The sequence below is a fragment of the Brachyistius frenatus genome, unplaced genomic scaffold (assembly GCF_029030835.1).
Source record: "Brachyistius frenatus isolate BFR_SWC_R1_liver_20210118 unplaced genomic scaffold, ASM2903083v1 Contig_153, whole genome shotgun sequence".
NCBI lineage: Eukaryota > Metazoa > Chordata > Actinopteri > Embiotocidae > Brachyistius > Brachyistius frenatus.
This window is the reverse complement of record NW_027210752.1, coordinates 619765-740251: the sequence shown is the minus strand read 5'-3', so window position 1 is coordinate 740251 and position 120487 is coordinate 619765. Positions and strand designations below refer to the sequence as shown.

At 43.9% G+C, this 120487-nt stretch overlaps 11 protein-coding genes across 18 annotated transcripts in view; 4 read left to right on the top strand and 7 right to left on the bottom strand.

Annotated features, from left to right (window-relative positions):
- Positions 1–10189: 10189 nt before the first annotated feature.
- Positions 10190–23540, bottom strand: lrfn5b (leucine rich repeat and fibronectin type III domain containing 5b). Its single transcript, XM_069716165.1, has 6 exons — positions 22844–23540; positions 16704–17620; positions 15793–15967; positions 13299–13632; positions 12017–12317; positions 10190–11909 (listed from the first exon to the last, which is right to left on the bottom strand). Exons 2-6 carry the CDS (start codon positions 17592–17594, stop codon positions 11214–11216), a joined length of 2397 nt encoding a protein of 798 aa, XP_069572266.1. The 5' UTR covers positions 17595–17620; positions 22844–23540; the 3' UTR covers positions 10190–11213.
- A 785-nt stretch (positions 23541–24325) lies between these two features.
- LOC138631340 (sterile alpha motif domain-containing protein 15-like) lies at positions 24326–26907 on the bottom strand. The gene is made up of 3 exons (XM_069716197.1): positions 26685–26907; positions 26469–26567; positions 24326–24812 (listed from the first exon to the last, which is right to left on the bottom strand). The coding sequence occupies exons 1-3, from the start codon at positions 26754–26756 to the stop codon at positions 24639–24641; spliced, it is 345 nt and encodes a 114-aa protein (XP_069572298.1). The 5' UTR covers positions 26757–26907; the 3' UTR covers positions 24326–24638.
- Positions 26908–27216: 309 nt separating this feature from the next.
- On the top strand, positions 27217–36975 carry LOC138631316 (methylmalonate-semialdehyde/malonate-semialdehyde dehydrogenase [acylating], mitochondrial-like). Its single transcript, XM_069716164.1, has 12 exons — positions 27217–27358; positions 27700–27741; positions 29713–29787; positions 30231–30392; positions 30479–30557; positions 31591–31893; positions 33379–33500; positions 33770–33959; positions 34099–34280; positions 35005–35184; positions 35733–35831; positions 35966–36975. The coding sequence occupies exons 1-12, from the start codon at positions 27320–27322 to the stop codon at positions 36068–36070; spliced, it is 1578 nt and encodes a 525-aa protein (XP_069572265.1). The 5' UTR covers positions 27217–27319; the 3' UTR covers positions 36071–36975.
- Positions 36976–37726: 751 nt separating this feature from the next.
- entpd5b (ectonucleoside triphosphate diphosphohydrolase 5b) lies at positions 37727–45992 on the top strand. 3 transcript variants are annotated; one of them, XM_069716156.1, is made up of 15 exons: positions 37727–37971; positions 38700–38776; positions 39772–39992; positions 40496–40575; positions 40865–41008; positions 41455–41530; positions 41993–42028; positions 42375–42463; positions 42551–42633; positions 42995–43056; positions 43393–43494; positions 43826–43969; positions 44301–44357; positions 44544–44659; positions 45163–45992. In XM_069716156.1, the coding sequence occupies exons 3-15, from the start codon at positions 39779–39781 to the stop codon at positions 45244–45246; spliced, it is 1287 nt and encodes a 428-aa protein (XP_069572257.1). In that variant the 5' UTR covers positions 37727–37971; positions 38700–38776; positions 39772–39778; the 3' UTR covers positions 45247–45992. The 3 variants fall into 3 exon arrangements, with proteins under 3 accessions (XP_069572257.1, XP_069572256.1, XP_069572255.1); XM_069716155.1 differs by having other exon boundaries at positions 37727–38583; XM_069716154.1 differs by having other exon boundaries at positions 37727–38776.
- znf410 (zinc finger protein 410) lies at positions 45099–57988 on the bottom strand. The gene is made up of 12 exons (XM_069716153.1): positions 57888–57988; positions 57436–57517; positions 57275–57339; positions 56839–56971; positions 54972–55157; positions 53772–53993; positions 51783–51942; positions 49852–50033; positions 49285–49374; positions 49002–49112; positions 47684–47803; positions 45099–46215 (listed from the first exon to the last, which is right to left on the bottom strand). Exons 3-12 carry the CDS (start codon positions 57305–57307, stop codon positions 46115–46117), a joined length of 1338 nt encoding a protein of 445 aa, XP_069572254.1. The 5' UTR covers positions 57308–57339; positions 57436–57517; positions 57888–57988; the 3' UTR covers positions 45099–46114.
- A 5269-nt stretch (positions 57989–63257) lies between these two features.
- cipcb (CLOCK-interacting pacemaker b) lies at positions 63258–67123 on the bottom strand. The gene is made up of 4 exons (XM_069716169.1): positions 66759–67123; positions 65950–66134; positions 65674–65855; positions 63258–64198 (listed from the first exon to the last, which is right to left on the bottom strand). Exons 2-4 carry the CDS (start codon positions 66086–66088, stop codon positions 63320–63322), a joined length of 1200 nt encoding a protein of 399 aa, XP_069572270.1. The 5' UTR covers positions 66089–66134; positions 66759–67123; the 3' UTR covers positions 63258–63319.
- A 956-nt stretch (positions 67124–68079) lies between these two features.
- Positions 68080–76013, bottom strand: LOC138631320 (snake venom vascular endothelial growth factor toxin HF-like). Of its 2 annotated transcripts, none has more exons than XM_069716167.1 (7): positions 75926–76013; positions 73523–73556; positions 73239–73435; positions 73056–73132; positions 72915–72944; positions 72769–72837; positions 68080–69617 (listed from the first exon to the last, which is right to left on the bottom strand). In XM_069716167.1, exons 1-7 carry the CDS (start codon positions 75986–75988, stop codon positions 69581–69583), a joined length of 507 nt encoding a protein of 168 aa, XP_069572268.1. In that variant the 5' UTR covers positions 75989–76013; the 3' UTR covers positions 68080–69580. The 2 variants fall into 2 exon arrangements, with proteins under 2 accessions (XP_069572268.1, XP_069572269.1); XM_069716168.1 differs by having other exon boundaries at positions 72769–72834.
- A 3738-nt stretch (positions 76014–79751) lies between these two features.
- actr10 (actin related protein 10) lies at positions 79752–86342 on the bottom strand. The gene is made up of 13 exons (XM_069716170.1): positions 86135–86342; positions 85330–85402; positions 85150–85232; positions 84784–84892; positions 84277–84384; positions 84074–84141; positions 83844–83923; positions 83111–83146; positions 82764–82843; positions 82604–82677; positions 82328–82409; positions 81219–81420; positions 79752–81045 (listed from the first exon to the last, which is right to left on the bottom strand). The coding sequence occupies exons 1-13, from the start codon at positions 86209–86211 to the stop codon at positions 80864–80866; spliced, it is 1254 nt and encodes a 417-aa protein (XP_069572271.1). The 5' UTR covers positions 86212–86342; the 3' UTR covers positions 79752–80863.
- Positions 86343–88875: 2533 nt separating this feature from the next.
- On the top strand, positions 88876–96338 carry LOC138631348 (armadillo-like helical domain-containing protein 4). Of its 2 annotated transcripts, none has more exons than XM_069716209.1 (7): positions 88876–89776; positions 91034–91426; positions 92376–92525; positions 92663–92821; positions 92966–92997; positions 93589–93738; positions 93868–96338. In XM_069716209.1, the coding sequence occupies exons 1-7, from the start codon at positions 88876–88878 to the stop codon at positions 93940–93942; spliced, it is 1860 nt and encodes a 619-aa protein (XP_069572310.1). In that variant the 3' UTR covers positions 93943–96338. The 2 variants fall into 2 exon arrangements, with proteins under 2 accessions (XP_069572310.1, XP_069572309.1); XM_069716208.1 differs by having other exon boundaries at positions 91031–91426.
- Positions 96339–99737: 3399 nt separating this feature from the next.
- On the bottom strand, positions 99738–104605 carry naa30 (N-alpha-acetyltransferase 30, NatC catalytic subunit). 2 transcript variants are annotated; one of them, XM_069716205.1, is made up of 4 exons: positions 103538–104600; positions 102522–102645; positions 102163–102218; positions 99738–100488 (listed from the first exon to the last, which is right to left on the bottom strand). In XM_069716205.1, the coding sequence occupies exons 1-4, from the start codon at positions 104375–104377 to the stop codon at positions 100351–100353; spliced, it is 1158 nt and encodes a 385-aa protein (XP_069572306.1). In that variant the 5' UTR covers positions 104378–104600; the 3' UTR covers positions 99738–100350. The 2 variants fall into 2 exon arrangements, with proteins under 2 accessions (XP_069572306.1, XP_069572307.1); XM_069716206.1 differs by lacking the exons at positions 102163–102218; positions 102522–102645 and having other exon boundaries at positions 103538–104605.
- Positions 104606–118685: 14080 nt separating this feature from the next.
- LOC138631334 (homeobox protein OTX2-like) overlaps positions 118686–120487 on the top strand; it is a 5479-nt gene continuing 3677 nt past the window's right edge. The window contains exon 1 of one of the 3 annotated variants that reach the window (XM_069716186.1): positions 118686–118767. The gene's annotated coding sequence lies outside the window, so the exon portion shown is untranslated. Of the gene's footprint in view, positions 118768–119650; positions 119949–119976; positions 119994–120487 lie in introns of those variants that run through there. The other 2 variants (XM_069716188.1, XM_069716189.1) reach the window with 2 other exon arrangements.

Genomic DNA, 120487 nt, shown 5'->3' with positions numbered 1-120487 from the left:
TTTCTCTCATTCTCCAACACTTTAAATGCACTGGATTTTAAGACTTTAAGTGGACTTTGTCAGCGTGCTCTCAAGTGTTGTGACTCTCACACACACATCATGAGGACAGATCCCTTTAAGAAGCCTGTTTCTGAAGTGAGCAAATTAAAAAGAGCCTTGCTCTAAATGTTACCTTTTATTACATGACAAGTGATAAACGGTAATTGTGTTACGTGCAGAAGTTCGGGCACCGTGCTACTTGTAAAGTCTCAGACCTTCATCTACTCGTTCCGACTTGTGAAGCAGGTCAAGCATCATAAGCTGGTGACATTTGCCACGCTGATAAATTCTCTAATTTGAACACTGAACAGCCACGGGCTCCTCTGAACAACTGAGGATGTGAAAATTGATATCTACAAAGCAGGGGAAGCCTATAAAAGCAAAATCAAAAAGCTTGCAATTTCCACTGTTTGAAATGTCACTAAGAAATGGATGTTAAGGAGAACTGGGGAGGCTGAGACGAGATCTGGAAAACCAAGAAAACTTTCAGATAAAACAGCACACCTGTTGTACAAAACCCCAGCAGTGGTGGTGCATTGTTTGCTCGTACATTTGTCAAATATGGCAAAGTAACATTTGGGTTTTGAAACAACGTTTCGACGGTTCAGCATCAAGGTGGAAATATTCTACATTTGAGTTGTACCACAGCCTGTAACACAGGAAGCACTGCATAGAAAAGCAATTACACTCTGACAAAGGCTGTAAATTCTGACTTTTGCACATGCCACTATCACTGTTTTTTAATGATCATATTTAATACCTTTTTTTCTCCTTTATATGATTTAAATCTTGAAGTTGTTGCGAGTTTCAAACATAAGCCCGAGACTGGTTTCTTACATCACCTGCACATCCCCTTTATTAAAATACTGTATACACTGTATTTGTAATGTTTTGTGTATGCAAATAAATAAATAAAAGTTGATGACATAATTTAAAGTCCATCAACTTTTTCATCAACAATTAATTTCTTTTCACTTCAGAACTCAACAAAATATGGAATTTGAGAAAAGGGTGCCCAAACATTAGCATATAAATCTACATAGTGTCCATGATGCTTGAATCCATCAGTAGTAATGATCCAGTAAAATAACACTGATTGGGGCCTTTCTTCATAAGGAGTACTTTAACTTTTCATAATTTAACTACATTTTAATGCTCATGTATTTGAACCACTGAACCGTCACACACGGAGTATTTTTACATCCCTGTATTGCTATTCACACTGAAGTAATAATCTGATGTTTCTTTGTTAGGGCCTTTTGATTGCACCCTTTGACTTTCTATTAATAACAAATGTTAATAGTCGTATCTCAGCGGCTCCGCAGCCATCTGAAACCTCAGGTTAGTGCCTGTAGGCCTGTTCAGCGTTACAAAATTCACTCTGAGTTTAAATTCATGAGGTTAGGAAACACACCACCAGCATCCCAAAGCATATGTGTATTTTTTTTATATGGAGAAATAAAGAAAACACAGACGGCATGTGTCAGTCTTCATCCATATTTAACTCAGGGTAATAGACGCTCTAAAAGCTGTGTTAGCTCGCTGGGATTTCCTTCCTGCTCCTGTCTCCACTTGCAATTTTTTTGCGTTTACACATAAATCCATTCCTTTTTCTGCTCAGCCAGCAGGATTAGCACAAATGCCTACCTCAGCGTCCTGCTAAGATCCTGCTCTTTGGCCTGATCCTCCTCATCCTGCCGCACTCTCCTGACCAGCTCCCACTGTGCCCCCTTCAGGCAACACACTGTATTGACCGTACCCAGGTGGCAGCGCTGTCCATGGTGCTGATCCCCAGGCAGTGGCTGCAATCTCATCAAGCCTGCGTGTGCGTGTGCGTGTGCGTGTGTGTGTGTATGTGGTGAAATGTGCTGTCTGAAGACTTTTCTGTAGAGAAGCCTTGTCCTCGCTGCCTGTCACACAGAGACAACCAAAGAGGAGTAGAAAAACAAAGTGGAGCTGAGTTACTTTCTGTTGAGGAAATTAATTGATTTAGCTTTAGCTATTCTTGATGTCTTATTGGCTTTTTTTTTTTTTTTTTTTTTTTTTCCAGACCCCAAACAGCTCAGTGCTGCTGCTTTAAATTCAGAGCCAGGCTTACTTTTCCTCTACCTGAGACCAACTTTGACTGGAGAGATGTGTGCGCCCACCCTCCTTGTGTGCGTGTGTGTGCGTGTGTGTGCGTGTGTGTGTGTGCGTGTGTGTGTGTGTGTGTGTGTGTGTGCGTGTGTGTGTGTGTGTGTGTGTGTGTGTGTGTGAGAGAGAGAGTCCATATCTAAAGGCTAATTCAGGCATGATTCCACTTGGGGGTCTCCACTGTTTTTTTTTCTTTTTTTGTAAGGGAGCATTTATTTACGAGATTGGCTGTTTTGATTGACAAAGACAGGGGAGAGTAAATGCACTACTTGTTATGCAGCTGAAGTCTGTCAAGCCTCCAACACCTGCTCTCTTTCAGATGCTTGTTTCATTAAGGCTTCTCTCTCCCAGGAGTCAAGGCACTTTTTTTTCCTTTTTTTTTTTTTAATCCTGTGCTGCATGTTTACCTGGATGTTATTCCCTGTTTCACATTCTCTCTCTCTCTCTCTCTCTCTGCTTTAGCCGAATCTTATTTCAAATTGAGTGTGATCTCACCTACAATCTCAACGCCTGAATTTTCTTTCATTAGTTCGCCCCGTCTCTCTCTCTGGGTCGCTCTGACAGCGAGCAAACAAAGGTTTATCACAGTGTGGCATACCGGGCAGCCTCGGCAGGAAGATACCCATGGTTGCTGTACTAAAGTCCTTCAACTGTGAGGGGACAATAAACCAGGAAATCCATACAGATCAACTCTCAGCCCTCTGTGGTTTATTATTAGGGCCCGAGCACCGATGGTGCGAAAGCCCTATTGTTCTTCAAGGAATTATTATTCCGCGTTATTATTATTCTCTGTAAACAACTGCATTTTTGGAGGCTTTAGCATATTCAAAAACTCATGAAAGTTGGTACACTCGTCTCTCCCGGTGAAAAATGTCATATTTTAGTGGAGTCGTGAGTGGGCGTGGCCAAATGACTCGCCAGCGCCCCCTAGAGAGATGCAAATTTAGTCGCCATTTTGGGTGAATCACACGTGTTGTACTTTAACGAACTCCTACAGATTTTGTCGGACTGACTTGAAATTTAGTCTGTGCACTCTGAACATGTTTGGAATTAAAAGTTATCAAATGAATTTGTTTTCGGTGTGCCCGTGGCGTGGCGACCAAAAAGTGGCCCAAAAGTCATGCTATAGCATGTCGCCAAAATGTGATAAAAAAAAAAAATCTAACTACAGCATGTCGTCCAAAAAGTGACCCAAAAGTCATTTTTGTATATAGTATAGCCAGGGTGATGCGGCTAAGTTTGATGTTTCGTAGTAACACAGGAAGTCGATGTTTAAGGTCAAACGATGCTCCAAACCTCACGAAACTTTGTACATGCATCAGGCGCCAACTTTCATGAGTTTTTGAAGATGTTAAAGCCGCCAAAGAAAGGCAATTTATTTTTTAAGAAGAATAAGGAACGAGATTGAGAACATTTTTTAAATTGCAAGTGGGAATATGCGGAACTTTGCATGCTGCACGTCGGGGAGCCGGCGACCTCGACCCGCTGTATCCCCGACGTGCAGCGTGCGAGGGCCCGCATATCACTGCTTGCAATTTTTATTTATTTTATATTTCATAATAACACTCCCGCAAGAATATTACTCTTGCTTGTGCTCTGCTTGTCAAGAGCTGAATTTCATAGTTACGTAGCAGTAGACTTAAATATATCCAGAGGAAACACATATTGTATAAACTATGCCTGACATTAATGACATTAATTTAGTGTATTTTGTTTTAAATCTTAATACATGTTTTAACCTATTAAAGGTGAATAAACTTTATTCTGAAAATACAGAGCAGCACTTTTTTATGTCCTGAGGGTTTTACCTTCCACTACATCCCTGGTTACATATCATTAAAGCCTGTCAGTGACTATCACACTTAACTCTTCCATTTCTCCTTCACACAGTCAATTTAATGGCAGGACATGCAGAACAGCATTAACTCAATTGCATCCGATTTGTAGGTCAAATCTCCAAACTTAAATCTGCTCTAGACACAATTAAATCTCTTGAAGTGCCTTTTTTTTTGCAATAGGCACAGCCGTAGATGCTATTTCCATGCAGAAAATATGTTGCCAAGGTAACAGAGGAGAGAGTGAGAGCATGTGTGTGAGAGAGAGAGAGAGAGAGAGAGAGAGAGAGGGGTTAAGATACCCTTTGAATACCAGGACTGCTGTTGCAGACGTGGAGCACACCGCTCCACCCTGCCAGCATCGCTACAGCGAGATTTCCAACCCGCATACCGCACACAGCTGAAGGCCGTCTTCGAATGTTTTAAATGTCAAGACGGTTGGGTTTTATTTCGGCCTTTATTTTGTGTCACAAAGCGAAAATTCACCTTTCAGTTTCCTGTTCTTTCTGCATCTCACCCTCTTTCTCACCTCTGGCCCGCTTATCAGTTCTTCCCTCTCTCTAAGTCTGTCTCTACCTATATATAGAAAGCCTTTCTGTCTTCCCTCCGCCACACTTTCAGTCGCTCTCAATTTCTGCGCTGCTCTCTCCTCCCTCATCGTGTCTCTGAGTCTGTTGAGCTCTAATTTACTTCACTGACACGACCATAATTAACTGCACTACACTGGTACCGAAGCAGGCTGTACAAGGTGTATAATGTAAGTAAAATCACTCTGAAATTATGGAAAAAAACTTTAAATTAGCACAACATAATAAACGCATGCAATATACACACATACAAATAACCATCTATTTTGATTATCAGTAAGTTGTTTAAGTCATTTAACATGTAAAAAGGCCCAAGAAATCACCCGTTCCTCCAAGTGGAAGACTAAACATAAGTGCATTTATGTTGCACTTAAATACATTTTGAGGTATTTGTACTTTTCTTCAAAGCATTTGATGCCACTTTATACTGCTGCTTCACAGCTTTTCAGAGGTAAATGGTGTACTTTTCACTCCGCTACATTAATCTATCACTTGTATTTAGTTTTCACATTAAAAGACGTGATAAGATTATAAAATACAAAGCATTGTTGAAGATTAAAGCAGTGGCTGTGAGCAGTGTGTGGTTGAGGTCAAGCTTCAGATGCCTGTGGATTAATTGCAACTTCACCAAAGAGACATTTCCTCTGAAAACTTCTCTAATGCTTGATTTGAAAAACTGTTTAAAAGAAGTAAATGTAGAATTTCACAGTAAAGCAACAAGAGTAGAAAATCCATGAATGCTAAACCTTTAGTTGTAATTCAGTATTTGTTATTTGTTTTATTGCTTCTTTAATTTAAATAAAGAATTGAAGAACTTCCCCCAGAAAAGACAGACAGCTTAATTAATTGTCAGAACCTGCACCCGGTTTGTCATGTTTTCTATTTAATTACTGTACTTCCTGTTTTATTTTGTTTTCTCACACTCTCGCCCCAAATCTGGTGTCTTGACTTCCTGCCTCAACCCTGATCTTTCCATGTCCAATTGTCTTCCTGCCCTTCTGTGTATACTGTATAGTCTGCAGTCAGTCTTAGCCAGTTTGTTGTTGTGTTGTGCTCATCGGTCCACGTGTCATTCTTAGTGTTTTCTCAGCGGCCTCTCGTGAGTTTTCCCAGTCTTTTAATACTGTTTTGGTGTCATTTTGACTCAGTCTTGTTGTACCTCAGTGTGATTTATTTGATTTCCTGATTTTGAGTACGTCCTGTTTTGGACTTTGCGTTTTTGCCTCAACCCTCTTTTGTACTGCCTTGTTGTGTTGCACTTTGTGCCGTCCTCTTAAAAGAGCCTAAACTGATCCCAGTGGGATGTGTCGTGCATTTGGGTCCAGTCCCTGTCTGTACTGCCCCCGTAATGAAGCATGGTTACTGGCAGCCCCTCTTCATAGTACACTATAATGCGACTGTTTTGATTCGAGTTTTATTTTGGTAAAGATTTTTACTCTTCTGTCTTTCTACTTGCTGCAGTGTAAAATGAAGTGCTGCTCTTTTTCCACCTCTCGTTTCTGGCAGACTGACACTGATATGAGTCTGATGTTTTCTCTGTGTGGCCACATTTGTGTCCACAGCATCAACAGTCAGATTGTCTGACTGTAATCTAAAGCAGTGACTGCCTCTGTTTTATTTCTCCACTCTGCCCCAGTCTTCACCCCATCAGGCACCACATGTCAATCACAAATCGACCTTTATGTGATTAATGCTTCATCTCAATATCCTCCGCACGTTCTCGCTTCACTGCGCCCCGTCGCTAAAGGTGAAATCTCTTCAAAAGAGCGTCGCCGCTGCAGCTAGATTTAAAATCCGACTGTACGACAGTGATCAGCCTGCATGTTTCTGCATTGCAAATGTGCTCACAGTTCGATTAAAAGACCTTTAAAGACGTGTTTATGAAGAGTTACCTGACAACTGATCAAACAATAATGAGGCAATTGCACCATTTTGTTTCCCTGTCCCTGTGTTCCAGCACGTACTATTTATATACTCAATTAGCGTGAAATTCAAATTAAATGTGACACCATGGTTTGATATCTCAACTTAACAAGCACACTTAAATGAGATCACTCTGAGTAATAAATAAGACTTTCTCACACAAACACAGTCAATTCATAATCCCAGTCTGAGCTGGTTATGAAAGGCCTAGAGCCATGCAGATTTCTGTGCGAGGATGGAGAAAAAATATTCAACACCATTCAAGTGGAACGCAGACATGAGTGTAAATGTTTGGGACTGCTCGGTGTCTGTGCGATGGGCGAGCAAAAATAATGTGGCCCACGACCTCCCAGCAGCTTCATATCCTCTATTACCAAAAGCCTGAAGCGATAACAAGATTAGCATAAGCACTTTTAGTAAGTCACTGTGAATGGGATCCTTAAAGAGGCTTAAGCTGTCCCCCCTCACCAGCAGTTGATATATAGTTGAGAGCTGACTGGCACATCTGCTTGGTTGCTGCACTGTTCTCTTAGTGATCTCCAACATTGGCAAATCGATGAGAGATCCATCATTGAGGACGCACAGTGCAGGGAAGGAGAGCAAATCACTTCCACAAGCGATAGCAGCTATCAGGCAAATGGGCAGAAAATGGTTCCTAATGGTGCCTGGTATGTCTTGCAGCAAGTACGTAAACTGCAGCCAGCCTCTTTGTCGTCCATCACCCTGGAGCATATGTAACTGAAGGAGTGGGAGGCGGCAGGAGAGGAGAGGAAGAGGAGGAAGCATCTGTTCATTCAGCGTGGGAACCCCTCGGGGGGCATCGCAATAATCTGGGTTCACGTCAAACCGAATCTGGAGCCTGTGCTGCCGGATGATGCTGTGTCACTTAGTAAGTCTGTGTGTCAAACAGTGGAAGTCACTCAGCCGCACCCCCCTTGGTGTGTAACCTTCCCTCAGTTGCCTCCTCCACCTTCTAATGGTATTTCAAAATCGCTCACTCATTTTCTCTCTCGTCTTTGTCAAAATCCTGTTGGTAATTGAGGTGCAGTTGACTCAGTAGCTGAGATCATAAAAAAATGAATGAGTCCAGCCCTTTCTCCAAAACCCCTTGAACTGGCACAGTCAGGAAAACACCGGTCAAGAGGGGAGTGGAGTAGTTTTCAGGGTGAACACTTGTCATCACAACGGGACACTTGGCCACATTAGTTATCAACCTTAGTCATGAGTTTGACTTGATAGTAACAGTCGGTGCTGAATAAACAAGGAAGTCTTTAGTTTACATTTGACCATTTCAATTATCTCCTCCCTTTGCCCAGACTGCTGTTTTCCCAGAAACAGTAATCACATTCACTATTAATGAGCCGTGATGTTCATTCTGGACCCATTTACTCATCTCAATAATGCATACTCTTTGGAATTGCCTATGCATATTTTACACTACGCCACCCACCCCCCCACTCCCCCATCCCCCCGCTCCCCCTCCACCTTCCACCCTGGTGAAGGATAGTGGTGTTTTGGTTGTGTTCACTATCTGGCTCCGGGCTCTCTTTACACGTACTCCCAAGGATAATGCTTGCCAGGGAAACCATGTCTCCTGTGACTTTGACGAACACCGCCTGCTGTTCGGAGATAATGAAACGCTGAGTTGCAGCACGGAGCGCCAAAGGTGCTAACGCACTTGTTGAGGGACCTCAGTATTCTTCGATTAAAAATTCCTATTACTCCTAACTGGGATGCTAATAGGCTCCTCAGTTTGTTGAAATAGGCGCAACCATCTCTTTAAATGAGACAATTGACCATAAATTGCATACATCAACGCCCCAATGGGATTTCCTCCACTACATGATTGTCATTAGAAGCAGGCCATTGTGGCACAAGAGGCCATGTTGGTTTAAGTGCTTCATAAAGAGACTTGTCCTGTTAGAATTAACTGAAACTCATACAAAGGAATGAAAAGCCTATTAGGAGAAACAGCAGAAAATGAATTTATCTGCGTGAGCTGCTATTGGGAGGAGGGAGGGAAATGCTGATCAAAAGGCTTCAGACGATCGCTCATGTCAACTCAGTCTGAGGAGGGAACGGCCGGTCTGTTTGAAGAAGGCAGGCCAGACTCAGTCGGACTGGCAAGTTCACTTGTCAAGTGAGCCAGTGGGTGGGTGGTGGTGATGGTCGGGGGTTTGGAGGGCTGTTCAGGAGCATGGCAAGACTCTCACAGTTGAGAGGAGTGAGTCAGCATGATGCAAGACAGTGCACTGGAGGGGGGGGGAGGGAGAGAGACCAGACAAGGGCCAGGAAACACATTATACGGGTTTGAAAAGCGGGTCAGGTTTTGTGAAGGGGGGAAGAGTGTCGCTGATCCAGCCGCAGGGCTCACTCTGCTCTGCTCGTTAACCAGACCTCCAGTCGAGGTCTATCACCCACGCTCGCCCCTCTGCTGCCCCCTCCTTGTCCCCCCTCCTCCTCCCTCACCATCTTTGCGAAGGTGCACTGAATACCGAAGAGCCAGAGGCTGCATGGCTGGCTTACAAAGGATGCTCTTTTCTGTCTCCTGCACTCCTCGTTCGGCTCCGCTCTACATTCTTTCTTACGCTCGCCTCCCCATGCCCTCTTCCTCTCTCTCATCTCTCCCTCCATCTCCGAGCTGTCTCGCTTTCTTCTCTGCACCTCTCTCGCTCTCTATTTCTTCATCCTCACCCCTGCCTCTCTGCCTCCCACCCTCCTCGCTGTATTTGTTTCACTAAACCTTCCATCTCCTCCTCCTCTCTCTGCTTCTGCTCCTCTCCTCCCCTCGTTCTCTGTCTTCTCTCTGTCTCTCTCTCTCTCTCTCTCTCTCCCCAGAAATGCATCTATTATTAACACACACCTCTGGCTCTCGCCAAAGACTGAACCAAGGTTCAGGCCAAGCGCCTTAGCATTTTAATCATCCATAATGAGCAAGAAATAATGAATAAAAGTGCTTGAACACAGCCTGTTTAGGTGACAGCAATTAATTTATGTCTTGCATACTGTATGTGCTGCTCATCTAAACAGGTTTTCCCTGCATAATGCTGTGTTTTCTACCCTGTGTTGCATATCCCTTGAGGTTGCATGCTGTGAGACACATAGCAGTGCATATGGAGTATATAAAAATCAATCAGGCGGCATCTAAGCACCAAAACACACAGTGAATCAGAGCTCGTATTCCAGGAGATAATGCATGTCATGTCAGTCGTGCTATCAGGGAGACAGTACTGTAACTGTAGAATTAGCCATGCACAGGTTCCCACTGCAGAGGTTGTGTTTAACCTCTCCTGCGGCAGGTTTCTGCAGTGGCTGCCATCGGAGGGCACAGGCACTGCACTGTCAGATGAGCGTGGAGAGGGGTCCCCGCTGACTAGCCTGGCCTCTTTTCATCATCTGCTTCCCTCCCCTCTTTGAACAAACACAAGGGCTCAGAGCTGGGATCTGTCAGAGGTCCACCACTTGCAGAGAAAGGGGAATTATGGTGCTGCAAGACTACTGAAACCCCAAATTCATTACCACTTTGGCTGGCAAGAGCTTGCAGAACCAAGGGATGCAGCTATTGTTTTGTTCTGAAACATTACAGAGCAGAAAAGGGCTCCTCTCTAATTGCGATGTAGGGAAACTTGGGAATACACAAGGCAAGCTGAAAATGAGATGAATCTGAGTATGTCCCTTTTATCACTGGTTTATTTATACTGGTAAACATCAAACAGAAACAACAGCAAAATCAAGAGCGGGCGTCCTCCCATTCTTGTGATTATCGTTTCTCTTACATCGACAAGTTATTTTACAATGGTTGTCATCGACATGACATGATAACGTCACTAAGTAAAAAATATGGAAATGAACCATTCTTCGGACTCTCATCCACACACGATATCAGTTTACTTCCCGCACCTGTCACGCCGTCGGTGTTGGTTCAATTGTCACTCAAATCAGTCGTGACAGGAATCCTATCAGAGCCAAGTCTTTATGTAATTATGTGATAAAAATGTATTGATTCAAACCGGAGGGCAGTATTAGGCTGAGTCGACTTGTGCCACAAAAAAATGCTGCATTGTGCTGTGTCTGGGAGTGCCGGGGATGAAAAGATGGAGCGCTGTCTGTCTACTACATTCTATTTCTACACCTCTGGGATGTAAAGCACATTCGTAATCTCTCCAAACCACCGCTAAGGTAATTAAGACATGTCACCGTCTGTCTGTAGAGCTGGAGACAAGAATCGTGTTCAAAGTCTTCAGAGATTGTATCAGTTTAAGTAACAGGCGATGAGACTGCGAGTATATTAAACCCCATCCCCTGTGTGATGCTTTCTTTGTTATAATACAGTATGTCCAGGTTACTGCATTCAATACCACATGAACACTTATGGTTGTACTGAGATATACAGTATCTCACACAACTAAACATTTTTGTACACGAACTTGTTCTATACATTGTTGTGCCTCTCATCCAAGTTTGATCAAATGTTGTTATAAAGAAGACTTTGATAGGTTATAAGGTAGAAAACAAACGTGGAACATTTCCCTTCACCCTGTATGCCTGCCGTCCCCCGGAGATGCGAGAGATGCTTACAGGTCCCTCAAAAAGAGCGCCAAAGCTAAAAACAAGGCAGAAAAATTCCCTGTCTGTTCCACAACGCGCCACAAATCCAATCCGAGAAAGCAAGAACACGCAGCTTGTAAACGTCAAATCATAAAGTGCTCTCCAGAAGCCACTCAGACCTGGACAGCTTGTCCCTGGCCCGACGAATGTTTGTTGTGCTCTCGAGCTGCGGCAGCTCTCCGCTCATCGACAGGCTGCGCTTGGAGCGTAGGCTGGCCCCAGTTTTGGGGTAGGCCACATAGCAGCGCTCCCTATACAAGTCTGCATTTAGAGAGTGCCTGCGGTTCACCCTCACTCCTCCTGCAGGCACAGTCATGTAGTGTTGAGAGAGTTGGTGGGGCCGCGGACCCCTGGGACTAGCAGTCCATTTGGTGGGCTGGCCGGGGACAGATAGAGCGATGGCGGTGGCCATTTTAACTTCCGACGAATTATTCCGGTTCATGTTATCAAGCTCAACATCTGCCTGAGCTTCGGCTTGGCGGGAATCTGAGGGTTTTGGTGGAGCACTGGAACGTTTGGGCCTCGGAGCGCCTGGGGAGGCCGGGTGCCAGCTGTGACGGCCGGCGGAGGTAGAGACCGTGCAGTCGGGGACGGAAGGCTTTGTGGTGGCTACCACGACAGGAGGTCGCTGCTTGGCTGGCTCCGAGGGCGGCAGGGCGACTCGGAGGCAGTCCTTGTCATTCTTCTCTAGACGCAGCACCTGCTTCGAGAGCGACTTGGGAATCCCACAGCCCTGTAGCTGTCCATCACTGCTCAGTGACCGAATGTCCCCCATCTCTAATGCCTGACATGACGGGAGACAAGTATGGGAAGTGAGAAAAGAATAAAGCAAAGCTTTATTTTATTACCAATGGGAAAAAAAAGAAACGGAAGAAATCATGCCAAACTGACCTTATCTGCATTTCCCTGGTTACACACCCGGTAGCGCACAATGAGGAAGATGATAAAAGCGAGCACGGAGGCCACAATAATCCCTCCGATGATAACCACAATGGTGCCACCGAGAAACTGGGACTGCATGAAATGACATCTTAGGTACTGCGGCTCAGTGGTGAAGTGGATGCAGCCTATCACCCTGGTGGCCGTCAGCGAGGTCACCTGGTCGTCGTAGATGGCCAGCACACACAAATCATAGTTCGTACCAGCCGCCAGGTTGTTTACCAGGATGTTGGTGCTGGTCGGGGGTATCATTCTGCACAAAGGAGGAAAGATTTGTGGGTTGTGACATAGATTAGAGAGGGTTACATGAAAGGAGACTGAAGCAAATCAGATTATCCAGCTTATTGTTTTGTTGGGACAAAATGACATGACAATCATTTATCTCTCAGGGGGCTATTTAAGATCTGTCTCGGCGTTATCTTTTGTGACATTTGATTCATGCTGTCTAACATCATCACTGATAACAGGCAGTGGCTGGGGACATAAATGCCTCCGTTTGTTCACATCAGGACACAACTCTTTCATGTCTCCTGAATTTTGGGAGCTGCTGCTGAAAAAACATATGTGCCGTTGACTTCGAGGTTCATTCAGAGGAGAAAAAAAAGCGGGTCTGTGCAATGATCCAATCACATCACAGTGATTAGCAGGAAATATGGAGTGAAAGGGGGATAGAGATGAAAGAAATCTGTGTACGCCGCTTCCTCAGAAAGCCATGTGTGAAGCCTCTGATGCTTTTTGTGAAACACTGAAAGTCTACTCTTTCATCTTCCTACGAGTCCACAGCTTAGTGCTGACATTCTGTTTTGATTTTGTTGATTAAGCATTATCAAGGTTTTGCACATAGTAAATGATGCACTCCGGCAAGGCAGGATTATTTATGAGTTGGAGAATAAGAAGTCAGATAAAGTACATTAGTCTGTCTTTCTGATAGGATTAAAAGACAGCACAAATATTCATGGTGACAGTCAGGTCCAGTTCTTAATGACTAAATATCCAGGGGGATTCAAGCATTCAAAGAAGACTGTGAAGGTAAAACAAGGGTCATGGGATTAGAAATGGAGAATTCTAGCAGTTGTAGTAATATGTGATAGCTGGCACTCTAGGCTTCAGTTTATTCTTCAGTTTAGTTGCATCCACTTAGATTCAGATTGAAAGTTTGTTTACTTGTGTTGACCAGCAAGAAAAAGGGCATTTTCCTTGCACAACTCTGGTTACAATCAGGTGACACACATACCTGTACACCAGTGAATCATCATAGGTCCCATTATACTGGATTTGAAACATGCGGATTCCAGGGATACTCCTGGGGAAGTTAAACTTGACCAGGGCCGAGGTAGAAGTGGCCTCAGCAATTACGACTTTCTTCTCTTGGCTCGTCTTTGCGTTCCCCAGAGGCACACCTCCCACCTCTGGCCCCGTCTTGGTCACCGTGGCGATATCTGATGATCCCGGGTCAGGCTCCTGCTCTGCGACTGTGTTGTTGGTGATATGAGGGAGTTTAGCAATGACCAGATCAACTGTCTGCTGGGCCTCTCCGGCCGGGTTGGAGGCCACGCAGGTGAAGGAACCTAGAACACAAACTAATTAGATCAGCATTATCCCTGATATTTATTATGATTAGTGCACACAAGTACTGTGGGCAATACATGCATTAAAATTGCAAAAATAGATATCTAAACATTATTGATACTTTTGAAGGATTAGTTCAATGAATATATATTTTTTGTGAGAAGATTGATACCACTGCTATTTCTTTCCTTTATATACTGTACAGGCTGCGCTCCAAGTGGGCTGTTACTAAGCAGTACAGACATTTGTACATTTCATTGTTTGGTGTACCATGACTTTTTCTTGCGCATCCATACTTCTCCAAAGCGGCCGGTGTTATGCCGAGTTCTGCCTGCCTGCTGAGAATTGCATGCACCTCGCAGGATTGTGCGCAGTTACATGAAAACTACCACACAGTGTAACAGTTTGGCAAAGAAGTAGGCCTGCTGTTTAATGCCAGGGTCATCACTGATGATAAATGATCTGAAGTCTGTAGTTTTTGAACATTTAGAGTCATCAATGTTGTATTAGATTCAGTAGTGGTAGCATTTCCTTAAAATGATTGGTTTGAAATTTATATGGTGCCCTTGATTAATCTCTTTCATGTTTACAGGACATTAGAATCAATATTTTTACTATAATATCTTAGGCTATGTGGTTTTAAGCATTACTTAAAGAATTGAGATAGTTATACTAAAATTAGGTTTTCAAATGCAGACAAATGAATGTCAAATTCAGTTTGTCAAAGTTAATAAAATAAAATATGTGCTGATAAAACCATTTCATTCCGAATCATCTTTTATTTAAAGTGTCATACTGAGTGATAAGGGCTGCATGCATTATTTCAACCTAGGTCATTACAATGAAATTCACACTGTTGAGACAAAACGGCTCAAAGTATGTGCTGATAAAGCCATTTTAATGATAGATCTCTAGAAATAAAGTTACAGTGTGGATGTATTGTTCAGCAGTGTTGTATCTCACGAGGTGCTTGCAGTTCTTGGCAGGCAGGCAGAACTCGGCATAACACCAGTACTCTTTTCTGCCCTCTCTATATTAGGTTATCTGGGGGACTCACAATGGCCCCAAATAAACTGTATTTTCCAGCAGGCACTACATGACACTGTTTCTGTTCTAAAAGCCTGTTGATGTAGAGTTAGCATCAGCAAAACCACCAACAACTATATAAGTACGTGAACATCTACTCATTATGAACAGTAGTGTTGTTTGCCCTCCCTAAAATGTCTTTTGCTGACTAAATTTATGTTACGTTCAAATATTTAAGGTAAGGTAATACAACCTTATTGTCCAAATGAGAAAACGGCTGAAGTAAAGTCACTATTAATGTCCGAATGCCGCAACTTCCTGTATCGATTTCAAATTAAAAGCCCTCCAATGTTACAGACACGGTCCAGTCACATGCTAGGTTTTCACCCAGTTTTGTCACTCTAATAATTTAAATGGTTTTACCCTTAATTAAAGGGGAACATCAGCAATATCCAACGTGTGAATAAGTGCCTACTGGCACTTATTTGTTTCTACTTTAAGCACTGTGTATGGCAAAATGTCACTTGTCTTTGCATCAATTCTCACCATCTACAGCAAATTTGTCTAAATGCAGTTGTGCCACTTTTACATTTGTTTTGCGCTGTATCTGAATACAGTATAAACACTGAGGCCGCAGTCAGCAACCTGTTAGCTCAAACTCCGCCTGCTAGCCCTTCTCACCCAATATGTTATATTGAATATGTTTAGTGCTGTAGTGTAAACATGTTTTTTTACAGCGACGTGCTGGCCTATTTCTTGGCTGGCGACTGTCACATCCTGAAGAGACCCAGAGGAAACTCCAGGAAGTCACAGCTCCTAACCCAGAAATAGTCCAACACATATCAGCTATAAAAGCCATAATTTGCTGCCCTGCACTTTAAACAGAGCCAGACAAGCTGTGAAAACAAATCTTTTTGTAAATAGATGCCTTTGACAGAAACTTAGCCATCGACGTGGACATTTTCATTTCATTGTGACTTGAATCGGACCAGCAGCCGACACATCTTCAAACTCTAAACTTTATCCCCTGGTGTAGACAAATAGTTCACTCATATAGGCTTATGTGCACACAAGCAAGCAACTAATTTTGTTCAGTCAACACAGTGAGCACAGCCACCGGCATGTAAACAGACCAGAGTCCTTGACAGTGCTGATGAGGATGTCCAGCGTTCCGTCTATGTGGACCACGGCTCGGGAAGAGTTGGACATGAGGCGTCCATCGGGTGCGATCCAGTGGATAATGGGGTCGGGGTCGCCCCTGGCCTTGCAGCGCAGAGTCACACTCTGACCCTCCAAAGCTCGGAGCTCCTGAGGCAGAAGGAGGAAAGGCAATTAGAGGGAGACACAGTGATTAGCTATTGCACTGAATTCAAAAACTGAAAAACACAAATTACAAACTGCAATATTATGATTAATGCCCTTATTGATGATGTTGTGGTTCAAAATCTTATTCTCTGCGAATGTAATCAACAATTGATCATGATACAGAATCAGCATTATTATGAAGGAGAGATAATTAATATGACAGTACATTATTGTGTATATACTGGAGTCCTCGTAAAAGTTAATTTTCTCTGTAATTATGTAGAATAGGTCTGCTGATTGTAAATTAGATGCTATAGTTATTTGGCAAGGATTTGATCAGATCATTTTGTTTGGATGCATCAAGGACTAAATTACTGCAAATTTCTGCAAGAGCCAGACTGCTGATCCATCATGAACCTCCAAACTGCTTTATTAAAACGATAACTCAAAATCCTACTAAAGAACCTCTCCAAAAGCTCACACAGGCTACAGTTTGATTACACTTTTTAAGTAAATGCTTGATATTTTACAATCATCTGTTAACTGAGTGGCCCAGATGAGTCCCACAAATCTTGTAAGAATCCTCTGGCTCACAATGCCAATATTTGTCATGACTGTCAAAGAAAGCACAATGTGCCACCTTGGATTAACTCAGGCCCAATCCAATGTCTGGCTCAGAGAGTGTAACAGTAGACAGTGTTATGTCTTAACACCGCACAGATCACTTCAGAGGTCGTACCTGAGAGTGCCTGGTGATGAGAGGAGGCTCGCACAGGAACTCTTCCTCTGACACAGTCCAGAAATAACGTCCAGCGAGGTGTTGCGGCAAAGCACAGGTCTCCAGATCATCTTCCCTCCGCAACCTACGCAGCCAAAGCAGCTCACAGTTACACCTCAGCGGGTTCCCTCCGAAGCTCAGTGCGAATGACATAGGCCCCATTATCCCAGAGGTAGCCAGGACCCCTGCTCTTTGGAAAACAGGGTCAGGAGGAAGCTTCTGGAGCTTGTTGGAGGTCACGTCCAGCCTCTTGAGCTTCTGCAGCCCAGAGAAGGTTCCCTCTGGGATGTAGCTTAGCATGTTATGGTCCAAATTGAGCGTGTGGAGATTGGACATCCTCTGAATTGCCACCCACGGGGCACTTTCCAAGTTGTTGTAGGATAAGTCCAGCTCCTCCAGCGCTGTCAGGTCATTAAAGGCCCCAATGTGGATGTGGGTGAGCTGGTTGTTGTTGAGGATGAGGTGGTGCAGCTTGGACATGCCGCTGAAGGTATCGTTGGAGATGCGGGTCAGCCGGTTGCTGTCGAGGTGAAGGGCTCGTAGGTTCTCCAGGTCTTTGAAGGCATGAGGTGCAATGGAGCCGATAGTATTCCGCGAGAGCGTCAGGTCTACCAGCTTGGTCATGTTTGCAAAGTCTTTGCGTTTGATGTTGGTTACAAAGTTATCCCCGAGACGCATCTCCACCGTGTGCCTGTCGATGTTAGGGGGCACAAACAGCAGCCCCTTTTTGTCACACAGAGTTGCCAAATTGGGGTTCAGCACCTGGCAGACGCAGCGCTTGGGGCAGATTTGAACTTTGTGTGCCTTCACAGCCACACCCAGGACTATCAGATACACCAGGAGAGACTCCATTTGGCTTTTAAGTCAGGTTAGCACACCTAAAAAGATTAGAGCAAAGAAAGAGAAAGAGAAAGGCAAGCTCTGCATGAAACAGTTAAGGAATGTAATGCATGAAACCTGTCTTTGTAATTTGTACCATCTTAAACAAATTGTAATATTTGTAGCTGCATAATCAAACACACTCTCAGAAATCTTCCCATTAAAAAAAAAAAAAGAAAAAGAAAAAAAGAAGAGGAACTGGGGGATTCTGCTTTGCAAAGTTAAAGCTTTTCCGCTAGATTTAAAACACTATCATTGCCAGCTCAGCTTAGAGTTCCAGAGAGTCCAAACTCTGAGCAGCAAGCTCAGCGAGTCAATGCCTGAACAAACAATAAATGCTGTGCAATTAGACATTAAACTAATTATTCACCTGCAGACTTGAAAGCGAAACATCCCAAGTAATCGTATGGTGTTCTGTGACAGCTCTCCTTTTCAGCCCCAACTCCGGTGATCATACTTATTTTTTTTATATGATAATACCAGTCCTTTCATGTTTGTGTACAGAAGGATGAAATTCTAGTCTGGCAGTCCAGGGCCTCATCAGAATTAGACTGACATCTCCTCGGATCATATCGCCAATAGGAAGGGATGATTAGGCTCAGTGCCTCTGCGAGGATGTGCTATGCCTCGCTATTGATTTTCTCTCTGCTCTCTCTGCTGCTACTCTTACTTATGACACAACTGAGATGGGGGATAAGAAGGGATCCATTTGATGAATCCTGAGACATTGTGAGGGATATAGCAAGTCATAAAACTATGGCTTCGGAGATCAGATCACAGTTTGGCTGGTGCACCACAGAGTGTACCTGAGCAAGAGTGACATTAGTTGTGATTATATTTACAATTGAAATTTAGTGTCATTTTGGTTGAACATGCAATATTCAGACCTCTGGGTGTCCCGTTACAGCACAGAGAAAGGAACACCAAACCAATCAAACACAAGAGAACAAAAGATCTAATCCCACAACTGTAGTAGAAATCCACAGGCCCAGCTTTTAAATACCAAAGAGAACGGTTGATTTATGATTATAGCTTTCTGCGGTTTGCCGGTAATGTCTCCATTGTCGATGTTGGGTCTTGGAGGGTGTGCGTGAAAATCTTGCCTTAGCAAAGAGCCTGTCAACTAAGTACCTTCAGGCTTCAAAAACCTCTGTTGCTCCGGAGTGGTGACACACAATTTGTGGTGTAATAACCTTGACAGTCTGGGGATGAGGAAAATATCTTAGAGAAAAGAAAACAGCAGACAGGACAGGAGTGACACTCTTGCCATGTGGGGGCATGTTTTTTTTCATGTGACAAGGCGAGTGAAAGAAGCCTGGTGGCAGCCGCTGACAACAGTTGCATCTTTGACAGCCGGGGAAAATTTACCCAGGCACGACATGGAGGCAGGAACGAGGTCGCTTTAAAATGGCCTATAATAGCAAGGGGAGGAATGATATTATTGGAGAGAGCACGCGAGGTATGACATTTTCATGAGCTCTGCTGATGAAGCAGCAATGAATAAATGTCTCTTCCCGACCCATTTATTATGCGGGACAACTTTACCAAACCACACGAGATTTGTGGATTTTATTCAGTGGTGCAGCGGGGCATGGATCTGAGCTGCTGAGAAATAGACTGTGCAGTCATTATTAAATGTTGTCAGGACTGTCCTTAAAGACAGCAGATGACTTCAGTGCCAGGCCATGCAGCAAAGATATAAAGTGCTTTCCAAGTGCCTGTGTGTTTTAATATCTACTCGTGTGTGTGCAGGAGGATGGTCTACGAAACGTTGGTGTGCCAACCACCTTCTGCTCTGAATCTGAATGGTACGGCCTCTGGTTGTGCAATGAGGCGGAGAGGACCTGCTACTTCCAGACTCGAATGGCACTGAAGACGTGATATTGATTCACTCTGTGGAGATGAGGCTTTTTTTTTTTCTTTTCTTTTCTTTTTTTACTGCTTAAAACTCAGCCAAACGTGAAGAGAATGGTTGCAACGGTAATCCCTACAAAATTTGTTCTGAGGACAAAAGGACAGCCCCTCGCTGCCAAGACGTGGCAGGAAATATCTGTTACCGTCTCCCTAATTTGCATTTAATTACGGGTGTTCCACGACGATTTGCAAAACAGGTTGCACTCATCAGGTACACGAACAAATAAGTAGATAATCAATCAATGCATTCATCAATCATGCACTTCATCGTTAAATGTCACCCCCAGAAAATCATTATCGTCCAGGTTGCGCTGTTCATTATAGTGAGGTGACTAGGGAGGGCCACAAATAAACAAGAAAACAGATAATCTACTGATGCATTAACCATAATCTCCATTTTAGTCAATCAAATGTTCGTTTACTACCTCTGAGCGGGTCTTTTTCACCCTCAGAGAACAGAGCAGACTGACAGCACACACCCACACATGCACACCAGTGGGTGGATTTGTGCTTAATAGAGGTAGCTCACACTACACAACACAGAGCTATAGAGCCACATTCATGTGCAGCAGCAGCAGCAGTAGCAGCAGCAGCAGCAGCAGTAGCAGCAGCAGTGTACTGTAGGAGAGGATATCTATGATATCTATGGTCTCCCTGGGGTAGCATTCGCCAAGAAAAGCCTTATGCAGCACACTGCATGCCAATCGGCCGGTGAGGTCATGGGGGATATGTTTTCAGATGGTCTAACTTATGCTGAAGCTCATGTGAGAAAAGCCTCTGCAATCTACGTCTGGGCAAGAAATCAGGGAAAGCGGCCCTGCGAGAGGAAGTTGATGAGAAGAAGTCTGCTTATGCCTTCTACACAGGTCGACACGAGCGGCAATGGGAAACGTCTCGGCAGTGTCTCACCTGCAAGGAAAAAAAGCAGTCAGGTGTCCGCTTCTGCCAAAAATAAACCCGGTTGTGTCAAGCAGGTAAACTGATGCTGCAACATGATGGTAAAATGGTATCGACAAAGCAGTGAAACAGGTCCTCTGCCTGCCTGCTTTACGAGACCAAATGGAGCTGCTGCATCTGCTCAAGTGGATCATATTTTGACTGAGCGGGTAGAAATTCTATTTTGTCGGTAAATGCTTGTGTAGCGCCCGAGTCCAAACACCCTGACCAAACAGTGGTGCTGTTATGGACCGTCTAACTGACACACCGGGTTTTTTTTTGGTATGAGCTGTGACATCCTTTTCCTACAGAGTCTGCCAATGTTAAAATGTGATAGCTTTTGGGTGACAGCCTTGATGCCATGGCAACACAGAATACGTCCATTTTGGCTGAGATGTAATCACTGGCTGATTTTCAGATAACCTCATAATATTTAGAACAAAGAGTCATCTCTGGGGGGAAGGACCTTGACAGTTCAGTTGGTTCTGGTTGAAGGCCAGAGCAGACCCATTGTGCCGTCTATGACACCGTTGATGAGGAGATTGTACACTCAGCTAATTTTGTATTGGATTTAATGTTTGAATCATTACCCCTTTTTCCGGTCTTGTGCGTAATAAAAACCTAAATGACTTAATGTGATTTAGGCAGTCTAAATTATTTTACAGCCAGACAAGCTTGCGTGTGTGCGTGCATGCATGTGTGCGTGTGTGGTGTGTGTGTGTGTGTGTGTCAGGGGGATAGCATACTAAGCAGACCCCACTGCATCAATAGAAGTGCTGTTCATCAGCATTTACATCTCTCCCTTGTAATTCAAAGTGTTTTCCTTCACACCGTATCACAAGAAATTCGGTGCTACCTCGATATGCTGGATATCTCATGGCTGGAGCATAAAAAGTCACTTTTTTTCTATTCTTCACAGTGTGTTTCACTGACGCAGGTGACAAATTTGAATTCCGATCACTGTATTTGGAGCTTAATTCTTGCACCACTGTGACGTGTCCTTACGTGACTGACCTGGGATTTTCTTCTGGAGAGGAGTATGCAGATTCCTTGAACGCCACCTCCAAATATCAATATGGCCTTCTCAAGTGAAAATCTCCACAGTACGGGCCCCCAGGAGTGTAGATATTCAAATCTGTCAGTACCAAGTGCAATTTCAAGTACAGGGAGTGTAAATCATTGAAAAACCACCTCCTTTTGGAATATATTCTACTCTTTCAGGGCTCTTTAAATGTTATAGTCTCAATGTGGGGATTTAAGGGCAGCCAACATGTACGCATGGTCTCTGTGCCTATTGCCTCATTTTCTCTCTTTTACGGCCTCTTTAGGAAACTGTGTTTTCTACCTCACACAGCAACTTAATGGCTAAATAATGTATAAACTCTCCTCATGAAGTTGTGTAATCATAATGCATCTCTCAAATGGTACACACAACATATGGAGCAGGTATGTGTTTGCACGCAAGTTTGTGCCAGCCATATCTCCCTTTGAAATCTTACTGAAAGCACCTCTTCAGCAAAAAAAAAAAAAAAAAAAAAGGCTTTTTTTTGTATTCTTTTATCGGGGAGTAAAAATTTGGGTCAGTGAATGTGGAGCTCGCCTGCAGAACAGCATCGGTGCTGAGGAACCAACACTGAGTGGATTCACACAGCAGCAAGAGCAAATAGAAGCAACAAAATGAGGCGTGGGCCTGGATTCACTGGTGGAGCAGTTACAATGGTGCCTCAGGCATTCATGAATAATATGATGTGATAACTAACGCTCAACATAAGACAGGATGATTATAACTCATCCTTTGGAAAGATCACCAGACCCATATTTTCTATCCTCTCCAGTCACCTGGCAACATGCTCCTCTCTCCCCACAGACTTATCCTCTTGTCAATTGTATTATCTATAGGCTGATTTAGACTTCATCATAGCTTAATGACTGATGTGTAATTTGCATATCAGCAGCAGGGAGCCAATCAAAGGATCCTGTGAGCTGATAAAATACACACTAAAACACATTTCAGATCCTTTCCCTGCACGGGGAATAACGGGCACATTGGCCAAGATTCTCACTTTCACCTGTAGGAGAAAAAGCAACACAGAATGCAGCCAAGTGGCTTCTAAAAATAAAGTCAGCTATCTGACGGCGTTCTTCGGCAATTGAGGAGATTTTTTGACCTTGCGGTACAGGTCCTGGGCTGGTGGGTTCCAGCCACAACCCGTCACAAGGGAAAAATCTCAACCCATTCAGATGGGTCCTGGGAGAACTATTTCAAGTCAATATTTCGCCTCTTGAAAGACAGCACCCCCCCCCCCCCCCAAAAAAAAAAAGAGTTCACAGGCAATTCACACCAATTGCAGCCTATAAAATATTGAATTTACCTTGCAGATGAAACATCCAGCCACGTCAAAGGAGGGTGGATTTGAGCTTATTTCCTCCCAGGAGGGCTGAGAGCATACTGAGAGCGGGCTTGCCTAAAATGGGACCGACGGTGCCTCGGAGATATTTCAGGTGTCCCGAAACACGCGTCTCAGCTCCTAAAACATGTGACGGCCTGCGAAACCAGCGTTGCCCTTCAAGAAATCCATAACCAGCAGATAAAGAACGATTCCATCTGCGATCCCGTCAACACCAGTGAAATGTTGATCACATTTCCTCCCCTTTTTTCGTAAAAAGAAAATGGGGGAAAAAAAGAAAAAAAAAACGCAACGTGAAGGGTCCCGGTGTGGCTTCGAGGCTGCAGCTGTGCGGGATCGCCTCTACTGCGCATCCGCCTGTGTGCACCTCCAGAAAGAGAAAACGCCTTTGTAGCGACAGGCTGCTTTAATATCTACAGCGCTGTGAGTGACTGGTGCCGTGCTGAATCCGGCCAGATGTTCGTATCGCTTTCACGGGCTTTCGCTGGCTACGCAGGGCTCAGTGTGAGTTAATCCAGATTGACTGAAAGGTTGCTGCCATAATATAGCCCCCCTCCTGCCCCCGGACTACTGTCAACCACCGACCCGGCTCCATTTCTGACCAGAGGTGCTGTGCTCGGAATGGTAATCGGTGCGCTCTGAGCTGCACAGAGACCATTTGTGTGCATAGACAGATGCAGTGCCTCCCAGCCTATCTCACAGGCAGGCATCATAATTTATTCATGTACATTGAACTCCACTGCACGAAACTGCAGTAGACCCTTAATATTCTCCAGGAATTAAATTTGATTAAAAAAAAAAAAGGAAAAAAAAAAGAGATAAAAGAGCTGAAATGTTGATCAGATTTAGACATGCAGAAGATGAAAACTAAGCCAGGCAATAACCAATATAGGCTTAAACAAGACTGTTATTGAAAACTCCATCCATTAGCCTGGATAAAACCTTTATTGTTCAGTACATTTGGTCCTTTTGAAGCCAAATATAGCAGCCTATAGCGCAACATTCCTGCATGTATTACATAGATTATTGTCAAGAAAGTGTTGAGTTGGCTGGAACAGAGCGACCATGATTCCCTGTGGATCTGTTTGGCACTGGACCCATCATTATCTGATGCAATGATCCTATGGCCTTTTCTGCAAACTGGCAAAGTAGTCTATATGTGCACAACTCTATTACAGCATAGCAGCCAGTAGTCTTTCTTGAACGATGACCTAAACACTGCTCCAAGGCCTCCTGGCACTCTAGGTGTTTGTTGTCATCCGGAGACTTACCCGGAGGATTTCAACTGCAGTTCAATAACTCCATCCAGTTACAACACATCCACTTGAGATCAATATGAAAGACCTAAGTAGTTTAAGGTTTCTGTTATCCAAAACTGGAATGGCATGAAGGCTCTGAACAGTTTGCATGTGCACAAACTGATAAGTGTTGCCTTCAATCTTTGTAGTTTCACTCTTGGTGAGATCAGTAGATGTCCAGTAATTAATGTCAGTTTCAAGTGATTTTCAGAATGAACACATGCTGGCAGCCAGCAGAAAGCCCAGTACAATAAAATAAAAAAAATGTCCCCCCTGCCACAACAACAATAACATGCAAGCATTTTGCTGGTGGGAAGTGTTAATGTCAAGGCCTGCATGTGACCTACTCTGAGTGTCTCATCGGAGTCATCACGAGCTCACAGTTGACGATATGAAATGACTCTGACATCTCTTGGGTTTTTGTTGAGCTGCTTTACTGTTGTGATTCACATTGGGCTCTCTCACTGCTCCATGTCATCCAGAAACTGCTGGTAGGTGAGGCTGTCCGCCTGCTCACCCGTCTGGCTCTTTTTCTCCAAGAACAGGCCCATAGTGTCCCGCTGAGGGTCAGCGATGCTGCGACTCCACAGGGTCTCTGTGATCCCCAGCAGCTCCCGCACACAGGCAGAGATGACCTGCAGGGCGCACAGCAGGGTTGAGTCCCTTGATAACATAGACTATACCGTGTGTTTACATGATCTAACATCATTTAATAATGCCATTCCACTGAGAATGAGAGTGTTGGATGGAGACCTCACTGAAGTTCTTGCATTGTTAGAAGAAAGGTTACAGGGTTACTCTATAAAAGAAATGTATCAAAGGACTTAAACCCCAATAAATATTGACCAACTGGAGTAGACACTTGTTTACTTAGTTTGTTTGTCTCAAGATTCCTCATTATCAGCTCATACTCATATTCTTCTGCACAAGAGAAGCGTCGAATACATAAAGACACTTTTAGCCAATTTAATTCTGACCTCAGGGACCGATAAGAACGACTGTAAAAGCATACTTGTGATAGGGCTGATTTGAAGTGTTTGCTGGCAGGGATTCTCGGTTACAACGCACAACTTTAATTGGATGTCACACTGTTCAAAGAAAACCTGCATGCCAAACAGGATGTGCTCATAAGTTGGCACAAAGACCAGTTTTCTGGTGATTAAAGTCCACTTATAGAATGTTATAAGACAAGGGAAACCAATGCATATTTTTATTCTCTGTTCTTTTTCTGTATCAACAATTAAATGAATGAAGCCATGAATTATCAAAAGCTAATTAACTTCAAAAATTACCACTCGAATCAAAGTGATATCCTTTGTAATGTGCAGCAAATGCTTTATATCTTTACAAGGTAATTCTGACTATTTTATTGTTAAATCAAACTGTAAATAAATGAAGTCAATTTCATGAAGAAAAAAAAAAAACAGCTGATTGCTCCAGAGTCAGAAAATATTAGGTTATAAATATGAGCAGTGGTGGAAAGCAATTTACTCGAGCGCTGTTCTTCAGTCAAATTTACTTTACAAGAATATTTCCATTTGATATATATACTTTCTAGTCCACTACATTTACTTGACAGCTTGAGTTACTTTTCAGATGAAGATTTGACACCATGGATAATAGCTTCTAACAAGCTTTTGAAATACAACACATTGTTGGCTTCTGATGTCTTACAAAAAGCGATGTGTAGTCAGGGTCATATTTCATATTTCATTCTCTTTTCATTTCAGTAAATGTCCAGATTATCCAAAATATCCCCAAAAATCAAAGAATAGAAAAAACATCCAAGAACTGAAAACAGATTTGTGCATCAGAACTTCTTTTTTTTCTCCTGGTAATCATCTGATGACCCCCACATGTATCTATCTGCTGTCCCTGGATTTAAAACTGGATAAAGTATTTCAAACCAGCTCCACCTGCAGCAGCTTCAATAGTAACATGCTGCTACACATTGATAATAATCTATCAGTCAGAGGGACCAAAGCAGTACTTATACTTTCCTAATGTTACTACATTTTGCTGCTAATACTTCTGTATTTTTCCAAGGATTTTTAATGCAGAATTTTAAATAAGTATTTTTACATTGCTGTATTGGTACTTTTATTGAAGTATAGGATCTGAATACCACTCGGTATGACTACAGAGCAGAGCCATCATTAAAGGCCAATGGTGCTACTCAGCCTGTTGAAACTTGACCATATGCTTGACTTGTTAACAATCCTCCTCAGTGACATCAATCTCTTCTGTGTTAGAATAAAAAAAAATATATAGTTTCTGTTTCTTCTTAATACCTGCATGTCTTTGAAATCTTTGACCCCGAGTCTTGGCATGTAGATGCAATTTACATAAATAAGCTTTCTTCCGGTAATGAAGTTCTCCGTGAAACATGCCTGTAACAGAAATTAATAATAAGATATAAGGTTTTAGAAGTAAAATGACAGGCACTCATCCTATTGCTATCAGTGTAATTTCTGTTTACTCAGGTCATTTTTTTTTTTTTAACTCACTTTGTAGTGCGGAAATCCTAAAGACTCAATCCATCTTGCAACATCATGACAATCCCACTGCAGGAACTCCATGTTGCGTGTGAGCACGTTGCTATGGAAACTGGTTTTAATAAGTATTTTCTTCAACAGCCACGGCAAAAGTTAGGTCCATTTATAAACTCGGAATCAAACATGGTGTATTTAGGCCCTGTTAAGGCAGCTCGGGAACAGCTTTAACACCAAAGTCCCCGTGAAATGTTTTGAAAGGAGCCGTCATGTTACAGAGACGAGTTTAAGTTTGTGTTCATCGCAACAGCGAATCAGCGCGTTGCACTTTGGGGCGGCTGGCGTGTTGCGCGTTGTGATTGGCTTTCAGATGAAGTTCCGTCCCGCCCACACTTAACGGAAACAGCCAATGGCGTCACCGCACCAGCTTTTGCAGATCTCCAAGTAATCTGCGCTGGTTCGCAGCCGTGATATCCACGTTGATGAAGGTGTTGTAGATTCGTGAAAAGCGCAGCATTGGATCCCGTTGTTCCGCCCCGTAGAACTGTTGAGTTCTTTGCTCCCTGACGTCTTGTGGGTCGGTTGAAGGGCTTCGGAGCAGGGAAAAAAAAAAACAACAACAACAACAACAACACACCTGACACTCCACAATGGCTGCAATTCTCCTCCGCTCCCTTTTAAACAAGAAGGTAAAGCCGACGCAGCCTCGTCTTTTGGAGATTGTTGGATTTAGTTTTGACGCGTATGCAACTCGGGACGGCTAACGATCTGCGCTGTTAGCTAACAAAAGTCATCGCCTTACACACGTTGCACACAGTCCACTTGTCTTGTTTGCAAAAAAAAAAAAAGCATTAGATATTTATTTGATAGTTAAAGTTGAGTGGGTTTAGGATTAGGGCTCGTTTGCATCACGTGAACAGGATTGACATGTCAACAGAGCAAAGACGTGGCTTTATTCCCTAGACCTTGCTTGGATCACGAGTTAAACAGCAGTTTAAGGTGATTACGTTGTTGTTGTTTTTTCTTGCAGGCCCCCCTACAGCTGGGTCGCATGTGCTACTCCTCCTCAGTGGTAAGGACACATCACTCAGCAGCTTGTGTAACTCGGCAATGAATGAATGGCATGTGTCCAGTCTCTGTCCGTGTCTCTACCTCACGACACGTCAGATTTAGTTGTATTATGAAAGTGACCGATAAGAGATTCATATTTTCTGCGTTGGACCCCACAATAAAGGATCAGCCCCACGTTTGTAAAGTTTGCTTTGTTATAATGACGTAATTCACATCCACAAGTGTTCAAACTTGAAACTCCAAAATGGATCCGAGACACATTTTCCTTGGCTTTAAGGTGTGTTCAGAGTCTGATTGTGGAAATTGTATTTGACTTGAAATTATTTGCCGTCAGACGTTTATCAAACTGAAATAAGAAAGCCCCTGCCACAACCTCAGAAAGACCAAGCAAATCAAGGAATTAAGACATTTGTAGCTCCTTCAATATCCTCTGTACATCGCAACTGGCAGGTTTTTTTTCATCATTGATTAATTTGACGATAATAGTGAGAATATGTCCATTGCAGCTTCTCAGATTCCAAGTTATTCTGTTTACAATTATGTAAAATACAGCAGGGCATCTTACTATTAAAAAGATTTTTTTGAAGTTTTGTTTGGAAAAATAATTCTTAAAGATACAATATGTAAGATTTAAGTCGCATCTTGTAATACCATGTTGTACCATGAGAGGCTGTAGTGAGTCACTGTAGCGTTCAGTCTGTCTTTCTCAGAGTTTCGGCAGTTTGGTTTAATTTTGCGTGTCCTGCTGTTAGTTAGTAGCCTCCTCTATTTATGACTGATCATTGTAAAGTTAGATTGTATGGACCCAATAGTCGAACGACTGAAAAACATGGCGATCGGTTAAGCCCGGTAGTTTATGGTTTTGCATGCTTATCTCTGGTTTTGGTTAGACCATAATGGTAAGAAAACAGTCACAGCAAAAAAAACATATATTGAAGCTGTCAGGGAAATTATGCAGGTGTGGTAAAGGTCTCCAAGATTGCTATTATTCACACTTGGACAGGAGACAGTGTGGCTCATTCCCAGTTAGACAGAAACCGTCCAAGGATGCCTTATTCGTCCTTATCTGGAAGAATACAATCCTATATAACGAACTGAGAGTGCAGGCAGACGGGTTTAACAACATGGCACTGCCACTTGCTGCGATCTCTCGCCTCAATCGAGCTGCTGTCTATAAGCATCACTGCGTTGCCAATCAAGAAGGTGTCCTTTGATTCCTTCGCTGCAACTCGACGAGTTCCACCACAGGTGCCATTTGTGATGTATTTCAGTACAGTTCGTGTCGTTACTTTCACCAAAGACCCATTTGAATTGTAGAAAAAAGGTCACTCCACACGGTTTATTTTCCCCATAGAATTGTCTAAGTTATGTAAATGACACCACAGTAACTCATTATTGCAGCCTGAGATGTGAGGTGGTGTTACAAGACAGGATGGAACAGGGCTAGCTGGTTAGCATGCTAACATTAGTCAATATCTGTGCAACACAATACATGGACGTCTTTGGTAAAATGTCAAAATAATTATTTCTTCACGTTCTGTGGCTAATTTGAGTTCGTTTTAAACAAAACAAAAAAATCTTACATATTGCACCTTTTAAATAAATAGTCAAATATGAAGATTGTTGCAAATTGTTTTTGTTTTGTTTCTCAATCAACTGTAGCAGCCCTATTGGATATACAGTAGACCCTCTTGACTCTCCCAGTGTTTTGCTCACTTATACTCTAAACCTGCCTAGAGTTAGTCGGGGCTTGAAATTGGGTCGTAGCTAACGTGGCATGGAAGACAAAAGGCTCTGCTTAGAAAAGTCTGATCAGGCTAACTTGAATATTTCTAAATGAAGGTGAAGCAGTCTGAAATGCTTTAGAAAGTCACTGAACATGTTGTAGTGATGGATAGATGCCCTGAGTGAACTTAGTAATGATGCAACACAGCAGGAGGGAGTTAAATCATATGCTTCTGTCATCTTGTAGCCCACCACCAAGCTGTTCATTGATGGCAAGTTTGTCGAGTCCAACACGTCTGAGTGGCTTGACATTCATAACCCTGTAAGTATTCGCTAGATGAACTGTAGCAAACCTGCACAGAGGCTGGAGTAACAAGATCTGGCTGCAAACAACCAGTGTAACTCTGTAGCTGTAACTTGTGAAAATTAGAAAAGAGAAATAAGTCTTGATTTGTCAACTTCTAATAGCCTAATTTGTAAAGTGAGAGAAATTAGAGCCCAGTCGGCACAACACGTCAAGTTTAATATCCTCTAAAAGTCCAGCCTGGTGTGTAGCTTGTCAAGCATAAGCCTCTAGCAAGGCAATGATGGGTGATTCTAGCATGCAAAAATATCCATCTACTTTCATCATGTAAAACTTCAAACCGCTACACGACAGAAGACAAATATTTGATTATTAATATTAATGAAATAATGTACATCCAGTAGTATAAAGTAATGGCTTTCCCCTGCTCTCAGTCAACTTGTCTGTCTGCTGCTCCTCAGGCCACTAATGAAGTGGTGGGACGTGTTCCCAAAGCCACTCAGGAGGAGATGCTGGCCGCTGCCGACTCCTGCTCGCGAGCCTTCCAGTCCTGGTCCGAGACCTCCATCCTCAGCAGGCAGCAGATCTTCCTGCGCTACCAGCAGCTCATCAAGGACAACATTGTAGGGACATCTGTCACGTTCTCACGTCTCTGCCACACAAAATTATTGCTGGAGTTTTCACTTCATCCTTTCTCCCTCTATTTCAGAAAGAACTGGCTAAAATAATCACCTTGGAGCAGGGCAAGACTCTTGCTGATGCGGAGGGAGATGTATTTAGGGGACTGCGTAAGTAATGCAATGACTTGGTTGTGCTGTTTTTTTTTTTTTTTTTTTTATTCTGCTTGGATTAGAGTGCTGCTGAATACGTAACAGATATCAAATTCCCCTTTTGAAACTGTTGTCCACAGTCTCTGTATCTCTTGATGAAAAGTCTGTAAGTCTGGCACCTTTTTTTATCCGTGGTCCGGCAGAAAGTTTGATACTTAAAGTGGCTGCACGGCGTCCATTATTTGTGTGTAACCAGTCGCTCCCTGCAGAAGTGACTTTGACTTTTAAATTAGTAATTGTTACGGGTACTTTTGTGACCATATTGGCGTTTAGAGGCTTAAACAGTATTTCATGAGACTCTTTAGTTATAAGAAAACAAGGGCTGCAGTGCTCCTGCAGCATTACAATGTTCAGTGTTGTTGTTGTTGTTAGAGAGTGTCTACCTAGTTTATTTTTCTGCCGTCTGAAAAGCACTCTGCAGGCTGTGCTTTCAGTTGCACTCAATATAACGATAATTATGCAGTCCCCCTCACTGAGGTTGAGATGCACTTGTTTTCTTTGGCAGCCGCGCATCAACAGGAATCATGTCGAGAAATTTAAAAAGCTGTGTGCACTTCCAAATAAAGGAAGATATATTTTCGTTATTACAAGACAGAGCTGCCAAAGAATTTGGATTTAATTTTTTGTACTTTGTGCAGATCCCAGTTTCGGGGAGCCCAAATTGTTCTGGCATGCAAACTTTCCTATTATCAGCAGAAAGACAGGCTGCATCTGCAGGTGTGCTGCCAGCACTGGAGATTTCCTGAAGTACTGGGGTTAATGGCGCTTGACGTTTTCACAAGTTTTATTATAGTTTACTAACAGGAAATAGAACTGGTTGAGTTTTTATTCTTGAGAGGCCAAAGCGTGAATTGGATAATGTATTGGAGTGTAGACATTAATTCATCTCATCATTTTAAAGAATTAGTAATTGCATTAGATAATTGTGTATCTCAGATTGGTTTATCTCTGCACTTTCTTATTGGCTGACTTAATTTGCCCTTCTCTTCAGAGGTGGTGGAGCACGCCTGCGGTATTACATCCCTCATGCTGGGGGAAACCTTACCCTCCATCACCAAGGACATGGACACTTACACGTACCGCCTGCCCATCGGAGTGTGTGCCGGCATCGCCCCGTTCAACTTCCCCGCCATGATTCCTCTGTGGATGTTCCCGATCGGGATGGTGTGTGGCAACACCTACCTGATGAAGCCATCTGAGCGGGTCCCAGGCTGCACCATGCTCCTGGCCAAAATGCTCCAGGACGCCGGGGCACCAGATGGTACAATCAACATCATCCACGGGCAGCATGCAGGTGAGTGTGTGCGACTCGGATCATTCAGCAGCACGCAATCTGTGTGTGTCTGAGATAAACAATGGGGAAAGGACCAAGGATGATTCAAACGCTAATTATACACCCTCTGGCAATATGTAGATTGGAAATTTCCATAACGTGTGCAGCCTATATCTGTAAATAATTCACAGGCTTTTGAAGGAGGATTTGAATTTCTGCATCAGTTGTCATGTATTGTGCCTTAGAAGAAAATCCACCTTGTTTTATGTGGATGTCGTGTTGATGGTAAATAAAGTCAATTAAAGTAATACATTCCCTAATAGATTCTGTGTTGTTGTGAAGCAGCTGTAAAATCTGTTCTTCTTCCGGCACCTGTGCCGTCATTAAGGCAGTTTAGTGACGTAGTTGTTGGCCAGGAGAACTGCAGGCTAACTGATCTGTCTTTGTTCACTAGAGGGCGCTCTAGATGCCAAAACAAAACCGTGCTCTCTTCGCTAGTATTGCAACAGCTACGTTTCCAACAACGAAAAAATGTCAGCAGAAAAAAAAAAAAGAAAGAGTGTAGAGGACGTAATGGACGAGGGTACATGTTACAGTGCTTTGGTTGACTCGGATATTCAGCTGTATTTATTTGCGCCAAAGTACGAGGCTGGAGAAACGAGGCAGAGAAAGGCCGACGCTGCGGCTCCGTTTAGCCGTGCAAGTGGAAATGGTGGATATGCTGCTGAGAGCAAACAGCAACTGATGGTGCCTTTTCTCAAATTGCCCCTGAATTCAACAGAAACTGAGTCGTTCTCCTGCAATAGATTTCAGCAGGGGTGGTTTTTGTTGGATTCTGTTGCTGACGGAGATCCATAGATCTGTACGTGTTCATTACTTTGCATGAGACCAGGAATGAGGTGTGATAAATTGAAACATACAATTCAAACCAGCCGAGCAAAGACGACCAGTGAATGAGCACTTTTGTCAACTCACGCTATGTTTTGGCCAACAAAGTGACAGCGACAATGGTGTTACAGTGCAACTTTAGATAAAAGTTTTTTTCAGCATGTTGTGTTGTTTGTGTTTACAATAGCTGCTAACTTTACAGTGTGATCAGTACTAGTAGCCTACTGATGAATAACCGCCATCTTTCCTGGCTCTTGCTTTCTGCAAACAATATCATCTGGCTACTTACCGTGTTTTTGTTTACTGTGTAAAACAAAGGGAGAGACTTGGCAAAGGGAACCGAAAGATTTGGAGGTTAGGCATCAGAAGCTCGTGTATAATGCGTCTGGGCACATGGAGGCGCCGCCACCATGGCTCGGCGACAAGTGAGACTCAGAGAAGCTCAGCTTTCTCTGTCAATACAGCACACGCTGAGGAATTTACTGTTACATTTAACTGACTACATTTACCAGCAACACGGAGTGCAAAGTGTGGAATTTTCCATTTAAGGGTGCAGCAGAAAAGAAGAAGAAGAAGAAGAAGAGAGGACTTAAAGTTTTTGCCTGTGTCTTTGTGCAGCGGTGAACTTCATCTGTGATCATCCAGCCATCAAAGCCATCAGCTTTGTGGGATCCAACCAGGCTGGAGAGTACATCTATGAGCGGGGCTCCAAGAATGGCAAGAGAGTGCAGTCCAACATGGTACTCACCTCAACGCACCTCATACTGCTCTTACATTAGGGAACTCGTTATTTTCTATGATAACCCACATTTAAAAAATTATTGCTCTTGCTATGGATGAAATATGGAACTAAACACTTACTGCTGTTACCAAGACAACAGTTGAGTGCTTAGCTGTCAATCACTGAGTATAATAACACCTAGGATTAGCATTGTATTGCCTCTCTTAGATGTCCTGCAGTCTGTTGGCGAGAAATCCTTCAGAGCCGTGTCCTACATTTTGCATTTAGGGTGCCAAGAACCATGGTGTGGTGATGCCCGACGCCAACAAAGAGAACACCATCAACCAGCTGGTGGGTGCTGCCTTTGGAGCAGCTGGCCAGCGCTGCATGGCTCTTTCCACCGCTATTTTTGTCGGGGAGTCTCGAGACTGGCTCCCAGAGCTGGTGGAGCGCTCCAAATCACTGCGCGTAAATGCAGGTGACTTCTTCTGTAACTCTGTCAACACGCATAAAAATGGTTACTGAACATTTCAAATTGTATCAGTTCTCATGAATTTTGATGTAAAATATTGCAGAATGTCACTGGCCTTTATAAAATGTGAAGTTTTGTGCTCAAGGTGATCAGCCCGGGGCAGATGTGGGTCCACTGATCTCTCCTGAAGCCAAGACCAGGGTGGAGTCTTTGATCCAGAGCGGGGTGCAGCAAGGTGCCAAGCTGCTGCTGGATGGGAGAAATGTTAACGTCAAAGGATATGAAAACGGAAACTTTGTTGGACCCACCATCTTAGGCAATGTTACGGTGAGCTAAGGACTTGAAATTGGATGAAACAAAGGATGAGACATGGACACTTTCCTTTTGAGATGCCAGGGAAAAGTCTTCAGATCAGATAAATGGCCAATTTTCTTCCGGAGCTTTAGGTCTTATTCAGAGGCAGAATGTGTTTTCTGTGGAGCGTTTTTGTTGTTTAGGTAATTATCCCAGGTGAAATGAACCGTCTCAGTCAATTCAGTGTCTTTGTTTTAGCTTCTTGTAATTTAAATCAAATACTCAGCATGCTACATTTCCTCACCTACTTGAATGTGTCCTCAGAAGTTTGTAATTATGTCAACGGTAGAGCCGGGCCGCTTACCACGAATCCTGCAGAGTTTAAAGTGATTTACCAGGTTAAAAAAAGATAAAATGCTTTTACTCCTCAGACTAAAAGTTGAAGCTTTCAGTGAATTTTTGGGAACTTACTGATTTCCCTTCCCTGCACACTTGTGTACAGACAGAAACCACAGCTGTATGTGTGCGATACACACATATGAAACCATCATCACATAACATGCATCCTTCTCAGAGTGACATTCTCCTGCACCCATCAAGGTTTCTGGTTACGAGTGTTGAGTGTCAGACATCTTAAAATAGAAAGTGTGCACTTTTCTCTCGTCTTCTCCAGCACGAACCTCCCGGAACGTTATGTCCTATTGATATTGCTTCATAGAATTATGATTGTGACCGATCACTCCTCTGTTCTTTCCAGCCGGACATGACATGTTACAAGGAAGAGATCTTTGGACCGGTGCTCGTCGTCCTGGAGGCCGACAGCCTTGACGAAGCCATTTCTTTAATCAACAACAACCAGTACGGCAACGGCACCGCCATCTTTACCACCAACGGCGCCACAGCACGCAAATACACACACGAGGTGGACGTCGGCCAGGTCAGACATGCGCTTACATAGGCTAGGACGTCATAATAAATCTGTTTGTCTGTTGACGGTATGGTTGTAAAATCAGGATGGAAACAGGTCACCTTTTGGGGTTATTTTGGTCCTCGGTGAGTCACCTGTGTGAGACTTTGAGTAGACAGTTTCGTGTGGGAGGCGTTCTATTTCAGAAGGAAGAAACAGACACCGTTCATGTGAAGCAAGAATATGTTTTGGAGTGGAGTCAGTGGTAAACTGAAACTGTGTCAGATATTACCTGCCAATACATGGCAAGCATGGAACGGTCCCAAAACCTGGGCATTAATGCAGCAGGAAATGCTTTACTCCAGGACTTTATTTAAAAAGGAACTTCCTTGCCTTTTTTTTTTTTTTTTAATCTTTTAAAGTAAATTCAGAGATCCATTTTGTTTGTGTACTTTAGATTATATTATATTATCTGTCATTTATAAGCGTTTCCTCTTGGGTTATGTCACTGTTGTATTTGTACACTTGCAGTCAGTATGATCTCTGATGTGTGTCTGTGTGTGTATGTGTTTGTACAGATTGGAGTGAATGTACCCATCCCCGTCCCCCTCCCCATGTTCTCTTTCACCGGCTCAAGAGGCTCATTCAGAGGAGATACCAACTTCTATGGCAAGCAGGTAAATAACAGAAGTCCTGTCGTGTCTCGGATCATCAGAATAGTCTGCATCTGTTTCATTAAAAAGCACAATACACACAGTTTTTTTTGTATAAAATGTACTTTATGACTCATCTGTTGTCTCTTTACCTCCAGGGCATCCAATTCTACACTCAGATCAAGACTGTGACGTCACAGTGGAAGGCCGAGGACGCCACTGTAACGAGCCCGGCTGTTACCATGCCAACAATGGGACGCTAAGCTGGTTGACGGTGCAGCCATCATAAACTTCAGTGACTTTTGACATGCCTTAAGGAGGGGTTGGAAATAAATAGGTTACATGTCCTTTTTACTGCTGAGAAATAGTCAGACTGGGGTTTATTAGTTAGGGATTGTGTGGACTTCCTGGACTCTGCTGCTGCACAAACAAACACAAATCACAACATAGACCTCATTTTAGAAATGAGGAAGAGAAGATGGACTAATTCAATGAATCGTGCTGAGAGTCTCTTCATGGGTTTGTTGCATTTTATACCTCCTGTTTATTTCCTGCAATGACGGGGACATTGAGTCAATCGTGGTCTGTCATTGTCATTCTCCAATGAGTGTTTCTTAAAAAACTATAGGAGAAACCACAAGGATCAGGAATTCTTCAGGAAATGTCTTCCACCAGTATCCCTTGTGTTCATTAGCCTGTTGTGTTTAACGCACGACTGGATGAGCACAAAGAAATGTTACACCCGAACATGGACGCAGCCATTTTGTTACTCATTTAAAACTGAAATAATGGTCGCAGCTCTTGTCCTCCAAGTGTTCCTACTGTATACTGTGCAGTGTTGGAATTAGTGTGTGTGTGTGTGTGTCCTCTGTGTGTCCGATTAGAAGGTCGGTTTTGTATTGTACTGTCTAAATAGCAGTTTTACATGTTATGAACTTGGAATATGATGTTCTTTAATAACAATTAGGATGAAGTTTTCCGAGAGGAAACTGTCAGTAGTTGTGCTGCACTCACAATGTGCTACACATATTTGCATCCAAGGTGTTTTGCCATTTTAAACATTGTCCCCTTGACTCCCCTTTTACTTCCCGGGTGTAAAGATCGAGAGATGAAATCAAGGTTATTTGAGAATGTCGCCAGCTGTTTGAATAAAGACGCTGTAATTTGACTCGATTGAGTTGTGATTTCTGTTGAAAATGTCATATGGTTCTCTTGCATTTTTCAATGCATTCAAACTTATTTACAATGCAAAAATCACTCAGGAACATGGTGACAGTACACTTTACAAACACAAAGAGGGGTCAAAGAAGTGTTAAAAAAGTGCTCATGTACAAAAAAACATTTGCATGTGGCATTCAAGGTGTTTCTCTAAACGATGCCTAAGGAACATCCCACTTAAGGTCGCCAGATTCCAACAAAGCAAATGTTAGAAAAAGAATTTATAGGTGGGACAACCAAAGCTGAGAGGTAGTCTATCTTAGTATATTATAACACACCATTTTTTAAATTATTTTTCAATGCAGCATTTTAAAGGCCCGCAGTGAGTAAACACGGTAGGCATAAAAAGAGGATAAAGTTTCACACTAAATAGTTTTAGGTGGGGTTACTTGTTTCCTCGTCTCTCCCGCGGTCATCTTTGAATTTCAGAGGAAATGTATTTGTTGTAGCTGCATTTCCAGATTATAAAAAAAAAAAAAAAAAAAATGTGGGACACTGGACAAATACTAAAAATGCTGTGCAGTCTCACATAAAGTGGGACACCTGGTCGCCCTGATCCCACTGCTTAGACTGCCTGTGAAATGTAAACATTTGACATTTTGCTGCTGAACGGAGCACGTTTCATTCTGACGTCCAATGAGCGAGCTCAGCACGAGACTGAAAACAGTCCCGGTGACGTCACCGGGAGCCAGCCGCGAGAAGAGTCGCTGCAAAGTCGGACATCATGGCCGAGCTCTAGTAGCGTTTCGCGGTCCGTTAACACGGTTTTAAGTTGGCTACGGGTTGTGTGCCGTGTAATTTATTGTTTTGCGTTTGTTCTTGCTGTTTTTTTTTTGGTTTTTATCTCCCGGGGTTTTTAGCCGTTTTACCGCTCCAGCACGCGGCAGGTAGTCACCGACTTTACTGTTGAGCCGCGCGCGGGGTTAGTGTTGTAAACATTAGCGAGGTAAGAAAAGTGTTAAAAGTGTTCCTGTGAGGATACCACTCGTTGTTGACAACAACAATAACCTTCAGCATCTGAGCTTGTTTTCTACAAAACACTGACCTGCTGCGCGAGTATCGAACCTGTGAATTATCTTCAGGATCAGCTGTCTATAACCTCGTATTTTCTAAATATCAAGTGAGAGTGCCCGAGAAAGATCTTGCACGGCAGCATCCTAAATCAGGGAGGAGAATTAAAATATAATAACCCGGTAACTTAAGTTTACCAGTTGAGTGACCACAGACGCGACAGATGAGCTGTAGAGTCGTGACAGCACCTGGGAAGAATCACTTCCTGTATCGTTGCTTTTGAACGGCGAGGTTGGATGAGTTTGTTGCTGAAGGTGCTCATTAGTTTGTCCCGCATGTTGTGAAGGAGTTTCGGAGGCTTTGTCCGGGATTGTTGGCAGTTTTGCCAACGTTGTGTTCCCAACCAGATCCGATCCAGATTATTTTAGTTACAGTAGAAATACCACAGTACAGTACAAATAGTACAGTACTATAGTACAAGTTCACTGTAAATTACAGCTATTTAACCATGGAGCATGTCGGACGTGTCTTGGACTGGTTCCACAATGTGAGTTTTAGGAGGGAAGCCACTCACATGGGTCCACCGCCCTGAGACAGCAGGGGGAATTAAAGTGGGATATCTCTGTTATCCCCTTTATCTTTGTTTGTTTTGCTCTGTGTCAGAGCCACACCGAACCCACAGATTTATTTGACATCGATACAAGTCGCTGGGGACATCAGTAAAACCCTGGTCACACATAGTAAGTACACACTGCCAGACTTGTGAAGATATTTTTAATACATGCTCCTCTCACATGCCGAGATATTCGACATATAATTCATGTATGAGGTTTTTTTTCTTTTTTCTTCCTGTTTCTTTGTCATGATTTCCAAGCAAGCAAATTAATTTGGAATAATATTTATTACTAGCAGATATTTGTGGGGAAAGTGTCGATGAGTGTATTTTGATGTGTTTGTAATATTTTGCGCAAAAGTAGCTTTGAATTAGCAAACATCTGGACCACAAATGTTTATATTTTAAGTCCCACAGAGGAGCGTGCACCCTTTGCAATAAGCATATAAAACCCTGAGGAATTCGTCAACTCTCCTTTTAATAGGTATCACTTTGGTTCTGAAACATTTCAGTAATAAATGATAATGGATGTCCAGTTGTGGCGTTGCTCGCTCCACACCAAAGCACGAGTTAAAGGGCTGAAATTGAAAACTTCAAATAGTATTGACAAGCAGTTCAATTTCTGGAGTTGAATGTCTTCACTCTTACATTTCTGTGTTATCAGTGAGTCTCAGCAGGGTTTTCTCAGAGCAATGCTTCACTGAGGCTTTTTAAGATTTCATCATTCTGCACCTCCTGTATAGATGTTGAGATTTGCTTGAGTGTCCAAATATTGATTGAACATCAAGATCAAAAGAACTAAAGAGCACCAATTTAAATACAGCACGGTGGAATTGGGATGTTTTGCTAAATTTCTACAGGAGATGACTAAGCAGGTGAAGAGGCTGATTCTGGGATACGTCCCTGTGGTTGGTTGGGAACTCTTTGACGGGGTGTGGTCACATTCAGGGGTGTAAATAACTTGACTGCTTCTTAGTCCTCTGTTGCTTGTCATGCTGTAATTAAACGTCTCCTAATACCAGTCAAGCAGCAGTCGGAGCTGCTTTCTTGAGCAGTTTAAGACCGATTACAGAGATCTAACCAGAAGACGTGTTGTTGTTGCTTTTCTTTATGATCCTACAGGGCGAAGATGAAGCCCGCCGTGCCGCTTCTCTGTCTGGTCCTGCTCGCCGTCGCCGGGCCGATACAAGCCCAAGTCCAGACCTCCCTCCTGGATTCTCCCTGGATCCTCCCGAGTCTCAGCCGACCGGCAAACCACAGCCGCATCTTCTACGCAGTGATGTTCGATGCCGGGAGCACGGGGACACGCATCCACGTCTACACCTTCATCCACAGTGACTCAGGTACCACCGGGCAGCGTTTGTCTCGGATTAGTCCGACCGGTGTGTGTTTTTTTTTTTTTTTACTTTTCTGATGATATCAGCATCCGTGGTGAGCAGCAGGCGAAATCACATGTTTACAGCCGAAACAGCGTCCTGTGAGTCATGTAGATTTCCTGAGAAACACTTCACAAGGCCAATTGATTTACAGCGGAGTAACAAGCTGTTTTGCAGTACTGACTGGTAGATATGGATTGAACTGAAGTGAAGTGAGTATCTATGCGTTCTCTCTGTTCTCACAGCCTCACAGTTCTGGAAAGCTGTTAATTCTCACTTGAGGGAACGTAGGTCATACTTCATTTACTGTTTCAGGAAGAATCCTTTTGTTGTTGTTGTCAGATTCACGTCAACATGCCTCACCTTGACAACGGGGATATATCGTGCATACGTAGCTAAGCAGATTCAGACCTCTTAATGCTTTTAATAGCCGCTACATTTTTGATGTTGGTGGATCTTGTATGTTTCAGAGGAGCTGCCGGTTTTGGACAATGAGATGTTCCACTCCATAAAGCCCGGCTTGTCAGCGTATGCTGACTCCCCTGAAACGGTGAGTTCATTGTCAAATCTGATCAATTCTATTGAGTTGAAGGAAAAGGACCTCCGGCTCCACATTATATTCAGTAACACTGCCAATAGCTTCCCTCTGCAGAAGTCACATTACTAATGAAAGTAAGTGGGAAGTGAGAAAAGAAAAATGACAAACAAGCGAAGATTCAAGCCGCCGCAACTAACTTAACACTTGAAGTGTTTTCTCATCTCTGACCAGTCACCCTGTTGTGAAACGGCCGTCGTGTCCAGTGCTGTTTGGTAGTGACGCTTGTCTCTTGTCTTTAAAGGCCGGACAAACAGTGAGGATGTTGTTGAAGGTGGCGAAGAAGACAGTTCCCCGACTGGAGTGGAAGAGAACTCCGTTGGTCCTTCGGGCCACAGCTGGACTTCGGCTGCTGGTTGCAGAGAAAGCTCGGGCTCTTCTGAACCAGGTAACCGAGACAGGACTGAGATCTCTGAGGTCCTGCTTACACAGCACCAAGGTTCTGCAAAGTGGAGCGCCGCTCCTTATCGTGGGGGAATTGTTGGGCGCTACATTGTCTTGACACTTTCATGAGAAAGTACAACCCCTTATCCAGCGAAGCAGCAGGCAGAAGAGGAAAGAACATTTTCGGTGACAAGCAGCGCAGAGACAACGGGGAAAGCATTGTTATCAGAGTGCTGTGAGCTCAGTGTGGAGGGGATAAGATGGGAATGGATAGCCCTGGGGCACCTCGGAAGATAAATGATACTTTATTAATCCCCCCGAGGGAATTAATTAATCCCTTCAAGCGGAGGGCACCTCTGGATGAGCTACCATTACAGTAGATAACATTAGGGCCATTTCCTCCCTCCAGACCCGGTGATCTCATCCTCCCGTTTCTCTCCCTCTCCTCAGGTTCAACATGTGTTTGACGAATCTCCTTTTTTGGTCCCAGACAACAGCGTCAGCATAATGAACGGCACGAACGAAGGTAACGTCTGCCCCGCCTTCTGTCCTGACGAGCAACGCATTCGTCAGTGATCACAGCCTCTCACGTCCTCTCTGCAGTTATTTTGTAGGTGCCATCGGCGAGCCGTCAGCACTACTTTTCCTGCTCTGTGCAGTTTCCTTGAATCTTTGTTTACTGTAGGCATTTACCTAAATTGCAATAGATTATAGCTGTCTTTTATGATGACACTTACAAAAAAAATAATGAAAAAGCTCTTCACCGCAAAGTCGGTTTGACCCTAAAAGTCAGTAATTATGTGGTGAAGAAGATGCTTTTGTCTGTTGTGTAATTGGTTTGTCAGCATTTCAACCTCCTGTTGAGAATCGTAGCTCTTACTTGCATGTGTTTGTACATGTGCTTTTCTGAAATGAACTTTTGTATTCCCCTTGGAGTGACTTGTTTCGGCTTTCTCGGTTTGTTTATTTCCCAATTTTGTAATTGCAGGAATCCTGGCTTGGATAACTGTGAACTTTCTTACAGGTAAGTATCGTAAACGCATTCCTACACAAGACTGCTGAGTATTTTTGTCTGATTGTACAAGAGCTTGTCTTTTCTGTTATTATCTCCTGTTCATCCAAATTTAACTCGGTGCCTGAAATTGTCACGGTGTCTTATTATACAGCCGCGCTCATAAATCGAGGCTGACGGCATGCAGCTGTGAATTCCTCGCCTGAAGGGGATCGCTCTGATCTTTATCACGCCGAACGCTGGGATTTTATACTTTGGCCTTGTACATGTGTACCAAACAGGCCTTTTGAAGATTGGCATCGCAGGTGTAACTGATTAGCTCTCCTCTGTTGTGCTTGCCGGATTAAAATACTTTCAGGTCACCTGAACGCACGAACCAAGAAGACGGTGGGGATACTGGATTTGGGAGGAGGATCCACACAGATCACTTTCCTGCCCAAACTGAGGGTCAGCTGCTTCTTTGAATGTTTCCAGAATGGAATTAGGAGTCTTCAGTGATTAATAACTCACTCTGTCTTTCGCGTTTCACGGCAGAAAACCATTGAAAGTGTTCCTGTTGCCGATTACGTTGCCAGATTTGACCTGTTCAGCTCAACATTTGAATTGTACACTCACAGGTAACAGAGTCGAATACGAATGCATGTCTAATAAAACTTAAGTCAAATCCTACATTTGAACTTCACGATTTGATGAAATCAGTTCCTGATTTTGGATCTCTTTAATGCCCTTTCTAAGTACTTTACAAGTTTTAAAGCGGCCTACAAATACCACTGACTTTGTTGCAGCTGCAACTTCACTTGAATCGTTTTTTTTTTTTTTTAATTAGGAAAGCTTTGAGAATGCGCTGAGTCATTAGGATGTGAATAACAGGCAGACTCTGCTTGTTTGGCCTACTTTCAGAATGACTTGTTTGTTACGTGAACAATCTGTCGCTGCTTGGCTTTTGTAACTGCGCAACAATGTTTTGACTCCATCCAGCTATCTTGGAAACGGACTGATGGCAGCGCGACTGGCCACCCTGGGTGCCCTGGGTGCAGAAGGTACATGAAGTAAAGGTGCTCTGCTGCCGTTAGCTGTGGCTCAGCGTCTTCTCCGCATGTCACCGCACTAAGCGAATCAGTCCTCCAAGAAGTGTCGAGTGTTCTTTCCTTTTGTTGCGTTTGTCCTTCTTGCCTACCGCTCTCAAAATACAGATAACGAGAGAAAGATGTTTGTTGCGGGAGGTACTTCAAGTCTTCCTTTCTGATAAACAATTGAAGCGATGATGAATCACTGAAGGGCTTCAGTGAAAACGGTTTTAAATCGGTCTGAGACGTTGGTTACGTCGCTGTTGAAGCAGTTGGAAGATTAAACGGTTCACGTCTGTCACCTCGCAGGGTTGGAGTGGCGGGTTTATAAAAGTTCCTGCCTGCCAAAGAAGTTCAGGGATGAGTGGAGCTTTGGAGGACTAACTTATCAAGTGAGCGGGGACCCTGACGGTAAGATCCCATTTACTCGAAGTATAATAAAATATGAGGAGACTAAATCCAAAGCTCCTGTTTGTTGGGAAGAACGTCTTCAGATTTTTACCTTTTGTTTTTCTTGTGTTTTACTAAACCCCGGCATTTTAAAGTGACTGCAAACAACTGGGGTGAATGAGGTCACGTGATGGATTTGAGCAAACTACACCGCAGGAGATTTAGCGACGGAAACTAAAAAAAAGTCGCAATAAAACCCATTAAAATGGACTTACTTGAATTACATACCATTTCATAGCCGTTTCAACATTAGATGCATAATTTACGCCGGCGTCTCTGTTTTTCTCTGCAGGTTATGCAGGATACAAACTCTGTTATCAGGAAGTACTTAAGGTGGTGAAGGGGATTATTCATCAGCCATACGAGCTCGCAGACAGCAATGTCTTCTACGCATTCTCCTATTATTTTGACAGAGCTGTGGATGCAGGCCTTATCAGTAAGCACACACACACACACACACCCCCTTCTGTACACACCTTATATGATTATACGGACCCAGCAGGGTGTTATTACCCATTCCAATGCGAGGCTAGAAGAAAAATGTGAGTCATCTGCACCTGTCTCAGGGGATTTGACGGGCTATAGGTGTGCAGGTATTACAGAAATTACTATGCTCTGCCAGGCCGAGCTGAAAGGCCACAAGCTCTATTATCAGTATTATGGAAACGTGCATGTACATCTGCTCCTCTAATGAATGGTATAGCATTTTAAATGTGAGTGAGATGACCCCCAAGTCCCCCCCCCCCCCCCTCGCCTCCCTGTTGCAGATGGCGTCCAGGGAGGGACGCTGGAGGTCAGAGACTTCAAGAAGAGAGCCAAAGAGGGTGAGCGGGGCAAAGGAATGCATCAATACTGTGACGGATCTGCAGCTCCCTGTACTTGAGACACAGTGTGCATCTCAATGGGCCTTGTTTCTATCTGAAATCCTGCCTTCCTCCACCTCCTCTCACCAGAATTCAGATAACTGATCATCCAGCCTAACACGCACGCTTTCCCTTTTCTCTGCTCAGTGTGCAATAAGATGACCAAGGACCCTCCCGTCAGTCCTTTCCTGTGTATGGACATGACCTACATCACTTGTCTACTCAAGGACGGGTTCGGCTTCAAGGAGAGCACTGTGCTGCAGGTGAGGCAGTATTTATCCAGCATCCGCAGCGTCTCGGGTAGAAGGATGAACCGGAGGGAAGAGACACAAAGGAACATTTCTCTAAAGGTCGTGAAGCTTTTTAAAACCAGCTTTTCACATTTCAAGTGGTGGAGCCGACTTGCGTTGGATAGATCACGAGTTAGTAACACATCCAAAGACACAAGAACAGTTTAGCTTCGCATTGGTTGTCACCACGTTGCAGAAGGAGGCCGTGACACATCAGCGAAAGCAAACTTGGTCACGTCTGAGCCTTTTATCAACTGGCATTTGTTCAAATGTCATTTTTGAGAATTAATTATGCACCTTCACAACTCCATCTAAAAACTATACTGCAAACCTCATGGTAAAGAGCACAATACCTGCTTTCTCCATCATAAAACATGAAGGAAAAGAGGCACAAAAAAACCCCACACGTGACTTCTTTTTTTTATTCGGTTTATACAAAAGTCATCTGAGTGATTTGGTGCTTTTTCACCTCCCAGCTGACTAAGAAAGTGAAGAATGTGGAGGCGAGCTGGGCTCTGGGCGCTACGCTGGACCACTTCCACAACCTGAAAATCCACTGAGGAGACGCGAGGAACGGCCACCGGTGACGAGAAGCTGATTCAGGTGGCACTCGCTGACGAACACAAGTGACGTGCACGACCTCGAACACACCCGCTGTTGGTTTCGTGAGGGCAGAACTAACCTCGAGTAATTCTTAATTTGTTTAAAAAAAAAAAAAAAAGAAGCTGTTATTCTCAAGCGTTAATATATTGCGCTGTAAATGTGTTGCTTTACTCGGAGAACGAGCGAAGCACTGGAGGCTGAATGAGAGATGTTACCAATAGCACGCGGGGTTAATGCAACTCGGGGCATTACCGGATACCCAATTAGTTTGAGATGGATGTTTCTGTTGTACTCCGGCTGATAAACAGGTGGTCTGGCTTGTCAGGCCAGTTGTTCTGCGTTTACATGCAGCACTGCGATGTGCTGTGTTTTGGAGTACTTTTTTTTTTAATGTCAAGTGTTTTGTTGTGAGTAATACAGATAATTGGGTACACGTGTCACAGTTGGCGCACTTTAATTTGACAGTCAGATGCACCTTTTGAGGTTTTCATTAAGAGACCGCGTTTCACTTTCAGACTTGCGTTTATAATGGTAATGCACATAACAACGCGTGGTCATTATAGTTTCACAAACTTTTAAAAACCCGTCTCGGTATTTCTTTGGGAGTTTTTGTTTTTCAAAAAAGGTGAGGAAAAATGTTGCTTGTACAAACTTTGCCATTTCACACTTGAAAATAAAACCATCATTGGTTGTTAATTACAAATATCTACAAGGGTTAAAGTCTGATTCATCTCTTTACAAATAGACGTCTATGTTTAGTCCTCTGTGACCGTCAGTCCGGCGCTGCTGAAACGGGCAGTGCGTGATGTTTGTCGAAATGTCCGACTACAGCAGAGCAACCACATCTTCTCCATATGCGTGGCCTTCCGTTGCCATGGTCACCAGCTCATGTGGCTGAGAGAGAACGACCACCGAGTCCGCCGAACCTGTAGGAAAGGACGCAAACACAAAGGCAAGGTCAGCCGGCTCCTTTTCAAAGGAAGAGCGGTTTTACTCTTTTTGCTTCCCTCCATCCTCGCCCTCGTTCTTTCAGCCACCAACGGAGCTCACGATCAGAGGTGGAGGAAGGAGCGTAGATCGACTTGCGCTCATCGCTCCCGTCTGCGGCCACTCGTGAACCCCGAGATACTTGGGACTCCTCCTTTCGCCGCCCGCTGCGGGCGAGCCACCGTTTTCTGTTTTTAGAGCACCGTGGCGTCAGATTTGGAACTGATCCTCATCTGAGCTGCTCCGCGCTCAAACAAAACCACCGCAGCAGACTCGGCGTCACAGCCCGGTGAAGCCGGCGGGGCCACATCATCGGCACAGAGCAGGGAGGCAGCACCGAGGTCACCAGACAGGAAACACTCCAGCCCTTAAGATCCTGACCATGAAGATCAAAAACGGAAACGGGGACGAGGTGCAACTTGGTAGGAGTCCAACGCGCGCGGGGAACGTGCTCGACTTCCTGCCGAGTATGCAGATACAACTCTCGCATCGGTTACAAGGTTTAACGATACGAAACCGGACACTATTACGCACGGTAAGCTGCTGCAGCTTTTTTCCACGCAGGACCAAAGTTGGTCTGAAAGCGAGCCAGACATCTGCTACAGAGCCCAGTGGACAAATCAACCGTGGAGCGACACCTTCCGCTGACGGTGGAACAGAGCTGTAGAAATCTGTTCAAATCTAAAATACATCAGGATAAACCAAACGCAAACATAGCAGCCATATTTTTTTTTACACCCAAAGACAACACGAACAAAGATATTTGCCAAAATATAACTTCATTTAAGAACCCGTCACCTTCGTCCCCCGCTGACGATACTGTACACGTGACGGAGCTCCTGCTGCTCCGTCCTGAATTCGACAGGCAGCAGCGTTACACTCGTGAACGAAGCTCGTTCAGCTGTCAGACCACCACGAGCAGAACGGGGCATCGGCGAAGGGACGCGAGGAGTGAATTTCAGCGTGCGGTGGTGAAACCGTCTGCTTGCGATCACCAACGTGTGTTTGGCGAAGATTTTTTTTTTGTGACCTTTTGAGTTGTGACTATTTTACATCACTTTCAGAAAGGTTGCGCAACGAGTCACGTTACATAAAGTAAAAGTATGGTTTAACTTTGGCAATTGCTATTTTTAAAGTGTTTTAAATCCGCAGACTGTTGCCTGAATTATTGAAACATCCTCAATACAACGTTTCAGGGACAACACGAGAGATCTAGACTGCCAGTGACAGTGGTTACCAAAAAAAAAAAAAAAAAAAAAAAATTCTGAACAGGACATCAGTAACTTGACACGTCTGCCATGAACAGGACGTCAGACGAGGGATTACTGCAGCGCTCGGTGTGTTATTATTCCATCTCCCCCTTTCATCTGCTGTCTTTTCTCTTATCGTGTACGTTTTAACACCTACCTGGTGATCGCAGCATGGCGTGATGAAGATTCATGGGTTCCACGGTTGTTGTCATGGTGACCATACTGTCTCCGTTCTCGCCGTCCGCCTCCAGCAGGCTGCTTTGTGTCAGAGCTTCTCCTGTCACAGGACATCAGAGTTTCATTTTTTTTTTTGTGTGTGTGGTTTTTCTTTTCGCACACGTCGACACAAAAGAAGCACAACCGTCGTTCGTCTTCATCGGAGCCAGACTTACAGACAACAAATGTCCGACACTGGCTGTCAAGGCAACCGTCGTGTCTTGATGGTTGTAAGTGTGAGAAATTCATGTTCAAAACTGCACTCGTTACTAACTTCCTCAGTCGGCTTTTGACCACTGCATCAAAGTGTTTTTTTGTTTGTTTTTTTGCCGTTGTTGGTTTTGTAGTTATTCCAACAGTTTAATAATTAATCCCTTCAATCTGTGTTGTATAAATAAGACCAAAAAAAAAGTACCAGTCTGTTGTGAAGCTGCGTCTTCCTTTGCTCTGTTTTAGAAAAGACCGGCCTCTTTGGGGAGGCTGACCCGAATAAATCTGCTGTTTATAATTAGAGTTTTGGCAGCGTTGCCTCCGTGGTGAATCAGCTGCGGTGCTTCCCGCCGCGGCGGAAATGTGACAAGGAGGCGAACGGATCCGTCTGCTGTCATTGTTTCATGCTAAAAATGAATTTAAGCTTATTTTGTACAATTAGTCCAGATGCTGGAATGTGAAGAGCTCATTGAAGGATGCTTTTAATCTGAAGACGACCTGAAAATGATCCTGAGAATAGAGACGGGGGGGGGGAGTACATTTCCCTCGGCTGCAGTGGGAGATTTACTCAAGTATTCACTCCTTTATCTCAGTGAAGGCAACAAAAAAAAAAAAAAAAAGCTTTGAAATAAAGCAAGAAAAGCTCGAAGAGGTACTTCGCCATTTTAACGTGGCGATTACAGACTTCTCAGAAGAATCGGACCTCATCACCGGAAGCCTAACGGACCTGTTTCTGCAGGAGTCGTGCTGCGTCTGCTCTTTTCTTTTCTTTTCTTTTCTTTTCTTTTTTTAAGATATGTACCGTCTCAAACAATTCAACCACTGGCCCTCAAGAATACAAATTTGAGTGACTTCATTTTTAAGGGCCAAAAGTCATTAATAATTCAAGAAATGTTCCCAAATGTAACTTAAACTAACACCGGCTCCACACACATTTTTAAAATGTATGGGCTGCTTCGAGCAACATAATCCGAGGATTAGCATATCCACCTACCACACTGGGTGGGTGGGTGGATGTGTGTGTATGTGAGCGCGAGAGAGAGAGAGACCTGTTTCTCTGCCGAGTCCTTCCTCTCCGTGTCTCTTCCTCATGTGGACGTTCCTGCTGCCGGACTGAGAGAACGTCTTCCCACAGATGCCACACAGATGAGGCTTCTCACCTGGGAAAAACACACGCACACACACACACACACACACACACGCACGCACACATCTCATCCTCTGAGCTGATGCAGGACACCATCTCTTTAAGGCTCATGTTGAATGTAGCACCTTAATTAGAAAAAAAATGAAAGCGCTGTGCTGAGCAGCTGTAAACTCGTTCCCACTCACCAGAATGTACGAGCATGTGTTTTCGTAGACTGGAATACTCTGCAAAGGATCGCCCACAACCATCTGCCTCGCACAGAAAAGGCTTCTCTCCTGAAAAGCGCCACACATACGTACACATCGTTTACCTCCACAGCACGAGGGCCGAATTAAAACGCTCTTTGTTTTTGTCGGCGGTGCGCCGACACGATCGGACCGAAACGGTCCGACGCACTCGGAGCGTCACGGCAGAGCAGGCCGTGCAGCTGTTGTGTTGTTTGCGGGAGCCGTGAACAACAAGAATAACCTAAATAGGTCAGCGGCAGCTCCTGGAAAGCTGCTCCTCCAGACACACGGGCCGAATACAGTGTAACCGACCCTCAGGCGGAGCAGGCCATCAAAAGTCTTGACGTTACCCTGAATAAAATATGACCGAGTAGTTTTACTGATTGCAGCGGTGAAATGGAGGCGCCACCGCTGCCGAGTCGTCAAATCTCCAGCCCCGACTGCACCGAGGAAGCATTAAGCCCGAGTCGGTTATTGCTTGCGGCCAGTTTGGGCTTTACTACGCCGGTATCTCCCTCTTCCCACCTGTGTGTATGCGCCTGTGGTTCTTCAAGTTTCCAGCGGTGGTGAACCTCTTGCCACAGTTCTTCTCTTTGCAGATGAAGGGCTTCTCGCCGTTGTGAGTCCTCATGTGAACCTGGAGCCTCTGCAGCACGTAGAAACTCTTCCCGCAGCCTTCGGCGCCGCACCTGAACATTCGGTCGTTCCTGGGAGACGAGATAACCGAGCAGAACAAACCTCAGCGTCTCCACGCGCACACCTTTGGTCCGCGGCAGCCCGACACGAGGTCAGACCACAAATAGATCTCCTCCAGCGATGGGCCGCCGCGGCGCAAATGCGCACTTCTTGCCGGATCTGTCTGCCGCCGAGGAAAGAGGGAAACATCGCTGCAGCTGTGATTACTCTTTTAGCTTAGCGTCACCACGCATCCAACACATCATGTCTGTGTTGTCTGAAATTAGTTTTTTTTACAGATCATAATGCAGAAAAAGATGCCTGGAGTTGTTTTTTATATATATATATTTATAGTGAATGGTAATTATTACATCCCCAGTTAAGTTCACTGTTTCAGTGCAGTGACGTCATTTTGGACGAAGGTAGTCGTTAAGATGTTAAATATCTGGCCTCCGTTACACATCTTTGTCACGAGTGTTTGACTCCACATTTCAGTGAGTGTATTAATATCAGGATTTCTTTTACTTCCTAATATCGACAGAAGCCTGAAAAACCCAGTATTGGTCGGGCCCTGGTATTTTTTTGCACCTCATCTATCAAAACGATCCATTATAGATCCCTTTATAGACATTTTGTGATGGAGTCGCTGAGCGGTTAGACAACGGAGGTCACAGGGACACAGTGTCTTGCTTCAGGACACTTCATCAGGACAAAAGACTCATTACATTGACAACATTTCTAAAGCTGTTATATTTTTATCAAAACTTTGTTTTGAACCATTTGATGTCAGGCTGAAGTTGGCAGACACAGAGATCTTGTGTGGGCTGAGTGAAGTGTAGAGCAAGTCCGTTATTATTTATATATTTTACTAACTATGATGACTTATAAATTACAATTGATTTTTCTACGAAATGGCTCAACAAATCCCCCACATGTCCTGGTGCAAAGTTGATCAAACATTTGAGTGGTTGTTTGATACCGACGTGTTCAAAAGGCTGGAAAACAAGGCGAGACTATTTAATTAGTATTTCTCTCAGATTCTTCCAGTGTTATACAACAAGTCCTGCTTCTCATTGATATTACTATTTATGTTGTAGATAATAAAACATCTCAAATTCAGAGGGTGAACATGTTTTTTTGGCCCTATTTTATTCATTATGAATTGGTAAGCCCCGGTAAGCCCCGGTATTTGGCTTAGAACTCTTTAGGAGGGGCAGAGAGTCGATTGTACGCGTGATAATTCAGAGCTCATGTGTGCAACGACTGGTGGTGTGTGTTGTGAAAGTTGGAAGCCTGCAAGCTTAAATTATTATTTTTCAGTTTGAAGAATTTATCCACATTTGTGAAAATGGAAATCCCCCTGCTGAGAGTGAGTGAGTGAGTGAGTGAGTGAGTGAGTGAGTGTGTGTGTGTGTGTGTGTGTGTGTGTGTGTGTGTGTGTGTGTGTGTGTGTGTGTGTGAGAGTGAGTGAGTGAGTGCGTGCGAGTGAGTGTGTGTGTGTGTGTGAGTAAGTGCGTGCGAGTGTGTGTGTGCGTGCGTGAGTGTGAGTGTGTGTGTGTGTGTGTGTGTGTGTGTGTGTGTGTGTGTGTGTGTGTGTGTGTGTGTGAGTGTGTGTGCGTGCGTGAGAGTGTGAGTGAGTGAGTGAGTGAGTGCGCGTGCGTGTGTGTGTGTGTGTGTGTGTGTGTGTGTGTGTGTGTGTGTGTGTGTGTGTGTGTGTGTGTGTGTGTGTGTGAGTGAGTGAGTGAGTGAGTGTGTGTGTGTGTGTGCGTGTGCGTGCGTACCTGTGTGTTTTGAGGTGGTACTTGAGATGAGCCGGCCAGGTGAACGTCCTGCAGCAGCCCTCGAACGAGCAGCGCAGGATCTGCTTGGCGAGCGGGCGGCCGGTTCGAGACGGCAGCTCTCGCTTGTCCCCTTCTGCCGTCAGGCCGTGTGTGTGGTCACCTAGGCAACCGGGAGAGGACAAGTGAGCGGGGCTCCGCAGAAAAACGATCCAGGAGTGCCAGGTGGCCGGCCTCTGGAGCCCGACTCCATAAAAGCTAATCATCGCTCACCGACCGAGACCTTCCCAACAACTGCGGCCAAAAGAAAACAAGCCGGAGCTGAGTGCAATCGCTCCCTTTTAACCCGACCACGCTGCTCCGCCTGGAACACTTTTAACTGGACCAATTTGGCTCGTGGCGTGCCGGCACCTATAACCGATACCCGACTGCTGGGGGAAAGTTGTCTAATCTAATGGGACTTAGCGGGAGGGCAGCCGTTACCGAGGAGCTTCAGTCCCACACTGAACCCACTGTCACTCATAAACAGCTTTACTTGCTCCACCTTAATGGAAACGTAACCAAGTCAAAAGATACACGCAGGAAGAACACAACACCTTCGCTGAGATCTGAACATATCTACACGACGACCCGAGGTCGGCCACAAACACACGAGCAAAGGGTTGCGGGAAAACAACGCACGTGCTTTACATCCAGGAAGGAAGCGCTCGAGGAGATTTCCTCCACCTCCGTGTTTCGAAACAGACAACGTGCAGACTTTGAGACACTTTTCTGACGTTCTCGTTAAATAAGACGGCGGGTGCGATAAATGCTCCTTTGCGCATGATCGACACGCAGAAGTGTGGGGAAAACCCGTTTCGGGGGGCTCTGGTATTCTGCCGAGGGAAGTCCGTCCGTCGCCCGCGTTAACTTTAAACGCAGCGAAGAAGTTCAGCGTTCAACATTTTATCGGCTAAATGCGGAGCCGGCGTCGCGCCGCGATCTGCGACCCGACCGCGACTCTCGGCCACTCCGCACGTTATTGTGACAGATACAGATACAGCAGTGCTGCGATCGCCGTTTCTGATCAGCCGCTATCGAGAGAATTTCTTGGCTGCGAACAGTTGCCGGGCAACCAGCGGCGACCGCAGGAAGGTGCCGGAGCTCGCAACGAAATGGGCAACACGCTGAGTCGACGGGATTATATTGATACGGCACGTTTAAATTCAGAACCTCGGCGTGGTATCGTCTACTCATCGAACGCTTGTGGCACAAACGCAAATAAGAATATCTGAGGAAGCATCAGTTATTCTCCTCTCCTGACTTCGTAGTCGGTGCTCTGCTGCCGAGTCTCTCCTTGAACTTGTGTCCGTCTCTCGGGCTCTCATGACTAAATGCACATTTACAAGGGAAAGGCTCGGCACTTATTTAAACTAGAGGGGTCTCGAAGCGCTCTACATGTCGCCTCTCCTTCGCACGCGCACAGAAGGACCGGCACGTTAAGCCGCCAACTTTTGCACCGAGCGGGCAACCCGCTCGACCGTCTGAGCCACAGACGCTCCTGTAAATCATCCCAGCTGCGGCGGGACCGTAAAGTGCTGGGTGACCGATGCGTTCACGGCGACGTGACGTTCCCGGCCCCTCCTGGAGATCTGCTCGTCAGGCTTGTAAATCTGCGCAGACGAAGCTGCGAATTCATTTTGATTGAGGGACTTATAAGATGAGAAGTGTTGCGTTTTCGTCTCGTCGCTGACCTCGTTTCTCTCTCTCTCTCTCTCTCTCTCTCCGTCTTTGATGCGAGCGGACCGGCTAATCTTCCCAGAGAGAGACGCACCGCTTCCTGTACGCAGCCTCGTTTCCTCATCTTGCCCTCGTAACCTGAAGTTACACGACGCGTCCCATCAGCAGCGAGACAATATGGTGTTATGAAAAGCCTCACTGACGGTAAAAGTAAAAGCAAAGACCTCTAAAAACATCTCCGCCGGCGTTGTCGACGAGACAAAGTGACTTTACCGTTGCTGACGCTCGCAGCTCTGGCGTCCTGGCTGGCCTTGGCGTCTCGCGCCAGCTGCGCCCGCGTGGCAGCGATCAGGCTGTCGTGCGCCAGCTCCTGTACCCGCAGATACCAGGGGGCGCTGCCGTCGATCCCGTAGTCCCCCGACGAGACCCCCTCGTCGTCGTCGTCGCCGGCGCCGTCTGCGGCGAAGATCAGGGACTCCGAGGACGCTGTGATGCCTGAGAGTGGGAAGGAAACGCAGAGGGAGGATCACCGCGGAGCAGAAGGAGACCAATGACCCGAGTCCCCGTAGGTCGCGTTGACGTCCTCCCGCCGGCAGCGTGGGTTTAATGTCCTGGCTTTATTCTGAACGGGGGTGACGCGAAGCTCGCCAGCAGACACACGTACTTCAAAAAAAAAAGAATAAAAAATGTTTTTTAAAAAGCAATCAAATCTTTTGTATAGACATAACAAAAGACGAGTGATTCTGTCCGCCGCGAAGTCTTTTTTTTATCCTTCACGTCGCTCACCGAGTCTCAGACAGAACGCGGCGAACGGCACAAAAGGCGGATGACAAGGGACCAAAATGAATTTTCTGACTCTGCCGCCGAGGCCCGATGAACCGGGAGGACGAGCCCGCCAACGATCGTTTCTCCGAGCCAAAATAGTTCACAGCTTCTCCCTGAAAATGTGTCACCCCATTTCTTTTCCGCGCTGCGTCGAGCGAAGCACAAAGTTCAAGACAACAGAACAGATTTAGACCTTTAATATGAAACTTTTTTTTTTTTTCTTCTTTCCGTTTGGGGCACAGCTGAATATTATTTTGCTCATTGATTCATCTGTAAGTTAGTTGTTTTTTTTTTAAAGAACCGTTTGATCTGAGGATGTCAACAAAAGAATCCCTGCTCCGACAGTCACTTTCATTGTTGCAGCAGCAGCGTCTGCTAACCTGATGCTACGGGAGGAAAACCTTTTTCCTTCCTCTTTTGTGAAGTCTAGGCGTGTGACTGGCAGCCGATGAGGAACCTGACAGGGTCTTTATTGTGACTTCGCCGGCCTACACAGGCAGAGACAGTCGTCTGGGACCGTCTGAAGCATTTACATCGGAGGAAGTAACACATCAGCGGAGCGAGTGATGTCACGAGTACTCAAAACGCCGGCAGCTCGGCGATTGGCGGCTGTGCAGTTCGGACTCTGCGTGCAGATGTCAGTTTTACCTTTGGCGAGGTTCAGCAAGACGTAGGAGGTGCTGTCGGACTGCTGCAGGTCATGGAGGATGGGCGGGGGGCTGGGCGAGGCCCGCGGGTGAGAGTGTGCCTGGACCACCAAGGCGCTTCGCTCCGAAACGCCTCCGAACTCCGACAGGGAGGGAGAACTGTTGGGCTCATGGCTCAGGCCTCCGTCTGAAGAGGAAACCGTGTTTGCGCTTAATGAAACAACAAGTTATCTGTGAATCAGCTCCAAAATCACCCGCAACATTTTTACCGGGTTTGGCGGCAACGATGTTATCGATTTAATGGCTGGAACGGTGTGTTTGTGTGTGTTCACAAGACTTCAAGGACGCACGCAACGCAATCCGGTAACTTAACAGTGGATATGATAATACATTTATACATGATTAGTTCTATCTGCACGTCTTTTTTCAAAAGTGGAGAAACAGAAAACAGAAAAGCTGTGGATGCTTGGAGTATCGTTAACAAGTGCGGTGAGCTGAAGCTCGTCAGATTTGAAGAATACGGGGCTTAAAGTAATTCAACACGTTTGCAAAGCAAAAGCGAATCTTGAGCTGAAGAGTGAAGAGATGTTGTGAGACATGGAGAATATCCAGACACCTCCAACATCAACTTGAAAACGGACTTTTTGTTTTCAACGTATTCCCTCTACACTGCTGCACTTGGATAGAGAAGAGAAAAAAAAAGAGGCAAATGTAATAAATGACTGGCTGTCACTTATGCATTTAAAAGGAGAACCGGTTCCAATCACAGACAGAGGATTCACTTTATCGTCACTTTTGTAGTGATTCTGAATTTTGCCCATTCTGTTTATTTATAGAGAAGAAGATCCAGAAACTGCTGAGCAGAGAAGTTTCTCACTGCACACATTTAACTGCTCGGCTCTCCGACAGTTCAGCTTTTGCCAAGTTGTTGTTCTTTTTTCATTTCAAGTACTTCCAAAATGCAGCAAATATTAATTAAATACAAAACTCTTCCAAGGCTTTTTTTTTTACGACCGCCTTGTCATAAATTACAGAGATTGGAGAGTAAAAGCACAGACTGTTGGTTACCGGTTTGGACAGTGGAGGTTTCGTTTGTGGGAATTCTTGCTCTGTGATGATGTCACAAGGACAGATACAGGAGATCATTCCTGATACAGGAGATCATTCCTGGTACAGGAGATCATTCCTGGTACAGGAGATCATTCCTGATACAGGAGATCATTCCTGATACAGGAGATCATTCCTGATACAGGAGATCATTCCTGGTACAGAAGATCATTCCTGATACAGGAGATCATTCCTGATACAGGAGATCATTCCTGATACAGGAGATCATTCCTGATACAGGAGATCATTCCTGGTACAGGAGATCATTCCTGGTACAGGAGATCATTCCTGGTACAGGAGATCATTCCTGATACAGGAGATCATTCCTGCCGACCGCAATAAGTCTGTAAAAAATCTGTCTGGCAAAATCCATCACACAACAATAACACTGTCGTCTGTGTTTCTTGGTTGTTTGTAGATAATATATATAGATATATACACTGTACTGTATATACTGTGCATTTTATTTTATATTTTATATTTTTTACTGCTATTTTATTGCTTTTTATTATTCTATTATTATCTTATTGCTTCCTGTATGCTGCTGTAGCGGGGAAAAAAAAAGTCCCCTCGGGGATTAATAAAGTAACTACCTAACCTATATTACAACTATAAACTATGTGGCCTGCAACTAAAAAAAAAAAAAAAAAAAAATTCAAACAAAAAGAGGAGCGGTGCAGTGTGAGAGAAAATGTGTAAAGCTCGGTGCTCTGTGGCGGAAAAGACAACAGCAGCAGCAGCAGCAGCGAGTGTCAGCTGACCTGTGAGCTCCAGCGGGCTGCACAGGGAGCTCTCCACCGGAGCCAGCAGAGGCAGGCAGGAGTGTTTGGACTCGGAGTCCTCCAGACTCTGCACCAACGGGATGGATGCGTTCTGCACAAACTGCACCAGCAGCTGAGGGGAGGAAAACAATCATGATGATGATGATGATGATGATGATGTATTGTCAGACAAGGTGGAACCGTTTTCTCGGTAATGACTTGTGTTCACTGTCCAGGACACACGATTAGGATCGGTGACAAGTTATCGGGCAGCCTTCAACACGTTATCAGGACAAGGGCTGAGATTAGTAGAGAGGGAAAAAAAAAAAAAAAAAAAAAAGAGGGTCATTTAGGGAAAACCTTTACAGGGAGGCGAGGGAGGAGGGAGGAGAAGCTCCGGTGAAAGATGGAGCCTGGACATGATGGGAGATCTTACCTCTGGTTTGGAGTCGAGCTCATCAGAAAGCATGGGTCCCCCCTGTGTGTGTGTGTGCGTGTTACCTGGAGATTAAAAACAACAACAACACGGAGACGTCACAGGCGCCCGCCGCTGTGCTCGGGAACTGGCTCGAGTCTGATCGACAACGACCGACGTACCTCAAACGGGACCTGCTGAACGGGACGCTCTGTCGGTCACGAGCTGCGGGTCATCTTGGGAGTCAAACCCATCACACGAGAGCTGCGGTTGACGACAAGGCAACAAAAACAAAACAAAAAACTATCAGGTAAACAAACACTCACTGCAAGTGTGGGGGAAAACAAACAAACAAACAAACAAACAGCGTAGATAAAGAAAGCTCGGCGGCACCGCGTCAGTCTGAACTGTTGTGGGACGAAGCGGGCAGATGACAGGCTGCCTGGTTATCTTAGCTTTTAGCTGGGTTAGCGGCGGAGCGCGAGCTACTCGGGCCGGTTTCTCAAACGACAGGGCCCCCCCCCCCCCCCTCCACCCACCCCCCCCACCCCGCCGTTTAACCGGGCCGCGGGCGGTACGCGGGTGTGAATTTAATTCCCTTAGACGCGCAGTAACACGAGAGCGGTTCCTTTACCTCGCGGTGGTCGTGAAACTGCGAGTAACTTTGGCTGGAGAATCGTGTCAAAACAGAGCGGCAGGTTTCGTTCTACGGAATCCCGGAAGGAACGATGTTTGGGGGGGGGGGGGGGGAACTTCCGCGTTTCTCGCCCGACGATTAACTGTCACTGGCGCCACCCAGCGGTCAAAACGGAAAACTACACGAAACTGGGAATTTAGCTGTAATCGCCGATTTAAAATGTATATACTGTATGTATGTATATTTGCTCTTTGGTTAAATTATATATCTTTGCAAAAGAATTAAGATGAAAAAGAGACAGGATGTCTGTTTTTACCATTAAAAATAGAGATGTACTGATTTATTTTGCTTCTTACTGATCTTTTAATATTTACTGCATGATAATATCATGTCTGGTATTTATTTTTTATGACATTTTAGATAGTACATAGGTTATAGGCTGTAATACATACTTCAACATGCAGTTGGTCTAATAAAACAATTTTAAAGTTTGAGTTGTACCCTGAAGTGAATGAAACAACTTCCTCTGCAGAGTAATAGACAGGCTTTATGGATCTAAAATACAATCCTTGTTTGCAGAGTACACATTGTTCAGTGTTTGTGTTGCTTACCAGTGCCTATTGGAACAAAGGTTTCTATTTGCTTTTTCTTCATTTGTGAGTGAAATGGGTGAGTGGAAAAACTCCTAAATTAAACATTTACTGTTCCTAACCTCTAATCTATCAAGACTTTTTTAATTTTGGACCCCGGTAACAGAAACTGTTGTCTTTAAGAACTGTGGACAGCAGTCCCATTCATTTTGACACATTTCACTTAAAAAAACAAAACAAACAAAAAAACAGCTGCATAAAATCACATCCAACAGGAGCATCTTCTTTGGAAGGACATTTATTACACAAGCAACAAGTCTTGAATTTAAAATGTACAAAAAGAGCCCTAACGCCTGTTACATCAAACCCTTTATCAATCTTAGTTTCCTGATCTTTGATTGGTATACATAACTGAAGTGTCATTATTTAGAACAAGTCTTATGGCAAGTCTCAGGAGGATTTCAACCACTTTCAGCATTTCCACTTTTAGAAAAGAAAAACACTACATTCAGTCTGCATAATTCCACTAAATGACTCCATAAAGATTTTTTTTTTTTAAACTATTATTTATGTAATGATCATTTTTCCATCATTGTTGGGAGGTGCACCACAGGAAAACGTTCAGCATCTTTACAATGAAAGAAGGCAGACTGAAATGCACGAAGAAATCAAAGCTGCCAGTATTTAAAAAAAAAAAGAAACTCAAAATCCAGTGTTACAAAATTGTCCTACATTTAAAAGCAGTCTTTCTTTCTTTTTTCAATTCTCATCTTGTTCTGACATTCGAACCAGAGAATAGAAGTAACGTGATCGTGCCACGACGTCCGTGAGACAGAATTTACAACAGCAGTAACAGAGAGACTTTGTGGTTTTGATACAGTTCAGTCAATAAATAATCCGCCACATGAACAAGAGCCAAGAGAGAGCAACCGTGTGGATCCGTGGAAACAAAAGCAGATTTTCGATCACACCGAGCTGATGGCGATCACGTCGGAATAAATAAATAACTGGCAGCGAAGACGGAGAGCTCTCGGAGACGTTGGACACTTGTTGTGCTATTTGCAGCCAAAACTTTGCTGATCTTTTTGTTCCATTTCAGTATCAGTGAAGATTTACAGAGCGTACAGTGAACCGATCGCCATTCATACCAGGGATATTTTGCGTCTGATTAAAAGGAGTTCAGCTGAAATCCGTGAGGTAAATTATGCGAAAGACGTCTTCTTGGTCGACGGACGGAAAGAAAAGGACATTTTGTACCGGTTAGTTTTTTTTAGTTAAGAGCGTTTTGTTTGCAGACAAGGCAGAAGGCCGAAATGGTGCCAGCAGTCCGTCCCGGCTCGAGTGTCTTAATAAGACCTTCATTGAGCACACGTGGTATTCCAACTCGTCCATTACAACAATAGAAGGACAGAGTACAGCAATGTGAAAAGTCACGAGACTATGTCTCTTTCCCATCCATCAAAAGTTATTTAGCATCGAGAAAACTGTGACTCCAAAACCTTGATTTGAGACCAAACAAAAGATTTGCAGCTCTGAGTTTCACACGCTTGAGAAATGCCGATCATAGCATGTCAGAATTTCTACTTTTCTTACACGCAAACATAAAAATGCCTTCATAAATGGATTGTGGGTCTTGTGAACATCTACCGGGTTTAAATCACACAATACATTCAACTCGTGTAGAAAAGTCTGCAGTGTCATCGCTCACTGCCACAACGTCTGGTTTATGGTTGAATACCAGAAGAAACGTCCGCGTCCGTGCAAAACAACCCGGTCGAGCCGAGTTCATCATGAAAGGAAGACAAACGGAGATCGTTTACGATGCCAGTGAAGTAAATAATAGATTGCCAGGAAGACAGGAATTTCATTTGGAGCCGAAGCAACCTCTATCGACTGCGGTGTCGAGTGCGTTCGGAGGCCCGGGGCGAGCTCGCGACTGTTGCACGTGATGGCGAGGTCACAGACCGTCCCGGGACCCTCGAGAAGCGCAGGAGAGCTAAAACCAGCACGGCACTCTGAAGCCGATCCGACGTCTGCTGCGGGTCGCGCGGGCAAAGGAGAAGGCTTTAAGGTGGGGGAGCGGTTGGTTGTACGGCGCCGATGATGCGGCGCTGTCCCGCCGACGGCGGAACCGGTGCGCTGCGGTAAAGAAGATGGGTGGAGTACGTGGGGTGACCTCCGACGTCTCGAGCGCAACCTCAGACTGTCGGCCGGAGGGGGCCTGAGACGCGGCGCAGCCACCCGAAACTCTCCTTACGTTACAGCGTCTATTATCAAAACAGACCAACGCATCATCTGCAACCGTGTCTCCCTCAGGATTAATATATCTCCCAATTAGGGCGACGATGACGTAATGGTTGACATGTCGGGCCGTTCACAAAATTAAAAAAAAAAAGGTAGAAGATGTTCAGAGCACTCCAAACATATAAATACTTGAGATATGCATGAAAACACATGGTTGTTTTTTTTCCCCCAGAAGGTCTTCAATTCATTCACAAAAGAAACCAAACTTCAGAGTTTTTTTGTTTGTGTGACAATTTGTTTTTACTTTTTTTTGTGATGAACAAACCGTTGTGACGAACATTAATGTCGACAAGATGTACGAATATAGGGTGTATAAAATTCTCCCTTGCTCGTGATGTTCCTCATGAGCCATTTTAAGTCAACATAAGCACAAGAAGGTAATCATCGCATACAATATCAATACATCGGTAAATACAGAGAAAATTTAAAAAAAAAAAAACCCAGTTTGATACTGAAGGAACGACTAGCATTGAAAAATATAAAAAGAATTCATGTAAATGTTATTCCTGGTTGTACTGCGGGAGCAGCGTGTATCTACGGGTAACGTGCTTATGATGACTCACAATGCACTTCGTGTCAGAGAACATTTTCCTGTCCGTCCCGAATGAGCTCCAGTCCCATAGCTGCCATTAGATCGAGCCCAGATACGGCGTCACGGCTACTTTTAGATTAGTTTTAGTGCAAATGCAAATTTCTGTGACGTACACTAAGTTTGGATTTTAAGGCCATATTTCATGAACATATGAAACATTATTCATAAAGCAACTTACACTCAGCGACTCTTCTTAATTTGGACATGATAAAAATAATAATAAAAAAAATTAAAAATCTGGACTTTAGAGGCCCAAACTTGATGCACAATGACTGGTCTTCATCAAGAAATCAAGACGTGGTGTGCGTCTCGGTGGAAAGATTGTTCCCACCGTCTCCATTTCAAACAGAACGAAATCATAGCAGGAAAAGTCTGCAGTTGAAGTTAGACAACATTGCCTCATTAAATAACACCCATGTTTATATTATAAAAAGTCACCAAAAAAACCCCAAAAACCATGAAAGAAGTCATACACAAGTCACCGATAAATATGGTCTACCTACAGGAAGCACCCTTCTCCGTGGGACGTTATTAGAGACGCATGTAAATGGCTATTAAAAGCTTTTACTAGCCGCCAGTTTGAACAGGAACATCTGCCATCAACGAACGCTCGACTTTCAGACTGTCGACGGGCCCAGGCTTTTCAAATCAAGTTTTAAAATGCAACGGGAACAAAAAAAAAAAAACAAGAGACACTTTAGGCACATGTTTGTCTATTTAACAATGCTGACTGGCAAGAGGCCCTGAACACATTCAACGTGACATGAGATTATTTTACACTATTGTCAATTGGATTATGTTGCGGTCGACTAGACGTCTGTGAAAGGAACATTTCTGTGGAACGTAGCTGAGAAAACAGCCATGAATGACACAACTGTTGAAACAAGAGATGTCAACCCACTTCAGTCACACTCTTGTTGTCTGAATGATTAGCATATTTATTTGTTGTCGCCATTTTAGATAAAAAAAAAGATTAAAAAAAAAAAAAAAAAACCTTCTCATGATCTGCTAAAGTTTAAATATCCAGTTTTAGAGGTTTACACTCATCTTTGAGATATTGTGCCTGTTTTGTGCATTTAGTAAAAAAAAAAAAAAAAAAAAAAAAAGAAGCTGCGTATTCATTCATCCCTCAGATTCACATCTTTTAGAGCTTTTGGGTCTTGAGTGCCAGTGAATGAAAGATGTCTGTGCAGCGTAGAGGCCGTTTCGGAGGAGGAGAGAACTACTCCGGCTCCGTGTGGCAGAACAGTGAGCGATGCTTCTCGCCATATTTGGTCTCAAACGAGCCGACACCAGTTCACCGGGCAGCACTTCAAGCGCCTGGCTGTCCAAGTCCATCATTTTCGCTGTGTGTCCTTCACTGATGGCACGATCGTCCTTATCTGAGGCTGTTTGGACTACAGTTCTCTCACTGACCTGGTAAATATACATACATAAAACCAAATATTGTCTTCTTTTTTTTTTTAATAGCTTTCCATAGTGGGTATCCTCAATTTTTTTTAATATGAGCTCAAGTTTTGTTTTCTTTGCTTCTCTTTCAAAGAAGTTTTCTGTCTTAAAATATACCAACTCTAATGTCTCCTCTCACACAGGTGCAGAACATACGTGCATGTTACGTGCACCTAGAGAGCAACAAAGAGTTCACGTGCAACTTTAAAAACTTTTAAAAAAACAAACGTGAGGCAGCTGAAAGACTGAACTCGTTTTTTTTTTTTTTAAGTTGGCTTGGTGTGTCAGGGCCCTAAGGCAGCCCAAATGTAGGCCACAGCACACTGTCTGTCTGAGAGTCGAGGGGGTGGGGGTGGGAGGGGGGGGTGGGGGATTGTGGAGCACATTACTTTCGGTCCATCTGTCTCTGAACCCCGCCCCCCCCCCCCCCCCCACACACACACACACACACACACACACAACATTGGCCTTCCTTTGCATCTCAGCCTAAAGGATTACTGTCTCGCACTAGTCCAAGTCTCATCAGCTTTTAAGCTGGGCTGAACCGCTCTCTCCCCCTCTTTCTCCCTGTCCTCCTCCTGAAGACTGGCCTGCAGCTTCACACAGATGCCGGGGTCACCGCTGCGTACGGCCTGAAAGAAGAGGTCCGCGTGTCCTTTCAGCCGGTCCAGGTCGCTCTGGGTGCGTCGGTTCTGCCTGAGGAGCTCCTTGGTGCGCAGCGTGATGTTGAGCAGGCCCGAATTGCTCAGGATGTTGTAAGTGTTGCAGAAGCGCTTCCTCTTTGAGTCGGCATCAGTGTCGCCGTTGTTGCATTCTCCGAGCGAGACGCTCTCTTCGCCGACTGCCCGGGCAACAGGGAGCGTCTGGCTATTGGCAGCCGACGAAGGCCTCTCGCCTGCAGGACTGCCGCTGGTTTCTGTTGCGGGGAGAGCGAGTCGGCTCTGGAGCACCGGCGACGCGGAGGGAAGACTTGGAGTGGTTGAGGCAGAGTTCGTAGCACTACCACACTGACTTCTCTTCGACTTCTCTCTCTGACGGTGTTCCCGATGGTTGGAGGTCAGAGTGCTACATCTCTCTGACCCCGAAGAAGAAGAGGAAGAAGAGTAAGAAGAAGACGAGGAGGAGGATGACGAGGAAGCAGTTCCTCTGCCTGAGGAACTCGAGCTGTCTCCGGGATGTGGGGCGATCTTGGGGTAGGATTTCAGGATTGGAAGATACTTCTTGGGGCATCGGTGTCTAGACGCGGCCTCTTTGGAGGCAGAGGGAGCTTGACGAGAGACCACAGGCTGGAGAAAGACCACCTGAGGCTGCTGGACCACCTCCACTGTAGGACTGTAGCCCCACGGCTTCAGAGGAGGAGGATTATCTCCGGGCTGCAAACGCAATGAAAGACACAAATGAGAGCTTTGAACGTCGGGTCAGCATCATTACTCGTACAGTTTTGCCATGACAACATAGCAAACTAATCAATCGTTCCATGATAACTAACTCCTCTTTTGGAGATTGGCATATGATGTGGTTCAAATGACCACGAGTTCAACCCACATCGGACCGATTAATGAGACAGCAGACATAGGTCAACCTCGGGTTGTCACCGTTAACAGAGACGCACGTGGTTACACTGGATTATATTGTACAACCAACAAATGAAGTTTCTTTTTCTCCTTCTTTCTCAGTAGCTCTCCAGCTCACACATATGTACGCTCCATTTCTTTCTGTCTTTGTGTCTCTGGAGTCATGAAATGACTTTGGGATACCATTGTCGCGAAATTAATTTCCCATCTCTAATAAGAGACGCCTGGTCACTGAAACGGTGTCTGAGTCACGTTCAACACATCTGGAGGAGCGTTGAATAATGTTCACTAACAGTCAGTCAATTCATGCAGAAAGACGTCAGACACGGGTTTGACCCAATCAGTGTGCCAGGATGGATTATTTTTGACCCATATAAAGCTCCAGACGCGCCAACAAACACGGTAACAAATCAGATGATGTCGAAAGCTTTCAATTACATTTTGGAAGCAGAACTGTAAACAGTGTTTTGGGGGATTTACCACATTAAAGGTGCAGTGTGTAACACGTCGAGGCATCGAGTGGTGACGCAGCAGATTGCACCGAACTGAATAACCTCTGCCTTCCTCCAAATTCAAGAATGTAATCGAGAAATAAGAAAAAAAAAATCTATGGAGGCTGTGAAACGCTAAAAAAAATGGTCCTCGTTTGGTTTGTCCGTTCTGGGCTTCTGTAAACGTGGGGCAGGCTACATGAAAGAAAAAGCTGCTCCCTCTCTAGATATTAAGTGCTTAATGTGCAATAACACAACAATTATTAGTTTTCAGTGATTATACACGAATGGAAATAAAAAAGATTTAACGTACACTCGATTGATACAAATCAGTTCGGTCAATTAAGAGTCAGACAAAACTTATCTGTTCAAACTATTCGTGGCCAAACTCTTTGCAACAAAAACCCATCGCACAGTCATGAATTGTCTAATCCACCCCCCATTTTATTTATGCAGTTTAATACAATTTTAATTCAATTTAAGTTTCTATATTAATTAATACACCTCTGCTCACATTGAAACTAAAAACTGAAAGCATGTGGTCTTAGTCTTATGTGAATGGTCCGTCTTTTTTTGGAGACACATGCCAGTCTGCTGCAACACATTCAAGTTAAACACAAGCGCGGTGCAACTGGCCCACAACTGTCCCACAACTGTCCCGGTGTGACCTGGTTCGGCACAGCTGTGCGTTAAAATAGCCGAGAGGGAGCAGAAAAGCAATTCATCTATACGCATTATTCTGTTCGTTGGAAGTTTTACGTTTTCGGGTTTTCTTGCGTGTACCTGCTTGAGCAGGACGTTGTTCATGAAGATCATAGGAGAGAGGTTGGAGTACGAGCCTCCCACCATAGCCAGCGGAGAGGACCGGGACCCCGAGCCAGAAGTCTGTGGCCCCTGCTGCGCCGGGTGCGGTGAATCCTCAGAGTCCGTGTTGTCCATTGTGCTCGTGTGCTCTGAGCTTACATCTGAAGGCCGGACAGAAGAGTTAACCGGAGCTCTATGAAGCGATACCTTATAATCTGAGCAAAAATAAACGTGCAAGCGGGACTGCGGTCGAACCTGAGAATCCGGAGTCCCTCTCCGAGTCGGCTCGCGAGCCTCCAGACTTCAGGACGCGTGCTCGGTTTGCTGCCCTCCAGTGATTCTCTGCCTTCCTCTTGGTGCCCATCTTCTTTCCGGCTGTACCGACGGTGTCCATGGCTCCACAAGTTCTCAAAGCCAGATCAGCATATCAAGAGCTAAAGCTGGGAAACAAAAACAACGAGAAGCTGACACTCTTTTCATATCAAAGACAGACACGTAAATAGGACTCAACCAGGTGCGATTTGGCACGTTGAAGCTGCAGCTGGACGGCACCGTGTATTACAGCTGTTTTAATCCTGTAATCAGCACACCGGTCTGGCTTATTTACAACATGTCTGGCCTTATTAAACAATGCCAGGTTAATGTATTAAACTGAATTACGACATGTTTGGCCTCGTTTTCCTATCAAACATAATGCCCATTAATCTACCCTGAGGTAAACATCAGGAAAAGAAAAAAAAAAAAAAAGTAGCGACATCCAAACATACAGTTGGCTAAATACGTAAAGCTAACGTTACAAAATGTTGATAGTAACCAGTAAAGACTAACTTCGCTACCGCAAACGTGACTTTGCGTGACATTAAATGTTGTTATTCGGCGGAAGTTATATCGTTGTAACATCTGATTGAACGGCCTGACGAACATTTAAAAAAAACAACAACAACAACAACAGACGAGCGCGTTATTATAGCTGACGTTAACTGACACGTAGTACACCGTGCGTACAACAACAACAAAAAAACAACACCACAATACGGCTGCCAGACACAAAACAACACGCTTACTTTTGTCCTTTTGTCGACGTCGTCTTTAAAAACCGAAGGCTGCGGACGAGGTTGCGTCCGGGTCGCGAGTACGGCTGCTCCTCGGCGGGCTCCTTTCTTCGGTGTGGCCGCCGCCGCGCAGCTCCGCTGACTGGAACTCCGTGTTCCACGGTACCGCGCACGAGACAGCCCGCCCCTCCCCCTGTCCACTCGGTCACGTGCGGAGCACGGTGGCGGCAGCCGTTAAGCAGTTGCAAGTTTTAAATTGTCCTCCGTGAGCTTCAAAGTGGAAAACTTAGGTTTTTGTTTTGTTTTGGTTTTTTTTTCCGACGGTTCCGCGGGCTTTCGATCCCCGAAATCTGTTGACTATTGTTCCCCCCAAAAAAGCCACACATAAAAAAAGTGCAACGGACGCCGATATACGTTACAGCCGCTCCGTCGTGTTTGGTATTTCTGGGCGCGGCCTCGTCTGGAGAACGAGGTACGTCACAGTCGCTCGGCTACAACGGCCCGCCCATTCCCCCGCTCTCCTGGCTTCTGATTGGCCAGCGCGGCCAGCAGCTGAAAAACGTGACCGCTGCCAAATGTGTGGCGAGTTGAGGACATCGTGTTCGCCGAGCAGTCGAGAGGTGTGATGTACAGTGCACGCGTCTCAATGTACCGTCGGGGGAATCCGGTGACGTGAGAGTTTCCGGTTTATTACATAATAGCATGGTTGGCCTGAGCAGAACAAGTCTTCTCTGCAGCGTGCAGTTTGAAATAGTAAACACACGCGTGCGCTGCCCCTCGGAACAAAACGTCCTCACGTGCAGGCGCGCTGCCTTTAATTTAACATGTACCCATGCAGCTCGTGCTGAGGATGAGCTGGCAGGTTTGTGGTGAAAGTGTGAGTTCAGGCCCAGGTAAGAGATATTAACCACAAAAACAACAAAGACTCCTAAGAGGAGCATAATAGGCCTCCTGCAAAAAATAATAAATCCTATTTCTCAAACCGAGAAGCATCTGGTGGCACCCATTTAAAGTCTGAAACAAAACTTAAGCAGGGTTATGACTATGATTAAGTCATAGCTTTTCATCACTTCATAAAGTTGCCTGCATGGTATGATTAATCATCCTGTTTTGTGAAGTACTTTGGGAAAGCATTGCTGTCAAATCGAACCACTATCATCTCGCATGTCTCTGAAAGGCTGTGAATGCAATACATATTACTGGAAAACAGTAACTCCTTGTGCTTTGTTGACAGTGTGTTCGCAACACATCTTAGCCAGATAAAGAGCTCACAGTGTCCTCACATGTTACAGACCCTAGTGGCCTACGAATGCAAATATAGATAACACAGAGGTTCCTTGTACTTGGAGTGCATTTTATTCCATGAACTAATCTCTCATCATGACCAGGCAAAGCGGATTCAATGTTCATCAGAAGACACTGCTACAAAAATACCAACATACATGTATAAAGTCACATTGCTGATGTCTTTAGTTCATGGTCTGTGCTGTCGAACCATGGTCCCATAACAATAAATGGCACAATAAACATCATGAAGAAGATCTGGCAGGTAATCAGTGAACACTTGGATGGAGATTTTAATCCTTTCTCCTGGAGACCTAAAAGCTCAATAAATTCCACCCATGATCTGTATGCCTATTCTGTATCTGTTCTGTAAGTCTCTTTTCAAAAGTGGTCCAAGAAATATCAGACAGGGGTGTGTCTAAAAGGACTGGCACTGCACCCCACCAAAAAATATTGCTGCCTTGAAATGGGGTTCATGAAAAGAGTCTATGAATGAATGAATGGCGAGTTAATGACCCTCAAAATGTTCTGAAAGCTCGGAGTTCAGGAGTTGTGTCGTGTTGACTGACATTTTCAGAAACGGCAAAGAGGTTCAAATATTGTAATTTTAGTTGTATGGAATTTTTCTTCACTTCAATTTAATAATATGGCTGAGTAAAATGTTGATGTTTCCAATGCCCTCATCTTTTCCCTCCGTCATGTCTTTGCATTTCAAATGTAATGTTACGCGCCTGCTAGTTTGCTAAGCTTCTGTTTGATATCAAGAGAACAACGAGGAGACTTATGGCATCCATGTTGTTGTTGTTGCCGTGCAGTGGAGCTCTCACGACTCAAAAACGTGAAAGCCAAGCATGCTGTGCGTACAGTGTCATAACTATAAGCTCACTAGCGCCATTTGAGGGAGGCAAATGATTGCTTCCCTCCTTGATTGCTCTCTGCATTGCCCGCCCGAAGCCACTGGTCTAGATACTCTCAGTCGCCCAAGGCCAACACCACTGGATAAGAGCACTGTGAATATGAGTTGTGATGCAGAATCACAGTATGCCGTTTGTCAAACGTCTCTGCTGCAAATAGGTGAACTCCAGATAACGGAGAAAGCAGTGAGTGATGGCCTACTGTCGGCAGAAGGCTACTGAAGGCTCGATTGTCCGAGTAAAGATAACATTTGCAGGTATAACACCTTCAAACGGCCTGAAGAGTCTCATCATACTATTATGTAGTTAGTTAGCTTCGGCAGACTGTTCATGTAAATATCAATGTTTTCTTAGCCAAATTCAACAATGTATTTCCTTCAGATCATTTTCCGATTTCCCATGGACCTCTGCCCCTCCTGACAGTTTCTTTGACTCCCCCTGTGCCACCTCATTTTGAAAAAATAAATCCTGGGATCTCTCCTGCAGTCTGCAGACATACTGTATATGGTTATAATTTATCAAAAATACAAAAATATCATGGACAAGATAGAAAGTCTGGGGTTTAATGGATGCAGGCTGAGGATGATCAGTTCATATGTGCTGTTGTTCACCCCTCAAGAGTCAAGTTTTAGTAAATCAGTGAAGATGTATCTTGTTTTGAGGGAACTGGCACCTGTGAAGACAAAAATATACAATTGAAGGACTTCAAATTAGGGGTCTATAAAAGACAGATGTATCCATCTTTTTAACAGTCATTGCTTTATTTCATCGAATGTCATTTCAACGTCACTCACCCAGAGTATTTGGTGGTAAATCAAACATTTTCATGAGCCACAAGTCTATTCAACTTGTTTATTGCTGTCCGTTTTTAATAAAAATGTGACCATTGAACGATAAACAAAATCACACTAAATACTATATAAACCTGATTCAGACACCGCTGTTGGAAGAATTAGTTTCTGAATGTCATGATTTGTTCTCTGTGTGAGCAATTATGTTCAAATGCATTATTAAATCTGACCGAATATTTCAGTCAATTAATGAGAAGCATCTGCTTTATGGCATTTAGTTAACATCTCCAAGGAGAAATCCCTCCAAAAACTAGAAGTTATCAGTTTGCATCTACAACCTTCCTTTTTCAGGATATACTTGTAGCTTCGTCGTGAAATCTTGACACAGCATTTCTACATCCAGGTCCTCTTCTATATTTCTGTTGGGCTGTTTCTGGGGTGAATTTTAAATACACACAAGTGAGTTTTATCAGTGTTTTCACAAAGATTAGCTTCCTAGAGCGAGTTCCAAATTGCAAAGGAACTCTGCAGGTTATGAGACCCAGGAATGTGTTAAATGCAAGTCAGCACTGATCCTGACCCATATGATCAGTCTGACACTGACATGGATGGATTACAAACAGGTCAACAGGACACCGGTCAGGGGTCCCTCAGACGGAGCCATAACAGAGTGGAACGGTAAACTATCCCCCTCCACAAACAAAGTGGAAGTCCGCTCACTCACTTCAAGGTTGTCACTAGAACGGACCATCAAAGAGAGTGTTTATCCCACTCACTATTTACATGCAGTCTGGTGGAAGAAATTCAAACTCGGCTGAAACTGCGTGGTCCCTTGACCACTAACTATTGAAAAAATTTCCCCTCGGGGATTAATAAAGTATATACCTACCTACCTACAGGATTATGAGATGGTGGTTCTGTCGCCCTATAAATTATGATTTACGAAGTCCAGGTGCAGCATTAACATTATAGGACCTGAAAACAGACAGAACAACAAGACCACACACATTCCTAAAATACTTTTGTGGGAAAGCCTACAGGCCACAACCAAACACTACCATCCCCCACAGTGACTCCAAGTCCAAAGTTGAACTTTTAGTTGGCTGATTCAGAGGATGGATTGCTTTCTGTCTGTTAAGGCTGAGGGATAACATATCCACATGTCCTCCTTAACAGAGAAGATGGTGAAACCCTGCAGCCACCGCTTCAAAACAGCTGACCCAGTTATCACCAGATAGTGCAAACTTCAAATCACCAACTGTTCCTTGATCCGCATGCAGGAGATGTTCTTCAATGACTGAGCCAGAAATGACTCTTTAAATACTGATAACGAGGACCACTGAATGATTATTGAATGCCTACAGGACAGGCTTACATTCATGCAAGACTCAATAATCTGTGCAATTGTTACAGGATCCTTCCATAATGTGATTACAAGGACTGGGGGGGGACAACAAGAGCAGCAGCAGCTAAAATGAGGTTTTAGCAGTCTGACTCAGACAAATAAATCTGATATCTTCTTAAATTAGAGTCTTTTTAGTGTGATATTCCCCGTTTGTCTTCCCACAGTGTTTCCCTGCTGAGCTGAAGTGGAGAGACAGTCACAAAATGAATTTTCTCTTTGTTCTAATGAAGCTTGGAAGTTTGGAAGACAACCAAGTAATTTGCTTAACTGTGGCTTCTCAGCCTATATTAGCATCAGCTAAATGTTACAATTCAATTTCGAACTAAATAGAGGATTTTGGATTCTGTGCCCCGTGGTGCCTTCATTGTTTTCAGAAGACGTCCTCTCAGTATCTCTGTGGAAGGGAGCCATGTCCGCAGTCACCAAAAACTCCTTTCAAGCACAAGTGCACAAGTTGACATGACTTCTAAAAAAAAAAAAGTGAGCCTGTTCAGTGATTTAGTATTGCATGCTGCAGAGGTCGACTTGATAGCGTTTTTCATGGTGTTTACCTGCATAGGGTTCCTGTTATAAATATGCTCATGCTTGGATACGAGATCAATAAACTGATCTTCATATGTAAAATGGATGGAGTGCCCCTTTAGAAGAACCACTTTGTAACATTACAACTCAGTTCTCAGTACGTATTATTTATTGTAGACGTTTCATTCTTTAAAAAAAAAAAAATGTCTTCATTGTACACTGATTCGCAACTGGTCACACAACAATTTCCTGTTAAATAAAAGGGGAAAAGGCCGAGAGAGGCACTGAGAGATCTACTGTGACACAAGCTGCCCTTTTGAGTTTGACAGACAAACACCATATTAAATTCATTGCACATAAAACTCTTTGTTCCGTCTCTAAAATAATGGGTCTGATGTTGCCCCCAGACTGAATTGTTTGAGTTTAAAAGTGCATTGGGTTGCACACAAAAATTGCATTTGGACACTTTTTGGATTCATTTCATGGTCAGATTCAATTTCAAAGCATAAAGAGTTGAACTGTGCTGTTGCATTTCTAAGTTTTACCTTTATCTTTAAATGTCAGTAGCAACTGTGATTGTGTGTCAGATGCACACAGAATAGCAACAAAACTGGACATGACTGTTTATTGCTCCCAAATGAGCCTCATCAGCAATCTTCACATTTCTTCCTCCGGTAATTTTTTTTTTCTTTTTTCCCTGATATATGAATTTGGGTATTTCCAGACTAAACCTTCAGACTGGCAGTGCTTGATTGAAACCTTCAGTAGCCTTGGATTACTGTACTACAAAAGCTCTGTGACCTTACACACAAGCACAAGCTCATCAGAAGTGATTTTTGGATTTTAGGTCTGTCAACAAGAAGAGCAACACAGCAGATAATGTATTGTGATATTGTTTAAGCTCTTTTGTCCTTGGTGAGTGGAGGAAACATTGATAGATGTAGTTGTAAATAACCAAACATTATGAAACGCTCTGTGTGTGTGTGTGTGTGTGTGTGTGTGTGTGTGTGTGTGTGTGTGTGTGTGTGTGTGTGTGTGTGTGTGTGTGTGTGTGTGTGTGTGTGTGTGTGTGTGTGTGCGCCACAGGGGAGCAATCAATCTCTTACTTTGCACAGCCGGTCGCTGTCTTCTTGTGTTTCCTCCTCCGCGGTCTGTTCGTGATAGACTCACTGCTGTTGTGCAGAAAGAGCAAAGAAAAACGTCAAGATATTGATGAGTTCAAGTCTGATCGATAAAATTTTAATTTACCAACCTTTTATTATTTTCAAGTTTCTGACGGACCCTGAAAACAAGAAAAAGAAAAGAAAAGAAAAAGGAACAGCTGCAGTTACCCGTTAGAACAAGATCTGTTTGCATCTGGTATTTATTTTATTCAAAAGACTTTGTAATTCACCTGCATTCACATGTCTGATGCTCTAAAAATGTGAGTTCCACAATGTTCATCAGATTCCTGGGAAGAATCCTCATCACCTGCGAAACGAGGGAATATAAAGCTAAATATTCTGTGTAAAGTGGAAGTGCATTTTTAACACCTTCTTTACTGGTAAATCATTTGTGACTGGAGTTCTTGCCACACCTGCAGAGTGATGTTGCGTTCAAGGGTGGGATGGCACTCCAGGTTCTCGTCGACACAGCAACCGGAGCATCGCCAAAGTGGGACACAAGCAGGTCTGTAAATGTACTCCACCTGTTCAGGGAACTCACGCTCCACATCCACCAGCTGCTCCATGGGTCGACACATGCTCTTTGTCAGCACCTCCTGCAACTCCGTCACTACAAGACAGGTTGTATCTTTAGTCTGGAAATAATTTGCAACAGGTGGAAAATCCTGTTAAGTGTGATCCAGAGCACCATCCTTACCTCTGGGGTTACCCTCTACTGGAAGGTGTGACATCTGCAAAATACATTTAAAAAATAAATAAAAACAGACATCTACAGGGATCAAACCTACAATTTAGTCTCATAAAAGTAATACCATCAATGCCAAACATGACACAGCCTGCACACAACCAGGAACATTCTCAGGTGAGAAATCAGCATGGTGCAGCGAGTTCAATGTGCAGTTGCATAGCGCCCTCTGGTGGCGGAGAAAAACTAGTACGCACACGTTGATCCAGTAAAAACAAGGATGCAGCATGGTGTCGGGAGCGCACCGCTGTGCTGCAGGGGTAAAAACTGTAAATTGAGCCAGTTGACAACAACAGTGCTTTTGATTTCTCAATTGGTCCGAATACAAGAGGGTTTATTATCACAAGAAGCAGAAACCTTCAAAGTATGCAAAAAATAACAGCGAAGAATAGCCGCTGCCTTTACTCCTGGGAGCTTTAAACACCACAAACGCAGTTTAAACAAAGGCAGTACTGAAAAGTATCATGACACAGCATTGCGAAGTTCTCACAACCCAAACTCCAAATCCACATTAACGTTTCCAATTTTTGAACAACAAAATCAAGAAGAAACACGAGTGCAAAGTTGATCTTGGCTCTTCGACTCTTCACCTCTCTGCTTCTTCCTTCTACCCCATGAACATTGATGGGAACATGGTCTACTAGCTAAATGTCACACGCAGGGACGGCTTTACAGCTCGGATAACAGTAGGTTTTATAGAGGGCCTTTTATGTTAGCTGAAAGTGAGCTTGTTCTTCTGCCAAATGCCATAGCGTTGTTAAAAGTACTGCAGCATCCACCAGTGGGTCCAGCTGCAAGCAACAGCTGTATTCAGCCTGAAATGTGCAGACATGCATGAACATAATGAACTCTTTAACACACTGCATTTAAAATCTAATGGCGTGCTTTAAAGGGGAAAAAAAAAAAAATACTGAAACGAGTTTTCCATGCCTATTTCCTCCTAACGTGTCATTTTCTTTTATCTCTAATTGTGTCACTTAGAGGCTCCAAAGCAAACGCAAGATGGATATTATAGTGAGAAAACAGGAAGTGAGATGTTGTTCACATGCAGCATTTCTTATTCTCTTTCTTTGTAACGCTTTCCCCCAGACTTCCCGCTATCGGTCTTACTGTGATTTCTAAATACCACGTGGATTTTGGTTAAGTGCTTAAGAAACAAAGTGTTGTTTTTGTTTTGTTTTTTTTTTTGTCTAGACTGCTTTAACTCATCTCAAATCTGGCCCGATTGAGAAACATTTCTGCTAAACAGATATATCTGTCCTGGTCACTGTCCTGAAATGTGCCGTTTTCAAAGAAAATGGATGTCATTAACACAAAAATCAATGCTGTCATCTGAGATTTGAAAATGATATCTTGTGGCATACATAGCCTTTGCGCAGCGATAGCACAGAGAGGACAGACGCATACAAAAAAAAAAAAAGTCTCCATGTAAACTGTGGCCCATCGTCCACCTCAGTCGCTGGAGCACACAGCAATGTGGACTCTGGAAAGTTGGGAGACGTCTCATCATCTGCCTCTAATCATGTGGCTTCAGATCTGTTAATGAGTTATTCTTTGTGCCACTCTGCAGTCTACAAGCAGGAAGATTTCCTTTCATGATCTGCTGCTGCCACTTCAAAACATCTGTGAAACGCAACAGAAGTGATGTGGAAGGATGAAATGTATTTTAAATCAACTTTTAGTTTTGGCAATTTTGGATAGATTGTATAGCCTGCTACAATATACTCAGTCATACAAAGCTGCACATAAACTGACTGCATATTCCCCTTGCACAGAGTTCCCTGCTCGGTGATCCTGACTGTGCCATAGGGTCAGATGCTGTTTCAGTAAGAGTAAGCATCTGCATGTGCAAAGCCAGAGAGAGACACTTCACAGACATGGTGAACCTGAGCTCCGGAGCCTGGCTTCATTTTTCCACACTTGCTCTCAGATACAGTTTCTTTCTGTTTTGATGTGCGAGGCAAATTGCATGTGGCTGGTTGCTCGAGTCAAATTATCTGCAAACATGACTGGATACTCTAAATGCAGATGGTATATTCATATGGGGCGCAGCTGTTTCACGGTATGGTGCTATAGGAGTCTCATATGGAGAAAAGAAAAGAGACATTTCCCACAGAAAGGAAAACCGTTGTTCTGCTGATGGTAAACATCACTGCAAATATGAAAGAACACAAGACGGGCTAAATTAAGTTTAAAAGTTATTTTGGAGTTTAATAAATTACACAGCCTATATCAATAAAGTGTAAAAGAAATATCCTACCTTCAACAGAAAAAAAAAAAAAAAAAAAAAGGGGAAAAAAAAACCCCAGAAAACTACAGTGTGTTGCAGCGTGACACGTGTCTTGTTGTCGTTACCTGCGCAGGTATCAGCTGCAACAGAAGAACCAGGAGACGCGAGACTCCGCTGAAAGTTCGCATGCTGCCGAGGATGAGTTTCCTCCGGTCGGTCCGAGAGAAATGAAAATGTTAAAGAGAGGCTGGAGGGGCGGCTGGAGCTCGGAGCTTCTTTTTTTTTTTTTTTTTTTTAATGTGCGCGTGGTCTAACCGCGCGCGAGCCGAGCTGAGATGAAAAGCGCGCGCCAATATAGATGAAGGCAGCAGCTGATGAACAATTGGAAACCGGTGCGGCTCGACTCGACTTCAGGGGAACTGAGAACGCAAGTTATTACAATGCGTCTGTTTCACACACAGTCGTGTTTTCCGTCGCCGCTGAGGACGTGACGAGACTGGCGCTAATTTGATGCACACGCACACATTGGACACATCGTAAATGCATGCGACATAACCTCACAATAATGTGGGCTATAGATGAATAATCCGAATAAGAAACTTGATCAGTTTACACACAAACGTATTGACTTGTAACAGGGAAAACAGTCATAAGTCAGTGAATTTCACTACACTGGTTAAGTAGCTGCGTGGGACTGTACGTGTTCAGTTTCATGTCCTGCTGACCCAACGAACCACCCAAGGTCCCTGTATATAGAGCATGTGTTAAAGGCCGACCAGAACTTTTATGTTTTTGTCCATTGTTTTGTGACAAACTATGCTGCTGTGTTTTATGTATTTTTAAATGGTTTCAACACTGGTATCTGATCTAAACATCGAATTGGCAGATAGTTTAAACATGTTTGAGATGCACATTATGTCAGTAATCATCAAGACTGATGTATTTGTTTGTTAAATGTACATTATTTTCTCTTCTTGACAGTTAACATCGAGTCTACACTGACTTTATGTATAAATCACGAGGTAGCGCAGTGGAGTCTTTTCAAATCAACCCGCGCTTGAACTGCCTGCACAAGCAAGTTTAGGAGTTTTACAAAAGAGTTTGACACACCGGAGACGTTAATGTGTTCGTAGAGGATTAGAAAACAGAGGAAAAACTACCACATACTTGATGTCTGGTGTGATGGATCTGGGAATGAATGGATGTCAACAGATTCCTGGAAGAGTAGAAAAGCAGAACGTGTCCAGCGTGCATTTGCAAATGGTTTGCAGAAACTTTACGTGATTTCGCAGTTAAGGAGCTGAAACAAACAGATGTAGTTCTTTGTTCTGGCCTGGCGATAATACTGAAACACTGAGTGGCAGTGTGAGGCCACAGCACAAGGAGCTCCCTGTATCCCTGCTCCGAACTGCCAACATACAACTGATCTGGCGCCACTTCTGGATCTGGTTGTTAGTTTAAGCTGCTTGGCCCTTCGGCATTGTTTATGCACTCGGGGCCCTCAAAGTGTTGCCTGTTTAGTTTTGGCACAAACGCGGCAGACCTCAGGTTATCAACACCGATGCTACGAGATTGAGCAGAATGTCTCAAGAGTTACGTCCCCGGTCAGTCGCGTGTTAACATACCTGTTATCATCAGTATACGTACAGTCTGAATGATTATAACTGGTACATGAATGTAGCCTTTCTACTACACTGAGTTCTTGTAGTTTGCCCGTGCTGTCATTTACAGTTAATATTGATTGTGTTCACGTCCAAAACTGACCTACAGGTGCAATGATTTATTTATTTATTTTTTAACCCATATTACACTTGTTGTCTCATTCTGCATGGCACGGACGACTAGCAGCAGAGTACCCTCACATTTATTAGGCGGGCTCAGATGCGTTTTCACAGCCAGTGTGATTTACAAGGTAATTGGGCTGGTGTGCTCTGAGATATCAGCCTCTGTGGAGGAGATAACAAAGACAAATGATGCCTTCCCCTCTCGCTGCAATTTGCCTTTCACTCCTTGCAGGCTTTGGTGTTCATTAGGGGAGAACCATGTTTATATCTCATTGTTTATAAGATTATTTATTAAAACATGAATAACTTATTCTGCAATATATGTTGTGTCATTGAAAAGACAAAACAAAACATTGCATTCTGCTAATCTGGCACGTTCAAGAAGAGTTTTCTCGAAGGACGATGTCTTAATCCAGTGCAGCATAAAGGGAAGCATCATTTAACTTGTCTGAGAACAGCATCGTGGAGGCCTTAACGAGACCCAGGAAGAGCTGCACTCAGTAATCACCCAGACTTCGAAACCACTGGAGATATAGCCCACATACTGCCGTGGCTTTGCCTTTTATGTCTCTCTCGTGATTTTGAAATAAAGTTTGAATTAAATTAACAAATCCGTATAACCCAGTGAGTAAACACTCTGTTTTGAACTCCTTTAGTCTTCCAAAGAAAAAAAATAAGCGGCCATCTCTCCTTGCAGCCAGCGCTCGCCCACTTTAAGGGGAGTCCCCTCACCAAGTCCCTGCTCAGACTTCCAAGTCAGATATAGCCAGAGATCAGACGGACAGCTGCTGCTTCCTGTCTCTGGGAACCAAACTGATGCTCCAGTCCCAGTTCTGGTGGCGGGAGGATGGGCTTTCCCCTCAGTTGGAGCAGAGGCAGCAGGTATGACCGGGGCTGCTTTGTATCCTCACATGTGGCCGCAGCTGTCTTTCGTGAACATTCAAAAAAAGGGGATCATCACCTCGCATAACTCTGAAACTTTGGCCTGTGTCCACAGGTAGGAGGCCGTCGCTCTTTCTGCTCTAACGGTTTCAATGTGAGCGTTCGTATGGGCAACAAAGCTCCTCCAAAATCCCCTTTGGAGTCAAAGGAGGCTCGAAACCGGGGTTACATCTTTTTCGGATCCTCCATCTCTTGGAAACAGATGTGACTAGCTGCCACATGTTCAGCTGCAAATCACCAAATTAATCTCCGCACCAACTTTCCCCATCAGGATATAAATTGATCAAAAGCGGTTTGAATCAGAAGGGTTTCTGGCTTTATTGCCTTCAGATATTCACCCATGCACACGTTAGTCTTCCTCTAATCAATGCTTCGAAGCCTGTGATCAAAATCTAAAGATCATCTCATTTCCCACATTTTTCTTTGCCAGTCTTAGGGTGCAGGTGCATTGTGGGTAATGCTACTGGTTCCCAAGCCCACGGAAGCCAGACAGAGCAACACTGAGTGATTAATGTGACCCAAAAGGCCAAACAGATGCAACTCCACTCCCGGCCGCGCAGACATTAACAGCATTCTGGGGGCCGAACAAGAAAACAACACTACACTTGTGCTGTAAACACATTCAGTTTGGTCTCAGTTACTTGAACCTCTTAAGAGAAAATAGTTTCCCCTGAAAGTGGCCGTAACTCACTTGCTTTTGGATTTTTTTTTTTTTTATTGAGTTAGACCTGCTTATATAGAAACATTTGACCATCTTTGGACGTCTGCCTTCCTTTGTGTTAACTCTATCAGTTATTCTGAGGATGCCGGCAGCCGTTCCAGTGTTTCCTCCTACATATTATTAAGAGATTCAGACAGATATGAGGCCTAGTAATATGTGGCATTTCCCTGTGATACTGTGCAAATTTATAGCTCAGCACTTGCTGCAATACTCTGGGAAAAGAGGTACGCTTTTTGGGGTTGACAGTTAAGTGTTAGTGTGCACAAATTCAGCATCCATGTCATTATTATTATTTGAGAAAATGGTCAAATGTCATAAATTAAACTGGTAGTTTCCTGCTTTAGTAGGTCTGTGGACTGTTCCATGGAGTGGGATTGCAGTTCAAAGCCCAGGTTGGTGTTTATGAGATATGTTAATACAAAAGCTGCCAGTTTGGCAATTTATTCATAAAATATTTGAAATACTAATTTGGATTTTATGATAATAAATGACTACAAAAACATGTCTGATTCAATTTGTAATATTTATTTATTGGAATGACGGTTTGAGGGATACAGAGAAAGATGTCGTGGTTTGATGGAAATGTCACTACATAACACACAAAGATATTCTCAGTTATTTAACCTGATTAGGCCTCATGTCAGGATTGTGTGTGTGTGTGTGTGTGTGTGTGTGTGTGCGAGGTGGTCGAATAACATCTCCCCGACCCTCTGAATGTACACGCTGGAGCAGAACAACTTTGATCTTAAACCAGAGAGGATTTCGTATTAGGAAACACAGAGTGATTGTGCATGAGTGTGCAGCACTTTTAATGCATTTAAAACCACTTTACGAACACAACAGCGAGAAGCAGCTGTTCGGTCAAAACCAATAATGATCTGAAGTTAGCCTCTGATGGACCGTGATAGACGGATGGTTCATCCAATCACCTGCTAGGTATTTTTGTAAAAATGCCTGCCCTTTTCCAAACAGCTTGTGAGGATGTCTTCTCACATGGTTCTGTGTAACAAGAGTCGAGTTAACAGCTCAGTACTAATAATAAATAAATGGAACAATTTCTCTTTAAAGAAAAAAAACCTCAAACTAAATGGGGCATTACCGTCAAAGTGAGATTTCCACACTTTATCAACCATCACACTGAACTACAGTAATCTGCTTTCTCCGAAGTTCGGCAACATTCTCTGAACGTTTGCTGATAAATCGATGACTAAGTTAAACTTGGTCGTCATCTGAAATTATTTTGCTGAGTAGTGTGTTTTTCTGTTTAAAAGCCAACAAAAGAAGGAGGAAAATTGGAGTGAGAACAGACACGCACACATTCAGCATCTTATTCAATGAGACTTCAACCGGAGAGGTGAACAAATTGAAAGTTAACACTAATAATCCTTCTGCAACTGCCTGAAAATACCTGCTCTGTTTTAAGGTCAGAAATCTGATCATCAAACAGTCCACAGTCAGCACATACAGAAACATTTAGTCGACAACTCAACATTAAAAACATCTCGAGCTGTTAGTGTCTTTAACACATTAACCAGATAAGTGCAGAGACGTTACATTAAAGTTTACTGAACTGTTCTGTCAGGAGTACATCGTTTAAAATATGTTAACAGCATTTCCTACTTCTCGGTGGAGAAAGCTCTCTTCATGAGCGGAGGAGGGGTTTTTCCCGCTTCATAAAAAGACTCAGGAGGGGGCGAGCTCAAGCAGCACCAGTCTGGGATGCGACCTGTCTGGTTGTAGTAGTCCCGGGACACCGACCTGCTGCCCAGGATGTCCTGAAGAGCCCCAAAGATAGCTCCTGGTGGACAGAGGAAAATATGATCACAAGAGAGGCCACTAACAAAACACTGAAACCCCGCTGACAGGATAGTTTGTGAAATGTCCTGATGCTGAAGATATATTTATTGAAACTTAGAGAGGGCTCCGTTCGATAGGTAGTGACATATATTTAAACTGAATCTCATATCTGACCTCCGAGCCAGGCAGTGCAGTTGGGCTTGGTGGGTGGAGCGTGAATGCGGAAGCTCTTGCTGGCCAGCACGTCGCTGTACTTGGGTTTTTCCACCAGGAGGCGTATCTCTGCCAGCAGACGGTGCAGGAAGCCCGGCAGCATGGCCGTGCCTCCGATCACCACCAGGTTCTCGGAGAGCACTTTGCGGGTGTCAATGGGGCACTAAAAACAAATACAGACAGACCTTTTCAATATTACAAGCTTAAACAAACATCCGTTCTTTGCAGTCCTGTAAATGCTACAGGAAGCAAGAGGAGGCAGCAGGGAGCAGCACGACAACACTGACGTCTCGACGGAGCGGCCATATTTCAATACATTCTGAGAAGAGCACTGCTGTCACACCACACGGACTGAAATTTGAATGACACTACAGTGAAAGGCTGCTGCTGCTGCTGCTGCTGTACCTTTTGAGGTGAATTAGGCTGCGCTGGGCCGACATGATCCCCATGCTGAACAACTACACTGCTTTCAGCTGAGTGTCAGCACAACAGACACACCAAGTCAAACTGTGTACTCAATGACGGGAGTTATAAAAGTCACGTTTTATAGCAGTATTGTAGCTGACCACGTCCGTCCCTCTATGAAAGTCATGGCTACTTTCAGCAGCCTCATGTCACAGCTCATATCATTCCAGACTCGTTTCTTGAACATGTCAGTGAGTTCACTGCGCTCAGAGAGCCTCTACAGTCACTAACTCTCAACCCAATAAAGCATCTTTAGGATGTTGTGTATCGTTAAGTTGCTGTTGACGAATCTGCAACAACTGTGTGAGGCTATCATGTCACTATGGATCAAAAACTCTGAAGGGATGCTTCCTGCACATGGTTGAATCTGTGTCACAAAGAATTCAGGGAACTTACTAAAAACCTTTGCCTGTGAGTTGTGTAGTTTGTTTCAAACCAGCAAAACTGTAAAATTCATATTGTTCCAAAGGCAGAAGTAGGTGACAGACAGGACTCGTGCTTCCCATCAAGATTTGTAGCTGTATTGACACATGTACTAGTAAATGACTAGTCATGAATATAACATCATGGTATGACATATAATTGAATGAGTGACTTTTATCTACCTTGACCAGAGTGTCGAGTATCAGAGAGGCCACACTCTTCTCCTCATTGTCCTGCTCGAACAGGATCTCCATCACAGAGTCCCTGTAAAAAAAAAAAAAAGAGGAAATAACTCTGTGACATGAATTGAAAGAAAAGGTTCCGACAACCAGCGAGTTAGAACGGACTACACCGAGATATAAAATATAAGCACACTTGCAAATATCTTAAGAGAAGCCAAATCTCTGGGTCTCTCCATTACTGAAAGACCACAGCAGGTAAAAAGAGCATCAAATAACCTGATGGATCCTTGGATGTGCAGGATCTTCTCCCCATCCAGAGGGTAATCAACATCTGGAGGAGGGGCTGGACGCTGACAACACATTTACAGGTAATGAAGAGTTGCAAACATTTTATTCACAGAATCAGGATGAATAAATACACAAACTGCTCACTAACCTCTGCTGTGCCCTCCAGGTTAAATTTGGCTTCTTGGATCTTGAGCCCTCTCTGCAGGTCACTGACAAAACAGGTCCTGACTACAGAGAACAAAACCAGCAATCACATATCCAAACTAAAGATGGATATGACAACACAAACTGCAATCAATGAAACCTTTCATTAATTGCACAGCTGACAAGGTATGTTTTACAAATCATACCAATACAAATATCTGCAGTTATAGTTTGGTATTAGGGAACTGTATTTTTATTTGTAATAAAAAAACAAAACAACGACCCTTGACATTCATGGGAGAAAAGCAAGAGGTGCAGATTCAAAATGTGAAATGACTCAGTCGAACCTACCCTTAATGTCCTCCACGGTCTCTTCTGGGATGGTCCCTGAGGAAAAGATGAAGAGGTGATATAAGAAATGTGCATGAATTTTCTTTAGTTCACTTAAGTACCAATGAGCCACTTTCTCCCATTTCACTTCCAAGTCAGATTTATGAAGCTGAATCAGCGGCTGGGGAAGTTCGAGCTGACGCTGCAGCAGAGGAGAAGTATGAACGATGACTGCTCGGTTTAAAACGAACCCAAATACGACTCATTTCAGAAAACCTCAATGTACGGACTTCACATTTGGGGCGATACATTTTCTCGATTACATCTAAAAAGTGTAATTACAGAGAACTCAGGTCCTGCGTGTTCACTGCAGAGACGTATTTCAACAGTCCAGCCAAGTGAGCCGACCTGCTGTCTGTTTTAATTATTGATGTATATATGTGAAGCTCTTCTCACTCTGCAGCAGCTGGAGATCTCACAGCTCAACACGATGATGCGGTTTGGTTTCCTCGGTCAAGAAAAAGTGGGCAGAGAAAAATCCAAAATAGACCATATATATAATTCACAAATTGAGAACTCAAATGTCACACAGAAACAAGTTCTTCTTATGAATACTAAATGGTGCATAATGGGTCACAGCCGCTCTATTTTTCTGCTCTTGGCACTGTTAAACAAATCAGAAGTCCAGAACAGAGTCATGATTTCACATTTAAAAGACAAACGGGGACGATTTGCGGTGATTTTCTGTAATTACCGATGACAGCTGGGACGCTCTGGCCAGTGGTGGTGTCTGTGTCCACAGTGCACTGCTCCACAAGAAGACCATCTAATTCTCTGCAATAAACAAACAAGTTCAAGTCTAAACACTTAAATTCAACAGTCAGAAGATTTGTAATCATTATAAAAGAGAGTGTAAAACATTAAGTCATTAAAGTGTGTTCAAAACAGCGCACCAACACGCCACAGCTTCTAAGGCATACTTACTTATGAATGGCTTTCCCCCCCAGAGGCAAAGCCTCCCAGGCCGGCAGGATAGGAGTGCACTCATACACCTGATTTACCATAGTTAAGGTGGGTATCAAGTCTATAAGTGCAAATTGAGAAATGTCATAATGTCATAGACTCTTGGCTCACAGTGGAAAGCCCTCCTTTAGGTCAGAGGCTCTAAGGTGATGAGAAAAGGATACAGGCAGCACCAGTGTCTCTGTGTGTCCGCAGTCCATCACCAGGGCAGAGTTGATGCCCAAAGTCATGACGGCCATGAGGTGACTTGGAGCAAAAAGCACAGAGGGCACCTGGAGAGCATTCATCAAACATGGAGTCAAACCTCAGATACACAGTATAAAGTCCCTGTCATTTTAAAGCTGATGAAAATGCATTTTGCTGCCAGTTTACAAGCACAGAGGCAACATTTGAGTGAACTGTTGCTGTCCGTTACAACTTTCAAACTCTGTTAAGACTTCTGCATGTTTGAAACTTGGGTCACTTCTTTTTTTACTTTATAGAGCACTATATTCACTGTTGTCCATTTTATCGGAGTGCTCAAATCCTGTAATCATTCCCCGTTAAATAAAGGTTTATTCCAAGTGAATTAATATAATAAAACCATTTCCCTCGGTGAGAAACAACAGTAAAGCTTACTCCACGCATGACCTGAGGTTTTCATAAAACACCGATTTGCTTTCTTGTGGTACCTCAAACTGTTTGAAGAAAACCTTGGTGAGCGTCTCCCTGAAGTGGGACGGGCAGAGGATGGACTCGATGATGACCACTCTTCTGTCGCGAGGGTTCACCAGCAGGTGTCTTGAGTGAGAAAAAAGGCCAAACAAACTTTGATTTGATGTGGCTGCATCACTCTGTTGTAGCGAGTAGTCTGTATGCAAGATATTATCAGTTCAGCGTCAGAGGAAGATGATCATTGCCATTACAGACTACTGTGATTGCTGAAACACTGCATAATAAACTACAATCATATACACATTCATTACAATGTAAACAAATGCAATTCATGAGTCTATTTTTTTTCACCACTACGAATACAGTGTGCAGGAGATTCTCACCTGAAGTACAGCATGTGGATAAACTCTTTTAGGATGACATAAAGCTCTTCTGTATTGATGTTGTACTGAACCACTTTGATGGCCTGAAAATGGTCACATTATGAATCAATTTGACATATTTTGACATTTCTACACGTGATTCCAAAAGAAGAAATTCAGAAGAACACAACAGAGTCTCACCTGCTGCTGCCCCGGTTTCCGGATCTCGCTCGGTATTATGAACCTGGGCCCCGTTTCCCCTGCAAAGCCACATCTGCAAGAAACGGAGGAAGCCGTCAGGGTCGCTGCAGAAAATATTTAAAGTATATTGCAGCGATATCTGCTTGCAAGACTAGTACATATTATCAGTAAATATTAACAACTCGTGAGACCAGTGTACAAACAAAAATCTAAGTATGATGACAATTAACAGGGCAATCAGACTTTAAGGAAGAAAAACTTTGTTAAATAATCACTTCACGATTAGTAATAACCCATAAGTGCAGGTGTATATAAATAAACTCACAGAGAAGCTCTTTGTCAAATGTGGGACTGTAACTACAACAAGGACACTATTATTTCATAAGCAGCGAACAGTCCTCCTGATCAGCATGTGATCGCTTCTGGTCACTTTTTCATCTCGCAAAATCAATGCAAAAGTAGACTGTACATGTCATGGAAACTTCCCAGCGATGTGCTCATCTGTGTCACTTCAACGCTGCACACATTTCACCGGGTATCCTGCTCTAATTTGGCATTAGCTGACGCTAACGTAGCATTGGCTGGGTGGCTCACACTTCAAATCTGTGACCTGCGTTTGTGAGGTTTAACTCCTGTGTCAGTCCTGACATGTTAAGCTCTCCTAAATACATCAGTGGCCAAGACTTGGACGTTTACAATAATTTAAAAAAAACAACAACAACCTCAATTATAACGCTACAACCGTTAGCATTTTGTGCTAATTGAATGGCTCCGTTAGCAGGGCGTGCTAACGGCTGATACTCACTTTGTGTACGCCGCTCCTAAATCAATGACAATCGCAGTTTTCTCTCCTCCGCTTCCCAACCCGTCAAAAAATGGCATTTTACTGATTTGTTCGCCTTTGGGCGAATGTGATGTCTGTAATTAGCGCCGACAGTCGTGAATTTGCATCGTCTCAAAAGTCTGTTGTTCTTCCTGTCGGCCCGGGCTGGGTCTTCAGAAAAGCGGGTGACGTCACATAAGGAGGGAAGGAGGGTGGTGGGGGGGTTGCCTGATCAAAAATATACTCAACAAAAGTTAAGATTTGGGAAGATGTTAGATTTCTCTGCTCGGGAGTAAGAAGTTACAAAACCAGGTTATAACACTAGTAGCTGCCAATCCCACAATTCCCCTTTGTTCTTCTATTTTGACAGTAAATAATTTGAGTCCCCTACCTTGTAAAGAAACCTTTAAAATCTTTGGTGCTGCTGTGACTTGGGAAGTAATATAATCCACTCCATGCAGTTGTGCATTCCTGCTGGTGGATGTGTTACTTCAGATAGTTGGCATTCACCGCCCGCAAATAAGAACGTGCATTTTCCTTCTACTATGACTGCATGCACCCACTTCTTATTTTCAAATGAAGTCATGTGCTACATGCATTGAGCAAACAAGTCAATCAAAAACAAATCAGATGTCCACAATAAATTTAAAAAAAAAGAAAGTACTCTAATAACATTTTTGCTTACAATATCACAGACTGTAAAAGCACAAAGTGCAAAATGAACCACGGTAAGAACAGGCATGTGCATAATCACAATTTGAACACCAAAGACCTGTGCTCACCAATGCAGATGTCTTTTTTTGGATTAAATAATCCACTATTTCATGCTGACTCCTTTTGTTAAAACTGAGTTTATAGACTTTTTTTTCTGGGTCTTTATAAATATAAAAATATAACTTTGAAAACCAGCTGGTACCACTATGGTAAATATATTCAAAGGACAAATCATGCATAATTGTGTCTCAAAACGTGTAGCCATCATGTAAGTGCGGATGGTATTCATGACCAATAAATTCACATTTTAATCCAATTTAAGACTCAATTCAACATTACATTTGCCTCTGCTATAAGGATGGAGTCATACTTATCATTTGTTATTACTGAATTTGAAATATGTTCATTAAAGTTACAGCATCAGAATCTGACAGAAAAGATGTTTTTTGACTGACTAAATGAGGGAAAGGAGACCAACCATCATAACTTCTCATAACTCCCATGTCTCTGTGAGGAGCATCTGTCCGTTCAGCACCACCAAGAGAGCCTGATGTGACCCTGTGGGTGAAAGACAGCGAAATAACTGAGCTACGAAAAGTAGACAGTGGCGGGGAAACATGAAGTACACAAGAAGGAGTCCACTCGAAAGGAACTGAAAACTTGTCATGAATCAGAGGTTGGGGTCGTCAGTTTTAATGCATCTTGCAGATTTGAAGCATTTGGTGGCAGCACTTGAGAAGCAGGCACGTACAGGAGACTTTCAGTCAGTGACGCTGAGCGGCACAACAACAAGCCTCTCCTACAGCTTTCCTCTCCAGACTCCCCTAAATTTATACCCGTAAGACTTGCATTTTTTTCTCTCTCTCCTTTTGCACACAGCGATAGAAGCTCTGCATCCTCCATGCAAAAAAAATCCGCCATGAACTCTGGAAGGTAAGTGCTGTTTTATTTTTAGCCATATGTTAATTGTTACCTTATGCAAACCTCGCTCTCTCCATATGTGCGGGGATTCAGGGGATGCATTTTTGGTGCCTGTAAGGCGATGAAGAGCTATTTTCTGTGCAGTCGGGTTGGAGAAATGTGACTCAACGCCGCAGTGAGAATTTGTGTTTACAGTCCAAATGTTCGAGCGATCATGTTGTGAGGTGATGGAGAGCGTGATAGTGGCTGCGTGGATCATCTGAATTGATCACAGGGGAGGTGCAAAGGCAGGAAAAGTGGGCTGTATTGTAAAATTGTCGCTGTTGTGGGCTGGATGATGATTTCTGTCAGACTTGTTGGCTATATAGAAGGGTGTCACCCTGTAAATATCTCAGATTTTAAAAGCGTGACTGATTATTAGTTGGTTATTGTCATCTCACATGAAGCAACAAATTCGTCATTCAGGATTGGTCATGTGCACATATTCTGTTTGAAAATGTTGCTTCCAGGTCGATGCAGCAGTAATGTGCAAATGTAACATTCAGGGAGCCATCTGAAGAGGATCCTTGAGGATAGAAAACCTGGTGCTATTTATAGGTGAAGTGCGGAGGGGTGATAAGGATTGCTGTGTCAGATTCTCTCTCTCTCTCTCTCTCTCGTTTGTCACTCTCCCTCTAAGTGTGTGTGTGCTCTGCCTTTCCTCCTGTTTATACAGAATGAACAGAAGAATCAGAGATGAAAGGGAATTTCATCCGAATTAAAAAGGTGCAACCACAGCATCAAAGCAGAGGCAGGAAGAAATGCTCAGTTTATCCTGTTCTCTGCGCTCATCACAGCCCGTGAAGCACTCAAATGAAATTCACTTTGCATTCTGACCCCTTTTAATCTGTGGTTGCACACCTTTGTAATGTGCCTTGTCACCTGTCTCCCTCCCCGAGCGCCGCCACCTCTGCTTTGTGTCTCTGTCCACATGTCTGCTGGGTGACACAGCGTGAAAGTTGCATGCGGGGATTGTTCCCACCTCTGTTAAGCCAATTAGCATTTACCATTTGCGTCCACTGTCAGCAGGCACTGAAGACGAGACAGAGATGCTGATGTCTGGGACGCTCCATCGCCTCCTCCTAGCCGGGATCTGTCTCTGTGTCTATGGAGCCCCCGTCCATCTCCCAACCTTCGTCCCCACGCAGGGGACTCCCTGTGAAGGCCCGTGTGCCAGCTCAGTAACAACTGCTGGGTCAACGCACACTACAGATGTAACAGAACATGTAGAAGGCCTGATATTGAATGTAGGCGCAGGAGGAGGGACTGGCCCACATGGACGACCCGAGGGGACAGATCCAGTGACGCAGACCGAAAATGGGGACAGCCTTGATGGAAGATCTGGGCCGAGTGAGGCTGGTGGAGAGGCATGGAGCCAAAGCAGCGAGGAAAAGCAGATCGGAAGCAAATCTGAGATGGGAGACTCTGAAAGACAAACTGAGGAAGCTTCACTGCTGTCTGTTGATCCAGAGAGTAAAAAGGGGGACTTACCTGTCAACACCGAGCCTTTAAGTCCTACAGGTGGGAGACAGGAGTTGGACATGGAGATGAGTACCCCAAAAGGGACATCGGGCAGATATCCAGCCTCTGCTACAGCGCCACGACAGCGCCACGACCAAAAGACTGACCAAAGTGGAGAGGACACAAAAAAACTGCCTGGATTTGGTGATTCTGTCCAGGACAAAGACTCAGAAATAAGCTTGCCGTCTTCTACAGATCCTCCACATCCCTCCGCCTCCCTTTGGGCCCAGAAACTGAGCTCCCACAGCTCCAACCCTCCCTTGGTATTCGTCACCCCTCGGATCTCCACACCTTTGACAATATGGGGCCGTGATGGAGCCACAATATCACCACTCCCAGACCCCTTTTTACCTGAAATCGGACCGAACCTGATGCCCAGAGAGGATGGCCCAGAGAGCTTATGGACCGAGGCAGCAAGACCCGGAGGAGGTAAGTCAGAAAAGTTAAGACATGCATAATAAATGTTAATAAAAAATGGACATGCATGGATTTTTATTGGGTTGAAACTTTCTCTAATCCCTCGCTGGCCATTAATTCCACAGAATGCCTTCAAAGTGGTGTGAGGTAAATGCTCTGCAGTCATTGTCACCCGGTAATGCTTCCTTCTACCACAAGCCGCATTTTACCAGCCTGCTGGATTTTGCAGGGTTTCAGGGGGCTTCATTAAAAAAGTGTGGCGGAAATGAAAATGATACAGTGGCAGAGATTGCCTTTGATGATTGGCAAAGAAGGCTCTTGCTTTTCCACGCTCCACTTTGAACCCCAGCTGGGACCCGTGGCAGTCTAATTACTTTCTATTCCTGTCTCCAGTCTGAGCAAGAAAAAAAGAAGAAAGAGAGCGCACACAACAGCCAGGAAAAAGCTGGTGGCAGGGTTGTGTTATACAAGTCTTTGGAGGATTCAACTCCCCCCCTCTCTATCTATACACCCCCCTGGCCTCCGCTCTTTCTTTCCCACCCTTCACACTCCCCATCCAGCCTATTGTAAAGAGCCAGGCAGGTTATTACTCAGTGCGTCAGGAGAGGGAAATGGATTAAAGAAGTCTATCTGAGCCAATATGTGTCCATATGGGGACTGTCTGTTTGATGAAGCTTTCTCCCAATTGAAAAGGAAGCTGAAAAAAAAAAAAAACCTCAATTCCCAAAATGGTATTATGTAAAAGGATTGTAGCCCTTATAAGCATTTTTCAGCCTAGTTTGGAAATGCTTTGGACTGAAGGCAATGCAGTATCAGTTTCTCCTGACAGCCCCCTCTGTGCTGCGGCCTCTTATCTGGGAAGAACAATTTTTTTCAGCTAATCCTCTTTTCATTGTATCGTCACTCGGAGACAGTGCAAGTGCTCCTAACGAGGAAGCTGTACGTGCAAAGAAGTACCTGCTACAAAAGGCTGCATTCTGTCATAAATACTAAATGAGCTATATGCTGCATACAGCGGCTGCTTTTCAGTGGAAAAAAACATATATTTCTCATTTTATGTCAGCAGAGTTGTGTACAAAGAAACTTCTCTAAACTTGTTATCATTCATTTGCCTAAGTTTTGTTGCTGAATTGAACTTGACATGATCACAAACACATGTATTTCCCGACTTTTTCCAGGATGTTCCAATCAGTTCTGCCCTCTGGAAATGAAATTCACACATTGACCTTCATTGTGTCTCTGTTCTTGTGTTGACACAAATTGCAGCAGACACTGCGGTCCCGCTGTCTCAAGATGAAGCCATAGAGGCCACCATGTCATCAGAGGCTCTTCCTCTCATCTTTGAGCCTTTTGAGGACGTCACACCAGAGGGGGCGGCGGCAGCAGCAGTGGCAGCAGTCACTGTGGTGCCAGGCGGTGGCGCTCAGCCTCCCGGTGCCATGGCGACCGGAGGACTGCCTCTGTCAGAGGTAGAAGTGGACCAGCTGGTCAGCGTAGAGACCGACAGCGACGGCCCCTCTCAGGCCCCGCCCGCGCTGATACCAGACTGGACATCACCGTGGCACACGTCCGGGGCCGAGCTCCTGGAGCCAATCAGCTCCTCCGGTCCGTCTGTCTCACAGCAGCAGATCGTAGTTGAGCCGGAGGATCGTTCAGAGAAAGGTGAGAGAGGTGATGCACCAGAGTATGTGATGCATCATTCACCAGAGTGAACGATCGGCACTCTGATGACCTACTTTACAGTACTGCTGTTTTTGCAAGATTTAGCCCATTTCACACAAGTCACACACACTTCACGTTACTGCCAAACATTTTCCAACTGATACAATTGTAAGAATCATAATTATTTAAAGTTCTGTATCCTAAACTGCATGAGAAACCACATTTAAAATCCAGTTATAAGGCATTTGAAGTGCCAAATAGATCATGTTGGTGTTGTGCTACATGCACATGCACGACACAATTTTAGCTTAATTTGGATGAAAGCGTTTCCCTTCCAGGCACCCTCTGTTGGAAGTCAGTCAGCGCGGTGCACCAACTGTGTTTGTCTGTTAATGTTTTGTGGTTGGTGCTGGGAAGACATTTCTGGGCTTCAACACAAGCTCTTCAGCACAAGATTCCACATACTCTTTACAATTCTCATGTCTTCCAAGTCTGCTTCTTGTTTGTTGCTGCTTTGAATTATCTGACATCTGCTGCTTTACATCTGACCTTTAATGTTTTAGATCTTCAAACGATGTCAACAACTCCCCTCCGGCTCTTCAACTCAAGAGATTTTTAAAACAGTCGATGCTTTTATCAGCACTACCTCACTCTAAAACTGTGATTCATTTGGCAACGTCTGACTACATGTTCAAAACTACTACCTACCGTCTCTGCAGCGAATACCAATGCCTGCACAGATACTATGAAAGACACACGCATCACAATTAAAGGGGTTTATGACAATTATGGTAATGCATGATTTCTAGTATGTAAGTGCATACTTGTAGATGCATTTGATGAATTGTGTCAGCAAATTTGAAGTCTATGTAAAATGTAGATGAAATGTACAGTAGTACACCTCCTGCCCTACTGCTCATCTTTGTTTTGTATGATTTACGACATGTAGTTGCTGTTCAAACATCAAACCTTGAGGAGGACTCAGCCTCCACTGGCCCCCCCCTCTCATCCTTCCAGTATGCTATGACAACGGTAACCATGGCAACCCATCAGCCGGTGCACAAATCCAGATCAGGGTTAGAGGAGATGGAGTCTGACGGTGAGACGAGTTTTTAAAATCGCCAACTGCAAAACCGTTTCTTTAAGTCTCATTTTCTAAAATGTTAATTTTCAATCGTACATATTGTCCCCTCCATCTTGGCTGTTGAGTAGATTATTTTGCATCATTCTCCACAGAGGACACAGATGAGGATGAGGAGGATGAGAACTCCGAGGAATCGGTGGAAGAAGACAGTGAGGAAGACTTAACAGAAATGCCTAAAACATCCTCGACGCAGCCTCCTTACAGTCTCATCCCTCCACCTCCTGTCTGGGTTCAACGCAACCAGGGACTGAGTATGACAACATGGTTTATAAACCATATATTTTTTATCAGCCTCGGGACATAGCAACATGTATTTAACGCTCATACAATTACTGGATGTTTTCTTAAATACACCAGAATACACAAACCTAAAATCTATGGCTCTTCTCTTCCAGTGCGTAGCTGGGTAGAGCTGATCAGAGAAAAGGTAAGACTGCCCCCTGCTGTTCATAAAAAGTATTGGTTGTCCATCAAAAATTTAAATTCCTTCACCAAGCATAAATAGCATAAGGCAATCGCATAAATGAGCTGCGCTGTTACAATGGTGGAAATGTATTTCATTGTCATAAATGTGGGTATTGTAGTTCATTATGACCACATTCACAAATGTGTATTAATCTGCAGCTAGAAGACATCCATAACAAATGAACCATGTAGTCGTGTCGAAGGAACAGTTGCCAAGAACGAAAATGTCCAGCTGTTCAAGAAATGAACGCATCTTATTTTAAAAAGTATATATACTACAGTTGTGCATAACCTGTTTTAACATCTTAGTTGCAAATGGTTAGTACATAAGGGTGAGAGCACTGGCAGATGGACATAACTTGTTCTTTTCCTGAATTATGTGGACAAAAATATTGGATTATGCCAGTTATATTCATTAAAGTAATTTCCCTTAATCCAGGCAAATTAACTGACTTTTTAAAAATTATAATTTGGGTATAAGAGACCTAATGTGGATTTGCCGGGGTTAGACGTGCTCACAATTCTTTGACCTCCGTGTCTTCCCCCTCGGCAGGCGGGTTATGTGTCTGGGATGTTGGCCCCTGTGGGCATCGGCATCACGGGGGCCCTACTAATCGTCGGCGCCCTCTACAGCATCCGGATGATTCACCGCAAGAGGAGGAACAGCTTCAAACACCAGAGGAGGAAGGTCAGGCAGACAGAGGTCAATACATTAATTACTTACTCTCGCATATTTCGCTTATTATTGTGGACCAGTCACCGTGTATCCAACTCACCGTGGGTCTGAAATGCATTAAGTTCAACATTAAGTTTACTTTTTTTTTCTCCCCAGCAACCCCGAGAGCCCAGCACCAGCCGTCAGGACCAAGCCATGCTACTGGCCGACAGCTCCGAGGATGAATTCTGATGAGGGCCCTCTGGGCTCCTTTTGTTGGTGACCAAAGGCCGATGCTCCTGTGACGGACGCTTGGCGAACACCCCCATCGCTACGACTACAGCATCTCCAATCACCCTGGGCTGTTTGGGTATGACTCATCTGATCCACAGAATGCGACCGAGTATAGGGCACAATTTGCACGGGCCGTCCCTCCCCCTCTCTTTCCAAAAGTACCAATGTGAGCACTTTTCTCAATGTTGTCAGGTGGTGTTGACTCGAAAGGCTTGGCAGGGCTGGTGTGCTGCACTTTGACAATAAAAATAATACTGCTGCTCATAAAAACTAAATGTATTAGCAGAGGGGTGTTGACAGGATGAAGGTGTTGCTGGTAAACTGAGGTTTTTGTAGCTTTGTTGAGTGGAGGGGCAAAGTGAGAACCAGCTAGTTTACCGTCAAGAAAAAAAAAAAAAAAAAAGGGCTGTAGAAGAGTTACATTACATAAACAATGTAAATATATGTACCGTATGAACCTGACTTGGGGTCAGTTGTGTCAGTGTAAATATAGTCATATTTCTTGCTAAACAACTAGAATATGTAAAGGAATGATTTTGGGAAATGTGATTATTTGTTGTTTTTGCTGGGAGTTGGATTAGGAGGTTCCTACCTTTGCCTGTCAGATGGAGTTGGCAGCCTCCCTGGTTCTGTCCACAGGTACCAAAATCTGCCTTTCAGCAATTCTAAAAACACTTTATATTTTGTTAATTCAGTCCAAAAAAACAAAGTTTAAAAAGGAGTCAAACTACTAGGAAGTGACTTTCTGGAGTCTCTTACTACTACTAACTGCAAAACAAGCAAGATGTAACATGCTAATTATTACCTTGATAAAGGTGCTGGTATGCTAGTTTTGTTACTGCAGAACAGAAGAAGACAAGCTGTCCTGTACCCAGTCTTCATACTAATCTTAGCAAAGTCTGCCCTGGCTGTAATGAGGAGAGTATCTAGGTTACCAGTATCCTCTATGTTCCCAAGGTCCTAAGTTCCCAGGGATCCAAGTTTGATCTTATATTACCAAAGTCCTATCCAAGAGTCCTAATTTTCTTAGATCCTATGTCCCCAGGGACCTTTTCTGGGTCCTAAATTTCCAAAGTCAAATCCTAAATTTGGAAAGTCCTATATTCCCTGGTTTCCATGTTCTACGGGTCCTATGTTCCCTGGATATTATTTCTTTTCCCAAGATCCTACGTTTCCAAGGTCCTAAGTTCCGAAGGTCCTTTGTTTTCAGGGTCCTACGTCCTCATGGTTCTATCTTCACTGGGTTTTATGTTCAGCTGTACAACCCTAACCTCAAACGGCCCACGTCATATTCAGTAAATACAGAGCTGGGAAACATCTTTTTCAGATTCACTGAAATATAAGACCCTGGGACCATTGAAATAACTCCCTATAATGTTGGCTTCAAATTTAAAAGACAGATATGAGAGTGGTATTAAACTTCTCTTCCAACTCTTGGTCGGAAAATGAATCCGTTTTTTTTTTTTTTTTTCTTCCCAAAATGCTCCACTATTCCTTGCAGTAAGATTTCCACACTCTTTAGAAACCGTTACATGCAACTCATTTGAATTAATGCTTGGTTTAAATGTGAAACTCGTGGAAATGCAAACGTTTTATTCAAAGTCATTTGTTCATAGAAGTTACTGTGAGAAGCACATACAAAATACCATCATTCTAGAAAAGTGCGTAGCATAAAATAGATTTTGATGTACAATATAACTCTGATGTGAACTCATTGCCTCTTGCAAAATGTTCTTGTTTTGTGAGTGCATGACCATGACTAAGTCGATTCATACACTGGCTGGTGCACAGGCTTCTTTCTAATGAAAGAAGAGTTTCTGTTGGCTGGAAAAGCACAAACAGTGAAGACAATGAAGCAGAGGTTCATATTCTCACAAGTCAAACTTTTTTGGGGTTAAAACTTGCTCAGTTATTTTCTGTGTGCTAATCTGCTTCTGACAAGGGCAGATAAAGGAGAAATTTTTCCTCAACACTTTTTGGCCCAAACGTCACATTGCTCAGATGATGGGAGTTGTACTCCGATTACGTTTTTACCTTTTTTGAGAGATAATTAAAGGAATCGTTTGATAAGAAACTTCTCTGTTGTGGTCCAGACAGAAAAGAGGCAAGAAGTATTTCTGGTCATTTGAGCCATATTTGTAACACCAATGTTACATCAAGGTGTCTTTTGTTTTTAAGAAAACATCTGTTCTGTATATCATGAGCCATCTGACATGCTTAATGTACAACTGCCTGTTTATATGCAATAATACTGTTTTAGGGTAAGTGTGATGTAAAATAGTGGACACTTTTGTCTCTTAATGGGAGATATGAAACAGGTTGTGATCAAATAAACAATTCTTTTAGATGTCTGATTGAGACTCTTTCTTAAAACACAGCTTAAAAGGTGACGTATGCTTTTGAGAACCACTCCAGACAGCAGACAAGATAACCCAGTTTTACAGCATTAAAAAAATCAAATAATTTATTTCTGTGTTCTTTTTTCCACATTAAATAAAAGCTATCGGACATTTCCAGATCAAAATCAAGAGAGGGGGACAGGGAAGAGGAACAGAGGGAAACAGACATGCAAAAAACCCTTTTGCACACTTTATGGATGGCGGTGGAGGCGGTGCTGGCCGCCCCAGAAAGACTGCAGGAAGCCCCTGTGTGTTAGTTGGTTGTGTTGTGGGGACCACAGCGCTTTGTGTAGGACTGCCAATACAAATGTTAAATATCTGACCGACTAAGTGGTTTCTGAGGGAGGAAATTTATAGTCGTAAATGTAGGATGGCAGACGGTCGGGATAGCACGGCGGGTGTCCAGAATGAGGAAATAAACTACTTCTGACATCTGTGAACACTGAACTGGCATGTCAAGTCAAAACTGATTCCAAAGCGTCAGAGAAAACTGGGTATGCAACGCCACAAGCCATGGCTACAAACCGATAGATGACGAAGCCCTTCAGTCTGTGATCATGGTCGAAACGGAGCCACGGTGGCAGGCTGTAATGCCCGTATGGAACTACCAGAGTTTCACATGTTTGAGACAAAAAAAAAAAAATGATGATAACAGACCCATTTCCTTCAAAGTCTACAAAGTCTCTTACTGACGACTGGTTTGAGAGAACGAGACAGGTTTCCTTTGCTAAGGTGTCCCGTATTTTGTCATTTCACCAGCCGTCAGAGTGTAAAAGAAGAACGGCCCGATCGGTGTCAGAACACAGAAGAAGCGGGGAACAATATGTCCGACACAGGGACAGAAGATTTGAATCCTCCGGAGAGAACCAGGAGGAGTTCGAACAGGGTAATAGTAAAATTCTGAACAGTGTCTGATGAGCAGCAAAGATAAAGAATTGGTAGATTGTTTTTCGTATGCTCATCATTTTCACCACACCTCTGGATGGGCTAAAGTTGCACAGAAATTCAAAATAAAAATCTAATCTGACAAAACAACCCAAGTCGCCCCCAAAACCCAAAACAACACTCGTATACAAATCTGAAAAAAAGAAGGAAATATAAGTAATCTGATCCATTGTTCCAAAAGCACACAGACTCAAACGTACAGACTGTTATGTGGGTGGCAACTCTGTAAACATCTCTCCCTTCCAGTGCTTGGCTCCAGGGATGTGATACCTTGGTGCTTTAAGGGGAAATAAACCCAAACCATGAGCATGGTCCTGTAGTGTCACTCATAGAGGTTACACCTCATCCATCCTGAAAACCATCCGACCTTCTGACTACCGTGAATGTTTGCTGGAGACGTCTCGATTGTTTCGTTGTCAATATTTGTAGCGTATTTTACACTTCTTTTTTTTTTTTTTATCGTAGTGCCACATGCGAGTGTCTCGCAGTGCTTTCTACTTTCAATACTGTAGACCGAAGCACGCAGATGCCCAATTGCATAATTTGAGCCGCTACAAAGATAAAATCTTTAAATTTGCATTTACAACTTGCGATATAGGTTGTTTGAAAACTCAAAAGCCGATTTAGGGTTTATTCTCCCTTTAAAGGACCAGCGTGTAGGATTTTTGGGGATCGACTGGCAAAGATAGTACACAATATCCATAATTGGGTCCTCTTCCATGAAGCCCACCATCTCTCTACGTCAGCCCAGAAGGGACAAACCAAACACTGGCTTTACCGAGGACCTTTCATGTCACGGTAGATTCTCCTACACACTCTGAAGAGGAGGACTGAGGCGAGGGGTGTTCAGTTGTTCGCAATCTGCAGCGTCACTGGCACTAAATCCTACACACGGCTCCTTTAACTCGCACTCCGTATCTTTCTCCAGCCTTCGTCACAACATCGAGCACCAACTTAAATCCTGAAAACCAAACGTGTGCTGTTGTTCCTTCCTATAACTAACGAGTCCTGTTGTCGTCATTAGGCCAAAACAAAATACAGCAGCGTAAAGGCTCTGATTTTTCCTCTGAAAGTAGAGAAATAAAAGTCTAGCAGAACGGATCCACACCTTTGTCAAAATAGCAGGACACATACACACACACACACATTCACATTCACACGTACACAAACACACTGCAGCAATTTCCATAGAAGTGCATCTCACCTTTGTTCATTTTACTGTTAAGAAAAATCAAAAGTGGCTGAAGCAAACTCTTTGCCAGTTAGTGTGTATTGGAACGTCCCGGTGAAGCCGTGTGCGCTCCGGGATGAAGATCTCAAAACGTTAGCGAGGTTGGTTGTGCATCGAGTTCGGGCACCTGGGAAGTGCAACGTGGGCTCAGCCGCTGACGCAAGCAGCATGAGGTTATACAGGTGTATAGTCGACAAATCAAAATAAAACTGAAAGCAAACAAAAGAATAAAATATCATCTGCTAAGAATACTTATCTATTTTCCTTTTTTTTTTTTTTTTTTTTTTTTTTTTTATCAAGGAGATAAACACACACACAGCATACTCAAACAGGAATCCAGCATATGTAACACTTTGCCTCGATCTGGCACCGAGGCAGACCAGAAGACTGCGGAGAGCATCGCCTGTTTGCAGGCGGGTCGCTGCCGTCCTGGCTGTTAGTGCTGATGGATTGAGTGGCACTTGCAATGAGGAGAATCAGATGAATAACTAGTAAACAGAGATGGCGAGGAGATATTTGACCATCATTGGCAAAGAGTCTCTTTGAGAGACACCGCTTTCTCCTTTTTGGGAATTTTGCAGAGGCTGGCAGTACATTTGGGAAAAAACTAGTTCTGATCTGCAAAAACTATGAGAAAATTCGGGATTTGATGACGAGAAGATTTAGTGAAAGACACTGACGCGAAATAGTGGTCGATCGACAAGTTGGGCAAAGTTTGAGGTGCTAATGGAGTGATTTGTTTTCGATCAACTGCGCTGCATCGACATGCTTACACCGAACAGTGGAAGGGGCTCGGAGGGTTTGCCTCAGATGGGGTTAATCGACACACTCGTATTCCCACACTCACGTTGAATTAAAATGCATGCATATCTTTACAGGCTTCAGTCCCGGAGGCCGAGGCAGGTGATGGAGGCAGCAGCAGGGAGGTGCTGCGCCCACTGGACAGGATGGGAAAACAAAAACATAGTACACACAAAATTCCACCCGAGCATGCGCTCACACAGTCACACAAACACTTTCACTTGCTCACAGTGAAACCAACCGCACGCACTAAAAAAAAAAAAAAAAAAAAAAAACACGGCCACTTGCTCTCCAAAAAAAACAAACACACGAGGCGGTACGAACACGCAGTCATACAATAGCCCACCCACCCACCACTCCACTCCCCCACCCCACACCTAACTTACAAGGTTAAAAAAGAAACACAAAAATAAACTCCACAAATATTTTCTTCCCAGTCTGTGTTTGCCGCCCCGCTTCCTTGTTTCGACGTTGTGTTGTTTACGTTAAGTCCGCTTTGTCCCGTGTTCTGCAGGATGATTTGGTTGTGGCGCCTTGTCCTCTTGGGTTCGGATGCACGTCCTCACCTGAGCTGCCTCAGCACCTAACATCCCGGTCGATGAGGCGTCCAAGCTTCAAGGTAAAAATGTCATCTAGTCCCCAGTCTAGGTCATCCCAGAGACCACCCTCCACATCACAGGACGTATCAGGGGCCCCTTCATGAAAAACATCGGGTGGGATTTCTGCCTAAACAAAAGTTGTTCAGAGGTCAAGGATAAAAGGAGGGTGTTCGTGTGTCTATGCATACCTATGTGCATACTCCTTACGTTTGTACACAGGCGTACGTGTGAGTGTGTGTGAGTGTATTTGTGTGTGTGTGTGTGTGCGTGGATACCGTGTATGTGTGAGTATAAGAGCGAAATGACCAGGGCTGAGGCTGTCAAGCTGATAAGTGTTCGAGGTGAACAGCACCTGCTGTCCCGTCCTCCCCCCCGTCCCCTCTGCGTTCCTCTAGCGGAGCCACAGTTTGAGCCGCAGCGCGTCCACTCCATTCAGGTAGTATCTGAACAGCCGCTTGTCTCTGACAAAACCCAAGTTCTCGTACAGCTTCAGGGCTGATTTGTTGGTGATCTCGGTCTCCAATACGACCTGCGGACACACAGACGGACGGATCAGTGAGCAGACTGATGTTTGGAAAGAGCCTGTATTTGTATTGGACTGTTTCTGAAGCCAAACAGTGGTGCTGCACGCGTTACCCAAATAAAGGAAATTGTCAACATCATGTAATATTCATCACAGCTGGTTAAATACAGTGATAGCTGCTATTTATGCTGGAAACTTGAGCATTAGCAACTGTAAAGAAAAAAAAAAAAAAAAAAGCTCATTTCTACAAACCTGAACCTGCCTTCGTTAGCATACTGCTCACGAACACCTCCGAGAGTTGCTTCTGTTGGTTTGGCAAAGCCAGCAAATTACCTCGAGGGCATGAACACTTTCTGAAGCGTTCACATGTTTCTACAACAATCTCGTCCTGTCCCAGCTGCTGCAATTATCCTGCCTCAGATCCTTGATTCATCACAAGAACCTTCAGTGACGTGTTTTTATACATTTGAAATAAATGTGTTTTTTTTGTAGTAATGCAGCTGCAAGAAGGGATTTTTTTTTTTTGGTTATGTTTTCTCTTGGTAATTTCAGGTAATGTCTTATAGTTAAATCCGAGGAGCTTGTTGTGAAGGACTGCATTTATAAGAAAAGCTATTGGTATGTAAGATATGATCAAATATCATTTGACTTAATACCTTGATATGGCTATTGTGATTATAATGTAGGGAAGACTATTGTTGCTTTCTCAAAATACTTGCACAATGATATTTTTGATGAATCAACATCCGTAACGTGTATAATAGGTAAATAAAAATAATAGAGCAGCTAGAACAGTCAGATAAGTTCAGGAAATGCCATAACTTTACTAATGCAGCCCATAAAACCAGGGAACATCGTTGGCAGTCAAGTGTTAATAAAACCACTTCCAAGACACAAGTTATGTCTTCTTGGAAGCTACACAAAAAAATGCTGATAGAGAACCAAAGCTGAAACCTTCATGCAGTTACAAAGTGTGTTTGCAGTCGATTGATTGTCATCTATTTTTCTTGGTTTTTTTTTTCAGATAAATGACAATAAAATACATTCCTATAAAAACATGAACTTTGAAGGGATTTTTATTTTTAATATCGACTCTTATTTTCCGCCTGTAACATCCGCTCTCTCTAGTGATTTTACATTATTTTAAAATCTGTGTAGGAAGCAGAGTGAATATGAGGCTATTCAGAGAGAAGCGGAGCAAATAAAATAGTGTGGGGCTGAGGAGAAAACACTGAAAGGCCCAGGAGGGCTGACAATCAAACCAAGGTCACTGGTGAACTTCAGTAAAGGACAGCACGGGAACTTGAAATAAAACAGATTTTTTTTTTCTTTTTCTTTCCATGTGGTTTCTTTCGGTTTCCCTTTAGTTCACACTCAAACACATCCACAGCAACAAAGAGCCAAATGCCTACGGAACAACACAAGTATATTCTACTCATTTTCAATGTGATGTCATTTGATGTATTATGCATATTTAACACTGAGACCGAAGACGCTGGCAGACAGCTTGTACACGTGTGCCAATGTGAGGCATAAACTCTGTGCATGGTTGCACAAATACAGTAAAAGCCTTTGATCAAACCTAAAAAAAATATATATATATTATTCAAATATGGTTTAAAAAGGATGACGTGAGCTGATTGAGTCGACCCCCAGTAGTAAAGGGTCAATCAAACTTACCTCGTCACAGTCGCCCTCCACCATGGCATAGATGGCCTTTTTCACCAGATTAGTACCTGAAGCAGAAGAGTCCCGGTCAACCGAAAAAGTGAGTGGCTCCAGATGAGAAAATAAAACTTTTACGAGTATAACATTTGTGTTCTTTCCATTTCCTGACTCAGTGCCTGATAGTATGAATAATGCTACCTTAGGTTTAGGTACAGCATTACGCATCAGCTCAGATTTGATCACTTATCTAAATGGCCTATTTGCATAAAGATATTTGATTGTCAAATACGGCACGAAAGAAAGTGTTGCCCAACTCCGTCTAGACGCTTTATTTTGAAAGGGCAGACTTTCTGAACACTCTGTGATCTCACCGATGCTTTTCCTTCTGTGTTTCGAGTCCACGGCCAGCATGGCGATGTAGCCACGCCGAAACATCTTCTTGTGCATGTCGAGCTTGCATACAATGGCTCCGACACACTCCTGCTCCACCATGGCCTGTGACACACACACGCACACACACACACACACACACACACACACACACACACACACACACACACACACACACACAGACACACACACACACACACACACTGTTGAGTCCTCTTTGAGTGTCTGCAGAAAGCCTAACAACGGTTTCTCTGAAGTTCCTGACAACCTGCCAGTTCTTCTGGCTCCCTGAAATGACCTCTGACCTTTATTTCATCACACTTCCTCTTATGTCACACGCCGCGTTCCAGTCAAACTGGAACCGGGAAGTTTACGACCTTGAGGCCCAGATGATAAACAAAGAAAAAGGCAGTGTTTTTCAAGATAGAAATCCCTAACTGGTCACAGCAGGTGTAAGAGGAAACACCAACGTAAAGCACTCTGCACTGACAACTTCACGTGATCTTACACACACACACACACACACACACACACACACACACACACACACACACACACACACACGCACACGAGGTAAAAGCGACGTTGTTGTGTCAGTTCCATGTTTTCTGGCTTGACCGTTTCTAATACATACTTATAATCACAAAACTAACCAGGACAAAGGGTTTCTGACAGTCAAGTGGATGTCGCAGCGAGGCAACCACTAAAATACAAACCCGTGAACTGGTACTGCCAGTGAGACTTTAACATGTACGTGTTTGGGTTGCGTGTGTTCATCTTCAGTATCAGCACTGTGACTGCCTTTAGGACACACTGACAGGTGATGAAAAGCAACGCAGTCACAGTCACGCCCAGCCCAACCAAAATGAAAGGCAACTCGAGGTAACCAGTCCTCAGCCAGGAGGGGGGGGGGGATCAACCCCAGTGGTTGTGACTTGGTGAACTCGGTTACAGAGAGGTTATCGGTCATTTCTTCAGGTTTCAGTCGTATACTCACCAGAAAGCAGAGCTGCGGCCAGTTGTGGATGAAGTACCTGTATGTGTAAATTGAATAAGGCTCAGACAAGTCCTTGGTGATCAGTCTCATGATCCACGGCATCTGCAGCTCGGACTCGTAGCGGACATAGCGGATGCCGTGGCTCTCCTCCTCCTCCGCCCGGCCGGGAGAGCCGCTCAGGTCGAGTCGGGCCAGCTCCGCGGCCGGCGGCTGCTGCTGCTGCTGCAGGTCGCCGCGGCTCTCCTCTCCGCCGGGCCCGGCAGCGTCCGGCGGCTGGTCGCTCGGCGGTCTCGGCGGCTGCGGGTAGTCGTTTTTCCCTTCGTGGGCCGCCTCAGTTCTTGTGAAACCCGGCACCCCGTTCATGCTATTGTTAACGAGGGGAGAGTGACGGCCGTTTTTGGTGAAGGGGCTGTGGCCTTCGTGTTGGCGGTGCTCACTATTGTTTCTAGCGGCTGGAGCCCCCTCAGTGCTGCAGTCACAGTTGTCCGCGGACGACCTCGGACTGTCAGACCGGCTTCCCGCGTGCTGGTGGCCGTCAGGGTCGTCCGAAGGGCTGGCCAAGCCGTTTAGCTGCTGCTGCTCTCGGGCTTGCATTTTGAGGTGCAGCGCCGCCGGACTAGCTCGCGCTAGCATATTTTTCTGCTTATTCTTGACCGACCTTTTCACGTCGCTTACCGGCTGCGTATCCTGCCCTGTACCGGCGGGTATGCGGTCCTCCCCGCGGCAAGCCGGCTCTCCGTATTCGACCGCCGGCTCCACGCTCCCGGCCCCGGGGAAAGGAGGAATTTCAGCCGGGGATGAGGGCAGTGCGCTACTAGGCCCAGGCGGCACTGTGGCCATCCCACTGCATTAAGGTGGAGATTCACGCTTGAAAAACGGTGAACGCAATTTCATCCACGAGGCGAAAAGATATACAAACAATAAACAAGTTAGTTCACCGAATATCGCATAAATCCGAGGATTGTTGAGGCGATATCGTATCCGCTGGCGACGTTTGTCGCTGCTTTCTCCTCGATTTCCCTGCTGCCGCAAAGTGCCGCCGCAGCAAACGCCATTGCAACAGCAGTCAGGGACGTTTTACGACAGTAGTTTAACGCATGACAGTTGCAGTTTTTTTTTTTTTTTTTTTTTTTTTCACATACCAGTCCCAATTTCTGCTTTTTTTATACCATTGAAATAAAGGAAATTTCTCCCTATTCAGTCGTTTTATTTCTGTTGGCTTTTATTGCTATTTTCTTTCTTTTGCAGCAACAGAATTAACAAATCACATTTAAAGCTTTTAAACCAGTCAGACATAGACTAATTATAAAATGACTACAAACAGGAAATTGTATTATATTTCTAAACAATGAAGGAGTCAAAGGTGAGGAAGGAAGTCGTTGGACTGAGAGGTTCATTGCCCTCAAAGATCAATAACTGCTGACTTGTCTACCTTCCTACCGGCAGTGGGCGCTGAGCTGATGATTTGTTTGGATAGGTTTGGTTTTTTTTGTGTGTAACCGTTTCTCCAGCAGATGTCGCCAGTAGATCAGTTTAAGGCTTCATTCAGTAAAGTAAGTTTGCAATATCCAGACGCACACTCAACAAAAAGGTGAAAAAAAAAAATTCCATGAGTTGAAGTAAAAGATCTAAGACTTCTTCTATTTCTCTCAAACTTTGTTTACAAATGTGGTCATGATGTGAGAGGTGTGGCACATCAAGATGCTGATTGAACAGCATGATTATTGCACGGGTGCCTTGGACTGAGCCACTCTAAAATATGTAGTTTTATCATGCAACACAATGCCACAGATGCTGTGAGAGAGCGTGCAGTTAGCATGCTGACTGCAGGAATATCCATCCGAGCTGTTTTCCATGAATTTAATGTTCATTTCACTTCCATAGGCAGTCTACAATGTCGTCCTCCAGAATTTGGCAGCACATCCAACAGGCCTCAATCAACAGCCAGATCAACTCTATGAGAAGGAAATGTGTCGCGCTGGAATAGGCAAATGGTGTTCACACCAGATACTGGCTGTTTATTTTCCTCTCGGCAGCCTCAAGAAGATAATGCCTATCTGTTGCCATATGTGAGATTGTTGTAAAATGTCTAGATAAAGTCCAAGACAACTGTGCAATAATCATGCTGTTTAATCTTGATGTGTCAGACCTATCAGGTGGATGGATTATCTTGGCAAAGGTGAAGTGCTCACTTACACGGATTATTAAAAATATTGTGAATGAAATTTGAGAGAAAAAAAAAGGTTTTGTTTGCATATAAGAAGTCTAAGATCTTTTACTTCAACTCATGAAAAACAGGAGTGAAAACAAGTATTGCATGTATATTCTAAACCCATAGTTAAGATTTGTCACTGACTTAACACAATAAAAAGAGAAAAACATTTTCCTGTTGGATATGACAGCTAAATCATGCTGTACACAACCCTCTAAGATCAACAGCGTGTCAAAATTGATCTGCAAGATAACCAAGTTCATATAGGTGGCAGTGTTGCTCTTCCATGTCCTCAAGCGGGTCCTGTTACTCTCAGGTGGATCACTATTTGGCAACTACATTGAGAACTTTAAAGTTCAATAGCACTGCCATATGATGGATGGATGGATGGATGGATGGATGGATGGATGGATGCCAACACCTCCTGATCTCTCCTTCCTCTGTCCTTTACAATGATCACAGATATAAGTGAATTTTGCTACAGAAAGAAGACTCATATTGTTCTGTTTATAACTATGCGTTACAGAGAAAGAGACAGAGAGATCGACGGGGAGAGAGACGACTCTTTTAAAGCTAAGCCTTGGGGCTGAGAACTCTCTGAAGAGCTGGAATCAGACATGCACAATCAGTTCCCCTCTTCAAATCTCCTTTACAGGCCTATCTACTTGAACAGCCTTCTCTTAATTACTTTCTCTATCACTTAGCGAGCTGTGCCTGGGACTAGGAGCGCCAGTGTCTTGCCAGAGACATTTGGCTGGTTTGAACCCACATTTATACAGGCCTATCTTCTTTCTCACAAGCCTGTCCTGTACCTTCTATCCCCCGCCTCCCTTTTTCCCTCCTGCTTTCATTGTACACTGCTCTTGTCTCTACGCGGCTCTCCCCATCCTGTCTCTACCCCTTTCCAAATATCTCCAGGGTGTCAGTTGCATCATGTGACTGGTGTGCTTGTGATTGTAGCAGTTGGCAGACATACTAATCTACGAGGAGGAACCCAAAAATACCTTAAAAAACGACTGCATGTAAAGACGTGTGAGGTCAGCGAAGAGCTCAGTGGAGAGTGAGAACAAGACAACCCAGGCTGACACTGGAACACAAATTTTCTCCTTCGGATCTCTCTCCCGGTCTCTTCTGTCTGAACCGGTCTCAGGGACTGGAGGCCAAGCTTCGGATCTCCACCCCCCTCCCTCCATCCCTCCCTCCCTCCTTCTCCTGCCTGTCACGTTGGCTTGCTCCCCTTCACTCCACTCACTTCCCTGTGTCCTCCTTCCCCTTTTTTTTTTTTTTTGTCTGGCGTCTGGTCCACTAGAGCTGTATTTAATTAGTTTCTGTTGGGTTAATTAGGGGCTAAAGTTAGGGGGTCGAACCAGAACAAAAGCAGGTCAGGCTGGACGGATGCAGGTGCTCCGGAGTGGCTGCCAGATTCCAGCGTTCAGATTAAGATGACTGTAAATTGTCTGGAGTATCAGGGAAAGAGAGAGAGCCACCATTCGCAAGGGAGGAGGTTCTCCACCACATATGGGACGGCAGCTCCTTTTCCTCCCATGCTGGCATCATTATGTGATGAATTTTACAATCCTCTGTTTGCATTTTCCACAAGAAACCACCTCATATTCATACGATTTAAGCTGGCTTTCATGCTCTACCTTCTCATATTACACTGGCACACATCACAGAGTCGATCTAATGTATGGTGTAAGCAAGTGATGTTTTTGCCAGTCGCCACACAAGGTGCTGTGTTGTATGGTCTTATTCATATCGCTCCAAGCACTCAAGTCCCCTTTTTTCATCTGCAGCTATACCCTTCCTATTTGCTTTGTTGGTTGGCTGAAAGAAGAAATAAAAAATATGTGAGGAGGACATCAAATGACCAATCCAAACATGTGGAGTATACATAAAATAGGCAACTCCTTCCTGTGAAGTGTACATCAGTAGTTAAATGAAGCAATCGTGTATAATGAAACAAATGAAAGCAAGATGGGAGTCTAAAAAAGCTTCAGGCTGCTGCATGTGAAAGATTACTTGTTTAGTTATTGTTCTTTTTTGGTATATTTTTTACAATTCACTGATATGTACAAAGAGAAAGTCTATACAGTACACATAACTTTGATTACAGGGAAGAGAAAGAGCAGAAAGAGATGCAATTTGACCTTTTCATCTATCCTCTGGAGATGAAGAGAGAGGAAAGGAGAGGAGAGGAGAGGAGAGGAGAGGAGAGGAGAGGAGAGGAGAGGAGAGGAGAGGAGAGGAGAGGAGAGGAGAGGAGAGGAGAGGAGAGGAGAGGAGAGGAGAGGAGAGGAGAGGAGAGGAGAGGAGAGGAGAGGAGAGGAGATGAGAGATGAGATGAGATGAGATGAGATGAGATGAGATGAGATGAGGCATCTCTGGCATGGCTGGAGCCCCTCGGTGTGTGAGGGTCCTGGGGCCCTTTAGACAGGCGCCAGCCCAGCAGGGAAGCAGAGACAATCACGCAGCACCAGATTCAATGCTCTGAGATGGAGGGATGAGGAGGGAGATTGAAGGGGAGCGGGTGGTGGGACAAAGAGGGGACAGTTGAGGAAGGTGGAGGACGTGACGAGGAGGAGAGCAGAAGGGTCCAGGTACAGAGACGGAGAGACTGTCGAATAAAAGAGCCAAACAGAGATGGCTGGAGAGCGAGAAAACGACAGCGTAGATCAAGAGGAGGTGAGAGGAGAAGAAGTGAAAGGAAGAAAGAGCAAGCGAGGGAGAGATAGCATATATTCCCTCTGTAACAGTCTTTATCACCAGCCCAGATCGTGGCGTATGAACAGTGATCCAAGTCAACCATCTGCTGAGGCTAGATAAGCCTGGGAGAGCTGGGTATTGAGCTGTCACTCAGGGAGGAGCGCAGGAAAAGAAAGAGAGGAGGGGAGAGAGAAAACAGAAGAGAAATAAAGACAAGAACGGGAGAGAGATCAAGAAGGAGGCGAGGGAGGGGTCCGTGCAAGGTAGGGAAATTGAAAGCAGAAGATTTGCACGGAGTGGAGAGCATCCGTCTTGTTAGAGAAAGACTTAACGTCAAATAGGTATCCAGCCCTGTCCTGCCTCATCGTGAAATAATCCCTCAGTTAATAAGAGAAACAATAAAATTAGGCTATTTATTTGTTTTTATTTCCCATCAGCCCACGTCACACACACACACACACACACACACACTTGCGTCAAAACACACATCCACTCCCATCACTCCTAATCACGTCGGTGATGACATGTTTGTCTTCTGTCAGGAGCACACACATATTCACACACGTCAAGTTTAAGGTACAAAATGAGAATGTTTGGCATTTCAAACTCTGCAATTCACATACATTTCACACACTCAGGTGATCACAGCGAATATGTGTGCGGGGGAGTTGTGTCCCCACTATCATCATCAATTAGACACCTCTACTGGTGGGGAAGATCCCCAGACTGGGGGACTGCTTGATTAAGCCCATGTGCAGGTGATTAAGTTAAATCCCACTTAAACATACCCCCTTAAACCACTTAGTGCATAACTATGAAGGACAGTATTCTCTTGTATATGTGTGTGAAAGAGAAACAGAGGGAGAAAACCTACGACAATCATATATTTGGTGGATTCTGTCATCAGTCCCTCGTTTTTGTCTTTTTTTTTAAGGTTTACATTCAATCTCCGCTCTCGACGCATGGATCTGTGTGTTTATAGTGTGATACTGTGGTAGTACAGGGGCGTGAATTAAGGCCGGGAGGGGGGTCAGGCCTGGGAGTGGGGGTTAGGAGGGGATTAGCCGAGGCCAGTTGGATCATTTTACAGCCGGAGGACCCCCCTTCACCCTCTGCAGTCTCCTGGACAATGAGGATTAAACTCCTCTTGTTCCTCAACTCCGAAAAACGGCAGGACGACAAAGACACTATTCCTCCTGGGTCCCCTGGCTGTGGCTGGGAGCTGAGTCGAGGAGAGGAGGGGCGGGAGGCGAAGGAGTAAAGAGAGGGAGGCGGGAGGAAGGGAGAGAGGGAGGCAGGAAGAGGCAGGGGGTCCATCATAAAATTAATCCCTTCACAGTTTCCTCTGGGTGCAAAGTGAGATATGAGGCAGACATGTCTAATGAAATGCTACAGTCATCTAAGGGCACAGTGATAAAAGCATATATTAAACTAATGGGGCTCGTCATTAGCGGCTCTAGTAAGCGGATCGAGATGGTTGTGCTCAACTTTGGTGATCTGCACGGAAGATGAATCTATTCCAAGAAAAGTCCACCTTCCTCCATTCTTCTGCTTTATTGCTCTTATAAGTGGCGATATCGAAGTTCGCTTCCCCATAATCCTCAGGGTTGGAAGTATGACTATACTCACTTTATATTTGTCTGTAATATTCAAGAAATAGTTTGACATTTGGTAAATTTACTTCTTTGCTTTCTATAAAATGATCAATAGCACTCTCATGCTGAGTTTAGCTTAGCATACAGACTAAAATCATATGGAAACAGCCAGCCAGGGTCCATCCGAAGGTAACAGAGTCCACCTAATAGCACTTCTAAAGCTCACTACATCTTGTTTGTTCAATGTGTACAAAAAGCACTAAAAGTCATTTATACACTTTGTTCACTTTCTACTGGAAAGTGAATAAGAATAAATACAATAAAAGGTGCTGTTAGGTTGATTTATCAGAGAGAGGCGAGCTATAGCCCTGTTTCCAGTCTTATTTGCGAAGCTAAGCGAACCATTTTCTGGCTGGTTCTCAAAACTACTGGTTCAAAATTTCATTGCAGGACACAAACTCCAGGTGCTATGTATCATTGGGGCCCTCTGTGAACAAAAAAGTATCCGAAGCTACGTAAATTGAAGGATAAATCCTGTGTAAAAGCCCAGCGTCGAGCAGTGTGTGATCATAGCCCAAGGCATGGTGATTAGGGATCCCTACGTGGCAAAGTGTCCACCCAAGGACGTACGACTGGGCTTAGCATGTGGCACAGTGTCAGGCTTACAGATGGAGACGGATTTGGTTGCCCTCAGTTACAATTACTGCAACAATTGCTGTTTCTTCTGCTTTAGGGACAGAGGACCAAAGTAATTTTGTGATGTTGTGTTGCAGGAGATCAAATTTACTGGTCAACATCCAAGTGAGAGGGACAATGAAAGAGGGGGACAAAAGAAACAGAAGTCCACTGGTTTTAATCTGAGAATAAAAAATGAGGGAGTCATAGGAATGTAAAGAGAGGAGTGAAAGAAGAGAGGGCCGAGGAGGAGGGCGAGCAGCACAACAGAACCAGGGGGAGTTGGAGGAGAGAGGAGAGGAGGGGCATTTCTTACAAAAAAGGGGTTTCTTTTACTTATAGGAGAAAAAAAAAAAAAAGAGCAAATGAAAAGGCTCTTCTCGCCTCCTGGACGCAGTGTCAAACCCAATCAGTGTCTGGTGCGGCAATGCTGCTTGTCTCCCAGGCACCGACTCACAATGGAGGAGAGCCTCGGTCGCCACACCTCTCACTTCCAATCTGCTTCCTCCAGGACAGGCCTGAAAGCAGAGGGCCGCGGGGACGGACAACAATGCAAATTCTCATAAAACAGTCCCTGTGTGGTGAGAATTGGATTAAAAGTAAAAAATAAAAAACACTCTTCAGTAGCTTTAGATGAATTCATGTTGATTTGGACAGTTAAAATCAGTTTTTATTGTGAAAAAGCTGGAATCAGCGTGGCTTAGGATGAACGATTGGGTGTAGGTAGGGCTATTGTTCTTAAAGATTTTCAACACAAGAATGGGACTTAGTGTCAGGGTGTGTATATATACGCAAAGCCAAACACAAACATGGATAAACTGCACGACGATTACAACGACCAACAATCCCTGAGCTGCGGAGTCCTGTGCTAATAAACGTGAGCAACAAGGCTTGATCCTTAAAACCTTGCCACTCCAAAAAAAAAATGTCTATCTTGAATAGACACCCCCCTAAATCGCATTGTTGAGCAAATCCTGTATTAAAAGGAAAGGGTTACTCTGCATTTATACTCTTGAAGACTTTAGTTAAGCCAGTGCCGCTGCCACTTGCAGCGCGGGCTACATCGAGCTCTGAGTAAATCTGTCTCTCAGTGGCGATTGGCTGAAGCCGAAAAGGGCCATCGTTTTCACACGCTTCATCACTCACCGCTACTGCATCCCCCCCCTCCTCCTCCTCCTCCCGGCTAGTGTTTACCCGTCACCAAACAATGGCTGGTTACTGGCAATTAAACAGCATTTTCTGAGGAATCCGTGGCACTGGTCTAATGGCATTACTGTTGGATGATTCAATCCTTGAATAGTCAACAGGATTTTGCCTCTCACCAGGAAAATACTGCTTCATCGAATTACCCGTATTACATAGATTTACCCAAAGCTTATGATTCAGGGTTCACAGATTACCGCTCTTCTAAAGATGGCGGGAGAAAGGAGCGATAGGCCGGGAGAGTGATGACTCCGACGCCTTAAAAGCTGGCCGCTGCTTTCACTGGCACACTTCACCCGAAAGGCTAAAGCAGACTTCTTTTTTTTTTTTTTTTTTTAACAGATTATTAATTCACCTGAGTGCAAACACTTTTCTAAACAATGCTTTTCTAAATTTAATAAAAGATGATGCAAGCCCCAAGTCACACACACACATACACAAATGTACACACACAAATATAGGAGCCAAACTGCACATTGTGCCCTTTGACCTTCCGTGGGTCGAGTCGAGCCGGGCAGCTCGAGGAACCAGGAAGATCGGCCAAGTCCATTATCTCACAATGAAGGGCTAATTACTGGGCCTGCAAGCCTCAAATCACACGGCAGCAGACAGCCTGTCTCTGTCCTCCGCTCACCCAACATCTTAATTGCTCTTTTATTCTCTCTCTGTTTTTACTGTGCCTCTCTCCCCGACTCACTTTTTCTCCCGCCTCAGCCATTTCACACATAAAAGCAAGATGCTAATTGCCTGCTATGGAAATATTGGGCCTGTGATTAGCCAGGCAGAAGGTTTGGCTGGCCTGCTTTCTCCCTGTCTGTATGAGGGAGCGTGGAGCCAGCATGCCGCACGTCAAAAAATGGGAAACACAAATTCATTTTTCTTCCGTCATTTGCATGCGGAGCTGGGTTGAAAGCACGACGACTGTTATTGTGCTCCAGTGGCAATTTGTCAGACTGCTATGTTGGCAAAATGTTGACAGAAAATCAGCTTGAACAAAATTACAGGGAAATTAGTTCAGTTACTTTCAGGCGCAGTTGGTGTATTGTTGTGGCATTGACGTTAATATGAAACAAATTATTTTGCCCTCTGCTGGTTTAAATGTCTGGACTCCAGTCAGATAATAAAGAAAGTTAATAAAGCAATAAAAACAGTCTAATCAAATGCACAAAACAGGTTGGTGTAAATAATTGGTTGATGAATTTCTATTCAGGTGTAGCATCGTTATCTATGATGAGTAATTTAACGAAACCCTCATTATGTTCTCCCCCTGACCCTGAATTATTATCTCAATCAGTAGGTAATGCCATAATAATGACTGCACATAATCATCCAACAAGACAACAGGGGTTTGTTAATGGACTCCATCTTGTGATTCATATACATATGGAAATGAGACCCAGTGGGGGAATTTGCAGGATCCACTTTTGAGTGTCTGTCCTTGATAACTGTGCCCTCTAACCTGTTCCTCAGCCGAAGAGCAGCTTCTTTTAAGAAACATTTTCTCCATCTCAATGGAGAATTGGGAAAAAAAAAAAGAACAATTATTGTATGAATATCACCTTTTTAAACCTTTACTCTTTACTGTTTTCTATTACAGTGCCTCATTGGTAACCTTTATCTCTTTCCCGTACACTTCAGATTATTATTTTAGTAACTCTGACTCAGTCAAAGTCACCTGCCATTTGACCTTGGCTTTGTCCCAGCACCAAATCAAAGCTTTTCTGAGAACTTTGGCGGGTATTGAAATGCTCTTTCAGACAGGTTCTCTTTGCGGTGGTTCCTCGAGGGCTTTGTTCAAGATGTTGGAAAAGATGGAGAACGAAGAGAGTGCCTGGTTTTCCCATTGGTGGCAGCAGTGGAGTGTTGGGCAGTGCAGTGATTGGGGGGGATCGGCGGCGGCTGCGGTGGGGTTTTTTTGGGGACCGAGAGGGGTGCAGGTCGGCTGTTCAAAGGCTGGCTTTTTACATTGTTGGTCAGTTGGGGATTAAGGTCCTCTGTGAGGCAGAATAGCCCCTCTAATTAAAAAGGATAAGAAGGCAGAAAAATAGCGAGAGGCACGGGAGGAAGCAAAGAGAGAGGGAGAGGGGAGAGCAAATTTGCAGAGAAAAGAAAAGAAAAGAAAAACTGTTTTCAGTGTCACTCCTGCAGCCGGGCCCATCAATTCAGACTGGATTAACTTCACACTCCTCCTCCTTATTTCTGTCTGTCACTTTCTCCCCGGTCTCTTTCTATCTTGCAATTTCCCAACTTTATTCTTCACATTCACTTGTATGCATTTAAAGCGTTTAGTTGGACCTCAAATATCTGTATATTTTGTGGGTAATCTTTTTACAAAACCTTGATGTGTTGCAGCGCCAGACAATGTAAGAGCGCAGTCATCTTAAAAAAATAGCTTGGCTACTTTTTAGCTACAGTTAGAGACTAAAACTCTTCACCAATATACTTTTTTTTTTTTTTTTACCCTTTTGAAGGATTGCAATGAGTGAATTTGTGTGTAAAGTTCCATTTTGCATTCAGCCACTTGCACCTGTGTGCGTATGTGTGTGTGCTGCTCGCTATTTGCCGTCATCAGAATGTGAATAGAGGGGGTGCAGGCTGCACCCCAGATGCTGGCTGACGGTAGGTGGGCTGTTTGCCGTGGGGATGCCAGGTTGTGTTTTTGTTTGGCCCTCCTCTGTCCCGCCTGCCTCCTTCCCCTTGCCCGGTGGGGGGTCCCGGGCTCCTGGGGCCAGTCCCTGCTGACCAATACCCAGGTATGAGGCCTCTCAGTTTGGCTAACACTAGCCACAGGCCGTGGGAGGTTAACGAGGTACCAGCATGCACAAGACATTCAACCCTCCCATGGGCAAACCACAAGTGGTGGTTGTATCTCAATGAAGGGCATGAATACGATATGGTATAAGCCGTGCAGTGGTAGGAGCAAAGGAGGTTAAATAGTAGTAATGCATTGCAGTTGCAATATGAAATATAGTAGCGATATCACAGACACATTCAACACCAAATAAAAAAAAGTTAGTGGTGTTTCTAAGTTGGCCAGAAGTAGCCAATCTGTATTAGGTGTTAGGTCCAGTCACACCATCATTTAGCATCATTTTGAATCATTGACCAACAGCAAACCACCTGACAGTGCTCAACTTTGAGGGAATAGACAAAATGAAAAATGCTATTGTAGTTTATTAGATAAACTGTTGTTTCAGCAAAACCTACTCTGCCAAACACATCGTTTTTTTTAGATAGTTGAGACAGGAACTCATACAGAGAAATACATATTTTGAATAGAAATTGTAAACTTATTGTCCCATTAGAGAACTAGCCAGCGCAGAGACCTTTTCCCCCTGTTTTTATTGAAGAAAATAATGTCCAGTTCTGAGGAGGAGGTAAAAGAAACAGCACGGAAAGATGAAAACAAATGTTTGAGGGTTTTGGTGTCTGACTGGCAAGCATGTTTCCCCTTTTAATATTAGGTTGTTACCTCGCCAGCTGCACTGCACACTAGAAATAAGTCTCTAGAATAAACTGTGCTAACTTAAAGTCCCGTTAGCAGACGAATTAACGACAATGCCAATTGACAGAAAGATCGAGAGCACAGAGTTTTTTTCCCCCCCTCCTTTTCAGTTTACTAGATAAACAGCCTTGAGACCAAATTACAGGGTGAAGTAAATAGGAAATTAGAGAGGAAACAGAAATGAACTTGGCTTGCTGACTTGTTAGTAGTTAGCTTGCTTCAGCTCTTCAGCGCTGTGAGTAGTCGCTTCATCAAACGTCTCGCACAACTACTTTTAAAAAAGAAATTTGCTGAGCCGCTTTGACCTCGTCCACACTAACAAGGATATTATGAAAACAAACATTTTGGCCTTACATCCACACACAGACAGTGTTGTATAGGTCACTGAGTGTGAGATTTTTAAGTGCATATTTTTAAAAACTCTGCTTTCTTTGTAACCGTGCGGACATGCCAACCGTAATGTCACACACCTATTCGTGTACACCTATTGTTGCTTTGTCAATGAGAAAGCACCTGAAACTACAACAACATTATCAGATATATGCAGATTTCTTCATGTTAGGTTTCCCAAATATATTCCATCGAAATATAGTGAATAATGAACTATAATGCTTTAAGTTACTGCCACCAAAGGGAAATAAACTCTATAAGCTCAGAAACTTCTTCTCTGGTATTTGATGTTTCGTTGATGTAGACTTTATTGCCACTTACTGGCAATGCATGCTTTTTTTTAGCATTTCTACTCATTTTTTAATCGATAAAAAGACGATCATGTGGACAGTTTTTCTTTTTCTTTTACAGAGGAGGAAAATATCTGCTTTGAAAAAATGTGAAAGGCCTTTAAGGTGCCTGAAAAAACACAACAACTAATAAACCTAATTTGCAAAAAAAACCTACAAGCCAGCTTTGTCTCTGTTGTTTTCCTCTGAAACACCTGCTATCCAAAGCTCACGCCGACTCTGCTGATGATACAGTGGTTCAATATCCACAGACGCTTACTTAGGTTTCTTGTAATCATCAATACATGTATGGCTTCTTCTAACATGCCTATCGATAAATCTATCAATGTTGGGTGCAGATGGCAAAAAACCCAACATCATAATGTCCAATACAGTTCAGAGTGTGTCAGTGTGTAACAGATGGGGTTGAGAGAGGGCCAAGTCATTGATTTGACCTTGATATAGACAGCTGAAGTGAACTGAAGTGGTTGGGGGGGGGGGGGGGATGAGGACCAAGGAATAAACTGACACTTCACAACGCTGTAAGCAAAAAGAGAACCGGTTCCTCTACCACACTATTAGTAGCTTGTAAATATTTTTTTTCCCAAATGTGAATTTTGAAGAGGAGATTTAGAGGATGTATTTTTTTTGTTATCATTTAAGGTCTGTAAGCATGTATAGGGAGCAAACAAACGGCTGCTGGAGGAGAGAGGAGGCAGCGCATCCTACTTTCCTCATGCCAGCCAGTATTAAAGAGAGAGTATCTCAGTCCCACGATTCTTAGCCCTCAATTCGTCTCCCTAACAGCAGGAGAAACCGTGACTTTGTCGATTCGCCGGGAGACAGGGGGAGGGCATATTGCCACAGACATTAACAAGCGACTTCACCTTTTAACAACCACGGCCCCGTTTAGCTGAAACGCTCCCCAGGGCTATTAGATATTTTCCGATGAATTATATATCAGAGCTGAAGATGAAAGGACTCTGCGTGAGCCAAGAACATGGCTGTGGGACAACAAGGGGACCAGATATTTAAGCCTGGATAGGCTGTTTGTTTTAGTGCGATCGTTGAGGGAGAATGGGAAAACTCCACTTACAGTAAAACTGCACATGAAAGAGGTTTTTAAAAAGTATTTTAGCCCACTAATAACCTCTAAGGCTCTAAGGCTCATTTAAGAATATAGATTTGAAAAATACATCTCACTAATTGAAAAAATATGATGTAATCACACTTAATCATAAGAGACAATACATTAATGCTGCGAATAATCTGCTGCATCCATAGGTCGTATTGATTTCAGACTCCGTGTCTAACAACCCAGCAGCCTCACAGTCTGTTCATCTGGCACGTAGACTCCTAATTAGTTCTCTAACCTGCTGCTTGTTTGGGAGCATCAATCACAGCGCTCACAACGCTGCGGAGGCCCAAATTTAGTCAAAATGGAATCAAATAAAAAAAAAAAAAAAAGAATTCACACTGAACTGGGATTAAATCAGAGCACTTTAGATCAGCGAAAAGAGCAAAATGGAATTATCTCTAATCTGGCACAGACGTTTATCTAATCCCAACATGCAACCTGCCCCCCCCCCCCCTTTTAAACTGACGCTGAGTAAGGTGAGTGGGGGGAAACAGAGCAAAATCATTTTTCAAGTGGTTCGTGGTAAAACCCAGAACATTTGACACGGATGGGGGGTTTTTTTCTTCGTTTTTTTTCTTTTTTGGTGGTGGTGGCCCAGTGGTTGGGGGGGCGGGAGGCACAGCTTCCTGGGCCAACATATTTTTTTTCCTCCTTTGAAATCTCCTTTGTAGGGTTACACAGAATCAAACTGTGACATATCCCCAAGAAGTTATTTTCACCTCCTGCTACAAAACACATCAATTTCAATCAAATTTGCTTGCTCATCTTATTTTATTTTGACAGTTAAATCAATCAGTGTTGCTGCAGCTTCACATCCTCTGACTCAGTCTGTTTTCTCAACAGGAGCTCTTGGTATTTTTGGAGTTTTAAGCATTTACACTATTTTAGAGAGGTGATTGTAATAACGTTACGGGTCTATACTGGAATCCTTGCAGGTTCTGATCCTTTTGATCAACCATGGAGCACATTTCACCATAATATTATTTCATAAAACACCTAAACACTTACTCTGCTCTTTAAATAAATAAATAAATAATATATTCCTGCTGAGAATTTTCTCTTCAATAATTCCCCTATTTTAAAATCAGTGATGCCTCAGAGGTGATGTTGCCACCAACAGGCCACTTTACTCCAGCTGTATCCTTTCACACCTCTGCCCATCATATTTCTTGTCATTACCATTGGCTGCTAAAATTCTTCGCCTGAGGGGAGGGGGGGGGATTTTCTCTCTCTCACACACACACACACACACACACACACACACACACACACACACACACACACACACACACACACACACACACACACACACACACACACACACACACACACACACACACTTTCCCTCACCATAAATACCGAGCATCTCTTAGTATTATCCGCATCCAACAAGGTTCTCCGGGAGGAAACTAATCAAAGCCGCTTGATAGGCCTTAAACCAAAAGGCGTTTTCAAAACCAAGCGTCTAACAACTGAAGTAAGTGGCTCATTTAACTTTGGCTGTTCATATTTTTCATGTGCAAGTTTGTTTTTTTAAATTGTCGGTGAAAACAACAATGAAAACGCAGATAGCGCAAAGGGAGATAATTGGGGAGGCGTGTTCAGGAGGAAACTTTTCTCAGTCTGTCGCCCCTGGGCTTCAAGCTCGGAGCAAAGAGGCAGTGAGCCGATGAATAGCAGGACAGCGGAGCAATCCACAGCCGCAGATAATACGCTCCAACTGCTGGACGTTTCTTTACAGACTTAGGGTGCACTCAAGCTTGTACAAAGGGAGGTTAAACCCACCTAGAGTCACAATGTGGGTTCACAATTTTAGAATTTTTTTTAAAATTTATTTTTTAATATTAAACCACACAGCCTATTAAAACCATAGTAGCCTACAAGCTTCACTTTATATAATTAAACTGTTGGCTCAAACATAAGATTTTACTAAAAAGTCAAAGTCAAACAAAAGAAGTAATGTCTAAAAAATATATTTTAGACGCTAAAGTTCAGTGTTGATTGTGCTCATTTTCACAATAATTAGACGTTTGTTCTTGATGAATTATAATTGCAGAATTTTGCAAAATAATAAAACAAAATTGTGAAAATATTTTCATAAATACAAAATACAATGCGAACATACAGCAGTATGATAACAATAATCACAATAATAATAATAATAATAATAATAATAATAATAGTCAGTTTGGGAAAGTGAGTTGTGGGTTGGTTGCGGTGGTTTTTGGGGGTATTGGGTGGAGAGGAGGAGGGGGTTGGTTGTCTAGCAGTCAGCTGGTCTGATAAATACAATGCCAGTCTTTGTTTTATTTTCGTGACGCAGAAAATTAAGGAGGCCTGAATGCGGAGTCGTGGCTGGCGTCCTGTAATCAGGCCAGCGCGTGCCGTCCGGATTATCTCGTTAATTTCTTACAGAAAGAAGAAGGGAGGAAAAAAAAAAAAAAATCTCGTGGAGCCAATAATAATTAATAGCTGGGCAGGGTATTTATTATTGAACGGATGTGGGGCAACCGGTAGCAGGGGGTGGGCAAAAAAAAAAAAAAAAAAAAAAAAAAAAAGGTGACAGATTGAGTATAGGAGTGGCCGTTATTGGCTCTATAAACGAGGGGTCCGGCTGAGGAGAGCAGCGCACTGGGGTCTTCGGAACGTATTCTACAGGTAGGTGTCACTGGAAACGTTACGAGAGACCTCAGACAGCTGCAGGTAGGTTGGAACTTAATTAGCCAAATAAGAACATATAAATAGCCTGTATATTCAGTATTTTTTTTATTCTTCTTTATGACGAGGCCAACAATGAATTAACCCTCATAACGAAAACGAATATGATGTATTTAAAATGCATGATAATAATGGGGCTAATGGTTTTAGGCTCCTTTAAAAAAAATATTACTACCAATATTTAATATTCTATGATGGACATGAATACCACACTTTATATATCAATAAGACGTATTTATAACAAGAGAATATATCTGTAAACGTCATTTGGACTGTGTTGTTTTGTTTGTTTTTGTCATTGTAAAAGCTTTAGGAATCTTATTTGTCTTAATAGTTGTAATTGAATGAGATGTTTATCGACCTTGTCTTTTTAAGGGATTCTTTCACCAACATGGCGTATAAATAGAACACAATAAACTAAATGACTAAAATGCAGATGTTTCCTGTAAAGTTGTTCCTGAAGATAAAGCAGGCCGTAT

What these genes read in the sequence shown, in the direction of transcription:
- lrfn5b (XM_069716165.1), bottom strand. Translation starts at nt 17,594, where the DNA reads ATGGAGTCTCTCCTGGTGTATCTGATAGTCCTGGGTGTGGCTGTGAAG. An exon ending in TCATCACCAGGCACTCTCAG is followed by an intron (nt 15,968 to 16,703) that starts GTACGACCTCTG and finishes CTTCTGCCTCAG; the next exon opens with GAGCTCCGAGCTTTGGAGGG. An exon ending in ACCAGGGAAATGCAGATAAG is followed by an intron (nt 11,910 to 12,016) that starts GTCAGTTTGGCA and finishes CCGTCATGTCAG; the next exon opens with GCATTAGAGATGGGGGACAT.
- LOC138631340 (XM_069716197.1), bottom strand. Translation starts at nt 26,756, where the DNA reads ATGGAGTTCCTGCAGTGGGATTGTCATGATGTTGCAAGATGGATTGAG. An exon ending in TAGGATTTCCGCACTACAAA is followed by an intron (nt 26,568 to 26,684) that starts GTGAGTTAAAAA and finishes TTTCTGTTACAG; the next exon opens with GCATGTTTCACGGAGAACTT. An exon ending in AAGATTTCAAAGACATGCAG is followed by an intron (nt 24,813 to 26,468) that starts GTATTAAGAAGA and finishes TGCGCCCTGCAG; the next exon opens with GTCATCTCTGCCTGTGTGCG.
- LOC138631316 (XM_069716164.1), top strand. Translation starts at nt 27,320, where the DNA reads ATGGCTGCAATTCTCCTCCGCTCCCTTTTAAACAAGAAG. An exon ending in AGCTCATCAAGGACAACATT is followed by an intron (nt 30,393 to 30,478) that starts GTAGGGACATCT and finishes CCTCTATTTCAG; the next exon opens with AAAGAACTGGCTAAAATAAT. An exon ending in AGATGTATTTAGGGGACTGC is followed by an intron (nt 30,558 to 31,590) that starts GTAAGTAATGCA and finishes CCTTCTCTTCAG; the next exon opens with AGGTGGTGGAGCACGCCTGC.
- entpd5b (XM_069716156.1), top strand. Translation starts at nt 39,779, where the DNA reads ATGAAGCCCGCCGTGCCGCTTCTCTGTCTGGTCCTGCTCGCCGTCGCC. An exon ending in TTTGAATTGTACACTCACAG is followed by an intron (nt 42,634 to 42,994) that starts GTAACAGAGTCG and finishes GACTCCATCCAG; the next exon opens with CTATCTTGGAAACGGACTGA. An exon ending in AGGAGAGCACTGTGCTGCAG is followed by an intron (nt 44,660 to 45,162) that starts GTGAGGCAGTAT and finishes TTCACCTCCCAG; the next exon opens with CTGACTAAGAAAGTGAAGAA.
- znf410 (XM_069716153.1), bottom strand. Translation starts at nt 57,307, where the DNA reads ATGCTTTCTGATGAGCTCGACTCCAAACCAGAG. An exon ending in AGCTGCGAGCGTCAGCAACG is followed by an intron (nt 51,943 to 53,771) that starts GTAAAGTCACTT and finishes CCGGTTGCCTAG; the next exon opens with GTGACCACACACACGGCCTG. An exon ending in ACACATGCTCGTACATTCTG is followed by an intron (nt 49,113 to 49,284) that starts GTGAGTGGGAAC and finishes TGTTTTTCCCAG; the next exon opens with GTGAGAAGCCTCATCTGTGT.
- cipcb (XM_069716169.1), bottom strand. Translation starts at nt 66,088, where the DNA reads ATGGACACCGTCGGTACAGCCGGAAAGAAGATGGGCACCAAGAGGAAG. An exon ending in GAGGGACTCCGGATTCTCAG is followed by an intron (nt 65,856 to 65,949) that starts GTTCGACCGCAG and finishes TCCGGCCTTCAG; the next exon opens with ATGTAAGCTCAGAGCACACG. An exon ending in ACAACGTCCTGCTCAAGCAG is followed by an intron (nt 64,199 to 65,673) that starts GTACACGCAAGA and finishes TTGCGTTTGCAG; the next exon opens with CCCGGAGATAATCCTCCTCC.
- LOC138631320 (XM_069716167.1), bottom strand. Translation starts at nt 75,988, where the DNA reads ATGCGAACTTTCAGCGGAGTCTCGCGTCTCCTGGTTCTTCTGTTGCAG. An exon ending in AACGCAACATCACTCTGCAG is followed by an intron (nt 73,133 to 73,238) that starts GTGTGGCAAGAA and finishes CTCGTTTCGCAG; the next exon opens with GTGATGAGGATTCTTCCCAG. An exon ending in CATCAGACATGTGAATGCAG is followed by an intron (nt 72,945 to 73,055) that starts GTGAATTACAAA and finishes TCTTGTTTTCAG; the next exon opens with GGTCCGTCAGAAACTTGAAA.
- actr10 (XM_069716170.1), bottom strand. Translation starts at nt 86,211, where the DNA reads ATGCCATTTTTTGACGGGTTGGGAAGCGGAGGAGAGAAAACTGCGATT. An exon ending in GAGCGTCCCAGCTGTCATCG is followed by an intron (nt 83,147 to 83,843) that starts GTAATTACAGAA and finishes TCTTTTCCTCAG; the next exon opens with GGACCATCCCAGAAGAGACC. An exon ending in ACCTGGAGGGCACAGCAGAG is followed by an intron (nt 82,678 to 82,763) that starts GTTAGTGAGCAG and finishes ATGTGTTGTCAG; the next exon opens with CGTCCAGCCCCTCCTCCAGA.
- LOC138631348 (XM_069716208.1), top strand. Translation starts at nt 88,876, where the DNA reads ATGCTGATGTCTGGGACGCTCCATCGCCTCCTCCTAGCCGGGATCTGT. An exon ending in GGAGGATCGTTCAGAGAAAG is followed by an intron (nt 91,427 to 92,375) that starts GTGAGAGAGGTG and finishes TACGACATGTAG; the next exon opens with TTGCTGTTCAAACATCAAAC. An exon ending in TAGAGCTGATCAGAGAAAAG is followed by an intron (nt 92,998 to 93,588) that starts GTAAGACTGCCC and finishes CCCCCTCGGCAG; the next exon opens with GCGGGTTATGTGTCTGGGAT.
- naa30 (XM_069716205.1), bottom strand. Translation starts at nt 104,377, where the DNA reads ATGGCCACAGTGCCGCCTGGGCCTAGTAGCGCACTGCCCTCATCCCCG. An exon ending in GGCCGCAGCTCTGCTTTCTG is followed by an intron (nt 102,646 to 103,537) that starts GTGAGTATACGA and finishes TGTGTGTCACAG; the next exon opens with GCCATGGTGGAGCAGGAGTG. An exon ending in TGGAGGGCGACTGTGACGAG is followed by an intron (nt 100,489 to 102,162) that starts GTAAGTTTGATT and finishes GTGTGTCCGCAG; the next exon opens with GTCGTATTGGAGACCGAGAT.